This window comes from Trichomycterus rosablanca, chromosome 4 (assembly GCF_030014385.1).
Source record: "Trichomycterus rosablanca isolate fTriRos1 chromosome 4, fTriRos1.hap1, whole genome shotgun sequence".
NCBI classification, from domain to species: Eukaryota; Metazoa; Chordata; class Actinopteri; order Siluriformes; family Trichomycteridae; genus Trichomycterus; species Trichomycterus rosablanca.
In genome coordinates, this window is record NC_085991.1 from 19,434,779 (window position 1) to 19,578,957 (window position 144,179).

General features: G+C 39.6%; 1 protein-coding gene and 1 long non-coding RNA gene across 4 annotated transcripts; one reads left to right on the forward strand and one right to left on the reverse strand.

Annotated features, from left to right (window-relative positions):
• Nucleotides 1–6,123: 6,123 nt before the first annotated feature.
• On the forward strand, nucleotides 6,124–115,461 carry chd8 (chromodomain helicase DNA binding protein 8). Of its 3 annotated transcripts, none has more exons than XM_062993934.1 (40): nucleotides 6,124–6,201; nucleotides 6,814–6,890; nucleotides 9,983–10,873; nucleotides 21,469–21,744; nucleotides 28,917–29,033; nucleotides 30,508–30,977; nucleotides 32,208–32,322; nucleotides 43,295–43,495; nucleotides 43,794–43,862; nucleotides 43,950–44,005; nucleotides 44,378–44,495; nucleotides 44,618–44,701; nucleotides 44,796–44,933; nucleotides 45,028–45,149; nucleotides 45,299–45,542; nucleotides 46,325–46,501; nucleotides 48,796–48,939; nucleotides 49,030–49,128; nucleotides 49,502–49,661; nucleotides 51,657–51,867; nucleotides 57,903–58,098; nucleotides 60,450–60,620; nucleotides 71,986–72,276; nucleotides 77,015–77,235; nucleotides 78,839–79,041; nucleotides 81,264–81,420; nucleotides 82,950–83,039; nucleotides 83,118–83,221; nucleotides 83,370–83,493; nucleotides 83,767–83,842; nucleotides 95,611–95,885; nucleotides 95,972–96,204; nucleotides 96,337–96,984; nucleotides 105,385–105,500; nucleotides 108,433–108,645; nucleotides 108,752–108,847; nucleotides 108,977–109,066; nucleotides 113,604–113,714; nucleotides 114,006–114,110; nucleotides 114,646–115,461. In XM_062993934.1, the coding sequence occupies exons 3-40, from the start codon at nucleotides 10,010–10,012 to the stop codon at nucleotides 115,003–115,005; spliced, it is 7,545 nt and encodes a 2,514-aa protein (XP_062850004.1). In that variant the 5' UTR covers nucleotides 6,124–6,201; nucleotides 6,814–6,890; nucleotides 9,983–10,009; the 3' UTR covers nucleotides 115,006–115,461. The 3 variants fall into 3 exon arrangements, with proteins under 3 accessions (XP_062850004.1, XP_062850003.1, XP_062850005.1); XM_062993933.1 differs by having other exon boundaries at nucleotides 9,996–10,873; XM_062993935.1 differs by lacking the exon at nucleotides 6,814–6,890 and having other exon boundaries at nucleotides 9,996–10,873.
• Nucleotides 47,487–51,800, reverse strand: LOC134312200 (uncharacterized). Its single transcript, XR_010011513.1, has 3 exons — nucleotides 51,722–51,800; nucleotides 47,703–47,746; nucleotides 47,487–47,563 (listed from the first exon to the last, which is right to left on the reverse strand). It is a non-coding gene; the product is annotated as an uncharacterized LOC134312200 (long non-coding RNA).
• Nucleotides 115,462–144,179: the final 28,718 nt, after the last annotated feature.

Genomic DNA, 144,179 nt, shown 5'->3' on the forward strand with positions numbered 1-144,179 from the left:
AAAACATATTTATTTACTCAGGCTTTTGAATAGTTTTTTTCCAGACTAGGGGTGTGTGGCTCCAGTCCTGGAGATCTGGGGTCTGGGCGGTCTTGTGCTCGCATGTTTTGTCAGATTTGCTGGTGATGCGTGTTGGCTTCAGGCTGCGTCCAGCTTCTAGACAAAAGCGCAGAGCTTGGGGGTTCTTGGGGGGGTCCCTGCTGAGTCTGGTTCCTCTCAAGGTTTCTTCCTATAATTTTAAGGGAGTTTTTCCTTGCCACTGTCGCCTTCGGCTTGCTCAACAGGGGTTTTGGTCTGTTGGTCCTGGATTCTATAAAGCTGCTTTGAGACAATGTCTATTGTAAAAAGCGCTATATAAATAAAATTGACTTGACAACTTGATTTCCCATGACAATTGAAGAAGGGAATGGTTTATATTTCCTGGTCCTTGCTGTCTGTAAAGCACTGGCCCTACATCATCTTTTTCTCAGCTCATCTGGGATTTGGGGTTTTTCCCTCCGGCGGTAGTGTGTTTTTTTAAATGCCATCAGCTGGTTGTAAGAGTAATCAAGGTAACCCACCTACCCACCGTAGGTTGGTAGGTGCAGAAGTTACGTCCAATAGTTACGTTTAGTTGATCTGCTGTTTGTTGTTAATTAAAGATGGTCTGAGATGTGTCCTCAGTTGTTTCAGATTGACTGGTGGGGACGTGTCTACTTTTCGCATCACTTTGGATTAGCCTTGGCATTAGATGAGTCTGCATGTCCAGTAATCACGAATGAAGTCCTATGAAGATGGTGGAGACTAAGATCAACGTGGAATCAGCTCGAGGTCTGACTTTTGGTTTGTTTTTGTAGTCATTAATGTATTGTTTTGTGTTCACTTTGTCAGTAAATACATGCTAGAATTCTTAATCTGTGTCTGTGACCTCTTGTTACACTTCTGTCTACAGCATTTGTAACAGTAAACTATTCAATTAGGCCTGCACTTGCAAGTCACTGTAGCAGCAGTTTTAGGCGTTGCCAGATTTCCTACAATTTAATAATCTGGTAACATATTGTCTCTAAGTAAGAATCTTGTGTTCTTGGCTGTTGTGGAACATGCAGAATAAGGCCTGGCATTGTCTTGCTGAAATAACACGGTGACACGGTGGCTCAGTAGGTAGAACTGTCTCCTCACGGCAAGAAGGTCCTGGGTTCGATTCCCAGGTGGACCGCTCCAAGTCCTTTCTGTGTGGAGTTTGCATGTTCTTCCCGTGTCTGCGTGGCTCTCCTCCTAGAGCTCTGGTTTCCTCTCACAGTCTAAAGACATGCATGTGAATTGGAGATACAAAATTGTCCATGACTGTGTTTGACATTGAAAAACTTGAACTGATGAACCTTGTGTAATGAGTAACAATCTGTTCTGTCATGAATGTAACCAAAGTGTGTAAAACATGACATGAAAAATCCTAATAAAATAAATAACTATAAACTTCCCAGGAATATACGCCTCCACGTAAATTATACCTTCACACATATGAAAGTAACTTATGATGTGGGCACTGATGCACCCCCATACCATGACAGATGTTGGCTTTTCCATCTTCTGCTAATAACAGTCTGGATGGTCCATTTTAGTCTTTACCATGGATAACTCTTTCTCTGTTGTTACTGAAAACAAGCTGAAATATGAACTAATCTGACAGCAGTGCACGTGTACACTTCTTCAGTCCATCTAAGATGAGCCCGGGCACAGCGAACTCGGTGGCATTTCTGAATAGAATTGATGTATGGTTTCAGGTTGCATTACTTAAAAAAACTGCCACATTACACAAAGACAACATGCAAACTCAGACAGCTCCACATGGGAATCGAACCCAGGACATTCATGCTGTGAGGCAACAGTGCTATCTATGAGCCAACATGCTGCTGAAGAACAAAACTTAGCAGGTAATTAACCTTTTGTCATATTAGTCCAGTTCTATTGTCTCTACACTGGCTGCCCATTAAATTCCACATTAATGACAAAACACTTTTCCTAACCTATAAAGTGCAACATGGTCTGGCTCCACAGTATTTGAGTGAACTTATTGAGCACTACAACCCAGCATGTTTACTTCGTTCACAATGTGCAGGATTACTTATAGTTCCCAGAATTAAAAACACAGCTGGTGGAAGAGCATTTTCTTACATAGCCCCACAACTTAATAATCTCCCTGCCTCTGTTCGGGATTTAGTTACAGTCTTAATTTTCAAGTCCAGTTTGAAAACATATTCATTTACTCAGGCTTTTGATCAGTCTTTCCAAACCAGGGATGTGTGGCTCCGATCCTGGGGGTCTTGAGTCTGACAGTCTGGTGCTCTCATGTTTATTGAATTTGCTGGCCACTAAGTGTTGGCTTCTGGCTGTCCCTGATTTCTGACCCCTAGAAGCAGAACTGCCCACCCCGCTTATAGACAAAGATCCTGAGCTTGGGGGTTCTAGATCATGGAAACTTGTGGTAATCAGGGATGTTGAGTTGCTGTTGTTCTGCCTCTCTTGTCCAATCACCCAATTGTTGACGGTGGGGGTGGTGGGCGTTGACATCCTGTGAAAGCCCTCTGGCTGTGATATCTGCTAACTTTTTCTTTTAGTTATGCTGTAATAGTTAGCAGTGCCAGAGTCTCATGCAACTCCCTGCAAAACTGATATTTTACTCTTAATGATTTCACATTTTAATTACTTTTTTTTCCCTTAGATGGTTCTAAGACTGCTGTGCCACATCTGCCAGGTTGCCACTGTTGGGCGCTTGGGCAGGGCCATGTGTGTGGTCACAATTGTAAGTCACTTTGGTTAAACCGTCTGCTACAGTGTATCACAAAAGTGAGTACACCCCTCACATTTCTGCAAATATTTCATTATATCTTTTCATGGGACAAAACTATAGACATGAAACTTGGATATAACTTAAGAGTAGTCAGTGTACAGCTTGTATAGCAGTGTAGATTTACTGTCTTCTGAAAATAACTCAACACACAGCCATTAATGTCTAAATGGCTGGCAACATAAGTGAGTACACCCCACAGTGAACATGTCCAAATTGTGCCCAAAGTGTCAATATTTTGTGTGACCACCATTATTATCCAGCACTGCCTTAACTGCCATGTTTTCAAAGGGAGGGGATCATGCTCTGTTTCAGAATGTCACAGTACATGTTGGAATTCATGTTTCCCTCAATGAACTGCAGCTCCCCAGTGCCAGCAGCACTCATGCAGCCCAAGACCATGATGCTACCACCACCATGCTTGACTGTAGGCAAGATACAGTTGTCTTGGTACTTCTCACCAGGGCGCCGCCACACATGCTGGACACCATCTGAGCCAAACAAGTTTATCTTGGTCTCGTCAGACCACAGCGCATTCCAGTAATCCATGTTCTTGGACTGCTTGTCTTCAGCGAACTGTTTGCGGGCTTTCTTGTGCGTCAGCTTCCTTCTGGGATGACGACCATGCAGACCGAGTTGATGCAGTGTGCGGCGTATGGTCTGAGCACTGACAGGCTGACCTCCCACGTCTTCAACCTCTGCAGCAATGCTGGCAGCACTCATGTGTCTATTTTTTAAAGCCAACCTCTGGATATGACGCCGAACACGTGGACTCAACTTCTTTGGTCGACCCTGGCGAAGCCTGTTCCGAGTGGAACCTGTCCTGGAAAACCGCTGTATGACCTTGGCCACCATGCTGTAGCTCAGTTTCAGGGTGTTAGCAATCTTCTTATAGCCCAGGCCATCTTTGTGGAGAGCAACAATTCTATTTCTCACATCCTCAGAGAGTTCTTTGCCATGAGGTGCCATGTTGAATATCCAGTGGCCAGTATGAGAGAATTGTACCCAAAACACCAAATTTAACAGCCCTGCTCCCCATTTACACCTGGGACCTTGACACATGACACCAGGGAGGGACAACGACACATTTGGGCACAATTTGGACATGTTCACTGTGGGGTGTACTCACTTATGTTGCCAGCTATTTAGACATTAATGGCTGTGTGTTGAGTTATTTTCAGAAGACAGTAAATCTACACAGCTATACTAGCTGTACACTGACTACTCTAAGTTATATCCAAGTTTCATGTCTATAGTGTTGTCCCATGAAAAGATATAATAAAATATTTGCAGAAATGTGAGGGGTGTACTCACTTTTGTGATACACTGTAAATGCCGTAAATGTAACAGTGCAGCTCTGCTAGATATGAACTCACTATGAACTTCATCAAAGATTGGACTGAATAATGAGGAACTTTAATTGTTTGTTTATTCTTTTCGATAGTTGTAACTTTAAGTTTAAATTAATTTTGTGCATGTAAGGATGGGAGGATGGGCCTCTGCTAAATCTGGTTTCTCTCAAGGTTTCTTCCTGTTTTTCATTGCCACTGTCACCTTTGGCTTGCTCAACGGGGGTTTTTGGTCTGTTGGTACTGGATTCTGTAATGTTGCTTCAAGGTAATATCTATTGTGAAAAACCGCTATACAAATAAATTTGACTTGACTAACCTGTCAGTAAGATCAACAAATAGACAAGAACTAAGCTGAGTAGGGGCAGAGAATGCTTTAAAGTGCAGTTTAAAGAGAACTAAAGAGAAACTATCTACCTCTATGCCACATGAACTCTCTGCCTTGTGATGTCACATTTCATTATTTGTCACATGCACTCCCTGACTTGTGATGTCACATTTCATTCTTTGCCACATGCCTTCTCTACCGTTTTTACATGCACCTTCTGTCACAGGCAATACAATCTGACTGCAGACATACATGATCTGCCTCATGCATTCTCTGCCTCATGATGTCAAATGCACTATTTGCCAACATGCATGCTCTGCCTTGTTACTTTTCATTCTTTATCTAGCTGCAAGACAGTTTCAGGGCAGATCTGTTGCATAGTTGACAGCTGGCAGTAATAGAGTGAAAAGTCACTTGCAAGACACTTAAAACAGAAATTTTTAACTCTGTGAAACCTAATTACATTAAATTGGTAGTTTAACAAATCAACACTTTGCAGTATGCCAGTAAACATGGGCAAGTCTATGCCCATATAAAAAAGAAACCATTACTGCAGAATTTTTACCTAAAATAAATTTACTGATTATTTTTACAAAATAATTTAAATGAAGAAAATGATAAAAATCAGCAAATAAAATTGGAAGTGTACAAAACGAACACAGATCACTTTTCAGTGTATCATACTGTAGAATTAAAATAAAAGTAATTAAAATTAAATCTTACCAGATTAATATGAGATTTAGCCATGCGCTTGTCTGAGGCTAACCTGCCAAACATGTGGCTCCACTGCAGCATTGCGCTTGTCATGCAGGATTAGATCAGAGCCAACACATAAAATTAATGTGATGTAGTAACTACATGATATTTTAAGATACCAGTAAATAAGATAACAGTAGAGATGATATCAGGTAAATCTAATAGCAGATTTAAATCAGCATTTTCAAAAATGCTGTTAGGCTAATAATTGGGAATTAACCAGAGCCATAGTGAACCTTCATAGATGCAAGTGTATATGCCCAGCTACACTGCCCAGCTATTTGCCCAGCTACAAAGGTATGATCAGAACCACTACAGTAAACGATAGCACTAGCATCAACATGTTGCTTTTCGGTTTGCCCCACTGTGTTTGTTCTGTCTTGTTTTTCAGTATGATCACTTGGCAATGAAAACAATCACTAATGTTTTATTGAATCTGTATTATAAATACAGATTTATAAAGGTACCATACCGTGCAGTCAAAAGTAGCATTACATGTCAAAAACTTATTTGAAAGGTGTGACAAAAGCAGAGGTATGGGGATGTTTTTGGGGAAGTCATTCTTCGTGGTCGTTTTACATATTTACCAAAGGTAATTATAATTATAGATCTTACAACCTTTGTTTTTTTCTTAGTAACAGTGTCAGTATAAAAACCGATTATTACAGTGCATTCATTGTCCTGTCAACCTAACTACCGCCGCGGTCCAATCTCCGTTAAAATCATCCCGCCCAGTAATTTCGCACACTACAATGATGAGCATTTTTACACCAATGAGTTACGTCTATGTTGTCTGATGCTCAGACTGTGGACCAATCAACGTGAGGGATATTAGTAGAGTGAGCGCCTTAGTCGCTGGAAATACAGTTCCTGCTCTACGACAGTCGTTTCCTGTAATCGTACAGTGTTGTGAATCGGAGAAAGCCATGTGTGTCAATACAAAGGTAATTTAGCGCAGTGAAATGATAACAGATGAAGTATCTAAAGTAAATCAGCAAGTTTTAGTATGTATTATACAGATTTGGCCAATCGTAATAACTGCGGCCTTGTCAATGTCTGCACGTACTTAAGTGTTTTCAGTAGCACGTTGTGTTTGATTTAGTCCGGTCTGTTGATAAATCCGATAAATAAATAAAAAATTATGCAATGTTGTATTGTAAATTAGCGATAAACAAAATACATTTGCTCTGCACGTTCTTACGTGTCAATGCAGCGATTTATTTAATGTTGCTAGCTAATATTTTTGGATGCTTCTGTGTAGTTTAGGTTTAGCTTCAGGCTCCTATGTAGATGTTAAGTATGGTCTCTTGTTGGTGCCTTTGGATTAAGAACAGATATTCTATATAACTAAGTCTTTACTGCTTGTTTGGTTACGATACACTATTATTCACCCTAATTGCATTTTGCATAATACTTAAAATAACTACTATTTCCCCCCCAATCACAATGAGGCATGACAGCCAAGGTTGAGCCTGTCGTTTAAACTATAAACATTTTGTAAGCATTTAGAGTCTATACGTCTTAGTTGATTAATACATCTTACTTGTCACCTTTAGAGCATTAAAGAACACCCTTTTTGAAGGGCGTCATTGCACAAAGAGAAGAAAGCCGTTTCAAAGGGCGAGGAAGCAAGGTGAGATACAAAGGACTGTTCTCTTTTCATCACACAATTACCTATCTGACCGTTTTACTTCAACTGACATCAGTTGCTTAAGATAAGGCCTGGGCGATATGACTGAAATGGCGATATTTGATACGATATACAGAGTATGATGTGAAAATATCAGTATTCATTTGTAACATCAAAAAGAGCATGCTGTACTATAACTATACTGTATATCTAAGTTATATTTTACATAATTATAATAAACATTAGACAACTGCACAACTAGCATACAGGTCAGTTGCTTCCAATATAAAACAATTCTGTAGGCCCTACTTAAATAAAATAAATAAATTAATAAAGATAAAAAGTTTGCAAAATAAGATGGAAGAAAACAGAGAAACTGCAGTGAATGATGTTTGAGATGATTCGTTATGCTGCTACTTTTGCAACGTTTTTACCGCCTAATTTGCATGAAACTTTGCTTTGTTGTGCATCGTCCCTGCTAGAACTTTCTTAATTTATTTTTAATCAGATATTCGTGATGGACATGGTGAAAATTTACACACACATGTGCAAGAGAGCAAGTTGCACAGTCCTTTTTTGCTGTTTTAACCATACTCGTATGGTACCCTGGGTATCCCAGACATACTCGATATAACAAATATGGTCATTTTCAATATTGTGTAAAAATACTATCGGATATATAGATATTGGCGATAAACCTCCCAGCCCTACTTGATATTGTTGTAAAATTGATTACATTAGGTCACGATTCTTAATACAGAATAATGTTTAAGATGACTTACCCTTTATTGTTTACATTAATTATATTCTGGCCAGTAAAATAAACGTGTAAACCAGGGGTGCACAACATACGGCCCGCGGGCCAGATCTGGCCCGGCAAAACTCTCGATTCGGCCCGCCAAATGAAGTGCTGATGCATTTTTGAATAAATGATGCTGTCACTTTAAATTCACTGGGTAATTCCATGAACTTGTGACTGAAAAGTAAATTATGTAAATACAAGTTACTTCAGTGGTACCATGTGTTTGTCCAAACCAAGTACGAGTAAAAAAAGAGAAGTGGATCTCGAGCATATGAAATTTAACCCTGAATGGACATACAAGTATTTTCTCATGTCTGCTGTGCTTGCGACCACATTAATCAGTTGTTGTCAGAAAGAAGCTGCAGTATCTCCCACTGACCAACACATTTCTTGTAAGTACCTGATTTTATGTAACTGTATTTAGGGCTGGGCGATTTTCACGATTAATTCGGTTAATTCGCATGAACGTTTTCACCTGATGTTACAATGTGACAATCGCGATTGTTTACATACTTTATATTTTAATTAAGATACCAACATGTCACGAGGCAGAAACTGAGCAGACGCTCGCGGAATATAAATCAGGGAAAGTTTAATATTAAAAGGGCAAAAACAGTGTACAAAATCAGGTAGAGTCCAAAACCAGAGGATAAACAGAGGGCAGCAAAGACAACAAGGGTCATACACGGTAATGGTTAGATTTAGAAATAAGGAGCGCAAACACAATCGACAAAACTTCACAACGAGACTCAAACAGAAGAGTTTAATTAGGATGCGCATGGAACCGAACACAGCTGAACTGAATCAAAACTCCGGAGACGGTGAGCGCGATCAGGATTGGCTGACCGGGGACATGTGATAGTCACGTGACAGTGCGGGGGAGCATGGGAGTTGTAGTCCATATGGTCAGAAGCAGAACGTGCCCCCTCCATCCACCCCCCATTCACAAGAGGACAAAATCAAAGCTGAGTGATTACTCAATGTCCCCCAGTGTAAATACTGATACAGACTCACTTATATGGTGGAAACAGTAAACAGGCTTGTGTTCCTTTTAAAAAACCTGTAAAAAACTTTTCGTGGTTTTGCACTTTTCTTATGCTGCACATTATTTAAAGTGAGTTTTTTATATAAAGGATATAGCTAATTAAGATTTCTATTTTGTTTAAATTATTGTTAATTATTGTTATAAAGTTTGAGTTCCTTGAAAGGATAATTAGGTGGTGCTGTTACTATTTTTGCATTTCTGCAGTCTTATAAATTAAAATGTTTCAATTGCATTAAACAACAACAACAAAAAAAATGAATTTTTTTTCAATATCACCCAGCCCTAACTGTATTACAAATTAATGTGGACAGGTCTGTAAAAATGAAATGTGTGGCCTTCTGGTTTAGGTGTTATGTGAAATCGGCCCTTGGTAAAAAGAAGTTGTGCGTTTAAACAGTAAACATTTTTTTCTTTGTACGACTCAATTGATGACTTCTCTGCTTCTGTAAAGTGTGTAAAAACAGCAGTGAAAAGTGGCAGAGAGGGGGATTTTGATGATGGAATGTTGATGTAGGATTTAGATTAATCTGCATTATTTGTCTTTGTGTTTAGTGCTATTTACGCATTCTTTTTTTTAAACTCTGGACAGCGTGGCACAATGTGGTTCAGGTCTGGCAGTCATGGTCAAGTGAAAGTGGATGCTCTTTCTTTTAGTACACTCTTGTGAGGACACTTAAATGATCTGCCTTATCAAAAAGTGTCAGTGATATATCCAGTATCCCCTGCTTTATCCACACATGCTTAACATGTAATACCCATGCAAAACACCAAGAGTTAGTAACCCCCTGTGTATTGAAATACACTTGACATGCCAGGTGATTTATTCTGAATAAAATCTTTTACCCAGTTTGCCACTGACTTGCTGGGCAAAAGCAAACTTTCACAAAAACCTAATCTGTTTATCACTTACAGATTGGGTTTGCATTTCAGATAGCAATCCCACATTTAATAATCCTGGAATCCTTTTTTGTGACTGAAGTTTAACTTGCTAAAAAGAGGGAAAATGAAATAAAGTTTTACCTTTTTCTTATATCCACAAATGCATCCAACAATACATTTCATGCAAAACTGTAAATGAATATGCTGTGATTACTGTCAGTCAGTGTTGTCAATTTTGTGTGTTACTTTCAAGCTTAGACCTTAGTGGCACAGCTGTCAGAAAGTGGTTTTGCTGCTAGTTAGGGAATAAATACCTTTCTTATTCCTTCTTTTAATGTTAGAAGTTTTGTCTGAAGTTTATATTTACAGTTCTGTTTTTCAGCAAACTCTGACAAGATGGCAGATCCCATTATGGACCTATTTGATGACACGCCACTGTTTAACCTGGATCCTCTATCAGAAGAAACCTTTCCCCAGAGTTCTTCAGACCCAGTTGAGGAGGCTCTAAAGTTGGCCTTGGGACAGGTGGACCCTGCATTAAATGCAACCACAGACTCCAGTAACCCTGTGTTTGGTGACAGTTCCCCAGCTCCTATAAAATCCACAACACCTATAGACACCCCTGTCTCTGCTGTACCACTCCATATACAACAAATTCCCCAGACAGCATCTGTTGCTGCAGCTTCATTTTCTGCTCAGGCAATGCCACGGTCCTCTCTTCCCATGGCTGGTACTAGTAGGGGTTCAACTGCTGTTCTTTTAAGTTCCCCTTTGGCTCTACCTGTGTCAGGTGCCCAGGCTACACTGCAACAGCTTTCTGCAGTTACTCAAAAGACATCAAGGCAGACAGCTCCAAAAATCATGATTCTGAAGGGCCCTCATGGTCAGGCCCAGGTGCTACAAAGTATTGCAGGAACTGCAGGCTCTCCTGGGAAACTTACCATTGCAAGAGTTCTGACAGGGACTCCTGTGAAACCTGGAATGTCCATTGTCTCAGGCGGAGCAGTGTTAAATGCTGTCCACGGACAGGTAAAGATGGGCACAGGTGTCCAGATGGTGCAGACACCCAATGGACCCATGAAGCAGGTGCTGCTGACCTCGTTGCCTCAGACACGGTCACAGGTGCCAAAGCTGCACTTACAGACTCAAACACAGCCAGGACAGGTTTCAGTACAAGCACAAGTCCAGGAGCAGGTGGCATCTGGAAGTACAGTGGCTGCCCAACCACAAGGTGTAACTTTGTCAACAGTACATCAACAGGTAAATTGTTTATTTGTTACACGATCCATAAATCTAACTAACAATTATTCTCAAAAAACTGTGCATTTTGTTGTTCTACAATATGCTTGCAATTGAAAATATCAAGGTTAAAAATAACAAAAGAAAGCAAATGTAAAACTGAGTAACACTGGAATCCTAAAATGCAAAAGGTGCTTATTTCAATGCACATTTTGTTTTATCTTTAAATAACAAGCATGTCTAAATCTTCTTGCATTGTGGCTATACCAGTTAATGTTTCTCACAGTCAAGTCAAATTTATTTGTATAGCGCTTTTTAGACTGGACATTGTCTCAAAGCACCTGTATAGATTCTAGACATGAGATGAGACCACTGATTTGAGAGACACCATCAGCACAAAAGTACACCTCCAGTGTGCTGCTATTCTAATCTAAGCAACAAAACAAATATGCACTTATGTTACTACCCAATAATGTTCCTCTGGAAATATAAAATATCTATCTATCTATCTATCTATCTATCTATCTATCTATCTATCTATCTATCTATCTATCTATCTATCTATCTATCTATCTATATATCTATCTATCTATCTTGCATTAAAATGGCAGACTGGAGGTTTTGTCAGTATAAAATCAGATTGTGTGGATATTTTTCATGTCCCAGTATAAATTAAGAAACTCTGCTTATTATTTTATAATAACTATAGTTGTGGTAAATATTTCAGATAGAGATATTTACATGATGTATTACCTACTTGTTGGTGCCAATAAAGTGTTTAGTGAATCTGCTACATATTTAATACAGAAAGTGCAAGACAAAAATAAAAAGCAGATAAAAATGTTACAAAATAAAAAACAATGGCAGGAATGGATTAATAGCATCCTTGTTTGACCTGTGATTCATTAGAAATTACACTCACCTCCTCCCACCTTGCAAGTGCTCATATGACTTTACTTAGGTGGCTTTGATACTTAAAAATTGCCAGTTTATACCCTGCTGCTAAAAGCAAAAGGACAAAAAATGTCCCGTTGAAAATGCTAACATAAACTAATGCTTTCATTTAGGTTAAGATTTCATTTTGAACTACTAGCTTTCAACTTTTAATTTATATATTTTTCTAACAGTTGGCACTACTTTTTCCCTTTTAAAGCATGCAGCAAAATTTCGCGTGTGTGTGAAAAAAAAAAAAAATAATAAGTGTCTTGAAAAGTGTGTATCACTATTGATGTTGGATAACGGTGTGTGTGTGTCCAACTTCATAAATCTTTTCTCTTTGAAGACCACACTCTGCATTATAAACTAATTCAATAATAAAAACGATGAGTAGAGAGAACCAAAACAAAATAGGACTTTGTTTGGGCTCTCGCTCAGGTTGTTTATGTAGGTGTACTACAGCCATGGCTATAAGTATTAGCAGTAGTACAGGAGTGGTCATTTTGGAGATGGCAAGTCATTACAGCACCCAGGAGGCACTGGGATTGATCATGCATTCTGAGTGCGAGAATGGCTCCTCAACCTCCTCCGAGGGCTCTGAGTCTGATGGAGAGAAGGCCTCAGAGGTAGAAAATGACCAGCTGGAGTCCAACTATCTGAATATGACAGCAGAGAGGACATGGACGAAGCAGTGGTGGAATGGACTTCAAAAAATGGCAAAATATTTTGGTCTCCCTCAAACACTGAGGTGCTCCATTACATCCCAGAAGCCAGGTTTAATCCTGGGACCTACACACAATGCCGCTGCCTGGATCAGTGACTTGACGTCCAGCTTTTTACTGCTGCTGACGGATGAAATCCTGCAGCATATTGTGGCCATGACGCACCTTCATTGGAAACTCTTCTCTTTCTGTCTGCAGAAGTCGAACTGCCTCCTGCCCTTATATTTATGAATGAGAAAGGGGCCTGGAGCAGCACCCTGCATATCTGCACCTATCCCTGCAGCAGCTGATGAGCAGGGAAAACACCCTCTCTTTTTGATGTGTGGGGCATTTCTCCCACCTTGTGTGGTGTTTCGTGCTTAGGAGCAGCACATTCCTGCCCCGTCAAGGGATGTAAGAGACCAGTGTGTGGGTCTTCGTAAAAGCAAAGGTGGAGGAGAAGAGCACTCTTGCCTGAAGCAATTGAGGGGAAGCTCAGGCTTGTGTCGGTAATTTGTGCCAACCAGGGCCAGTTTCCTTCTGAGCACCTGCTGTACACTTGGAATATTCACATGCAAGGACTACATTCTGTCCGTTTGCAGCCTCGGCGCCACCTGAGCTGGACTTTCACACTCAGACATACTCTCTGTATGTCTGTCTGTCTCTCTCTCTCTTTTGCCCTCTCCCCCTTTTTGGTTTACTCATTTAAATGAAAAAAATATATATTTTTACAGCGTTTTTTGGGAAGAGGCCATTTTTTGTCCTTAGGACCTTGAGTGTGAGTTTTTCTTTTAATCTGACACTGCCAAAACAAAAAATGCACCAAAATCAATGTTGCTGCCAATCATTGACCCACCTCAGGGCCTAATAAGAATCAAATGCTCCTTGAAATGTATTTTATGGAAATTATTTTAGTTTTTTGTTTTTTTTTTCTATGAAAAACAGTGGTGCTATGTAAACAAACTGGCCTGTAAAGGGTTAAAAATTCCAAAAATATAAGTAATATTTGGTATGTATATTTCAGGCAGAAGTAGTTTTAAAAGTTTGACTCATTTAAGGTGGAAAAAAATAGTAATGTATGATATTTTTACAGCAGTTTTGGGGAAGCGGCCATTTTTTGTCCTTAGGACCACGAGTGTGAGTTTTTTTTCTTTAAATCTGACACTGCAAAAAAAAAAAAAAAAAAGCATCAAAATCAATGTTGCTGCCAATCATTGACCCACCTCAGGGCCTAATAACAATACTTATCAAATGCTCCTTGAAATGCATTTTATGGAAAAAAAATGTTTTGTAATTTTTTTATTTTATTTATTTATTTATGAAAAACAGTGGTGCTATGTAAACAAACTGGCATGTAAAGGGTTAAAAAATCCAAAAATAACATTAATATTTGGTATGTATGTTTCAGGCAGAAGTAGATTTAAAAGTTTGACTCATTTAAAGTGGAAAAAAATATTAATGTATGATATTTTTACAGCAGTTTTGGGGAAGTGGCCATTTTTTGTCCTTAGGACCACGAGTGTGAGTTTTTGTATGTAATGTATTTTATGGAAATTATTTTAGTTTTTTGTTTTTGTTTTTTTTCGATAAAACTAACTGGCCTGTAAAGGGTTAATTCCAAAAAAAAAAAAAAAAAAAAACATTAATATCTTATATTTATAAGGAGAAGGCAGCCACCACCTTTTTACAGACCCCAATTGCTCTGTCCACTCGCTTGTCTTGGTTAACGAGAGAGAGAGAGAGAGAGAGAGAGAGAGAGAGAGAGAGAGAGAGAGAATTCTCATTTATAGCACAATCACATTTAACAATGTTATGCTTGATTTGACAAAATAATGTTACTACAATGATTTTACGAACAGAAAAATACCCATACCATACACAAAATAGCATAAGCCTAACCCTTCATTTGCAAAAAACAGATAAGCTCCATTCTTATTACTTTTCACAAGATGTTTTATTTTGCAGCAGACTGAAAGCTGAAGTTTATCAGACCTTCGATACCCGAACCACTTCCACACCACTGAATTAGTCTTTCCTCTCTTGTCAACTATGTCTTCTGCTTCTTGTTCAACTGGGGACGCTTGTTCACTCACAGCTGCTGAGCTCATTTTGCCGCTAACATCCACCGTGTTGTAGCGGAGTGTAATCACAGCGGTAACAGGCTTCGTGCCTGTGGCGTACGTCATCACGCATTGTGGCGTACGTCATCACGCACTGACGTAATGAATATTGATCGAGTTTGTTTAAAAATCATATCACCGTTATTGAAACATTTTCTATCGCGATATACAGTGTATCACAAAAGTGAGTACACCCCTCACATTTCTGCAAATATTTTATTATATCTTTTCATGGGACAACACTATAGAAATAAAACTTGGATATAAGTTAGAGTAGTCAGTGTACAACTTGTATAGCAGTGTAGATTTACTGTCTTCTGAAAATAACTCAACACACAGCCATTAATGTCTAAATGGCTGGCAACATAAGTGAGTACACCCCACAGTGAACATGTCCAAATTGTGCCCAAAGTGTCAATATTTTGTCTGACCACCATTATTATCCAGCACGGCCTTAACCCTCCTGGGCATGGAATTCACCAGAGCTGCACAGGTTGCTACTGGAATCCTCTTCCACTCCTCCATGATGACATCACGGAGCTGGTGGATGTTAGACACCTTGAACTGCTCCACCTTCCACTTGAGGATGCGCCACAGGTGCTCAATTGGGTTTGGTCTATCACCTTTACCTTCAGCTTCCTCAGCAAGGCAGTTGTCATCTTGGAGGTTGTGTTTGGGGTCGTTATCCTGTTGGAAAACTGCCATGAGGCCCAGTTTTCGAAGGGAGGGGATCATGCTCTGTTTCAGAATGTCACAGTACATGTTGGAATTCATGTTTCCCTCAATGAACTGCAGCTCCCCAGTGCCAGCAACACTCATGCAGCCCAAGACCATGATGCTACCACCACCATGCTTGACTGTAGGCAAGATACAGTTGTCTTGGTACTTCTCACCAGGGCGCCGCCACACATGCTGAACACCATCTGAGCCAAACAAGTTTATCTTGGTCTCGTCAGACCACAGGGCATTCCAGTAATCCATGTTCTTGGACTGCTTGTCTTCAGCAAACTGTTTGCAGGCTTTCTTGTGCATCAGCTTCCTTCTGGGATGACGACCATGCAGACCGAGTTGATGCAGTGTGCGGCGTATGGTCTGAGCACTGACAGGCTGACCTCCCACGTCTTCAACCTCTGCAGCAATGCTGGCAGCACTTATGTGTCTATTTTTTAAAGCCAACCTCTGGATATGATGCCGAACACGTGGACTCAACTTCTTTGGTCGACCCTGGGGAAGCCTGTTCCGAGTGGAACCTGTCCTGGAAAACCGCTGTATGACCTTGGCCACCATGCTGTAGCTCAGTTTCAGGGTGTTAGCAATCTTCTTATAGCCCAGGCCATCTTTGTGGAGAGCAACAATTCTATTTCTCACATCCTCAGAGAGTTCTTTGCCATGAGGTGCCATGTTGAATATCCAGTGGCCAGTATGAGAGAATTGTACCCAAAACACCAAATTTAACAGCCCTGCTCCCCATTTACACCTGGGACCTTGACACATGACACCAGGGAGGGACAACGACACATTTGGGCACAATTTGGACATGTTCACTGTGGGGTGTACTCACTTATGTTGCCAGCTATTTAGACATTAATGGCTGTGTGTTGAGTTATTTTCAGAAGACAGTAAATCTACACTGCTATACAAGCTGTACACTGACTACTCTAAGTTATATCCAAGTTTCATGTCTATAGTGTTGTCCCATGAAAAGATATAATGAAATATTTGCAGAAATGTGAGGGGTATACTCACTTTTGTGATACACTGTATATCGATATCGAATTATTGTCCAGCACTAGGTGTGGCCATGGATGTTGTTTAAGCTATGCAACTCTTTGTATGCTACTTTTGCACTATTTAGGACCCCCAGAAAATGATTTGAGGATCCAATTGAGATAAAAAAAACAAGCTTTAAACAACTATTTACAACAAAGACTGGCCATAGGTGTTTTCCTTCATCTGTGCCACTCTTCAAAACAGTTTCTGTCAATCATGACAGAGAGAGCTACAGTATACAGGGCTCTAGAGTGCGACCAATTTGGTCGCACATGCGACCTAATTTCTCAATGGTGCGACTAAAAAAAATCTCAGGTCGCACCGGTGCGACCAGGCGTCCGAGGGGAAATAAAACCAGACACACATTAGGCCAATAACATGGTCTAAACCAATCAGAGATAGCGAAGGGCGGGACATTATTGTAGCGGTGATATGTGAGCGACATTCAGCTCAGCCAATCAGAATGCAGCACCCGGTTTATACATGTTCGGATGTTCTGCAGTTAGTTTAGTTTTGTATATGAGACTCGCCGGATGTCCCCAGAATGGAAGTTCGGGTTCTGGAGCTCGGCGGTGTAAAGTGTTGTAATGCTCACTTAAGTCCTGACTAAACAGTTAAAGTGACTCGACCCTGTCGTGTGCCTTTATTCCCACACCTCCACCACCGCACAGCAAAAGACCCGCAGCATCCCCACCGGACAGCGGCTAGGTGAGCCGACCCTCTACAGTAGCAAGGGGCTAATGCTAGCGGTAAAGTGCCGCGATAGTGAAAGTAAAAACACGACAATATTTTCGTTAAGTAAAATATAAAAATAACTAAAAGACCAAAATATATTACAATACATGTAGTCAAAATACGCAGTGAGTGCACCGCAAGCGATTTTGGGAATCTGTGTAAAAGATTCAGTAAAGCCGATAATATAATGCACTGCATTTAAGATTACACTCTAACACTCTAGAGCCCCATACACACACACACACACACACACACACACACACACAAACATATACATATCATTTTAAATATACACACACACATACATACACATTTACTCTATTATTATTTTTATAATTTTTATAAGTGTGCTATAATTAGTCTATAATACTATAATTAACTGTATTAACTGTATAATTACTACAGTATATTAACTGTAAAGAGCATGGGAAGACCATGGCCGGCAATAGTATATTTGTGACTGGTTCTAATACATTTCGAATTGAAAGGCTGAAAAAGCCCAATGCATCTATAAAACACATTACATGCCGCGATAAATGCACTGCCCGAGTGTCCCCCTCTCCCCACTGCCTTTCAGTGGCAGGCAGTAGCAAACAGATCATCAGACGAGGCCATGTTGACCAGATTGTTAGTTATTTACAAGTCAATATTGCCTGTGTGGACAGTGATTTTAAAAAAAAAAGTGAACCTGTAAAACTGCGGTGTTAAATGCGATGCGGTCGAAAATTTGGGTGCACCTAACTTTTGTGCTGGTGCACCTAAGAAAAAAAGTTAGGCGCACCAGTGCAACCAGTGCAAAAAGTTAGTCTAGAGCCCTGGTATATCACAGCACTTTCACTTCCAAGGAGTGAGGTTCCTTTTTTTGTCCACTTGAAGGCAGTGTTGACAGGTCCTGCGGCTTTGTTGACTGGCAATGGTAACAGAAACATGGTCAGTGCTGCTTTTAATAGAAAATCATTTATTGTTCACTCCACACAGTTGGGACACCAGCCCAGCTATGAAATTATTGTGAGTCATCTGCTGTACCTGTTGCCAGTGCAGGATGTAGGCATTTGTTGTTGCAATGTCCACAAAGTGGAGAAACATTGTAGGATGCCAGCAAACATTTCTGTGGTGGGAGGAGCTGGTCCACCACACCCATGATCCAATTATAATCAATGATTGGGGTGGGGAGTGTCTTTCACTGCCCAGTGTCCATTTTCATTCTTGACTTTTCTCTTCACTGCCTCACCAGTAATTGCTGGATGGATTGTGGAGCACATCGACACCTACCATGTGTCCATTCACTTCACAAAGACCAGGTGGCCCTCTCTGATCCATCTGACTGCCTCTTTAGGATTTTCTGGTGAGGGCATTTGCTCTCCCAGTCGGACATCCTATTCTGTTGTCCTTGTAGGTATCACAGGCTCCAAACTTTATGCTGGCCAGGTCAAGGAGTAGTCTGGGACTGTAAAAATGGTCTGTACAAATATGGCATTCAGTTCCAACATAGGATGGCTGAATTAGATCCATGACCACATCATAGGTCAGTCCATGCACACTGGGCGTGTGAGATTTGCCGATGTACATGTTATAATTGATGGTGCATGCCATTGCATGAATAAGCTATGACAAGCTTGATCCCCCATTTTGTTGGATTGTCCTTCTAATATTGGGTCATGCCCCTTTTTGCCTTGGTTGCCACCATTCTTCCTTCCTTGGCCAATCAACTGCCAATTCCTTCCTTGGGTGATAATGAGCCTTGTAGGCATTGTGAATGTCATCAAGAAGAAGCTTGGCTCTAAACAACTTGTCAAATTTGGTGTTCCTTTTTTGTCATTTTTGACATTCTCCTCTGGATCGTTGTAGTGGATGTTCCAAAGTAACGCTGTGAATTTATCTTCGAATTTGTCATGACAGTGGCTGGAAACGGCACAGACAAGATGTGGTTGTGTCTCCAGTAAACTTGAATACTTGACACCAACGCTGTATATATGAGGAGACCAATGAATCTGTAGAGTTCCTCAGTTTCAACCTCAGCCCACTTGTACTTATTGCCCATTTTCTTTGGGTAGTTGATGTTTTTGCAGATTGTCCTCATGGTATAAGCACAGACAAACAACTGGAAAAGGTCCACAGGTGAATGTGTGGTATGTGAGTTCAGCTGGCCCCCGGGTGTTCTGCCAGGCATGAACCTGCTGCTTTGTGGGGCAGTATCAGGGCCCTATCTTCCAGAGATGTGAGGATGTGCTGACTGGGCTTGTGGAGTTCTTGACCTGGTTTGATCCCTCCTCCCATGCTCTTTCCGTGTAGGCCTTCCTACATCGATCAGGCATAACATTAAAACCACCTCCTTGTTTCTACACTCACTGTCCATTTTTATCAGCTTCACTTACCATATAGAAGCACTTTGTAGTTCTACAATTACTGACTAGTCCATCTATTTCTCTACATACTTTTTTTTAGCCTGCTTTCACCCTGTTCTTCAATGGTCAGGACCCCCACAGGACCACCACTGAGCAGGCATTATTTGGGTGGTGGATCATTCTCAGCACTGCAGTGACACTGATGTGGTGATGATGTGTTAGTGTGTGTTGTGCTGATATGAGTGGATCAGACACAGCAGCGCTGTTGGAGTTTTTAAATACCATTGTCCACCCACTGTCCACTCTATTAGACACTCCTACCTAGCTGGTCCACCTTGTAGATGTAAAGTCAGAGATGATCGCTCATTTATTGCTGCTGTTGGAGTTGTTATTCTTCTAGACCTTTATCAGTGGTCACAGGACGCTAACCACAGGGCAATGTTAGCTGGATATTTTTGGTTCTCAGTTCAGCAGTGACACTGAGGTGTTTAACAACTCCAGCAGCGCTGCTGTGTCTTATCCACTCATATCAGCCCAACACACACTAACACACCACCACCATGTCAGTGTCACTGCAGTGCTGAGAATAATCCACCACCCAAATAATACCTACTCTGTAGTGGTCCTGTGGGGGTCCTGACCATTGAAGAACAGGGTGAAAGCAGGCTAAAAAAGTATGTAGAGAAATACATGGACTACAGTCAGTAATTGTAGGACTACAAAGTGCTTCTACATGGTAAGTGGAGCTGATGAAATGAACAGTGAGTGTAGAAGCAAGGAGGTGGTTTTATTGTTATGGCTGATCGATGTATATATGCATATAGTAATGAGTTTATATGCAAAACACAAAACAATAAAAGCAGGTTTGCCAGTTTACATAGACATACACTTTTATGTCCTGTCTAAAGCTAGCATAAAAAAAAATCCATTCATCCATTGACTTCAGTGCAAAATACAAAATAAACCTCTTTTGGCAACAACACTCTGACTCTATTCTGCAGATTTTTTTCTTTTTCTAAAAAAAGGAAGAAATCAACAGCTTGTTCTATGTTTATGGTTCGCTTCATCTTCTCATACAACCAATAAGTCCAAACTCCAAAAATCCAAAAACACGTAAATTTTCAATGTCTGTCTCTCTCCTACTTCTCTCATTTCCACCCCCACACAGTTTGCACTGACACACCCCTCTAGTGTATTCAGCTTGTAAAACAGATTCAGCAGATTAAAAAAAAAAATTCTGTCTTCATAAGACAGAAAATGACAAATATGGAGACAAATGCAACACCATTTCATAAGTTGTCATATTGGCCAGTCATATTTTGACTTATTTTCAAAAGTACTGTTAAGAAACAAAAAATAGAAACAAATGAAGACTATAGTTCAGCTATAGTGGAACTTGTCATTAAGTTAACGATGATAAAATCCACCCATTTATCATTTAAAGGGAAGATGTGATTGGTCATTTTTGCAGTCATTTAATATTGGTCTTTTATAGAATCCTAAGAAATTTAGAATTAAAGATGCACTTCACAAAAAGTTGGGACAGAAGCAAAGATGGGTAATGGCTCACCACTTTGACACAGGCGGCGACTGTGATTCCACTTTAGCTGTTGCAGATTCTGCTGAAACAGACCCAGGTGAAGAAGCTCGTACCACCAGTTCACCTGAAGTGAACCCACTACATCAACCAAAAGTCATTCATTGAATTTCCTGTGAGCAAGAACACAATACCTTTCATCATCCTTGCTGAAAGTCTAAGAATATTATAACCATTGTCAAGAGGGTCTCAGAAAAAAATTAAAGACTGGGGGGGGGGGGGGGTCTTAGAGAAAAAAAAGGTTGAGAACCACTGTGCTACCCTACTTAACTCTAGTGTGACAAATTTGCATTAACAGAGTCAATTTGAGTGGGGCAGTTACTTTTACAGCACTTTATTTTTCCATTTCTTTTTAATCAACTGCTTTTTCTTAGCCAGGGTCACTAATTTTTATTAAATTATTTCCTGCCAGGGTGATGCTAAGAGAATTACACTTGTACTGCAGCAGCCTTCTCAGGGTGGTGTGAACCAAGCCGGAGCAGTTTCAGCTGGAGGCACTTCAACTCCGGGGTCTGGACAGCAGGTTCAGCAGCCCAGGCTTGTTTTGGGCACTCTTCCTGGGAAGTTAGTCCTTCAGGGTGGGCAACTGGCAGCACTCACCCAGGCTAGAGCAGGTCAAACAGGGGCGCAGTCAAAAGTACTTACTATCCAGCTTCAAATGCAGCAGCCTAATCAACAGGGAGCCAAGGTAAGACCAAAAAGTGTTTTTAATAGTAATTTGAACTTTTTATATATAGCTAGTTGCAATGTATGCAAATGTTTCATAAACTGTAAATAAATAAGCATTAGGGCTGGGCGGTATGACCAAAAATTTGTATCACGGTATTTCTTTAAGATTCTGATGGTATGATTTTATTTTATTTTTATTTTTTATTTTTTGATTACTGGGACTTTTTACATTTCTGTGGCTTATTCAACTGTAATAAGTACATAGAATATAAAAAGTTTTAAATTTGTCCATGTATATAATGAAGTACTGAATGAGTACTATAAGCTTTGCTTGGCCCCACAAAATGACACGATATATGATGGAATCAGTATGTGTGAAACAGTTGATATATACTGTATATATACAGTGTATCACAAAAGTGAGTACACCCCTCACATTTCTGCAAATATTTTATTATATCTTTTCATGGGACAACACTATAGAAATAAAACTTGGATATAACTTAGAGTAGTCAGTGTACAACTTGTATAGCAGTGTAGATTTACTGTCTTCTGAAAATAACTCAACACACAGCCATTAATGTCTAAATGGCTGGCAACATAAGTGAGTACACCCCACAGTGAACATTGTTCACAAATTGTGCCCAAAGTGTCAATATTTTGTGAGACCACCATTATTATCCAGCACTGCCTTAACCCTCCTGGGCATGGAATTCACCAGAGCTGCACAGGTTGCTACTGGAATCCTCTTCCACTCCTCCATGATGACATTATGGAGCTGGTGGATGTTAGACACCTTGAACTCCTCCACCTTCCACTTGAGGATGCGCCACAGGTGCTCAATTGGGTTTAGTCCATCACCTTTACCTTCAGCTTCCTCAGCAAGGCAGTTGTCATCTTGGAGGTTGTGTTTGGGGTCGTTATCCTGTTGGAAAACTGCCATGAGGCCCAGTTTTCGAAGGGAGGGGATCATGCTCTGTTTCAGAATGTCACAGTACATGTTGGAATTCATGTTTCCCTCAATGAACTGCAGCTCCCCAGTGCCAGCAACACTCATGCAGCCCAAGACCATGATGCTACCACCACCATGCTTGACTGTAGGCAAGATACAGTTGTCTTGGTACTTCTCACCAGGGCGCCGCCACACATGCTGGACACCATCTGAGCCAAACAAGTTTATCTTGGTCTCGTCAGACCACAGGGCATTCCAGTAATCCATGTTCTTGGACTGCTTGTCTTCAGCAAACTGTTTGCTGGCTTTCTTGTGCGTCAGCTTCCTTCTGGGATGACGACCATGCAGACCGAGTTGATGCAGTGAGCGGTGTATGGTCTGAGCACTGACAGGCTGACCTCCCACGTCTTCAACCTCTGCAGCAATGCTGGCAGCACTCATGTGTCTATTTTTTAAAGCCAGCCTCTGGATATGACGCCGAACACGTAGACTCAACTTCTTTGGTCAACCCTGGCGAAGCCTGTTCCGAGTGGAACCTGTCCTGGAAAACCGCTGTATGACCTTGGCCACCATGCTGTAGCTCAGTTTCAGGGTGTTAGCAATCTTCTTATAGCCCAGGCCATCTTTGTGGAGAGCAACAATTCTATTTCTCACATCCTCAGAGAGTTCTTTGCCATGAGGTGCCATGTTGAATATCCAGTGGCCAGTATGAGAGAATTGTACCCAAAACACCAAATTTAACAGCCCTGCTCCCAATTTACACCTGGGACCTTGACACATGACACCAGGGAGGGACAACGACACATTTGGGCACAATTTGGACATGTTCACTGTGGGGTGTACTCACTTATGTTGCCAGCTATTTAGACATTAATGGCTGTGTGTTGAGTTATTTTCAGAAGACAGTAAATCTACACTGCTATACAAGCTGTACACCGACTACTCTAAGTTATATCCAAGTGTCATGTCTATAGTGTTGTCCCATGAAAAGATATAATGAAATATTTGCAGAAATGTGAGGGGTGTACTCACTTTTGTGATACACTGTATATGTATATATATATATATATATATATGTGTGTGTGTATATATATATATATATATATATATATATATATATATATATATATATATATATATATATATATACATACACATACAGGGGTTGGACAAAATAACTGAAACACCTGTCATTTTAGTGTGGGAGGTTTCATGGCTAAATTGGACCAGTCTGGTGGCCAATCTTCATTAATTGCACATTGCACCAGTAAGAGCAGAGTGTGAAGGTTCAATTAGCAGGGTAAGAGCACAGTTTTGCTCAAAATATTGCAATGCACACAACATTATGGGTGACATACCAGAGTTCAAAAGAGGACAAATTGTTGGTGCACGTCTTGCTGGCGCATCTGTGACCAAGACAGCAAGTCTTTGTGATGTATCAAGAGCCACGGTATCCAGGGTAATGTCAGCATACCACCAAGAAGGACAAACCACATCCAACAGGATTAACTGTGGACGCAAGAGGAAGCTGTCTGAAAGGGATGTTCGGGTGCTAACCCGGATTGTATCCAAAAAACATAAAACCACGGCTGCCCAAATCACGGCAGAATTAAATGTGCACCTCAACTCTCCTGTTTCCACCAGAACTGTCCGTCGTGAGCTCCACAGGGTCAATATACACGGCCGGGCTGCTATAGCCAAACCTTTGGTCACTCGTGCCAATGCCAAACGTCGGTTTCAATGGTGCAAGGAGCGCAAATCTTGGGCTGTGGACAATGTGAAACATGTATTGTTCTCTGATGAGTCCACCTTTACTGTTTTCCCCACATCCGGGAGAGTTACGGTGTGGAGAAGCCCCAAAGAAGCGTACCACCCAGACTGTTGCATGCCCAGAGTGAAGCATGGGGGTGGATCAGTGATGGTTTGGGCTGCCATATCATGGCATTCCCTTGGCCCAATACTTGTGCTAGATGGGCGCGTCACTGCCAAGGACTACCGAACCATTCTGGAGGACCATGTGCATCCAATGGCGGTGCCGTGTATCAGGATGACAATGCACCAATACACACAGCAAGACTGGTGAAAGATTGGTTTGATGAACATGAAAGTGAAGTTGAACATCTCCCATGGCCTGCACAGTCACCAGATCTAAATATTATCGAGCCACTTTGAGGTGTTTTGGAGAAGCGAGTCAGGAAACGTTTTCCTCCACCAGCATCACGTAGTGACCTGGCCACTATCCTGCAAGAAGAATGGCTTAAAATCCCTCTGACCAGGGGTTGGACAAAATAACTGAAACACCTGGTTTTAGACCACAATAATTTATTAGTATGGTGTAGGGCCTCCTTTTGCGGCCAATACAGCGTCAATTCGTCTTGGAAATGACATATACAAGTCCTGCACAGTGGTCAGAGGGATTTTAAGCCATTCTTCTTGCAGGATAGTGGCCAGGTCACTACGTGATGCTGGTGGAGGAAAACTTTTCCTGACTCGCTTCTCCAAAACACCCCAAAGTGGCTCAATAATTTTTAGATCTGGTGACTGTGCAGGCCATGGGAGATGTTCAACTTCACTTTCATGTTCATCAAACCAATCTTTCACCAGTCTTGCTGTGTGTATTGGTGCATTGTCATCCTGATACACGGCACCGCCATTGGATGCACATGGTCCTCCAGAATGGTTCGGTAGTCCTTGGCAGTGACGCGCCCATCTAGCACAAGTATTGGGCCAAGAGAATGCCATGATATGGCAGCCCAAACCATCACTGATCCACCCCCATGCTTCACTCTGGGCATGCAACAGTCTGGGTGGTACGCTTCTTTGGGGCTTCTCCACACCGTAACTCTCCCGGATGTGGGGAAAACAGTAAAGGTGGACTCATCAGAGAACAATACATGTTTCACATTGTCCACAGCCCAAGATTTGCGCTCCTTGCACCATTGAAACCGACGTTTGGCATTGGCACGAGTGACCAAAGGTTTGGCTATAGCAGCCCGGCCGTGTATATTGACCCCGTGGAGCTCCCGATGGACAGTTCTGGTGGAAACAGGAGAGTTGAGGTGCACATTTAATTCTGCCGTGATTTGGGCAGCCGTGGTTTTATGTTTTTTGGATACAATCCGGGTTAGCACCCGAACATCCCTTTCAGACAGCTTCCTCTTGCGTCCACAGTTAATCCTGTTGGATGTGGTTTGTCCTTGGTGGTATGCTGACATTACCCTGGATACCGTGGCTCTTGATACATCACAAAGACTTGCTGTCTTGGTCACAGATGCGCCAGCAAGACGTGCACCAACAATTTGTCCTCTTTTGAACTCTGGTATGGCACCCATAATGTTGTGTGCATTGCAATATTTTGAGCAAAACTGTGCTCTTACCCTGCTAATTGAACCTTCACACTCTGCTCTTACTGGTGCAATGTGCAATTAATGAAGATTGGCCACCAGACTGGTCCAATTTAGCCATGAAACCTCCCACACTAAAATGACAGGTGTTTCAGTTATTTTGTCCAACCCCTGTATATATATATATATATATATATATATATATATATATATATATATATATATATATATATATATAGCAACTGTTTCACACATACTTGTATTGTTGTATTGTTTATTTAAGTATTATACAATTACTCTTAGCTCCCCCTTTAACAAATAAAATGATGATTGCAAACTTCACTGGACAACTTGATCACAGGTTTGTTGTAGAAAAATGGACGACTTTAAATATCTCCGTTTGCAGTTTGCATCGGATTTGTTGGTATAAACCGCGCTCATTAACTCGTACTCGCAAACGAGGCTCCGATACTAAACATCCGATACCGTGTCTATTGCTGCTTTACGCCTAGTTCACACTACACGATTTTTGCCCTGATTTTCGCTCGGCGGCTGGTCGGAGCTAGATTTGCCGGTTCGTGAGCAACTCGGCGTTCGCTCGGCGATCAAAACTCTGCTCTCGGTCGCTAAGTGTGAGCGCACAAGTGCCAACCGCCGCACCCGCCCCCCCCCCCCCCCCCCAACCACACACACACACACACACACTTGCGGCATGCCCCCCTCCCCTTTGTCAACCAGTGCGTTGAGTGCGTGGTCAGTTAGACCAATGAAATATGTCTCCCGTGGGTGAAAAGTGAATTGCTTTAGTTTTAGAAGTACAAAAAAAATCTCATAATGCCACGCCCCCCGGTCAGGCACTGGCGCCCCCCAGACAAGTACTCCCCCAGGTTGAAAACCCCTGTTCTAACATGTCAGATATCTGATCCAATAGGTATTGGTATCGGTATCGGCAAGTACAAAAATACATGTACTTGTACTCGGTTGGGAAAAAATGGTATTGATGCATCCCTACTTATTACTCGACTGTCTAAAGAGGAATCGTGTTCTTGCATATGTGGATCATTTAGGGCTGGATGATATGGCTAAAATTTATATCACGATATAACTCCTAATTTCGGTCGATACGATATAATTCCGATATCGATATGAATAATACAAATGTCAGAAAAACTGCCAAGAACACCAACATTGGAAGGCTGTACCTGCAAACCTCTGAAAAATGTATTTGCAAAGTCTCTAAAATTATTAGAAATAATAATAATAATAATGGTACTAATAAATTAGCTTTCACCTTTTATTTGTATTCAGCATTTGTATACAAACAAATACACGACATCATTCTCAAATAAACGTAAGCTTTAACAATATATAATATAATATATTACCATATGTCTTAACCAGAGGTGGAAAGAGTACTAAAATATTGTACTCAAGTAAAAGTACTATTACTTTAATGAATTTTTACTTAAGTTCGCTACATGGCAAATGTAGTCTAAAAATCTACTCAAGTAAAAAGTAACTCATTTAAAATGTACTCAGAGTAAAGGTTACTTAGTACTTAGTTACTTAGTACTTTTTTAACAGCAGGGGGGTCTCTCCTGTGTAATGCAAACAGGACAAGTGGATATAAATCTCACAATAGCTGTTTTTAATTAAAATATAATAGAAAAAACATGTTGATACAACATTTAAAATATTTAGGGATGTGTAATGTGTCATTTTAGTCCCATAAAACTTTTTAAAACTGTATAACCGCTTCTGGGAGTCGTTATATATATACGGCTCTTTAAAAGGAACCGAGCCAAAAGATCTGACTCCCCATCGCAGAATTTAATGCAGCAGTTTCCCAGATGCGATTTTTTTTTTTTAGCATTTTATTTACTTAGTAATGGATGTTATTTAAAATGTAGCGAATTACAATTCCTAATAAAAAACATACTTAAGTAAAAGTAAAATTACAGGCTGTAAAATCTCCTTTAAAAAGTACAAGTACACAAATAAACTACTCAATTACAGTAACGCGAGTAAATGTAATTCGTTACTTTCTACCTCTGGTCTTAACTAACTTTAATCCACAACATGGACTGCTTTTTATTTGTATGTAAACATTTTCAAACAAAAGTGCTCAACCAGGATAAAAAATGTAAAAGTGCTGCAGAATTTGCTACAGCAGGTGTTGTGCTTAAAGAATACAGAAAAAAAGAGTATTTTTTTTCTCTCATCAACTATTTCGTCTGCTTCTTTTTAAACTGTGGATGCTCGTTCACTCTCTGTTGAACTCATTTTGCCGCTAATATCCACCGTGTTGTAGGTAGCGTAATCAGAGCGGTAACGCTGAGCACTGGCTTCGTGCCTGTGGCGCACGTCATCACGCACTTACGAAATGTATATCGATCGAATTTGTTTAAAAATCATATCACCGTTATTGAAACATTTTCTATCGCGATATACAGTATATCGATATTGAATTGTTGTCCAGCACTAGGATCATTACAGCATTCATAATGTCGCTCCACTGTTTGCTTTTTTGCAACAGCCATGGCTCGATAAACAGTACAGTATATAGTGTTTTACTCTGTTCGAAACTGCCGACATGGCTCATTTTTGGCTGGTTCTTCTGGTGCATCTTTGGTGAAAAAAATGAACAAAAACAGATAGAGAATGAAGAGAAGGAGACCATAGTGAGAAAACTTCTCATCTGTTAACACTGTTATGCTAACGCTACCGAGCTTTACTTAATCTGCACAGCGCTTCATAGCGCTTTTAGCGGCGAACAATATCATATGATTTGCTGCCTGTTGAAGCCTACCGTACGAGCAATCAAAAACAGTACCGAATGTACCATCATACCACCCAGCCCTAATAAGCACTAAATATTTACCTGTTTTTCTTTAGTTTCAGCTAGTCTCCAGTACTCCCAGTGCTGATACCAGTCCCCAGGTCATCCAGATTTCTCAAACCCAGGGAGGACAAAAACTGGCAGTACCTATTAAACTTCTCTTGCAGCCACAGGTATGACTTGTACTAACAAGGTATACATTTTAGAGGTTTTTTTTTTTTTTTTTTTATTCCTTATTGTTTTAGACCATTTACTGTACAAGATTTGTCATGTGATTTATTGAGGTTTATATTAACGTAAGGTAGATCATTGGTTTGTACTAATTGTTAGAGGAAAACAAGTATGTAACTAGTTTCTATCAGATATACTTACTGAGTATTTTCTTGCTGAGCACCTACACAGACATCTTTGGCTATGTCTGTAGGGGAGGGAAATGGTCACATTTAAATTTTTCAGACCTTCCAGATAATTTTAATATAAGAGAGCCAACTCGAGTAAACACAAGATGCTGCTTTTAAATTACCATTTCATTAAAGATAAGGATTTATTCCAAACCTATACTACCCATGTGAAAAAGTAATTGCTGCCCTTGACAGTAGCAACTGCTGTCAAACATTGTTTTAATTTGGCTGCATTGTGTTTTTAGAGCATGAACTTCTTGTTTAAGGTATTTTCATGGCTTCTGAATGGGAATTCAGGTCCTGTAGAAGCAAGACATCCACTGACCATCACACTACCACCAACCACCATGTTTGATTGATGGTATGATGTGGGAGGCATTGTAATCTTTGTGCCGGGTGCAACGTGACCTATGTCTTCCAAAATGTTTCACCTTTTACTTATCAGTCTACAGAATGTTATCCCAAAAGTCTTGGGATATCATGTAGATGATTTTTGGTAAATGTAATACGATTGTAAATGCGATTGTGACTAAAATTAAACCAAATGGAAATGATTTAGTAGTTAAGAGGGTAATTACTTTTTCACATAGGTAGCACCTTAAGACTAATATGTGCATTGTGGGTGTACAATTGCTTAGTGTAGCCCATCTGTTACATTGTAAACTTTCACTCTCCCTACCTTAGACATCCATAGGTCCACTGATGAGATGTTATTTCATTGCAGTGCCATTGTAAACACTGCAGTGGGTATAATTGTCACAGGTACAGCAGTGCTGTTTAAACTTCTAAGCACCTCAGTTTAAATGCTGGAAGGGTAAAGGTGCTCCAGCCAAAAATATTAAGCCAGAATCATCTGAAAGTATTCACTCACAACTTTAGACAAGGATTTGTGCATGAAAAAAAGAAAATATCTACAGTTTTTAACTGTGAAAATACAGTGATTACAGTAAAACAGTTAATTATATACAGTTTATCAGCACTGTCGCCTCACAGCAAGAAGGTCCTGAGTTCAATCCCCAGGTGGGGTGGTCCGGGTCCTTTCTTTGTGGAGTTTGCATGTTCTCCCCGTGTCTGTGTGGGTTTCCTCCGGGAGCTCCGGTTTTCTCCCACAGTACAAAGACATGCAAGTGAGGTGAATTGAAGATACAAAATTGTCCAGGACTGTGTTTGATATAACCAGTTCATCCTTTATAAATAATATTCAAATGCACTACAACATGACTTACTTTGTTTAAATTTTTTTAAGACGAGCTCAGCTTCCAGTCCTGGGAGTACCATTTCTGTATTGAAGGTCATCAATACCTCAGCTGGGTCTTCTGCCAACTCCACCACTACAGCTGCCTTGCTGGGTGTGCGTGTGGCCAAGGGTCATGAACCTTTGCGGAAAGTGGAGACCTTGTGCAAACAAGAAAAAGCCAATCGAATTGTGGCTGAGGCTATTGCTCGCGCTAAAGCCCGTGGTGAGAGGAACATTCCACGGGTTCTAAACCATGATGAATTGCCTGATGGTCAAATCGCTGACATAGAAAGTGGTGCAACTCCAGTTGGAGTCAAGAAAGCTGTGTCCGGAAGCAAAAAGAGGAGCCTTCCTATGGGTACAACAACCACTAAATCTGTGGTTGAGGAAAAAAAGGTGAAGGTGAAGTGTGTTGGAGCTGTGGTGGCTGGAGGAGCAGGAGGGGGTGGCACAAAGAGTAAAGGCAAAACAAAGTCCAAGTAAGTAAATTTATCAGTTTTTACATACATGACAGGTTGTTGTGGTGTGAAAACCAGACCAGGATAAATTTCAGATTTTTACTTTAAAGTAATGTATAATACAATTGAAAAACAAACTGAAATTGTTCTGGAAAAATACAAAACTAAAACGATGCGGTGTCCAAATCCTTTTGTAAACAGGATAATAGTACTCATTGACACCTGCCATCAGGTGACTCAAATTAATGGCATATGAAGTTCAGCTGTTCTAATATGATTTTTACTTATTTGCATCTTGGAGCAACAGGCATGAAATGCATCAGTCAAACGAATCGTAAAAATTTCTAGGGCATTACATATAGCATAATGGATAAAATTTGGCACAACAGTGACATTACCAAGAACTGGACATCCCCAGAACTGATAAAGACAAAAAAAAAAAAAAAAAAAAAAACAGGGCTGTAAAGCTGCCAAGAGGCCTACAACACTACTAAAGATGCTGCAGGAATTTCTTGGAAGTACTGGTTATGTACTACATGTGATATGTACTACCATAATACCATCTTCTGTATTCTTCATATGCCTAAGCTGTGGGGTGGGGTGGCAAAAGATGGAAGCTTTTTCCTAGAAAAACGTTCAAGCCCAGCTACATTTTGCAAAAACTTTCACTGAGTTTGCTGTGATGTGGGAAAATGTGTTATGGTCTGATGAAACCAAGGCCTGCACTCTTTGGCTGTATTTCTTAGTTATGTTTGGTGCAAAAACAACACTTCTTGTCACCAAAAAATAACATACCCACGGTGAAACATGGTGGTGGCAGCATTATGCTTTGGGGCCATTTTTTAAATCCACGGTATAAGGTTATGCTGTGCTGTGCTGTTCATTCTCTAGACCTAAAAACTGTTGAAAAGCTCTGGAATGTGATCAAGAGAAAAATGGATGGTCTCAAGCCACCAAACAAATCTGAGCTGCCTATGTTTTACTCTCCAGTTTACACATAGTATTTTGCTGTACAAAAAGAAGCAGCCAGTAAAGTGAATCAAATAAAATAAAGAAAATATAACAGGTTTCAAAAAGAAAAACAAGTGAGACAAGTGATATAGTATCTAATTTAGCACCCTCATGTAAATCTGTTATCTCAAACTATTTTAAAATAGGATGTTGGAGGCACACAAAGAAAGGAATTAAAGTATCGAAGTTATAGTACTCAAGTGGAATTTAAAATATCTTGTTTATTTTTGCTTTCTCTAGCACCATCACTCTAGTCTCTGGAAAAAAAAGAAAGAGAAATGCATCTTCAGACCATTCAGATGAAGAGCTAAACCCTTCTACCACACCTAACACACAAGATGAAGACCTGTCACAGGTAACACAGTTTTTTTTTCTTTCGTTATGTAGTATTTTGCATTGTGTGCAAAGAAACAGCTCTGAGATTGATTTTGTGGTTCGAGCCCTCGCCAGTTGCATTGCTTACTGGCAATATACTACATTTGCTTACACACACTTGCCAGAATATTTAAAGTATGAATACAAAACTAAAGCTTGCTTTTTTTTTTCTTTTTTTTACAACTTTAGCTGGTTAGCTGACTCAACATCAGCTCTATATACAGTGGGGCCAAAAAGTATTTAGTCAGCAACTGATTGTGCAAGTTCTCCTACTTAGAAAGATGAGAGAGGTCTGTAATTTTCATCATAGGTACACTTCAAATCACATTGTAGGATTTTTTAAGAATTTATTTGTAAATTATGGTGGAAAATAAGTATTTGGTCACCCACAAACAAGCAAGATTTCTGGCTCTCACAGACCTGTAACTTCTTCTTTAAGAAGCTCTTCTGTCCTCCACTCGTTACCTGTATTAATGGCACCTGTTTGACCTCGTTATCTGTATAAAAGACACCTGTCCACAGCCTCAAACAGTCAGACTCCAAACTCAACCATGGCCAAGACCAAAGAGCTGTCGAAGGACACCAGGAAGAAAATTGTAGACCTGCACCAGACTGGGAAGAGTGAATCTACAATAGGCAAGCAGGTTGGTGTGAATAAATCGACTGTGGGAGCAATTGTAAGAAAATGGAAGACATACAAGACCATTGATAATCTCCCTTGGGGTCAAGATCTCATCCCGTGGGGTCAAAATGATCATGAGAACGGTGAGCAAAAATCACAGAACTACACGGAGGGACCTGATGAATGACCTGCAGAGAGCTGGGACCAGAGTAACAAAGGCTACCATCAGTAACACACTACGCCGAGAGGGACTCAAATTCTGCAGTGCCAGGCGTGTCCCCCTGCTTAAGCCAGTACATGTCCAGGCCTGTCTGAAGTTTGCCAGAGAGCATATGGATGATCCAGAAGAGGATTGGGAGAATATCATGTGGTTAGATGAAACCAAAATGGAACTTTTTGGTAAAAACTCAACTCGTCGTGTTTGGAGGCTGAGTTGCATCCCAAGTACACCATACCTACTGTGAAGCATGGGGGTGGAAACATCATGCTTTGGGGCTGTTTTTCTGCAAAGGGGACAGGACGACTGATCCGTGTTAAGGGAAGAATGAACGGGGCCATGTATTGTGAGATTTTAAGCCAAAACCTCCTTCCATCAGTGAGAGCATTGAAGATGGAACGTGGCTGGGTCTTCCAGTATGACAATGATCCCAAACACACCGCTCGGGCAACGAAGGAGTGGCTCCGTAAAAAGCATTTCAAGGTCCTGGAGTGGCCTAGCCAGTCTCCAGACCTCAACCCCATAGAAAATTTGTGGAGGGAGTTGAAAGTCCGTGTTGCCCAGCGACAGCCCCAAAACATCACTGCTCTAGAGCAGGGGTTTTCAACCTTTTTAGGCATGCGCCCGCCTTCGTGTGCTGAGCACGACTTGCGCCCCCCCCTCCCCTTGGTGGCACAGCACTCGGTCGCGTGTACCAAGCGCTGCTTCCGCCACGCCCCCCTCCCCTGGATAAGGCACGGCTCGAGCACGGATGCCAAGCACGGCTTTCGCCATGCGCCCCTCCCCTTAGTGGACCACAGCTCAATTGCGGATGCCTGCCGCGTCCTCCGCCAGTCTCGTGTGCCACCGGTTCATAATAAAAAAAAAATCTCGTTTTTTCTCATTTTGTCTCTTATAGTTGAAGTGTACCTATGATGAAAATTACAGACCTCTCTCATCTTTCTAAGTAGGAGAACTTGCACAATCAGTGGCTGACTAAATACTTTTTTGCCCCACTGTAAACCTTAAGACAGCAATCACGATTTTTGCCCTGATTTTCGCTCGGCGACTGGTCGGCGCTAGATTTGCCGGCTCGGGAGCAACTCGGTGTTTGCTTGGCGATCAAAACTCGGCTCTCAATCGCTATGTGTGAACTACTCAACAACTCGATCTGACCAGCTCGCCGAGCACTCGGCAACCGGATCGAGATTTCTAGCATGTCAGATATCTGATATGAGTTGTGCGTCTGGCAGTGAGTGCTATGTCGAACAGCCAATGAGAACACAAGATACGGTGTGAGGGGAAATGCAGGAGAGGAGTGTAAACAGGTGGGACAGGGGCATAATATAGTTTATATCAGAATACACCGGCACACACACGTTTTACAGTATTTCTGACTTGATCGTTCTCTACAAAACATAACACCAACACTGCATTGCAAAAATATTTATTAACCTCCAGCTCACTATAGAACAATCCATGCTGTTCGTGTTGCCAAATCCACTCAAATTCATTAATTTTTCCTCCTTGATTTTACGCTGCACATCAGCGCACAAACACTTTGATCGCTCGCTACTTGTTGATGTGCATGTTTGGACGTGGTATCATTACAGGGTGTCCGCGGATCCTTAAAAAGTCTTAAGTTCGTTTATCTTAAAAAAAGGCCTTAATTTGTCTTAAAAAGTCTTAAATTCATTTGCCACTGGTCTTAAAAATGCCACAGAGTGTAAATATAATTTAGGTTTTATTTTCGCGGATTGTATCTCGTAATTTCCAGATTTCGTATGCAAATTGTTTAACTGTTTAAACGGCGGACTGAACTAAGCAGAACCAACGGCAGTCTTAATGGTTCCGAGGGGCGCTAATTTGAGGTAACCTTACGCTCATTACTTGCTAAACGCCACTGCTGCCATGGGGAAGTGTACATTTAATAACAGGGTTCGTACGGGTGCTTGAAATCCTTGAAAATGCTTGAATTTTCATGTCGTATTTTCCAAGTCAACTTTATTTATATAGTGCTTTTTACAATATACATTGTCTCAAAGCAACTTTACAAAATCCAGGACCAACAGATACAAAAACCCCTGTTGAGCAAGCCGAGGGCGACTGTGGCAAGGAAAAACTCCCTGAAAATTACAGGAAGAAACCTTGAGAGGAACCAGACTCAGCAGGGCCCATCCTTCTTGGGTGGCCTGGAGGATACTTTAAATAAATACACGATTTACACAAATCATACAAACACAGAATTAAATGATCTAAAAGTTATAACTGGTAATAAATAGATAAATAAACAATTAAATAATAATAGAGTTGTTATTCGCTCTAGTCTTCAATAAAGTCTGTAGTGATTTCTTGTCGTTGCAATTACTCCAGACCCGTCACATCTGACAGGAGCAGCATCGTTGTCCCGGCAGTCTCGACTTTAATCCTTAACCTCGGCGGGTAAACAGGTTTCCATCAGAATGCCCTCGGGGTAAAACAACAGAGAATGTAGTTAATAATGTACAATGCTAGTTGACAAACAGTTTTACAGAGAGTTTTAGACTCCGGCAGCCCTAATTATTACAGCATAACTAAAAGGGAGAGCAAGCAGGTAACAAGGTCATGAAGGCTTTCACAGGACATCAGCGCCCATCTCCCCACCGTCATCAAACCTGAGTGATCGGACAAGAGAGGCAGAACGACAGCAACCCAACATCCCTGATCACCACAAGTTTCTATGACCAAGAACCCCCAAGCTCTGCGCCTTTGTCTATACTAATCAAAAGCCTGAGAAAATAAATATGTTTTCAGTCTAGACTTAAACATTGAGACTGTGTCCGAATCCCGAATAGAGGCAGGAAGATTATTCCAGAGTTGTGGAGCTTTGTAAGAAAACGCTCTTCCACCAGCCGTGATCTTTTTAATTTTAGGAACTATAAGTAACCCTGCATCTTGTGAACGATGTGGACGCGCTGGGCTGTAGTGATTAATAAGTTCACTCAGATACTGTGGAGCCAGACCATGTAGCGCTTTATAAGTTAGTAAAAGTATTTTGTAATCAATGCGAAATTTAACTGGCAGCCAGTGTAGAGATGATAGAACAGGAGTAATATGGTCACATTTTTTAGTTCTAGCACTTGAGCTGCTGCATTTTGAACTAATTGGAGTTTGTTTAAGGATCTAACAGAGCATTCAGTTAGAAGAGCATTACAATAATCTAACCGAGAAGTTATAAACGCATGGATCAGTTTTTCGGCGTCATTAACAGATAGTATATTTCTTATTTTAGAAATGTTACGCAAATGATAGAAAGCAACTCTAGTAATATTATTAACGTGTGTATCAAATGAGAGATCTGAATCTAGTGTGACACCTAAGTTTTTTACATCTGGGCTGGGAGTAACAGAGAACGTGTTTAAGTTTAGCACCAGGTTAGACAACTTGTCTCTTGCAGCTTTAGAGCCAACAAGTAAAACCTCAGTTTTATCTGAATTAAGTAAAAGAAAATTACACGACATCCAGTTTTTTATGTCGTTTACACAATCTTCTATCTTACTGATTGTGTCAGTATCATTTGGTTTGGCTGATATATACAGCTGTGTGTCATCTGCATAGCAGTGAAAGTTTATGCCATGTTTATGAATAATTTCACCTAGTGGAAGCATATAGAGTGTAAATAATAGCGGTCCCAGTACCGACCCCTGTGGAACACCATACTTTACTTTTGTAGTTTCCGAGCATTTATTATTTACATAAACGAATTGAGAGCGGTCAGTCAAATAGGAATTAAACCAAGAGAGTGCGAGTCCTTTAACACCTACTGTATTTTCTAGCCTCTCCAGTAAAATGTTATGATCGACCGTATCAAACGCTGCGCTAAGATCTAATAGAACAAGAAAAGAGACACATCCATTATCAGAAGACATTAACAACTCGTTAACTACTCTAATTAATGCGGTTTCGGTACTATGGTTGGGTCTAAATCCTGATTGAAATTTTTCATGAATACAATTTTCATTCAAATAAGAACATAGCTGTTTGGAAACGACTTTTTCTAATATCTTTGAGACAAAAGGAAGGTTTGAAATTGGCCTATAATTAGCTAGTACATGTGGATCAAGATTAGGTTTTTTAATCAGGGGTTTAATAACAGCACTTTTAAACAATTTAGGTACGTACCCAAGGCTAAGGGATGCATTGATTAATGTAAGCAGGGGCTCTACACATGTAAAGTTATCACTAAACACGGAGAAGGAATAACTGAACATGTTACACTCGGAACATGGATATAATGCTCCTGCTGGGGCCATAATAACAGAGAAATGTACTTAGCTTTACAAGATGAGTTGGAGATGATGTTTATGTTGGATTCACCGGCGCTTCTGCTGGTAGTCACAGAAGAACGGCTTTAATTCCGGATGAAACAGGCGATGATAAGCTGGAATACAAAAACCACCAACCAAACCAACACAAACGCGCTTCGTTCGGACAAAAGCGGCTGTAATTCTAAAGGAGAACGGTGTTATGCGCTGGTGTACTAAACAAATAAACGCGCTTCCTACGAACAGAAACGGTTATAACTCCCCACAAAACAGAGGTGTTTTAAGAGCTGAAATACAGAACACAACCAAACACAAACGCGCTTCGTGCGGACCAAAAACGGTTTTAATTCTGGATAATTAAGATGTTTATGCGCTGAAGTACAAAAACAAACAAAACCGGCTTCGTTCGGATGCCGGTAGCAGAAGTTTCCTAGTTTCCAACACAGCACGAATTTACGTTAGTAAACACAAGCGCTTTTTTACGATAAACAAAATAAAACTAAATCAACAACACACGGAAGATTAACGTATAAATTATATGTTTAAAACATACGTATATAAAAAGTTATTTAGCTAAAGGCTACAAACAAATAACTAGGCTAGCGTCTCAGCGTGCGTCATTTTCCAGGTTTGAAAAGTGCTGGAATTTTGGGTAAAGTGCTTGAAAATGCTTGAAATCGTAACAGTATTCCTTTCACTACAAATAGGTATCTGACCGAATAGTTCGCTTATTAGAGAAATAAAAAAGTCGCAGAGCCTGAAATGAAAACTGCTCCGCCTGCACCTTGCTTGCGCCTGTGTGTAAGAGTGATGCAAATTCCGGCTCTTTTTGGTGAGCCATTTGGCTCAGCATATCGAGAAGAGTCGGCTCTTTCTGCTCCAAAACGGCTCTTCAATTTTACCACTTCTGCCTGTGGAGTGCCTGCCATGCCGCGGAGATCACCACCCTAACATTCTGCCTTGTTTTAAGTTACAAAAGGAAATAAAGAAAGTAACGGCCCTTGGATGGGAGTCGGCTCCCATTGTTCACGTAAAAAATAGTTGGCTCAAGGAGCTTGTTCGCAACAGACAGCTAGTGTGTGTGACTGCGATCTGCCAGTCTGTTTTCGTGTGTGACCCGTCCCCCGAAGAGACAGTGGTGATGGGTCGTTCGCGAACGATTCAATTATATTAAACGGCTCTTTAAAATGAACGAAATAAACCGAGTCGCGCCTCTAGGAGCCGCTATGTGTATTTTTTAGTTTTGCGCAGTTCTTATCGACTGGAATCCACCCATTCAGCTTCACATCAGTAGAGGGAATCAATCAGTCATAATGAGTCATAATAAAGAGCGAGCAAGAGACGCGCGCGCGCGCACACCGAGAGAGCCGTAACAGAGCTACAGATAGAACATGCAAAAAATAAGCAGTGCTCTTAGTATAATGACAAATAATTAAGAAATAAACTTGTTTAATTATGCTAACATGTAACAGGACAGATTATTCCCGAGCTGAGAAATCGAGTGAAGTCAGAGAACGTGTTTTTTAAATGCAAACTTATGTTTGCAATTTAAACATTTTACATTTTCTGCATTTAGCAGATGCCTTTATCCAAAGCGACTTACAGTACAGTTACAGTATACAGTTTGAGCAATTGAGGGTTAAGGCCCTTGCTCAAGGACCCAACAGTTGCAACCTGGCAGAGGTGAGGCTTGAACCGGCAACCCTCTGATTACTAGTCCAGTACCTTAACCACTAGGCTACAGCTGCCATTTAAATACCCTAAATGCTGCAATTTAATTATTTTTGTGTTTCTAATTGGGTTTTTTAAGCTTGAAATGTAAGCCCAGTTTGGTTATATTGGAATATTTAGTAGTGAGGAAATTTCATGACTGGAGTTGTTGCACAGGTGTCATCCTATCACGGTACCATGCTGGAATTCACTGAGCTCCTGAGAGCGACCCATTCTTTCACAAATGTTTGTAAAAGCAGTCTGCATGCCAAGGTGCTTGGAGTGAATACTTTTGGCAATGTAGTGTATGTATTTGAAATATTAGAGAAAATTGAGACCCCGTTTTCAGTGTACAGACGGTTCTGGTTTATACAAAATATAAGTATAAATGGTTTTGGTTTATACAAAACTTTTCATTTAAGTTTAAATAATAAAATATTGGTTAAACAGAAAATACAGCACTCGCATGCTTACAATAAAGCCTGTAAACATAATGTTGATGTGTGCTTTTTGCTGCTTTGTTACTGCGACAGTGGTTTTAATTTGTCTGAGTGGTATTAAAAAGTCTTAAAAAGTCTTAAATTTAATTTCCCAATACCTGCAGATACCCTGCATTAAACCCCTAGTCACTTCTCACATGTGTTTTTGTAAAAAAAAAAAAAAAAAACCTAGTTTGGGAGACCAGAGAAGCTCGCCTGTGATTCCAGTTGGTGATAGATCGTGTAGTGTAAAACCCCCTTATTCCCGATTAGTCGTGTAGTGTGAAATACACACCGACTGAAAGACTCCCGAGTGCAAAAGATTCAGTCGTGTAGTGTGAACTGTACAGCGACCTGACGACTTGGAAAGTCATGTAGTGTGAACTTGGCATAAGGTACTAAAGGGTACTGTTACTTTTTTAAATATGGCCAATCTGTGTATCATTTTTAAAACTGTATTTGTAGTTTACTCAGCTTGTCTAAACACCTTCTCTTGGGGGAAGATGCGCCAAACTGCCAGTACTGTGGATCACAATTGTCAATAAAACATATTCTGACAGAATGCCAAGCCATCGAAGATACTAGAAAAATATTTTAGAGACACAAATATGAAAGACCTCTTCGAAAGCAATAACCCACAAAATATCCTGAATGTGTTGAATTACCTAAAGATTAAAAGCCAAATACAGTACATTAACTTTTACTTAGCTTAAACTTGGTTTTGAACCCACCTTTAATGCCATGTTCATAGCCCAATTGAGCTGGAATGGCAATAAACACAAACAAACAAAAAAAACTCAGCTTGTCTTCATGAACTATGCGCTGGTGCCATCGAAAGTAGGAAGTAGTCATAATAATGTGACTCAGCTGTGTACATGTCACATTCTAAATAAAAAAATAATAAATTAGTAAAGCAATTTATGTATAGATTATTCTGGCCACAAACGTTTAGTTAATTTGCATTTTCTTTAGCTGTTTTTACCTCCCGGGACAATAAATAAGCCACATTATATGTAAACATGCTACTGTTTTGATTGGCCACTAGAGGGCATTTTACAATTGTAACTCAATTGGGGATGAACAGACAGCATTGTAAAAATAATCAGCGATCCTCCTAAGCCTACCTCACAGTTTTTAAAGTGTTTTAGGTCAGGAAACGGGTTGCCATTGCAAAAGATTGTCCTCTTTAAGCCAGGTTTGTGTGCTTCTGGATCATTGCCCTGCTGAAAGTTTGGCAGAGGTAGCCAGTGCTTCTTGTCTTAATTTATATACTGTACTAGGTATTACATTTGTGCACTATCAATGGTGTGTCTGTTTTATTATGCTAATTATGATTAAAGGATGGGTTTTTGCACACAGCTTTTGTTACTGATATGTAAAATATTTTGTGCTTGTTTTGCTCTCTCACATAACTGTTTTAATCCTTCAAATGTGCCTGCACACACTGCCAATTATACAGGGCCATTTTGGCTTTGATTCTGCAAATCAGTGACCACCTACTGGAGGACTTTTGTGTGGTAAACACATTCATTTTTAGGCATTTTGTATTTTTCACAACAAATAATTTTAGATTATCACACATTGTTATGATGGGGGGGGTGTAAGAAAAACTTTGTTCCTTTTTATTAAAATAAATTTTAGAAAAGTTATACCACAATGTACAAGTAATTGTCAAATGTAAAAAAAAAGTTTTGAATATTTTAATCCTTTTCAAGCTTAACACAGAAGCCAAACAAATTACCCTAAGTCATGTCCGTGCTAACTCCGGCTCACAGTCTGACACTTACAATGTCTGATACAACCAGCATCTCAAAAACAGATGAGTGGTACGACAATGAATTGGCTTATTTCAAGTCCTGCCCTAAACCCAATATTAATGTTTTGACAAGACCTACTAGCAATAAATGCCTGAAAACCAAGCAGTGTTTAATTTAAAGTAGTTCTGCATAGAGTAGTGGGCTCAATTTTTTCAACATATATGTAAAACATTATCGTTTCAGTCATTGCTGCTAATTGGCCTCACCTGTTAAATGTACAGGATGGATAGATCGAGGAGAAGAAAGAAAGGAGAACTAATACAAATGCAAAAATGCAAAACACTTTCTTAGCCTGTCTTGAGCAGAACAGAGACAGCATTCTGTCACTGAACACACTCCTCGTCTGGTGATTAATGTTTAGAGGGTGATGTGTGTTATTCATGAGGGATATAAGCTTATTAAGTGTCCATTACTCAGCCACCTGCATAAAATTGTTTAGTTTTGTGCCAACCTCAGAGCCAGCTTTCCTCACCAGCCTGTTCAGCCGTGTAGTGTCGCTCTTCTTCATGCTGCCTCCCCAACACATCACAGCATAGAAGAGGACGCCACATCCTGCCCCCCTCCCCACAACTGCAGTGTTTTCTGGAAGCTTGTGCATGTGACATGACATGAGAGTAGGCCCTGTGTAGCATATAGAGGATGGCATCTTCCACCCCCACCTTTTCCTCGTAAGCGAACTGTAGTGGTCAAGTGCGTAATAAATCTGTGGTCTGAGGTGATGGAGCAGCAGTCACTCAAATATGCTCTTTATAATTTTCAGTGTCAGTGTAACTGGTCTGTAGTTGTTTGGCATGCTGGGCCTTCTTGGGAACTGGGACATGGCAACTCTCCCCAGTCACAGGCTTAGTTTAAATATGTATTGGTGTGCCTCCTCGAGTTCAGCAGCTCATGCTTTGAGCATTTTTGGCCACACCCTCTCTGGGCCAGCGGCCTTGCTGTGTCGAAGCCAGTTCTCTTCTCACTTGATTTGCAGTTATGGTTAGGGGGTGAACAATATCAAAAGATGTTGTGGTTGATGATGTGGAATCAACGGTGATAGCTATGTAGTTGTCATTGACTGGTGGAGGGGGTTTGAGGTGATAACTACCGCAGGGCAATCAAACCTAATGAAGTGGTTAAACTGGTTTGCTCACACCAAACCCCCTTCTTCCTTTTGAAGCCTGTGATTTTTGTAATATTTGTGTTGAATACCTTTTTTGTTCCTTAATTGAAATATTATACAAACTTTTTTTTTTTTTTTTTTTTTTTTTTTTTTTTTTTTTTTGTGAATTTTGAAATATTAATTTACATGTGTGAATGTTTTTATATTTAATGTCATTAAGGGCCTGCATGGCAAAGGAGCCATTAAATAGGTGAGGATATGGTGCTCTGCAATGGCTTGGCACTCAGTTAAAGGTGTGTTTGTTCCTCGTGTACAGTGTTTCCAGATGACCGTGGACCTTCCACTGCAATGATTAAGTTATTAATTATCGACTTATAAAAGTCTAATTTTGATACTGCTGATTAACCTATTGTTGACACCACCAATGTATTTATTTAAGTTAAAAGATGATTTTATTAAAAGCTTCTTACAATTAATACAAAAATACCTACTTATTTAGAGGTTAAGGGCCCTGCTGGAGGGCAAAAATGGGAGATTGGCAGTGGTGGGACTTGAACCCTCAGCCACCACCAGTTATAATAATTAATCTTGCTTATTACTACTAGTACTATGCATTAATTTTAGTGATGCTTTATCCTAAACATGGTCAAAATAATATAAAAAAGAATTGATTTAATTGAGCTCTTTACATTTTATGTTGGTTATGTTTGCTCCCCCATCAGATGAGACGTTCTAATCGTCAAGTGAAAAGAAAAAAATACACAGAAGATTTAGACATTAAAATCACAGATGATGAAGATGAGCCAAGTGAAGATGTGAATATAACCACCATTGCAGCCATGTCTGGAGGACACAATCAGTCTACAGGGGTTCAGCTTCAAGAGATGGATGGGGATGGCCTCTCTAGCATGCAGTTTTTTGTGGTAAATTTTAGAGCTCAGATCGAAACAAACGCAATGTTCTTTGCTGTAAAATTATTGCTAGTGTTACCCAATCCTGTTTTATTTCCTTATTTCATTTTCTCATTTCAAAATCCCCGATGTTAAATACTGTTGTCAAATTGTGCTAAAATTGTTGCAATTAAAAGTCTTGTCTTGTTCTGCATGGAATACTACTCCAAAGTAATTTAAGGCATTTAGGTGCTTTGTGAAATAAATCAGAAATCAATTCTTAATAAATATTGACTATAAAGTTAAAGAATAAATCTGTTATTTAAATCAGGAAAACCCAAGTGAAGAGGATGCAGCCATTGTGGATAAAGTTTTGGCCATTCGCCTTGCCAAAAAAGAGGTTGGTTGGCACATATTGAGCATCTAATGAGAATAAAAGCCTTGCCTTTTAATAAACACCCAATAATCCAAATATTCTGTATTATAGATATGTCCAGGCCAGTATACCACTGTGGAGGAATATTTTGTGAAATACAAAAACTAGTAAGTACTGACCTTTTTCCTGGGTTCGATCCCCAGGTGGGGCGGTCCGGGTCCTTTCTGTGTGGAATTTGCATTTTCTCCCCGTGCCTGCGTGTGTTTACTCCGGGTGCTCCGGTTTCCTCCCACAGTCCAAAGACATGCAAGTGAGGTGAATTGGAGATACTAAATTGTCCAGGACTGTGTTCGATATAACCTTGTGTAACCTGATAAACCTTGTGTAATGAGTAACTGCCTGTTCCTGTCATGAATGTAACCAAAAGTGTAAAACATGACGTTAAAATCCTAATAAACAAACAAAACAAACTGACCTTTTTTGTTTTAGAAAATATTTAAGTGTACATTTGGCACTTACACTTTTGTTGGTATCTTTAGCTCATATTTGCACTGTGAGTGGGCCAGTCTGGAACAGCTTGAGAAAGACAAGAGGATCCACCAAAAGCTTAAAAGATTCAAGGCAAAGCAGGCTCAAATGAGACACATCTTCCAGGAGGTAGCTTTTATTTAACTTCTCTCCTTCACACACACACATTTTTATTTTTGAGAGGGTAAGGGCTGTCGTTTGCATTCAGTTTAAGAGCTTAATTTTTTTAATACTCTTCGTTAATGTGTAAGGATGAAGAGCCTTTCAATCCAGACTATGTGGAGGTGGACCGTATACTGGATGAATCCAAAAGTGTGGACAAAGAAAATGGAGAGGTTAAAGTCTTAAATCTTACTGAAAATTTATGTAGTAGTAGTAGTGGGGTTGGACATTGTGCAAATATAAATACTTTTATCTCACTTGTCACAGCCAGTTGTGTATTACCTAGTGAAATGGTGCTCTCTACCTTATGAGGATGCCACCTGGGAACTAAAGGAAGATGTAGATGAAGGAAAGCTGGAAGAGTTTAAGAAGATTCAGAGTCGCCAACCCAGACTTAAAAGAACTGTAAATTTTTATGCTATATTGTATATGTATCAACTGATACAGCTATTTTTGTGTAACAGTTATTGTGCAAGTGTTTTAATTGTATTTCTGTTAGACTCGGCCACCTGCAACTGCCTGGAAAAAGCTGGAGCAGTCCCATGAATACCGTAGTGGAAACACACTAAGAGAGTATCAGCTAGAGGGAGTCAACTGGCTTCTCTTCAACTGGTATAACAGGTACTTAGTTACAACATGAGTGTTTTTATAATTACTGAGTAAAACAAGGCTTTTAGATTCATGCTAACACTTTTTTTTTATTTAAAAAAAAAAAAAAAAATGTTTTTTTTTATAAGATTTTACTCATTGATCATATTTTTCCTTTATAGGCAGAACTGCATTTTGGCAGACGAGATGGGTCTGGGTAAGACAATCCAGTCAATAGCTCTACTGTCTGAAATGTTTGCTGCTGGGGTCCATGGACCCTTTCTGATAATTGCCCCCCTGTCTACGATCACCAACTGGGAACGAGAATTTTCCACGTGGACTGAAATGAACGCTATTGTCTATCATGGAAGTCTGGCCAGCAGGCAAATGATCCAGCAGTATGAGATGTACTGTAAAGATGATAAGGTTTGTGTGCATCGTAATATCCAGCTGTAATATCTAATTATTTCTAAAAGGTAAAATGGACCTGGTAGATCCACTCAACTCCCCATTCCTGATGTCAGTAAAGTTGTTTTTATTTTGAAGGGACTGGTATTTTTTTTATTTTATTTTTATTTTTTATTTTTTAAGGTAAGTTTCAGTTTACGTGTGTGAGTGTATCTAGCTTTACTGTAACGTGTTGGCGAACAGAACTGAGTGTGATTAATAGAGACGGTAGAGTTTTAACAAGAAATGGACATCTAAGTATTTATTTACTGAAGTCAGATGTAAAGCTGTTTACGGATCACAATTTAAATCTAGGGTTTAAATCGCCATTACGGTACTGAACACGCAGAGAAATAAAAGAAATTGAGCGAAGCACAGTGCTCCCATCTAAAGCTTCGCTAGCTAAACTGCAAAAGCAACAAGGTAACATTCAGGACTGGAGCAGTCAAGACCAGCTTTGTGATTTCCAAAAAGAATATCCAACAAGAACAAAGGACTGAAAAACAAATGAGGTAATTAGACTCCTCCAAACAAAATAGCAAGAGGACCTTGTGTATATCCTATAATTACTTCTGTTCAATAAATAATAATTATTCTGTTTAAATGACTGTTTTTAGTGACACTAAACACATTTTATTGTTTCCTGGTATTATATCATTTCTTCAGATTTATATTTGTTTTGAAAAATTGCCTGGATGTCTGTTATTAAATCCTTTCTTTTTATTATTTTTTTATTTATTTATTTTTTTAATACTTTTAAGGGGCACCTAATTCCAGGAGCATACAAATTTGATGCTTTGATCACAACATTTGAGATGGTTCTGTCTGACTGCCCAGAGCTACGTGAAATCTACTGGCGTTGTGTAGTCATTGATGAAGCTCATCGGCTAAAGAACCGAAACTGCAAGTTGCTTGACAGCCTAAAGATGCTAAATTTGGTGAGTGTGTGGTCACAGTTACATAATTAAGTATGCATTTTCACATTTTAGGTACAAATAATGTAGCTACCGGGCAGATTAAATTATTGATTGTGCTGCTGCTGTTTTAGACCAGGGATTCCCAAACCAGTGTCTGTTGGCAACTTGCAGTCCATGTTATGACATTATAATGTGGCCTACACTTATGTACCTTAGACTTATTATAACTATAGTCTTGCAGCTTACACAACAGCAATAACAAATATTTTTATGTATTTTCATTTTCTTTAAGCACTTTATTCTGGTTAGCACTGGCTATGTTTACATCCAGAACCTTTGAGCGCAAGGCAGGAATACCAATCCGTTGTGCTTCGATCACCACCCAACCTATGGCACAGCTGAGATTTGAACTCAGATCTAAGCAGTGGTGGGTTAGCGTAATAGGCTAATTTTCAACATTGTCGGTAAACTTAGTTTACACTAATGTTTACACTAATTGTTTGCCACAAATAACTATCTTGTTAGTAGTAGTAATATGTAGTGTAATAAAGAAATAACTTTGGTTTCATCTGTGCATAAAAATTTCCACCGGGAAAAAAAAGACCTGTTAAAGACAGCTTTCTTGTGCATTAGTAAGTATAGTGTAATCTGAAAAAGTAAAGTCCTATTACAGCTCTCATTGGTGTCTGACCTGAAGACATCGCCCTTCCTAGATGTAATTAGACTATCGCTTTTGTTACTCTCCTTGCTAGATGTCTCATTCTTTTAAACTGGAAGTCACTAGTTTCTCCCACACATCATGTTTGTATTAGATACACTTTTTACAAAAAAAAAATCGATGAATGCTTAGAGGTTCCACCAGTTCCTATAATAGGCTATAGGGAGGTTTTCTGACCCATGCTGAGAATTCTGTTTCCAACAACCCCAATGTAATTTCAACACTAATAATATGCCAAGACAATAGAAAGTACTGAGATTTCCTAATTAATTTTTATTTTAGTTTATTTATATTTATTTACAAGAAATCATGGGTTCCTCAGGTGGATGGTCAGTGGTGGCCAGCTGCCAGTTTGTTTTGTTGACCTTAAAAAGATACACGTAAAAATATAACAAATACGTAAATAAACAAATACAGACATAAATGTAATAAATAAACAAAAATAAATAAACTCACAATATGTGGCAATTGTAGTGTTACAGTGTTATCTTAAATTAGACTTACCTGAAGAGCACCAGACTTCAAACCTTTACATTCTGAAACAGGAGCTGTAATAAACAGTTTCATTGTTCAATTATTGTATTAAGTCATTTGTGTTAACTGAAAAAATATTGTTTAAACAAGTTGTTAGAAGAGCCCACAACATAATTAAGGACAGCACACACCCCCAAAACTACCTCTTCACTCTTCTGCCATCAGGCAAACACTACAGAAGTGTAAAGGCCAGAACATCTGACCAACTGCTTCTACCCACAGGCAGTCAGGCTTGTGAACAAACATGGACTTTTACATACAAATCTCACTTCATGAACCTTAAATCTCCTCATACTGCACAATTGCACCTTAAAATGACTGCTGATTCATTGCATAATTTGCACCTTATACAATAACTGCTGCTTTATGCACAAAATTGCATAGTTTTTCTGCACCTTACTGTGACTGCTGCTATGTTCCTTTTTTGCCTTAGTTTATTTCTATTTTTATTCTTTGTATATAAAAAAAAGTTTGGTTTTTTTATATTTTTAAATTTTTTTTCTACTAAGTTCTGTTCTGTAAGTTTAATTCTGTTGTATGTATATATACTTATAATTGACATGTGGAGGACAAGCAAAGTAAGAATTTCATTGTACAGTGTTTCTGTGCACATTACAATACAACTCTTGAATCTTGGATGGTTAAAGTAGGTTATTAAAATGGAACTTGATCTAAAGTAACTCCTGTTCAGAAATAGGGCATGCTCTGCAGTAAAGGCATGTTTAGAAATCGATTAGATGTGTTTTTAAAAAATAATGTGATTTGAAAAGGTGTTCATGCTACTACACTCTAAATAGTAAGTAGCTACTACTTGGTTATTTAATTACCAGTGTTCCAAAGTGAACTGACTTCAGCCAACTAAAGTGCACAAAGCTTATTAGCTAACAACTCAGTTGACCATGGGGCTTCTTACCATGTGTGGCTGGCTGTCACACTTTGGTGTTTTGGTTCTGTTTATGTATAAATAATACAATCTGCAGATCCTGTCAACCTTTGATATTTGTAAAATTCCATTTCTTTTAACATAGCTTTCTTAATTCTGAACCCATTTCATTTTCCACAGGAGCATAAAGTATTGCTTACAGGCACACCACTGCAAAACACAGTCGAGGAGTTGTTCAGTCTGTTACATTTCTTAGATCCTTCACAGTTTCCCTCAGAGACAGAGTTTCTTCGTGAATTTGGTGATCTCAAAACAGAGGAGCAGGTATACACATACATGCATTTGCTTAGAAATGAAAAATAATTAAGTCAGAATTTGAACAATAATTACTGCATTTTTTGATCTGCCCTTTAGGTGCAGAAACTGCAATCTATTCTGAAACCTATGATGCTACGTAGATTAAAGGAGGATGTTGAGAAGAACCTGGCACCAAAGCAGGAGACCATTATTGAGGTTTGCAAAAGAGTTTCTTGTGTTAGTCACTCATGAGCCCACAAAGACAATTTTTTACATTAATTATGGACTTTATTTTGTCAAATCTCCCTAAACATTTTTTGAAGAAGTAGGTAACACTTGGATTTCATTTGCTAGAAAAAAAAACCTTTTTGGATGCATAAACATGAGCAGTTTAGATTTAGTCTAGAGTAACCGTATGGATGGTGAAGTGGTCTGTATATTGATTAAGAAATGTTACGGCAAAATAATTTACGTGCTGTACTAAATAGACACGTTTCATTTTTATAGATATTGCCCATGTTGTAATTCTAGTAATCCAATTAAAAGCATTAAAATGTTTGCAAAAATGCTAAGGAATTTTTTTGTTTAGGTGGAGTTGACTGATGTGCAGAAGAAGTACTACCGTGCTATTTTGGAACGCAACTTCAGCTTTTTGAGCATGGGAGCCAATCAAAACAGCAATGTGCCCAATCTCCTGAACACCATGATGGAGCTTCGCAAATGCTGCAACCACCCTTATCTGATCACAGGTTTTTAACAAAAAGCTTATTACTGACCCTTTTAAATTAACTTTTAACAAATTAAACTAAGAAGAATTGTGGTATTATCATGTATCCAAAAACGTTGGCAAATACCAGGGTTTCGAAACTGTATAAAACACTGGCAGAGGTCTTTTCAGATAACCTCGAACAAACTGACCTGTTACAAGAAAATAAGTGCCAAGCCTGCTATTTTCTTATAACTGGACAGTCCTGCAGTTTTCTTGCTTGTATTCCAGTGTTTAAAATCACAGGTTTTTAACCTGGAACCTGGAAAAGATGTCATAAAGGCAAAATGTGTTGCTCTAAAGTGTCAATATATTTTTCTGCATTTATGTTGCCATCACAAAACTGTAAATTACCTTTGCCAAGGGCACTAATACAACCCGTATCATGACATACCCTGGCTTTTGGACTTGTTGCTGATAACAGTTTGGCTGGTCCTTTTTGTCTTTGGTCTGGAGCACATGACGTCCATATCTTTTAAAAAAAGAGATTTGGAATACTGATTTAATTGAACACAATACACGTTTCCACTTCCTGATGGTCCATCCCTAATGTCAAAGAACTTGACGCCACTTCTGTACATAAGGCTTATTTTTTTGCACAGTAAAATTTTACATGCCATTTGTGAATGTAACTCCTTATTGTAGTGCTTGACAAGTGCTAAAGTAATCCCTTGTCCATGTGGTTATGTCAGCTATTTATAAATGGTGCTTTTTGATGAAGTGCCTTTTGAGGGATTGCACCCCTGCCCTTTCCACCTAAACTTCTACCATATTCCTTGAATTGTTTAATGATATTATGCAATGTAGAAGGAGAAATATGCAAATACCTTCCACTCTTTCTTTACGCAACATTGTTTTTAAACATTTCAAGATTTTTTTTAAATGTTGCAAAGATTTCAGCTCTTTCCAAAGTTTTTTTTATTTGGATTGAGATCAGAAACCTAGTTTTCTTACGCTTGTGAGCACATTTCGCTCTAAAATGCTTTGATAATCCTCTGATTGCATTGTTTCTACAATCAAAGGCCTCTAGTCAAGGCCTCCAGTTGCCGAGGCAGCAAAGCAACCCCACAACATTATGGATCCTCCAGCATGTTTCACTGTAGGTAGGGTACACTTTTCTTTATATGCTTAATTTCATCATCTATGAACATAACATTAGTATCCATTGCCAGAGAGCTCTAGTTTGGTTTCATCTGTCCATGGAACATTTGTGGTTTATCTGTGTAAGTTTTGGTGAAGTTTAGTATTGTTCCTCTTGGCCTTTACTCAGAGAGCCCTTTTTTGTTCACTGTGTGGCATACAGTACGTGTTAAATCCATTACTCCAGATGACTGCTGCTCAGCCTGAAGTTCTACATGGCTTCTTTGCCACATTTTTGAACCACTTTCATTAATTTTCCTTTTGTCTTAAAGTTCTTGACTGTTCCATAAGTAGCAAACGTCTGGCTTCAACAGTTCAAAATGTTATCAAGAGTACCTTTTAAACTGCTTGTGCTTGATGATAATAGCATTTCTGGTCTACTCAGACAGCTCCCTTGTCTTTGACATTGTGAACAAAGAAGATGAAATAAAACATGTCTTTTTAGGCATTAAAGCCACTGGTAAGTAAAAACAGAAAGGCTAATTTAGCCAAAACATTTAGATGATGCCCAAGACTTTTGAGATATTTTGTGGACTGAAAAGTCAAAAGTGAAATTTTATTTATTATTTATTTATTTTTTTAAAGAAATTGGTTGTTACATTGGGCATAAAGCTAACATCGCATTTCATAAGAACATCATACCAACAGTCAAACATGGTGGTGGTAGTGTAATGGTCTGGGCTTGCTTTGCATTTGCAGGACATTTATGTGTGTGTTAATATACATAAATACATATATATGCTGAGTTTCTGTTTGTGTGTGTATATGTGTGTATGGGCATTTTAAAGTTCTAATGTAAATATGCTTCTTTGAATTTGGTATTTGTGAATTTGTTCAGGTGCTGAAGAGAAGATATTGGCTGAACTAAGGGAGATGTATGATTCCTCTGCACCAGACTTTCACCTTCAGGCCTTGGTGCGCTCCGCAGGAAAATTGGTTCTACTTGATAAGTTGCTTCCTCGCCTGAAGGCTGGTGGACACAAAGTGCTTATCTTCTCTCAGATGGTGCGCTGTCTCGACATTCTAGAAGATTACCTTATACACAAAAGGTAGAGGGAAAATTTAAACATGCTTTTATGTATTTTCACTTGAAACAAGTATACTAATTGATATATTTAAGATGTGTAAAGCAAGTGTTTCTCTGTAACTGGGCATTACCCTAAGCCAGCTTTACACTGTCAATATCTGATATTTTTTTCAGCTAAATTACAATGCATTACAATGTAATGCAATGGTTACATTCTAACCAGTAGCCAGTTTTTAAGGCAACCAGTAGGATGATGGCATAGAATAAAGTTTGTTTAAGCAAGTGATAATTATGTGACTTATAGATCAGGGTAAGGCTTTAATTAACTGCTTTATCTTGGTCATGGTTGCTGTCGGTACATAAAACACTGAGCGCAAGGCAAGAATACTCTGTATTCTTGTTTCCAAGTCACAAAATATTCCAAGTCATTTTTTAAATCTTTAAACTAAAGTCTAATTCAAATCAAGAGTCAATATAACATACACATAGCATATATGATGAATGTAAAAGTAGACAGTTTTTAAGAACAATTAACAATCTACAGGGTGGGCCATTTATATGGATACACCTAAATAAAATGGGAATGGTTGGTGATATTAACTTCCTGTTTGTGGCACATTAGTATATGGGAGGGGGAAAACTTTTCAAGATGGGTGGTGACCTTGGTGGCCATTTTGAAGTCGGCCATTTTGGATCCATTTTTAGTTTTTTTCCAATGGGAAGAGGGTCATGTGACACATCAAACTTATTGAGAATTTCACAAGAAAAACAATGGTGTGCTTGGTTTTAACGTAAATTTATTCTTTCATGAGTTATTTACAAGTTTCTGACCACTTATAAAATGTGTTCAAAGTGCTGCCAATTGTGTTGGATTGTCAATGCAACCCTCTTCTCCCACTCTTCACACACTGATAGCAACACCGCAGAAGAAATGCTAGCACAGGCTTCCAGTATCCGTAGTTTCAGGTGCTGCACATCTCGTATCTTCACAGCATAGACAATTGCCTTCAGATGACCCCAAAGATAAAAGTCTAAGGGGGTCAGATCGGGAGACCTTGGGGGCCATTCAACTGGCCCACGACGACCAATCCACTTTCCAGGAAACTGTTCATCTAGGAATGCTCGGACCTGACACCTATAATGTGGTGGTGCACCATCTTGCTGGAAAAACTCAGGGAACGTGCCAGCTTCAGTGCATAAAGAGGGAAACACATCATCATGTAGCAATTTCAAATATCCAGTGGCCTTGAGGTTTCCATTGATGAAGAATGGCCCCACTATCTTTGTACCCCATATACCACACCATACCATAAATTTTTGTGTTCCAACAGTCTTGGAGGGATCTATCTAGTGTCAGACCAATAGCGGTGGTTTTGTTTGTTAACTTCACCATTCACATAAAAGTTTGCCTCATCACTGAACAAAATGTTCTGTGTAAACTGAGGGTCCTGTTCCAATTTTTGTTTTGCCCATTCTGCAAATTCAGTGCGCCGATCTGGGTCATCCTCGTTGAGATGCTGCAGCAGCTGGAGTTTGTAAGGGTGCCATTTGTGAGTAGCTAATATCCGCCGAAGGGATGTTCGACTGATGCCACTCTCCAGTGACATGCGGCGAGTGCTACGCTGTGGGCTCTTGCTGAATGAAGCTAGGACAGCCACTGATGTTTCTTCATTAGTGACAGTTTTCATGCGTCCACATTTTGGCAAATCCAACACTGAACCAGTTTCACGAAACTTGGCAAGCAGTTTGCTAACTGTAGCATGGGAGATGGGTGGTCTCGTAGGGTGTCTTGCATTGAAATCTGCTGCAATGACCCGGGTACTGCGTTCACCAGACATCAACACAATTTCTATCCGCTCCTCACGTGTTAACCTCTGCGACATGTCAATGGCTGTAAACAAAGAGAAGCTTGTAAATAACTCATGAAAGAATAAAGTTACGTTAAAACCAAGCACACCATTGTTTTTCTTGTGAAATTCTCAATAAGTTTGATGTCACATGACCCTCTTCCCATTGAAAAAACTAACGTTGGATCCAAAATGGCCAACTTCAAAATGGCCACCATGGTCACCACCCATCTTGAAAAGTTTTCCCCCTCCCATATACTAATGTGCCACAAACAGGAAGTTAATATCACCAACCATTCCCATTTTATTTAGGTGTATCCATATAAATGGCCCACCCTGTATATTTATCTACACTTAGTTAAGAAATTATAATGCAACCAGTGGTTTACATCTGTAGTCCATGACCGAGACTACTGGGGATGCGATGCTGATGTAACGTTTCACTGTTATGAAAATGATATTCAGCTTAAGACCATGATTATGAATGAGAGCTGGCTTAGGGGTAAAGTATATAATATAAAAATGTGTCCAAGGACACAGCCTTAAGGCACTCCCAAATCAACTGGGTCAATTGATCACTTGTATATACCTATACATATAAAGTTGCCTGTTCATAAGATATGACTTAAACCAATCAAGAGCTAGACCTGATACACCAAATTCTGGAAATACAGTGCCTTGCAAAAGTATTCAGCCCCCTTGAACTTTTCAACCTTTTGCCACATTTCAGACTTTAAACATAAAGATATGAAATTGTAATTTTTTGTGAAGAATCAACAAGTGGGACACAATCGTGAAGTGGAACGAAATTTATTGGATATTTTAAACTTTTTTTAGAAATAAAAAACTGAAAAGTGGGGCGTGCAATATTATTCAGCCCCCTTGCGTTAATACTTTGTAGCGCCACCTTTTGCTGCGATTACAGCTGCAAGTCGCTTGGGGTATGTCTCTATTAGTTTTGCACATCGAGATACTGAAATTTTTGCCCATTCTTCCTTGCAAAACAGCTCGAGCTCAGTGAGGTTGGATGGAGAGCGTTTGTGAACAGCAGTTTTCAGCTCTTTCCACAGATTCTCGATGGGATTCAGGTCTGGACTTTGACTTGGCCATTTTAACACCTGGATAAGTTTATTTGTGAACCATTCCATTGTAGATTTTGCTTTATGTTTTGGATCATTGTCTTGTTGGAAGATAAATCACCGTCCCAGTCTCAGGTCTTTTGCAGACTGCAACAGGTTTTCTTCCAGAATGGTCCTGTATTTGGCTCCATCCATCTTCCCATCAATTTTAACCATCTTCCCTGTCCCTGCTGAAGAAAAGCAGGCCCAAACCATGATGCTGCCACCACCATGTTTGACAGTGGGGATGGTGTGTTCAGGGTGATGAGCTGTGTTGCTTTTATGCCAAACATAACGTTTTGCGTTGTGGCCAAAAAGTTCGATTTTGGTTTCATCTGACCAGAGCACCTTCTTCCACATGCTTGGTGTGTCTCCCAGGTGACTTTTTATAGATATCTTTGAGAAATGGCTTTCTTCTTGCCACTCTTCCATAAAGGCCAGATTTGTGCAGTGTACGACTGATTGTTGTCCTATGGACAGATTCTCCCACCTCAGCTGTAGATCTCTGCAGTTCATTCAGAGTGATCATGGGCCTCTTGGCTGCATCTCTGATCAGTCTTCTCCTTGTTTGAGCTGAAAGTTTAGAGGGACGGCCGGGTCTTGGTAGATTTGCAGTGGTCTGATACTCCCTTCATTTCAATATGATCGCTTGCACAGTGCTCCTTGAGATGTTTAAAGCTTGGGAAATCTTTTTGTATCCAAATTCGGCTTTAAACTTCTCCACAACAGTATCTCGGACCTGCCTGGTGTGTTCCTTGGTCTTCATGATGCTCTCTGTGCTTTAAACAGAACTCTGAGACTATCACAGAGCAGGTGCATTTATACGGAGACTTGATTACACACAGGTGGATTCTATTTATCACCATCAGTCATTTAGGTCAACATTGGATCATTCAGAGATCCTCACTGAACTTCTGGAGTGAGTTTGCTGCACTGAAAGTAAAGGGGCTGAATAATATTGCACGCCCCACTTTTCAGGTTTTTATTTCTAAAAAAAGTTTAAAATATCCAATAAATTTCGTTCCACTTTACAATTGTGTCGCACTTGTTATTGATTCTTCACAAAAAATTACAATTTCATATCTTTATGTTTAAAGCCTGAAATGTGGCAAAAGGTTGAAAAGTTCAAGGGGGCTGAATACTTTTGCAAGGCACTGTAAGTATGTCATGATTCACTGTTTTAAAAACTGCAATCAGTACCAGAAGGATATAGTCTGTTAGAAAACCAGCACCAGTATAAAGTTGGAGATCACCAACAACTCTTAAGAAAAGACTTAGTACTGTGCAGATTACAGAAGCCAGACTGAAAAGGTTCATATAGATTTTCTGTCTATCACAACTTTTTTCCATCATGTTTGCATTTACTGCATTTAGCTGGCACTTTTATCCAAAGCAATATACAATCGGCACTGAACACATTGCAAGCAATTGAGGGCTAAGGGCCTTACTCAAAGGCCTAGCAGTGGCAGCTAGGTGGTGGAGGGGCTTGCACCAGCAATCTTCTGGTTACATTTGCATTACATTAATAAAATAAAGTACCGTATATGTTGCAAAAATTACTTGTTTACTGTTCAAAGTGGGAATACACATGGTAATATGAATGTAATTGTATTTGAATAGACCTAAAGAATAATAAAATTTTACAGTGGCCAAAACTTTTCAAAACCTCAAATATCTGAATGGTCTACCCCAGAGCCGTAGATAGAGAGAGTTGCGACACTCCTTGATCTCGCCGCCACGCGGTCACGTGGTTCATGTAACCCTCCGATAGTTCCAAACAAACCCAGCACTGTCATGTTCTCATATGGGACAGGCAGCAGTAAATGAAATATTAAACAGTAAATAATAAACATTTGTACAATTTCTGGGTATTTTCACCTGCCTTTACATTTACTGCATCTGCTTTAATGTCAATTTGGTATATGAAGTGGAAGATTGATGTTTATAATGACTTAATAGGTCGTTCTTGTTAACACACAGTACATTATATTAGCATACATTACATAATGCGATATCATTAAGTAGTTTAAACAGTTTTTTATGTTTTGTTTTTTACATAAACTAATCTCCCTTCACTTTCCTGAGGATTCATAATAATAATCATTTTGGTTAAACACTAAGCCATGTGGCTGGATTCATAAGGTTTACCTGCACTAAATGAACAGGTTCATAAACACACTACCGCACCTTTAACATTATAGTGCATGTACATGACATAGCATTCATTCATCTATTTCATGAGTAAGTAATAATTTATTTCTACATGTAATACATGAATTAATTCATAATTAATATGCACTAGTTCATTTTGTCTAATGTAAGTGGTGGACAAGGTACACAAACCATGTAGCTGAGTTGAAGTAGAGATATCCAAGGTAAAATATTACTCCAGTAAAAGTAGTAGTAAAAGTAAAAATACCTCCACTAAAGTACTAAACTAAATTTACCTTCAAATGTACTTAAGTATGAAAGTAAAAGTATAATGATTTATTATGGCTCTGATGTTTTATTATCATTTCTGTAACAAGACTCTTGATTAATCAACTTTTAATTAATCAATTTTAGGTGAAAAGACTCGTGTCAATAATTTAGCTTAGCTGACTAAGCTAAATTCAGTTATATCTATTAATTAAGATAAACATGTAACATTTAGTGCTGAGCAAATGCTAAACAATAACAGTATTAAGTATATTAATGACATTAAATTCATTATTTTTTTTAAAACAAAGCAACAAACAGCTAAAAATGCTGGATAAGTAGTGGAAATGAATGAGGCTCTATGGGTTGTTTGGAACTATACAGAGCTCCACAACCCGGAAGCTGCACAGAAAATATGTCCCGCCCCCTTTCCAACGGTTCCCTATGGGAGTGTCGCCACTCTGTTCTCTCTACCGCTCTGGTCTACCCTACAAGCTACAGCAGTCTTAAAACCCATAACAGACTAACTTGATTTGACATCACTTTCAAAGTAAAAGCTGCTTAGTTGTACCACTTTTGACAGTAAAAGTACCACTAAATGTTTTTTTTCTGCTGCAAGTATTACAAAATGTTAAAGAAGTAACTTTTTAAAGCTGTTTACTTGGTTTTGCCAGATACCTCTATGAGCGGATTGATGGTCGCGTAAGGGGAAACCTTCGACAAGCAGCAATTGATCGCTTCAGTAAATCAGACTCTGACCGGTTTGTCTTCTTGTTGTGCACACGAGCGGGAGGATTGGGTATTAATCTGACAGCAGCTGATACTTGTGTCATATTTGACTCTGACTGGAACCCACAAAATGACCTTCAGGTGAGATTCACACGCCTCGTAAAATGTTTAATTGTATTAGGCATCAATACATATGTTTTCTTCATATTTGTTTTCTTCATATTTCCATTTTTTTTTTTAGTATATTAATAAACTGTGGGTACATGCAAATATGGTGTTTGTCATAAGTTTGCAAGAGCTACAAGTGTGACACCAGCATCAGGCTCTTAAGCATTGCGCTAAAACTGTCCACTTTTCACTAGGACAAAATCATTACAATTGTTTTCCTAAATAACTTCAGTTGCCAGGAACAGGAAGTAAATATGGCTGCTTGTGTGTACCCAGCAAGCCATAATCTTTGAAACTATAATACTTATTACTATATCTATATCTATTGTAACTGTAATTTCTTTGAAATTATATTAAGTTGCTGTGTCTAACCAGTCTATTATTTTTACACTGCCTTTATGGCCAAGATATACTGCAATCTGTTATACTTGTAACACTTGTGATGTGTCTATGGAGTTTGCATGTTCTCCCTTATTCTGTTTTCTTGATCAGTTGTTTCCTCCTACAGTCCAAAGACGTAAGTTAGATGAGTTGGAGATACAAAATTGCTCATAACCTTGTTTAACATTGAAGTTAAATTGATTAATCGTGTAAAGGAACTACCTGTTCTATCATTAATGTAACCAAAGTGTAAAACTTGATGTTAAAATCTTAATAAATTAATAAACTGCCCTTGTGAAAAATTATTTGCCCCCCTTAAATCTAGTAACTGGTTGTGCCTCCCTTGGCAGTAACATCTGCAGTCAAACATTTGTGATGAGTCTTACATCACTGTGGGGGAATTTTGGCCTACTCTTTTTTTTTTTTTGCAGAATTGTTTTAAGTTCATGGTATTTAAGCCTGAACTGCCTTTAAGATCTTGTCATATCATCTTAATGGGAGTTAAGTCAGAATAATAGCTAAGAGTAAATGGCATATCAAGTTTACTTTTTTATGAAAGGCAAGGGTAAGGCTGGACATTTTTCCTTCAGTCACTGAAGGCATTTAAAAGTAGGCGTTTAAAAGTAGGGATGTCCCGATCCGATCTCACAGATCGGGATCGGGGCCGATCAAGGCATTTTTAACTGATCGGAAATCGGCTTTACTAATGCCGATCATAACCCGATCTTTTGTTTTACGTCAGCATGTCCACTGTGTGGAAATACTTTAAATTGGAAAGTGAAACGAGTCCAACTGCGGTGTAATGTCTGCAATGCGAGCGTTTCACGAGGTGGTAGGAGCAGAGCTGCGTTCATTACTGTAGAATTTTACTGTTTATATGGTGTGTGAGTCGAGGATCACTCCGGTTTACAAAACAATAACTTTTAATTCGAGTATGAAAACTTCAGGACCATAACATACAGCTTTTACAAGTTTACGTGTTACAAGACTGAACGACATCTCAGTATCAAGCTCTCTGATTGGCTTAGTTATGTAACCGAGCGTCGTAGTGATGCACTTGCTTAATAAAGAAATAAAATACACGGTATATTCACTAATTGTCGGGAGCAAAACACTTTATTAACTTCTTCTGTTCCGAATAGCGGACAGCCAGAGCACGCTATCCCATGCACTATGGAAGCCCCAAAGGGTCAAAACACACTCACTTTTCGTAGACCCGTCCATCAAACCATTGTCACAATACAAGCACTTTAAGAACTGGCTTTCCATCATAACAAAAGAGTGACTTTCCATTTTATTTTGGTATTCAGGTTTTACTGTAATGCTGTTAAGTAACTTATTTGTTTTTTTATATTCAAGTTAAGCTGCTACACCACTTGTGAGTGGAGATTTTTGTTCATTTTTAGCGTATCACTGCATTAAACAGAATTATGTTCTTTGAATATAAAGTTCAAAGTGAAACTGTAATTATCTCACTTCATTTTTACTACAATGCTGCACTAGGTTTGTTTACTTTTATTTTGTAAAAGAACATTAAGCAATAGCTTGGATGCAGGCAATTTTTTTCCTACAGCACTGCAGAGCTATTCAGTTGTTAAACATGTACATTGGATTAATTTGAATAACTGTAATGTACTTGAAGTGTGCACTGTGTAAACAGTGTTATCTAGTTCTTATCTAGACAATATCTAGAAAATACAAGTATCGGTTTGAGAATCGGTATCGGATCGGGATCAAAATTAAAGATCGGGATCAGGATCGGGAACAAAAAACGTGATCGGGACATCCCTATTTAAAAGTAATTCTGTTTACTTGGGTTGTCTTTGTCTAATATTAAAAGTTGTATGATCTGAAACATAAGTGTGACACATTTAAAAGTACATGAAACTGGGAAAGAAACAAATACTTTTTTACAACTGTTTTTTTTGTTGTTTGTTTTTCAGGCCCAAGCTCGTTGTCATCGTATCGGCCAGTCTAAGGCAGTCAAGGTCTACCGTCTTATTACTAGAAACTCCTATGAACGAGAGATGTTGGACAAAGCTAGCCTGAAACTAGGCCTGGATAGGGCTGTGCTACAAAGCATGAGTTGCAATAAGGACAGCAATGTCAATGGGGTAAGATTGGCTGAGTTAAAAGGGACATGTAAAAGTCTTTTTAGTCTTTTTAGTAAATTTATATTGTGTGTATATGTAAATCAAACATTTTTATATATAAACTCATCCCAAACCATCTCAATTGGGTTTAGGTCAGGTGATTGTGGAGGCCAGGTCATCTGACGCAGCACTCCATCACTCTCTTTCTTGGTCAAATAGCCCTTACATAGCCTGGAGGTGTGTGAGACAGTCCTACCTAGTTGGTCCATTTTGTACATGTAAAGTCAGAGACGATCACACGTCTATTGCTGCTGTTTGAGTTGGTCATCTTCTAGACTTTCATCAGTGGTCACAGGATGCTGCCCATGGGGCGCTGTTGGCTGGATATATTTTTGGTTGGTGGACTATTCTCAGTCCAGCGGTGACAGTGAGGTGTTTAAAAACTCCATCAGCATTGCTGTGTCTTATCCACTCATACAACACAACACACACTAACACACAACCACCATGTCATTGTCACTGCAGTGCTGAGAATGATCCAGCACCCAAATAATACCTACTCTGTAGTGGTCCTGTGGGGGTCCTGACCATTGAAGAACAGGGTGAAAGCAGGCTAACAAAGCATGCAGAGAAACAGATGGACTACAGTCAGTAATTGTAGGACTACAAAGTGCATCTATATGAAAAATGGAGCTGATAAAATGGACATTGAGTGTAGAAACAAGGTGGTGGTTTTAATGTTATGGCTGATTGGTGTGTATGTATGTGTATGCATACAGTGTGTATATATATATATATATATATGTATATATATATATATGTATAGTAGACCCTTGACTTACGAATTTAATTGGTTCCAAAGGGCTGTTCTTAAGTCAAAATGTTCGTTAGTTAAACCTATTTTTCTCATAACAAATCATGTAAATAGAATTAATCCGTGCCAGACCTCATAAGCCACCCCCTTACCTAACCTTTCTAATGTCTTAAATGGTCTCTGTTGTTATAAAACAAGTATATTTTCCTTAAATCTTAAATTATAGAATAGACATTCCTGTAATAAACAACAATTCACAGTAGTACTGTACATAAAAAACACATTCAGTACAGTGTGTGCTGTACCATACACCATAATACATTTCCTTTTTTTTATAAAATGTATCTACCAGAAACAACAACTCTCATATTTCTCTATTATTTTCTTCTTTATTTCAGTAGTGTTGTATTTTGTAGTTGTAATTGCACGAAAGAAAGAATACTTTACGAGTTCCTTCTTCTCTCTCACTCACTGTCCCCGCTGTCTGATACACAGTGACAGCTACTGGCAGGAGTAATTATACAACAACAAATGTAATAGATTTGTTTATTTTCTCACCACTGCGCTCTCTCTGCAGCTCTGCAGTGAGTAGCTTCTCATTTGTTAAACAACCATGTCGAAAGACACATCCTGTGGTCGTGGAAAAGATGTTAATCTGTTTCAGAAGGGTCAAATTATTGGCATGCATCAAGCAGAGAAAACATCTAAGGAGATGGTTGAAACTACTAAAATCGGGTTAAGAACTGTCCAACGCATTATTAAAAAGTGGAGGGACAGTGGGGAAACATCATCTTCGAGGAAGGAATGTGGTCGGGAATGATCGTGATCGGCGATCACTTAAACGTTTGGTGAAATCAAATTGTTGAAAAACTACAGTAGAACTCAGGGATATGTTTAATAGTGAAAGTAAGAGCATTTCCACACACACAATGCGAAGGGAACTCAAGGGATTGGGACTAAACAGCTGTGTAGCCTTAAGAAAACCACTTGTCTGTAAGGCTAACCAGCAAAAACGGCTTCAATTTGCTAGGGAGCATAAAGATTGGACTCTGGAGCAATGGAAGAAGGTCATGTTGTCTAATGAGTCCAGATTTACCCTCTTCCAGGGTGAAGTGATGCACCCATCATGCCTAGTCCGTACCGTACAAGCCTGTGGGGGCAGTGCTATGATCTGGGGTTGCTGCAGTTGGTCATGTCTAGGTTCAGCAACGTTATGTGCCCAAAGAATGAGGTCAGCTGACTACCTAAATATACTGGACGACCAGGTTATTCCATCAATGGATTTTTTCTTCCCTGATGGCACTGGCATATTCCAAGATGACAATGCCAGGATTCATCGGGCTCAAATTGTGAAAGAGTGGTTCAGGGAGCATGAGACATCATTTTCACACTTGGATTGGCCACCACAGAGTCCAGACCTGAACCCCATTGAGAATCTTTGGGATGTGCTGGAGAAGACTTTGTGCAGTGGTCCAAATCTCCCATCATCAATACAAGATCTTGGGAAAAAATTAATGCAATTCTGGACAGAAATAAATGTTGTAACATTGCGGAAGCTTGTGGAAATGATTCCACAGCAAATGCGTGCCGTAATCAAAGCTAAAGGCGGTCCAACAAAATATTAGTGTGACCTTTTTTTTGGCCAGGCAGTGTATTATATTATATTATATACATGTGGTATGTGTCAAAGTACATCCACATGGATGGCAGGACCCAAGAATTCCCAGCAGAACATTGCCCAAAGATGCACACTGCCTCCGCCGGCTTGCCTTCTTCCCATAGTGCAACCTGGTGCCATGTGTTCCCCAGCTACAGTAGCTCGTCTGTTGGATCGGCCTTCACTCCCCACACACCGGTTTACCACTATTCCTTCCTTGAACCACTTTTGATAGATACTGACCACTGCAGACTGGAAACACCCCAGAAGAGCTGCAGTTTTGGAGATGCTCTGACCCAGTCGTCTAGCCATCACAATTTGGCTCTTTGTCAAACTCGCTCAAATCCTTACGCTTACCCATTTTTCCTGCTCCTAACACATCAACTCTGAGAATAAAATGTTCACTTGCTGCCTAATATATCCCACCCAGGTGCTGTGATGACGAGATAATCAGTGTTATTCACTTTACTTTATTTATATATATATATATATATATATATATACAGTGTATCACAAAAGTGAATACACCCCTCACATTTCTGCAAATATTTTATTATATCTTTTCATGGGACAACACTATAGAAATAAAACTTGGATATAACTTAGAGTAGTCAGTGTACAACTTGTATAGCAGTGTAGATTTACTGTCTTCTGAAAATAACTCAACACACAGCCATTAATGTCTAAATGGCTGGCAACATAAGTGAGTACACCCCACAGTGAACATGTCCAAATTGTGCCCAAAGTGTCAATATTTTGTGTGACCACCATTATTTTCCAGCACTGCCTTAACCCTCCTGGGCATGGAATTCACCAGAGCTGCACAGGTTGCTACTGGAATCCTCTTCCACTCCTCCATGATGACATCACGGAGCTGGTGGATGTTAGGCACCTTGAACTCCTCCACCTTCCACTTGAGGATGCGCCACAGGTGCTCAATTGGGTTTAGTCCATCACCTTTACCTTCAGCTTCCTCAGCAAGGCAGTTGTCATCTTGGAGGTTGTGTTTGGGGTCGTTATCCTGTTGGAAAACTGCCATGAGGCCCAGTTTTCGAAGGGAGGGGATCATGCTCTGTTTCAGAATGTCACAGTACATGTTGGAATTCATGTTTCCCTCAATGAACCGCAGCTCCCCAGTGCCAGCAACACTCATGCAGCCCAAGACCATGATGCTACCACCACCATGCTTGACTGTAGGCAAGATACAGTTGTCTTGGTACTTCTCACCAGGGCGCCGCCACACATGCTGGACACCATCTGAGCCAAACTAGTTTATCTTGGTCTCGTCAGACCACAGGGCATTCCAGTAATCCATGTTCTTGGACTGCTTGTCTTCAGCAAACTGTTTGCGGGCTTTCTTGTGCATCAGCTTCCTTCTGGGATGACGACCATGCAGACCGAGTTGATGCAGTGTGCGGCGTATGGTCTGAGCACTGACAGGCTGACCTCCCACGTCTTCAACCTCTGCAGCAATGCTGGCAGCACTCATGTGTCTATTTTTTAAAGCCAACCTCTGGTTATGACGCTGAACACGTGGACTCAACTTCCTTGGTCGACCCTGGCGAAGCCTGTTCCGAGTGGAACCTGTCCTGGAAAACCGCTATATGACCTTGGCCACCATGCTGTAGCTCAGTTTCAGGGTGTTAGCAATCTTCTTATAGCCCAGGCCATCTTTGTGGAGAGCAACAATTCTATTTCTCACATCCTCAGAGAGTTTTTTGCCATGAGGTGCCATGTTGAATATCCAGTGGCCAGTATGAGAGAATTGTACCCAAAACACCAAATCTAACAGCCCTGCTCCCCATTTACACCTGGGACCTTGACACATGACACCAGGGAGGGACAACGACACATTTGGGCACAATTTGGACATGTTCACTGTGGGGTGTACTCACTTATGTTGCCAGCTTTTTAGACATTAATGGCTGTGTGTTGAGTTATTTTCAGAAGACAGTAAATCTACACTGCTATACAAGCTGTACACTGACTACTCTAAGTTATATCCAAGTTTCATGTCTATAGTGTTGTCCCATGAAAAGATATAATGAAATATTTGCAGAAATGTGAGGGGTGTACTCACTTTTGTGATACACTGTATATATACGTATATATATATATACGTGTGTATATATATATATACAGTGTATCACAAAAGTGAGTACACCCCTCACATTTCTGCAAATTTGGTGTTTTGGGAACAATTCTCTCATACTGGCCACTGGATATTCAACATGGCACCTCATGGCAAAGAACTCTCTGAGGATGTGAGAAATAGAATTGTTGCTCTCCACAAAGATGGCCTGGGCTATAAGAAGATTGCTAACACCCTGAAACTGAGCTACAGCATGGTGGCCAAGGTCATACAGCGGTTTTCCAGGACAGGTTCCACTCGGAACAGGCTTCGCCAGGGTCGACCAAAGAAGTTGAGTCCACGTGTTCGGCGTCATATCCAGAGGTTGGCTTTAAAAAATAGACACATGAGTGCTGCCAGCATTGCTGCAGAGGTTGAAGACGTGGGAGGTCAGCCTGTCAGTGCTCAGACCATACGCCGCACACTGCATCAACTCGGTCTGCATGGTCGTCATCCCAGAAGGAAGCTGACGCACAAGAAAGCCAGCAAACAGTTTGCTGAAGACAAGCAGTCCAAGAACATGGATTACTGGAATGCCCTGTGGTCTGACGAGACCAAGATAAACTTGTTTGGCTCAGATGGTGTCCAGCATGTGTGGCGGCGCCCTGGTGAGAAGTACCAAGACAACTGTATCTTGCCTACAGTCAAGCATGGTGGTGGTAGCATCATGGTCTTGGGCTGCATGAGTGTTGCTGGCACTGGGGAGCTGCGGTTCATTGAGGGAAACATGAATTCCAACATGTACTGTGACATTCTGAAACAGAGCATGATCCCCTCCCTTCGAAAACTGGGCCTCATGGCAGTTTTCCAACAGGATAACGACCCCAAACACAACCTCCAAGATGACAACTGCCTTGCTGAGGAAGCTGAAGGTAAAGGTGATGGACTAAACCCAATTGAGCACCTGTGGCGCATCCTCAAGTGGAAGGTGGAGGAGTTCAAGGTGTCTAACATCCACCAGCTCCGTGATGTCATCATGGAGGAGTGGAAGAGGATTCTAGTAGCAACCTGTGCAGCTCTGGTGAATTCCATGCCCAGGAGGGTTAAGGCAGTGCTGGATAATAATGGTGGTCACACAAAATATTGACACTTTGGGCACAATTTGGACATGTTCACTGTGGGGTGTACTCACTTATGTTGCCAGCCATTTAGACATTAATGGCTGTGTGTTGAGTTATTTTCAAAAGACAGTAAATCTACACTGCTATACAAGTTGTACACTGACTACTCTAAGTTATATCCAAGTTTTAGTTCTATAGTGTTGTCCCACGAAAAGATATAATAAAATATTTGCAGATATGTGAGGGGTGTACTCACTTTTGTGATACACTGTATATATATATATATATATATATATATATATATATATATATATATATATATATACAGGGGTTGGACAAAATAACTGAAACACCTGTCATTTTAGTGTGGGAGGTTTCATGGCTAAATTGGACCAGTCTGGTGGCCAATCTTCATTAATTGCACATTGCACCAGTAAGAGCAGAGTGTGAAGGTTCAATTAGCAGGGTAAGAGCACAGTTTTGCTCAAAATATTGCAATGCACACAACATTATGGGTGACATACCAGAGTTCAAAAGCGGACAAATTGTTGGTGCACGTCTTGCTGGCGCATCTGTGACCAAGACAGCAAGTCTTTGTGATGTATCAAGAGCCACGGTATCCAGGGTAATGTCAGCATACCACCAAGAAGGACAAACCACATCCAACAGGATTAACTGTGGACGCAAGAGGAAGCTGTCTGAAAGGGATGTTCGGGTGCTAACCCCGGATTGTATCCAAAAAACATAAAACCACGGCTGCCCAAATCACGGCAGAATTAAATGTGCACCTCAACTCTCCTGTTTCCACCAGAACTGTCCGTCGGGAGCTCCACAGGGTCAATATACACGGCCGGGCTGCTATAGCCAAACCTTTGGTCACTCGTGCCAATGCCAAACGTCGGTTTCAATGGTGCAAGGAGCGCAAACCTTGGGCTGTGGACAATGTGAAACGTGTATTGTTCTCTGATGAGTCCACCTTTACTGTTTTCCCCACATCCGGGAGAGTTACGGTGTGGAGAAGCCCCAAAGAAGCGTACCACCCAGACTGTTGCATGCCCAGAGTGAAGCATGGGGGTGGATCAGTGATGGTTTGGGCTGCCATATCATGGCATTCCCTTGGCCCAATACTTGTGCTAGATGGGCGCGTCACTGCCAAGGACTACCGAACCATTCTGGAGGACCATGTGCATCCAATGGCGGTGCCGTGTATCAGGATGACAATGCACCAATACACACAGCAAGACTGGTGAAAGATTGGTTTGATGAACATGAAAGTGAAGTTGAACATCTCCCATGGCCTGCACAGTCACCAGATCTAAATATTATTGAGCCACTTTGGGGTGTTTTGGAGAAGCGAGTCAGGAAACGTTTTCCTCCACCAGCATCACGTAGTGACCTGGCCACTATCCTGTAAGAAGAATGGCTTAAAATCCCTCTGACCACTGTGCAGGACTTGTATATGTCATTTCCAAGACGAATTGACGCTGTATTGGCCACAAAAGGAGGCCCTACACCATACTAATAAATTATTGTGGTCTAAAACCAGGTGTTTCAGTTATTTTGTCCAACCCCTGTATATACATATATATATATATATATATATATATAAAATGGGAATGGTTGGTGATATTAACTTCCTGTTTGTGGCACATTAGTATATGGGAGGGGGAAAACTTTTCAAGATGGGTGGTGACCATGGTGGCCATTTTGAAGTCGGCCATTTTGGATCCAACGTTAGTTTTTAATGGGAAGAGGGTCATGTGACACATCAAACTTATTGAGAATTTCACAAGAAAAACAATGGTGTGCTTGGTTTTAACGTAACTTTATTCTTTCATGAGTTATTTACAAGCTTCTCTTTGTTTACAGCCATTGACATGTCGCAGAGGTTAACACGTGAGGAGCGGATAGAAATTGTGTTGATGTCTGGTGAACGCAGTACCCGGGTCATTGCAGCAGATTTCAATGCAAGACACCCTACGAGACCACCCATCTCCCATGCTACAGTTAGCAAACTGCTTGCCAAGTTTCGTGAAACTGGTTCAGTGTTGGATTTGCCAAAATGTGGACGCATGAAAACTGTCACTAATGAAGAAACATCAGTGGCTGTCCTAGCTTCATTCAGCAAGAGCCCACAGCGTAGCACTCGCCGCATGTCACTGGAGAGTGGCATCAGTCGAACATCCCTTCGGTGGATATTAGCTACTCACAAATGGCACCCTTACAAACTCCAGCTGCTGCAGCATCTCAACGAGGATGACCCAGATCGGCGCACTGAATTTGCAGAATGGGCAAAACAAAAATTGGAACAGGACCCTCAGTTTACACAGAACATTTTGTTCAGTGATGAGGCAAACTTTTATGTGAATGGTAAAGTTAACAAACAAAACCACCGCTATTGGTCACTGGACACTAACCCACATTGGATAGATCCCTCCAAGACTGTTGGAACACAAAAATTGATGGTATGGTGTGGTATATGGGGTACAAAGATAGTGGGGCCATTCTTCATCAATGGAAACCTCAAGGCCACTGGATATTTGAAATTGCTACATGATGATGTGTTTCCCTCTTTATGCACTGAAGCTGGCACGTTCCCTGAGTTTTTCCAGCAAGATGGTGCACCACCACATTATGGGTGTCAGGTCCGAGCATTCCTAGATGAACAGTTTCCTGGAAAGTGGATTGGTCATCGTGGGCCAGTTGAATTGCCCCCAAGGTCTCCCGATCTGACCCCCTTAGACTTTTATCTTTGGGGTCATCTGAAGGCAATTGTCTATGCTGTGAAGATACGAGATGTGCAGCACCTGAAACTACGGATACTGGAAGCCTGTGCTAGCATTTCTTCTGCGGTGTTGCTATCAGTGTGTGAAGAGGGTTGCATTGACAATCCAACACAATGGGCAGCACTTTGAACACATTTTATAAGTGGTCAGAAACTTGTAAATAACTCATGAAAGAATAAATTTACGTTAAAACCAAGCACACCATTGTTTTTCTTGTGAAATTCTCAATAAGTTTGATGTGTCACATGACCCTCTTCCCATTGGAAAAAAACTAAAAATGGATCCAAAATGGCCGACTTCAAAATGGCCGCCATGGTCACCACCCATCTTGAAAAGTTTTCCCCCTCCCATATACTAATGTGCCACAAACAGGAAGTTAATATCACCAACCATTCCCATTTTATTTAGGTGTATCCATATAAATGGCCCACCCTGTATATGTGTGTGTGTATATATATATATATATATATACACTGTGTGTGTGTGTGTATATATATATATATATATATATATATATATATATATATATATATATATACAGTGTATATATATATATACACACACATATACAGGGTGGGCCATTTATATGGATACACCTAAATAAAATGGGAATGGTTGGTGATATTAACTTCCTGTTTGTGGCAGGACTCTTTACTTTACTTATATATATATATATATATATATATATATATATATATATATATATATATATATATATATATATATACAGTGTATCACAAAAGTGAGTACACCCCTCACATTTCTGCAAATATTTTATTATATCTTTTCATAGGACAACACTATAGAAATAAAACTTGGATATAACTTAGAGTAGTCAGTGTACAACTTGTATAGCAGTGTAGATTTACTGTCTTCTGAAAATAACTCAACACACAGCCATTAATGTCTAAATAGCTGGCAACATAAGTGAGTACACCCCACAGTGAACATGTCCAAATTGTGCCCAAAGTGTCAATATTTTGTGTGACCACCATTATTATCCAGCACTGCCTTAACCCTCCTGGGCATGGAATTCACCAGAGCTGCACAGGTTGCTACTAGAATCCTCTTCCACTCCTCCATGATGACATCACGGAGCTGGTGGATGTTAGACACCTTGAACTCCTCCACCTTCCACTTGAGGATGCGCCACAGGTGCTCAATTGGGTTTAGTCCATCACCTTTACCTTCAGCTTCCTCAGCAAGGCAGTTGTCATCTTGGAGGTTGTGTTTGGGGTCGTTATCCTGTTGGAAAACTGCCATGAGGCCCAGTTTTCGAAGGGAGGGGATCATGCTCTGTTTCAGAATGTCACAGTACATGTTGGAATTCATGTTTCCCTCAATGAACTGCAGCTCCCCAGTGCCAGCAACACTCATACAGCCCAAGACCATGATGCTACCACCACCATGCTTGACTGTAGGCAAGATACAGTTGTCTTGGTACTTCTCACCAGGGCGCCGCCACACATGCTGGACACCATCTGAGCCAAACAAGTTTATCTTGGTCTCGTCAGACCACAGGGCATTCCAGTAATCCATGTTCTTGGACTGCTTGTCTTCAGCAAACTGTTTGCGGGCTTTCTTGTGCGTCAGCTTCCTTCTGGGATGACGACCATGCAGACAGAGTTGATGCAGTGTGCGGCGTATGGTCTGAGCACTGACAGGCTGACCTCCCACGTCTTCAACCTCTGCAGCAATGCTGGCAGCACTCATGTGTCTATTTTTTAAAGCCAACCTCTGGATATGACGCCGAACACGTGGACTCAACTTCTTTGGTCGACCCTGGCGAAGCCTGTTCCGAGTGGAACCTGTCCTGGAAAACTGCTGTATGACCTTGGCCACCATGCTGTAGCTCAGTTTCAGGGTGTTAGCAATCTTCTTATAGCCCAGGCCATCTTTGTGGAGAGCAACAATTCTATTTCTCACATCCTCAGAGAGTTCTTTGCCATGAGGTGCCATGTTGAATATCCAGTGGCCAGTATGAGAGAATTGTACCCAAAACACCAAATTTAACAGCCCTGCTCCCCATTTACACCTGGGACCTTGACACATGACACCAGGGAGGGACAATGACACATTTGGGCACAATTTGGACATGTTCACTGTGGGGTGTACTCACTTTTGTTGCCAGCTATTTAGACATTAATGGCTGTGTGTTGAGTTATTTTCAGAAGACAGTAAATCTACACTGCTATACAAGTTGTACACTGACTACTCTAAGTTATATCCAAGTTTCATGTCTATAGTGTTGTCCCATGAAAAGATATAATGAAATATTTGCAGAAATGTGAGGGGTGTACTCACTTTTGTGATACACTGTATATATATATATATATATATATATATATATATATATATATATATATATATATATATATATATATATATATATATATATATATAAAGTAAAGTAAATAACACTGATGGCAGGACCCAGAGCAAGCTAAGCTAAGAATTAAATATAAGGTTGCAACATGATGCTTTATTACATCTAATTACAAAGTTGGAACAATTTTTCAGACCTTTCTAAATATTGTAGTTTAAATGTGATCGAGTTGCTTTTAAACCAGAATATTTTTTCGTTGTTCATTGATGATATTTAGCAAATGCGTTTATAAAAAAGAGTAATAAAAATGATATAAGAAAAATATTTAACCGATATGAATTAGTTGCATTGTCCACTGGCTATTTCTTTATATTTAAGTCAAACTGTTTGGAAACATTCCACAATAAGCAGGTGAATTAAGCAGGTAACAGGTGCTGGTATTTTGATTAACCTTGCTAGCTTAAAGGTACTTCTAAGTTAGAGTGTAAAGTTTGTATTGTGTTTGAGCTTGATTTCAATTAAACATTTATTACGTAGTTATTTAACAGTACACTTTCAGAAAAAGCGAGTTGGACAACATTTGCCATGTTTTGCATTTGTGTGTTCTCCAGGTTCAACAGTTCACCAAAAAGGAAATTGAAGATTTGCTCAGAAAAGGAGCCTATGCTGCTATTATGGATGAGAACGACGAGGGTAGCCGTTTCTGTGAAGAGGACATTGACCAGATCCTTCAGAGGAGAGCTACAACTATCACTATTGAGAGTGAGGGCAAAGGATCTACCTTTTCTAAAGCCAGCTTTGTTGCCTCTGAAAATAGGACTGACATTGCTCTGGATGACCCAGAATTTTGGCAAAAGTGGGCTCAAAAAGCAGACATAGACTTGGACACAATGAACAGAAAGGTAGGTGTTTCATATTTATTTATATATACATATATATATATATATATATATATATATATATATATATATATATATATATATATATATATATATATATATATATATATATATATATATATATATATATATATATATATATATATATATATTAGTCCTAGCACAGTGGTCAGTTCCCTATCTTTATAACTAACTTCATAGAAAATGGACGTTTTAAGAGTGAGTTAACAACACGTACTCGGACTACCACACGCCAGAGTTGGGAGTTCCACAAGGGAACATGCTCTTTGTCATCTTTTACAACCTCAAAATAAATTGTGTAACCACAGTGACCCCACCAGGCACCTTCTTCAGCCTTTATGTGGACAATCTCTGCATTTGATATAGAGGATTCAGAACTTAGCATGAACAAAATCCACCTTTAGATGGCTTACTCTAAAATTGCTTTAGATTTTTCAAAAGCAAAACAAGCACTTCTTCCATAAAATAACTCTTCACCCCGAACCAGAACTTTCATTAGACAGATCCCCCATTAAAATGACAGAGACATCTTAACTTCTGGGTCTAACGTTAGACAATGAAATGTCATTAATTCCAAACATCAAAGCACTGATGTGTGGAATCAGTGTCTTCAGTTAGGTAATTAAAAATACTAGCTAGCACCAGGAGGGGTGCAGAATTCCTCCCCCTCATCCGCATCCACAGAATGATTATTTAAATTGGTCAAAGCTGGACTACTGCTGTATCGTCTTTGGGGCAACCAGGAAGTCTTATCTAAGTTGTGTAGACACCATACACCACCAGGACATCAGACTGGCTCTAGGGGCCTTCTAAACTTCCCTTGTACGGAGTTTATATGTGGGAAGCCCAAGAACCCTCATTGATATACAGATGTTTTAAACTTGCACTCCAAAATTCCGTCAAGCTTGGAAGCAACTCGCAGAACCCAGTGTATGGCAGATCCTTTAACCTTATGAACTCTTCTCTGTATAATGCCAAACCAAAAAGCATACAACTTTTGGGATACATATCAAGCATCACCTTAGTGCACTAAACCTAGACCTAAGCACATTCTCCCAACCTCGTGATAATACCCCTGACTTGGAAACTAGTAAAGCCCAAAATGATCTTTTACATTGCCAAATACCAAAAGTCAGAGAGAATTTTCCATCCAACCTCAGTGCTATTCACAGTTAGCCGATAGGCCGCGAACCAAGTAGCAGCAGCGATAGTAACCAGCCGACATACGAGCAAAACAACCCTACCTCTGTTAAGCTCAGTCTACACAGCAGAGGCCCAAGCCCTGCTAATGCCACTGAGTTACATTGACAATGAAAGCCTTTCCATGGCATTGATATGTACTGATTTCAGGTGTTGCTTACATGCAGTGGAAACTTTGTCACCCCACTATCTGACCATAAACAAGAGTTTTGAGAAAAAAATACAATAACTTACCAGTATAAATTACGACAAAAGGCTTTGCTGGATTCCGGGACACTGCGGCATTGCTGGCAATTAAAAGGCAGACTGATTAGCAAGAAGCACAGCAGGAGAACAAACAGACTGTCAACTTCCCCCATCGGATGCCAAACCACTTGTATCTTTCTACATTTAAAAAAAATTGTGGCAAATTGATTGGAACTCACAAAGCAAAAATAAACGTCATGAATTATGTCCTGACATACCAGAAAAACATATTGTTCAGGTGATCTGTACCAGATGACATACTGGACGTTTAACACGCTCATATCTTGTAAGCAGGGATGCTCCTCCACTCTCTGATACCTGCTGAATACCTGTTTTTATCACACATATAATAAATGAATGTCCTGAATACTAGGAGGAACGACAATCCATAGCAATACCTACGACTATGAGAAAAATCTTTAATCAAGCCAAAATGAAAATAGCCCTCAAGTTCCTAAAAAAAAAAAAAGGTCTAAAAAGCGCATCTAAAGAACACCATATAAGAACAACACTTGACAAGGACTATAGACTGAAAGATGAGAATTACCCACCCTTCCTACCATGAATATGAACCAGTGTTAATTTTGACAGCAAATTTTGATTTAGTTTTAGTCATAGTCTTTCGACTAAAATGTAATTTAGTTTGTCATAATTTAGTCATCTGAATTGTTTTACTTTTAGTCTAGTTTTAGTCGACTAATTATCATAAGAATTAGGGATGCACCGATCCAACTTTTTCAGTTCCGATACCGATCCGATACATATATTCTGCATATCGACCGATACCCGATACCGATACCATTGTTGAATTAATAAACTGTATACTTTATTTTGTGGGAAAGACTTAAGGCATCAGGATCGACTTAAACATTACTAAGTTTGCAAAACAAAATATAATCAACACAGATATAAATGTACTGAACTGCTATTTATTTGTCAATAAAATAATAAACAATATCCTCACTACTGAGGCATCTTAATATTTCAGTGTTATTTTCACTCAACGAGTGAGCATCCGACGTTGCCATGGTGACTAAATCAATCCCAGCATTCATTGTAGGTCGGGTGCGCTTCCCACAATAAACATGGCTGAGGGGCGGAGAAACGAATGGAGTTATTATCAAACGTAAATAAAATATTACTGATTTTTAACTTGTATAAACTTGTACCGAGTGTTTTTATTTGCAAGTTCGAGCTTGTCAGGAAATGTAACGGTTATCGGTACATGAAGGGAAATGTTATATTGACGTTAGCGTTAGCGCTGTGCTACCTCAGTTCATTGGTTTTAATGGCAAGATGCTAAATGCTAAACCCGATGGAATCGCTATGTAACGCGTTCGAATAACCTGACTTATGAGTTGATGACTTATTAGAATCCTCTGTACTGAGGCAGCCGCTTATGTAGACAGTAAGACAGCAAGGCAGCTCCTTAGGTTTTCTAACACACCCAGAATGTAGCTGCTGACAGTGAGAAAACAGTAGTAGCTTAAATAACTTTTTCAAACAAACTTATCTGTAAATATTTAGTGCAAACAGTAATACAAAATAAAATATAGCAGCTAAACCTGAGTAATAAACATGTTGCCATCGAACTTGTTGGCATAGCAAGCGTGAAATACCTCCATGCAGCTGACTCTTTGGCTCGCTACATGTTGCTGCTTTTGTTTGTGTTATACGCCATACGTCAGCAGCGCGTCCTGTATGTGCTTAGCATGCGTCGCAAACGAACTAAAGTGAAAATATCGGACCCATGGATCGGCGTGATTACCCGATATCCGATCCATCTCATTTTGGTAATATCGGGACCGATATCCGATCTTAATATCGGATCGGTGCATCCCTAATAAGAATCTACAGTCAATTCAGTCGACTAAAATACATATTTGTTTGTTTGTTTGTTTATTAGGATTTTAATGTCATGTTTTTACACATTGGTTACATTCATGACAGGAACGGTAGTTACTCATTACACAAGTTTATTCGATTCTCAAGGTAATATCGAACACAGTCATGGACAAATCTAGTATCTTCAATTCACCTCACTTGCACGTCTTTGGACTGTGGGAGGAAACCGGAGCTCCCGGAGGAAACTCACGCTGACACGGGGAGAACATGCAAACTCCACACAGAAAGGACCCGGACCGCCCCACCTGGGGTTCGAACCCAGGACATTCTTGCTGTGAGGTGACAGTGCTACTCACTTAGCCACCGTGCCGCCCTAAAATACATATAAAGGGTGTAAAATGTAAATGCTTTTTCATCAGTTCCCTTAAATTATTTAAGTCATTATATACACTTACACAAAATGAAACATTTTTAACCAGTTAAGGAATATTATTAATGTTTGAATGTGCAATACACACAAAACCAGATTTAACTTATTTCAAACATCTTTATTTACCTGACCCTGCTTATTGAGCATAACAATAACAAAATATTAATGACCAGTAGGCCTGCTCTGCCTGAAACATATATGCATTGTTCATAACAAATTGCATATTACATTCTTTATAAAACTGGGTACCGTAAAAGCAGCTGTGACATTATGTTGCCATTATACTGCCAGCAGTGCCAGATGTTTCAGATTTGTTGTGTTTTTACCCGAGATCGTCGCCCCACATGGTTTACACATCGTCTCGTTTTTCACGACGTCAAATGAGAAATGTGTCCATATATCGGCTCTCCTCTTTCTCCCTGTTGACATTGTGGAGTTAACCTAGTTCCATGAGTAAAGAAAGTTCACAGGCTAGTCTGCTCTTCCCGGATTTAGATCAAACATGTGCGAGTGTGCTCTTACTGCGGTACTGCAAAAGATTAGTACTGATTGGATGGCTAATCGGCTTGTCCCGCCCCTCCTCATACGCTAAAGTAGTTATGATTGGATCTCTTCCTAACTTGTCCCTACCTTCCACAAAACTAAATCAGTTCTGATTGGATGTCGTCCCTGCCAAACATTTTTGTCTTGTTTTTATTCGTTGACGAAAGTGTCAATTCATTTCGTCATAGTTTTTATCCTTTTATGTAGTTTTTATTTAGTTATCGTCTCGTTTTCGTCATGAAAAAAAGGTTCGTTGACAAAAACTATGACGAAAATCATTCGTCAATGAAATTAACACTGATATGAACCAACTTTTTTTCAAGCAAACCCACATTTTGTTTTTAATTTTATCGCGATCCAGGCAACACTATTATTATTTTCAAACTCCACTGTAAAATGCAACCACTGCTTCTTATGCTATTTGTATTTTATTAATTCAACCTGCTTTCTTTACAGAATACCCTTGTGATTGATACTCCAAGAGTGAGGAAACAGACACGACAGTACTCTTCACTGCATGGGGAGAGTGGTGAACTTTCAGAACTAGACAGCGATGAGGAGTTTTCAACAAATAATTCAAGGCAGGCTCGAGCCTCTCGCCGCTCTGAGCGGCATTCTGGAGTAGGTTATGGCCGAACTGATTGTTTCAGAGTGGAGAAACATCTGCTGATTTATGGGTACTTAACTTTTTTTTTATTATTATTTATTTAAAAAAAAGAATTTTTTTTTTGCTTACCTAAAGGTGATTAAAGGGTTATAAATGTCACTGAGCAATTTACTGCGATTCCTTGTAATGCTGATGTTTGTTTTTGGCAAACATATGGCTATATAATTTTATACACCTATTAGCAGGGCCCAACTACATTTAGGAGAATATGTGCTTAATTTCACGGACCTCGTTTTTTAAAAATCACAGATTTCACTGATTTTTAAAGAAAAGTGCCACATTTTACGGCAGTCATTAAATAACACACATAAATTAAATGATACAATCAGTGGAAGCTACAATACACTACACAGCCTACTTTAATAGCTCCCTCTTAAACACACCCCCTGCGTCAACAGAATTGGATAGGAGTTTTCTAAACTCAAGTTACCCGAGTAGTGTTTTTAGCTGCTTTAGACTTCGACATCTTGGACATTTTGTCCAACTTATTGCTAATGTTACCGAGCATCTTTAGAGTTTGCTGAGGTTATAAAGAAAGAAATAAACTGTATATAGACAAACTATCGGGAGCATAATACTTAAGTGGTTTGTACTTTTGAGGCACAGCACGAGATGATAGCACACTTTCATTTGACTATGGAATCCCCAAAGGGACAAACTGCTCATTTCACCATCTGTGGCGTGATTTTCACAGCCCCGAATTAGGAAGGGCCTTACTTGTTAGCAATGTGTGTGGTTGGCATGTGAACTTAGTCATTCAGAAAACTGTCCACATACATAACAATCCTTAGACTTTACACAGAATGATGCAAAAAATAAAATGGATTTACTGAGCAGCAGTTCTAAAGGATAAAATTTCCTGTTGAGAGAGTTCAAAGGCAGGCTGACAGAAAGATTATGGTTACCTAGCTTGCCTGCCTGTCTTGCTAAAATAACCATGGACCTCCCAGAAAAAACATGTTGCCTTGTTGGCAGCATATGTCTCTCTATAAAATCTTAAAAAGGCCTTGGTGTCTCTGGTACTTTTTCACATAAGCAAGTCACCTATGCGTTGGGCAGTGATACATGCCCATACCATGATAGATGTTGGTTTTTGCACATTTTTCTCAGAAAACGATGGCTGAACCGTGGACTTTGAATAACAGCACACATTTTCACTGTTTTTATTCCATCCCAAAGAACTTGCCTGCTCTTCTGCTACAACTGTTTTTCAAAGTACCACATTTTATGTTACAATCAGCAATTATTGTGTATAAAACATGAAAAAATGTGGATGAGAAAATGTAAATTTTTTCCCATGTAGAGAACAATAACTTTTTTTCACTCATTAAGTCACCAAAACATGAAATTGGTGTATGTCTAAACTTTGGCATAGGACTTGAATATTTTCTGCCTAAAATTGATGTATGGCTTTCTTTTGCGTATTAGAATTCAATAAATTCAATTCAAAAAAACTGACAACTGTTTTTCAAAGTACCACATTTTATGTTAAAATCAGCAATCATTGTGTATAAAACATGAAGATATGCAAATGATACAAACAGCAATGATGATAGTTCAACCTTTACATTATTTTACTAGTTTTATTTATTGCCTCTTATTTTCATCTACAGTTGGGGCCGCTGGCGGGACATCCTCTCTCATGCTCGGTGTAAACGTCGTCTTGGCGAAAAGGACGTTGAGACAATCTGTAGGGTCATCCTGGTGTTTTGTCTACTACATTATCGTGGAGATGAGAATATTAAAAGCTTTATATGGGAGCTTATCACGCCTCCTGAATTTGTTCAAGAACCACACACACTCCTTAATCACTCTGGTATGTTTCTGTAGTATTATTTATATTTATATATATATATACTGTGTATATATATACTGTATATATGTGCACTTTTTTCATCCACAGTGGCTGCTTTCTAGTCACAAAGTAAAGTCTACACTGTACACTAAACAATTATAGCACTGACTCCTTATTCTCTCAACTTTTTTCTTTTCTCCTTTTTTACTTTACTTAAGCATTTCTTATGATGGTATATAGTTCAGTGTAGTTCAGTATAGTTCAGTGTCTACATGCAAAGTGTAATGTATGAAAAGGTAATTATGCTAATAATTACCTTCTAAATTTAATAACTGATTATGCCACCTTTAGACAGACCATGTGTGCTCCAGACTGCCCAAACCCCCAGCCACGCATCCCTGTTAAATAAAACAGAATTAGGAGATAGAAATATTGAATATGTAAGTTAAAATATGGGAACTAAAATAAATGAAAAATTGAAACTAAAATAAAACTAAATTAAAATTACCAATTCATGAATCTAATAAGCAATTGAAATAAGAATTATATGCACAATTATAAATAAACAAATAAATAAAATTAAATAAAATTAATCGAGTAAAACAGTTACTGGCAAAGGTGGTTAGAAATGTAAAGTTTAAAATAATTGACAGACACTAAAGCTCAGCGTGTGATGCACTGTGACTAAAAGCAGATTTTTCTAGTTTAGTAAAAACTCTTGATACATGCCAGTTGATTCAACCACTGGAGTGAGTCTGATATTTACCATTATTTTTAGTCACCATTAAAGTAATATACGCTGACATGTGGTCGGAGTGTTTTATAATAAAATAAATCAGTGTGCTACTAGTGAAGGCCAGCAAAACCTTTCAAAAAAACGAATATAATGTGGTTGCATAAGTGTACACACCCTCTAATAATGGGTTTGTGGCTATGCTCAGAATTAACCAATCACAATCAATCTCATGTTAAATAGTCAGTACTCACCTGCCATCAATGAAAGTGACTAACCCCATATAAAGTTTAGCTATTCTGGTGGGATTTTCTTGACTTTTACTTAATCTGACAGCAAAAGCCATGGTCTGCAAAGATCTTACAAAGTATCAAGGGGACCTAACTGTTGATTAGTATCATTCAGGTGCAGGGGATAAAAAGTTTTTAAGCCATTGAATATACCACAGAACACAGTAAAAGTGGTCAACATCAAGTGGTGCCAAAACAACACTTCATCACCAAAAGAACACCATATCCACAGTGAATCATGAACTTTTTTTAAATATCAGTCGATTTTTGGCACCAAACCTTCAAGGATCTGCTAAAATGCTGCTAATTATGAGAAATTTTGCCTGTCTGGGTAATAATGAGGAATTGTAGCTTTCAGCACAAAAACAAGCCAAAGAATACCTCTGCATCAATGAAAGAGTGACTTCACTAGAAGATCAAAGTTTTGGAGTGGCTCAGCCAGAGCCCAAAGTCAAGATGTGCCATGCTAATAAATCTCAAAAAGACTGAATGCTGGCATAAAATCCAAATGTATCTCAACAAAGTATTAGTTTAAGGCTGCAGTGAAACTTTTCTGTCAGAAAGCAAACTCAGACACAAGATTCTTTTTAGCTGGATTTTTAATGAAAGCACAATTGTGGATTCTTACATACAGCATAGAAGCATACCGCAGTAAGAACCAATAAGTAATTTTACATAGGTCTTATATATCTCTATCACCGGACACACAGAGAATCAGGAGGATGCCATGAAACATACATATGTGTCACTCAAAAATAAGAAAATACATCTGGTGCCATAGAGTCTGCAGTGCTCTAAATAATTCTGGTCTTGTGATATAATAGCCTGTTTTTCTTAGATTTACTTTGTTTTTACATCCTTGTTATGTTTGTTTGCACGTTCTGATTGTTCTGTTCTTTTCGCGACCTAGGCCGTAGCACTCTTAAAAAAACATTTTACACTTAATGATTACTAAATATGTGAAAATACATTATATGATTATAAAAAGTCCCTTATTCATTAATTTCTATCAAAAGGCTGTGTATACTTCTGCAACCACATTACTGCAAGTTTTTTTTTTTTTTTTTTTTTTTTTTTTTTTTTTTTTTTTTTTTTTTTTTTTTAATTCTCTGTGTTTGTCTGAGTTAATAGTCTATTATTACACATATCTGCTTAGGGGGGGAAATCTAAAAACGAATTGTATGAATAGTCCATTAATGAATACTAATTTTTTTAAACAGGTCTGTCCATTCCAGTGCCTCGAGGTAGAAAAGGAAAAAGGGTAAAGGCTCAGAGTTCTTTTGATGTGCAAAAGGCTGAGTGGATCCACAAGTACAATCCAGATACACTTCTGCTGGATGACGGTTATCGCAAGCACCTCAAACACCAATGTAACAAGTAATTATGCATTTTTAAAGGTTTACTGTCTGTGTTTTTCCATTATTTAATTTCTAAGAATGATTTATTTTTATTATGTTTTGGTTTAGTTATGTAAATATGTTGTGCTCTTATTTAAGGCTTTAAATAGTAAACATTGTTCAAGTTCCCAAAGAAAAAAATATTGAACAACAGTTGAAATGAACAAACTGCAAAGCCATAGCAACACCTTAAACCTCCCTGTCAGTGACAAACTACAGAGCCATAGCAAACACCTTGAATATCCCATCACTGAATCCCCTGTAATCACCCCATCCAAAACTCCCCATACACACTAATTATTCTAATTATTGAAAAAACATTTTTGTCATCAAAGGAAACATGAGTGTAATGAGACATTAAAGAAAGATTAAAGATCAGACAAACCAACGAGTCTAGTCTAGACCTTTTACTAAATCTTTCATCAAGACAGCAACCCCAAAACATAAAAAGCTGCCTCAAGTTATTGCTGCTTTTTCAGCTTCCTTATTTATTGTGCTTGTGTGGCTTTCCAACCTTTGACTTGACTCTGATACCCTGATAACTTTGGAGATGGTTTACCATCAAAAAAATAAATTTACCCACTCCTAAATATATATTTTGCTTTTGATGTTAAAGCTATTGTAAACATTGGATTTACAACAAATTGCTAATGCATTGGTTGTCTAATTTTTTTCCTTATAAGCTTTTTTATTTACAATACAAGGCATACATAAGCTTTACAATATTTAGAAAATTAACTAGAAAGAATGATGTGCTCAAAAACACATTCCTAATGTAATCTAGATTCGAACCCATGATTCCAAAAAGTTTGTGACATGTTAATAATAAAGCAATTTTTATGTTTTGTGTTTGTAAGATTTTTGTTGTTCCAAATGTAATGCCTTTCCATAATTCGCCTTTCCAACAATAGAGGTTTGGGGAAAGAAAATTTTAGTTTTGAAAGCAAAATTGTTCGCCATTTCTGCAGCTTTACGTGTTGGGGAATGCTGCTCTTTATAGTGTGGCACCCTTTTTTTTTTATTAAAAGACAAGTCTGGACTGCACCTGCACTCTGCTTTGTACCTGGTCGATGAGGCTGCTGTGATATTTATGGCTGCATAAAACAATCAGCCCAAATGTGGCATGCCAAAATGGGTATCATTCATATCCACAGTGACTTAATTTTCAGCTTTAAAGTTGTTCCTTATGTGAGCTAGTGCATATACTTTTCTTAAATGGGATTATTAAAGGCATGTTTCTTTTATCATTTATGAATTAATTCTTAATTAATAATGACGATAAAATATGTAAGCTTCCTAAATTTAACTTAAAACCTAGGAATTCTGTGGATAAAATTAAGAACCTTGATTGACTGTATAAAAGCAGAGATTGTTGCCCTGCGAAAAAAGAAAATGCCAATTTTACTGCAAAAAATGAATGTGCAAATTTGTCCACATTCTTAAAGCCAGAAAAAATTAATTCCCAATAATAAATTTTTTGCTCGCTCGCTCTCTCTAACTTTCTGTCAGGGTGTTGCTGAGAGTACGCATGTTGTACTACCTGAAACAGGAAGTCATTGGAGAACATGTTGATTCTATACTTGGAGGTGTTGATTTCAGGTCTGCTATAAAATTCTTTGCATCTTTTTTTATTTACAAAGGTTTTTTTACAAGCATTTGACACAAATTATTATGCAGGGATATTGATATTTGGTTGCCTGAGATGGAACAACAAGATGTTCCATCAGGCTGGTGGGATGCAGAGGCTGACCGTTGTTTGCTTATTGGGGTATTTAAACATGGTGAGCATAGAACTTTTGTTTTCATGTTCCTCAAATTTTACCTATGCAGGTTTTAGTAATAGGTTGGTTTGATGTTAAAATGCTAATAATATACATTGTGGTTTTTAAAATGCTGAGATGACATTTCTTCCCCCTTGTTTTTTGGTAGGATATGAAATGTACACTACCATGCGGGCTGATCCCTTTTTGTGTTTTTTGGAACGATGTGGTTGTCCTGATGACAAGGACATAAAGGCTGAACAGCATTCAGTAGATCCTGATCTGAGAGAGGGGTAAGCAGCAAACTCATTTTTTCCGGATCTTAATTATTTAATAAATATTTAAAGTAGCCAAATCAGAATTACAGTTGAGGAACTCTGAAAAATCCAGAAATTTTTCCTGCTTACAACACATCTAATTTAGCTTATGAGTTAATTTCCAAGCCCTCCATTGAGGTGTGATTGGGAAAACATTAAAACTAGGCGGGCCTCAGTAAACCTTTAGGACTAAAGTAAAAAAACTTGTCTTACTATGTTGTGACAATTTTGTGGTATTTTCTTTCATAGAGGCAACTATGACAAGTATTCAGAGGACCCAGAGTTTAAACCTGTATTGAGAGACAGCAAAGAAGTTTATGAGGAGGTGAGGTCCATAGTTGTATTTAAATGTCATTAACTAATAATGCATTTACATTTCAGCTATTAAAATTTTCCCATTTTAATAAGAGCAGAATTTTAAATGATTTGTTCTTGTTGTGTGACACACTTCTTGGTTAAAAAAAACATACAAGTTATAAAGCTTGGTATGGGTTTTAAAAAAAAATCTATAGGATATAGAACGTCAGCTTATTTTTCTGTGACTGAATTGTTGGAACACTTTTGAATTAACTTTTTTGTTGGCAAAATAAGTGAAAAAGTTTATAGAATATTTAAGTGTAAATAGGTGAATTGGTTACAGGTGAGTTCATTATGAATGGGTATAGAAGTAATGATGATTTTCTCACAAAGTTTGGTACAAAATGCATGAGAAACGCACTGAGATGGATATAGCCACATGGAATCAGGGGTACCTCAGAAACAGTTGTCACTTCATCAAGAAATGCAACCTGAAACTCTTTTTTGCAAATAGAAACTAAAACTAAATTCTAAGTAGAAATGCAAGTGGTATTAGGACCAAATGATGGTGTTAATGTGCTGTCATCAGATGATATGGGGGTGCATCAGTACCCACAGCATGGGTGACTTGCATATGTGTTAAGGTAGCACTGATGCAAAGGCGTATATTAGGATTTTAGAGAGGCTTATGAAGGCAATGTTTTTTTTCCCAGGAAATATTTCAGAACAATTTTCAAAACATTTCAGGAAGATTACAGTGGGGGAAATAAGTATTTGATCCCCTGCTGATTTTGTAAGTTTACCCCCTTACAAAGACTTGAACAGTCTATAATTTTTATGGAAGGTTTATTTTAACAGAGAGAGACAGAATATCAACAAAAAATCCAGAAAAAAAAACATTAAATAAAAGTTATAAATTAATTTGTATTTAATTAAGGGAAATAAGTATTTGATCCCCTACCAACCAGCAAGAATTCTGACCCCCACAGACCGGTTATGTGCCCATGAGGCACACAAATTAGTCCTGTCCCTGTATAAAAGACTCCTGTCACAGAATCAGTTTCTTCCGTTCAAATCTCTCAACCACCATGGGCAAGACCAAAGAGCTATCAAAGGACGTCAAGGACAAGATTGTAGACCTGCACAAGGCTGGAATGGGCTACAAGACCATCAGCAAGAAGCTTGGTGAGAAAGAGACCACTGTTGGTGCAATAATTCGAAAATGGAAGAAATACAAGATCACAGTCAATCACCCTCACTCTGGAGCTCCATGCAAGATCTCACCTGGTGGGGTAAGAATGATTCTGAGAAAGGTGAGGTCAGTCCAGAATTACACGGGAGGAGCTTGTCAATGATCTCAAGGGAGCTGGGAGCAGAGAAATGCTGGATATGACCCCAAGAACACCATCCCCACTGGGCATTTCTCTGCCTCCAAACACGGCGAGTGGAGTTGATGCCAAAGAGCTCAATTTTGGTCTCATCTGACCATATCACATTCTCCCAAGCTTTCTCTGAATCATTCAGGTGTTCATTGGCAAACTTCAGACGGGCCTGTACATGAACCTTCTTGAGCAGAGGGACTTTGCGGGCACTGCAGGATCTCAATCCATTACGGCGAAGTGTGTTACTAATGGTTTTCTTGGTGACTGTGCTCCCAGCTCTTTTGAGATCATTGACAAGCTCCTCCCGTGTAATTCTGGACTGACCTCACCTTTCTCAGAATCATTCTTACCCCACCAGGTGAGATCTTGCATGGAGCTCCAGAGTGAGGGTGATTGACTGTGTTCTTGTATTTCTTCCATTTTTGAATTATCGCATCAACAGTGGTCTCTTTCTCACCAAGCTTCTTGCTGATGGTCTTGTAGCCCATTCCAGCCTTGTGCAGTCTACAATCTTGTCCCTGTCGTCCTTTGATGGCTCTTTGGTCTTGCCCATGGTGGTCGAGAGATTTGAACGGAAGAAACTGATTCTGTGACAGGAGTCTTTTATACAGGGACAGGACTAATTTGTGTGCCTCATGGGCACATAACCCATGGGGGTCAGAATTCTTGCTGGTTGGTAGGGGATCAAATACGTATTTCCCCTTAATTAAATACAAATTAATTTATAACTTTTATTTAATGTTTTTTTTCTGGATTTTTTGTTGATATTCTGTCTCTCTCTGTTAAAATAAACCTTCCATAAAAATTATAGACTGTTCAAGTCTTTGTAAGGGGGTAAACTTACAAAATCAGCAGGGGATCAAATACTTATTTCCCCCACTGTATGTCTGGCCTCATTCTACATGTGCTTGACTGACTTGCCTGCAGTCTATCTAGATCTATCTCCTGTTAATAATGTATGACACATTATGAGAAGGAAAACTGACAACAATGTTGGCACCTCTGGATATTAAGTACATCATGTAAAAAAACTGCTTGGTTGTGTGTGTGTGTGTGTGTGTGTATGTACAACACTGTGCACCAGTTCTAGGCTACCACTAGCTTTGTTGTTTTAGCGAAGTTTTAATGATCGTCCTTATTTATTTTTCGGTCTCATTATAAAGACACAAAAAGGAAATGCAGGAAATATGTACACACACCTTTTAAAATCAGAACAAAGTGGCATTTATAGACAAAAGTTAGAACAGTTTTGGGAAGATTGTCCTAAAGTTTTCTAAAGTAATTTTCAGATACATTTTTTCCAGGCTTCTTTTTTAATCATCTTTCAGTTTGTTCTGTCCAGGGGATCGATACAGCTTCTATAACATTCAGGTCTAGGCTCTGTGGGGGCTAGTCCATGACTTTCCGTGTTTTATCAGCTGTTTTTCTCTCCAACTATGATTTCACTGCATTTAGCAGTGTGCTTGGTATTGCTATCATGCTGAAAATAAAACCATTCCCTATTAGGTTCCTTTAGAAGGAACGGTATAATGAATTAAACACAATTTCGCCAACACAACTGGCAACAGTGCAGCCCTAAAACAGGACCACCATGGTTTACTGAAAACCGCATGCATTGTTTCAACTTTCTCCAACTCTTTTTCTCACATTTTGTTGACTATTAGACCCAAAATTTCAAACTTTGTTCTTTTAAAAAATCTACATGAAATCGCCCATAATGACAAAGTGAAAACATGTTTTCAGACATTTTTGTAAATTTATTAAAAATGTAAACATTTAAACATAATAGGTACATAAGTATTCACACCCATGGCTTAATATTTTGTTGAAGCCCCTTTGGCAGCAATCACAGCCTCAAGTCTTCTTGGGTATGTCTGTACAAGATTGGCACACCTGTTTTTGGGCATTTTCTCCCATCCTTCTCTGCAGATCCTCTCAAGCTCAGTCAGGTTGGATGGGCAGCGTCTGTAGGTCTTTCCAGAGATGTTCAATTGGATTCAAGTCCGAGCTCTGGCTGGGCCACTCAAGGACATTCACAGACTGCTCCTGAAGCCACTTTTTTTTTATCTTGGCTGTGTGCTTTGGGTCATTGTCGTGTTGGAAGATGAATCGTCACCCTAGTCTGAGTTCCAGAGCACTCTGGAGCAGGTTTTCTTGAAGAATCTCTCTATATTTGGCTGCTGTCATCTTACCCTCTATGCGGACTAGTTGCCCAGTTCCTGCCGCAGAAAAACATCCCCACAGCATGATGCTGCCACCACCATGCTTGACAGTAGGGATGGTGTTAGACAGGCGATGAGCAGTGCCTGTTTTTCTCTAGACATGACGCTTGTAGTTCAGGCCAGAAAGTTCTATTTTGATTCCTCTGGTCTGAGAATCCTTAAGGTGTTTTTGGCAAACTCCAAACGGGCTGCCATGTGCCATGGTTGACCTACTTGATGGTTGTCCTATATTCACAAGGGAACACTGGAGCTCTGCCTTAGTGACCATTGGGTTCTTGGTCACCTCTCTGACCAAGGCCCTTCTTCCCCGATTACTCAGTTTGGTCGGGCGGCCAGATCTAGGGAGGGTTCTGGTGGTCCAAACTTCTTCTATTTCCGAATAATGGTAACCACAGTGCTTTTCAGGACCTTCAATACTGCCAAATTTTTTTTGTATCCTTCCCCAGATTTGTGCCTTGACACAATCTGGTCTCGGAGGTCTAAAGACAATTCCTTTGACTTCATTGCTTGGTTTCTGCTCTGATATGCACTGTCAACTGTGAGACCTTTTATAGACAAGTGTGTGCCATTCCAAATTATGTTCAATCGACTGAATTTACCACAGGTGGTCTCCAATCAAGTTGTAGAAGCATCTCAAGGATGATCAGTGTAAACTGGATGCACCTGAGCTCAATTTTGAGTGTCATAGCAAAGGGTGTGAATACTTATGTACCTATTATGTTTAAATGTTTACATTTTTAAAAGATTACAAAAATGTCTGAAAACATGTTTTCATTTTGTCATTATGGGCTATTTCGTGTAGATTTTTTAAAAGAAAGCTATACTCAAATCGGATTTCGAATATGTCTGTAACGTAACAAAATGTGGAAAAAGTGAAGGGGTGTGAATACTTTCTGATGGCACTGTATTAGCAAGCTTCCAGTAAATTAAACTGTTGACACATTCACCATATCGGTATTAAAATTAGCTACAATTTTGGCCATAAACCATATCCTTCATGTCCTCGGGTATTAGTAAGTCTAGTATTAGTAAGTCGTAGCCACCAAACAAGCTTCAATTTGTGGCTTGTCCCTCCTATGACCACTGTAGGTGGGTACTCACCACTGCTGCATGTGAGCACCCTTTTCTTGACTTTACCCAGCTGTCTGGCCATAGCAATTTGGCCCTTTTTTTATTTACTCAGATCTTTATGCCAAATTTGCTGCATTCCCCATGTGTATTGTGAGTAACAACTATTAGTCTAACATTTAATATATCCCTGACTGTTACATTTACAGATGTTATGAGCTAGCCACTGCCATGAGTATTGTTGAGGGGCTCATCATTAGGGATAAGCTGACCACCTGGTACACCTCATCCCAATATACAGACTCAAGGTTTATTGGGCAGTTGTTACCACCAAAAGTATTAGAATGTAAGCAAAGAAGATTGTGAAGGTTTTGTGGGATGCACATGGCATGGGGATTATGGCATCCCCACAAAACCAGCATGTTTTTCATAAATTACAAACCATGGATCACAAAACACATAAAAAGATCTTTAAAATAGAGGGTATGCGATGGTCTGGGAGATGGAGGAGCAAAAAAACAACTTTAAATGAATGGACAAGCACAAGTAAAACTGGAGTGCAAGCTAACATAAAACAGTAAGAAGGTGTACCTCTTCCCTCGCTACTTCCATTTTCAGTGACTCTCAGGACATCAGCCCTTCTGGACCACACATATTTTAGATTTTTGCTAACTAGATAAGGGAAGGGCTGAAAAACTTCACACAGGCAAAGCTGTTGGGCCTGGTGAAATCAGTCCCAAGGTACTAAAAACCTGTGCCAACCATTATTAAATATGCACAGCTTTAAACTAATACTTTGTTAAAGCACCTTTTGATTTTCTGAAAGCATTCAGTCTATTTGTCTGTCAGCATGGCGGATCTCGGCAATCTTTGCCAGTTTTTCCTTGCAAAAGTGCTTCAGATATGTTGTATTGTGAGGGTTTTGTCTTGTTCCTAAAATATACAGTGTATCACAAAAGTGAGTACACCCCTCACATTTCTGCAAATATTTTATTATATCTTTTCATGGGACAACACTATAGAAATAAAACTTGGATATAACTTAGAGTAGTCAGTGTACAGCTTGTATAGCAGTGTAGATTTACTGTCTTCTGAAAATAACTCAACACACAGCCATTAATGTCTAAATGGCTGGCAACATAAGTGAGTACACCCCACAGTGAACATGTCCAAATTGTGCCCAAAGTGTCAATATTTTGTGTGACCACCATTATTATCCAGCACTGCCTTAACCCTCCTGGGCATGGAATTCACCAGAGCTGCACAGGTTGCTACTGGAATCCTCTTCCACTCCTCCATGATGACATCATGGAGCTGGTGGATGTTAGACACCTTGAACTCCTCCACCTTCCACTTGAGGATGCGCCACAGGTGCTCAATTGGGTTTAGTCCATCACCTTTACCTTCAGCTTCCTCAGCAAGACAGTTGTCATCTTGGAGGTTGTGTTTGGGGTCGTTATCCTGTTGGAAAACTGCCATGAGGCCCAGTTTTCGAAGGGAGGGGATCATGCTCTGTTTCAGAATGTCACAGTACATGTTGGAATTCATGTTTCCCTCAATGAACTGCAGCTCCCCAGTGCCAGCAACACTCATGCAGCCCAAGACCATGATGCTACCACCACCATGCTTGACTGTAGGCAAGATACAGTTGTCTTGGTACTTCTCACCAGGGCGCCGCCACACATGCTGGACACCATCTGAGCCAAACAAGTTTATCTTGGTCTCGTCAGACCACAGGGCATTCCAGTAATCCATGTTCTTGGACTGCTTGTCTTCAGCAAACTGTTTGCTGGCTTTCTTGTGCGTCAGCTTCCTTCTGGGATGACGACCATGCAGACCGAGTTGATGCAGTGTGCGGCGTATGGTCTGAGCACTGACAGGCTGACCTCCCACGTCTTCAACCTCTGCAGCAATGCTGGCAACACTCATGTGTCTATTTTTTAAAGCCAACCTCTGGATATGACGCCGAACACGTGGACTCAACTTCTTTGGTCGACCCTGGCGAAGCCTGTTCCGAGTGGAACCTGTCCTGGAAAACCGCTGTATGACCTTGGCCACCATGCTGTAGCGCAGTTTCAGGGTGTTAGCAATCTTCTTATAGCCCAGGCCATCTTTGTGGAGAGCAACAATTCTATTTCTCACATCCTCAGAGAGTTCTTTGCCATGAGGTGCCATGTTGAATATCCAGTGGCCAGTATGAGAGAATTGTAACCAAAACACCAAATTTAACAGCCCTGCTCCCCATTTACACCTGGAACCTTGACACATGACACCAGGGAGGGACAACGACACATTTGGGCACAATTTGGACATGTTCACTGTGGGGTGTACTCACTTATGTTGCCAGCTATTTAGACATTAATGGCTGTGTGTTGAGTTATTTTCAGAAGACAGTAAATCTACACTGCTATACAAGCTGTACACTGACTACTCTAAGTTATATCCAAGTTTCATGTCTATAGTGTTGTCCCATGAAAAGATATAATGAAATATTTGCAGAAATGTGAGGGGTGTACTCACTTTTGTGATACACTGTAACAGTTCAAAGCAGAACTGTAAATGAACAGAAACATTTCAGTTTTTCATGAAATACAATTATCTTGAAACAATCTGATACTGCAATCTTTTGGAAGTACAGCTTTGGTGTGATCTTGGAGCATATGCCACAGACAAGTCACTGATATCTAGCAGATGTCATAAGTTTTGTTCCCTGAACATCTGCCGATTTGATACAGTAAATAAATCATTTTTAGACAGTTTCCTGGTGCCACTTGTTGTGGGAATTCAAAATGACCCTTAAAGATTGACACAGACAACCGGGATAATGATAAATAATCAATTTATTACTCAGCTGAGGGCCAATCTCAGTGCAAACGCACACATGCCTTTACAGGAGAGAAAGGGCGATCTGCCCTATCTGTCTGCCCTATCACCGTATTTATACCCCGCTTACTGACCCTTCAGGCTAACTCTGCTCAGCAACCCAGCTCAAGGTCAACTTCCCAAACCAAACTTGTTTATCATCCTACAAGAATAGACAGTTTGTTGGAAACACGGCGTACATCCACAAGAATGCACCACTATCAAAACCCCACGTGCACCCCCGCACACACAGTCCTGACACCCATGCATTCCCACGGAAGCAAGAAGCCCATGCCAAGGTCAACATATCTCTGGACCTAAGAAACCTTCCAAAAGTCTCTTCTACCTCTGCTAATTGAACTAAGAAAGCAGAAACTTATGAGTTTAATGAAAATAACTAACAAAATATAAAATTTCCATTCACACACTTTAAACTGATTGTCTGAAGCATTGTGCTCATATAACCACGTCAGCAAATCAAAGGATTCAGCCCCAACTCTCGGGCTAAGTTCTATTCAACATATTAAAATGGCCGATGTGTAAAGCGCTTTATCAGCGCTTTTTATTAACTTTGGTGTGATCTTGGAGCATAGTCACAGACAAACCACTTACATGTCTAGCATACAGTGGGGCCAAAAAGTATTTAGTCAGCCACTGATTGTGCAAGTTCTCCTACTTAGAAAGATGAAAGGTCTGTAATTTTCATCATAGGTACACTTCAACTATGAGAGACAAAATGAGAAAAAAAAATCCAGGAAATCACATTGTAGGATTTTTAAAGAATTTATTTGTAAATTATGGTGGAAAATAAGTATTTGGTCAATAACAAAAGTTCAACTCAATACTTTGTAACATAACCTTTGTTGGCAATGACAGAGGTCAAACGTTTCCTGTAAGTCTTCACCAGGTTTGCACACACTGTAGCTGGTATTTTGGCCCATTTCTCCATGCAGATCTCCTCTAGAGCAGTGATGTTTTGGGGCTGTCGCTGGGCAACACGGACTTCCAACTCCCTCCACAAATTTTCTATGGGGTTGAGGTCTGGAGACTGGCTAGGCCACTCCAGGACCTTGAAATGCTTTTTACGGAGCCACTCCTTCGTTGCCTGAGTGGTGTGTTTGGGATCATTGTCATGCTGGAAGACCCAGCCACGTTCCATCTTCAATTCTCTCACTAATGGAAGGAGGTTTTTGCTTAAAATCTCACGATACATGGCCCCGTTCATTCTTCCCTTAACACGGATCAGTCGTCCTGTCCCCTTTGCAGAAAAACAGCCCCAAAGCATGATGTTTCCATGATGTTTTCATGATCATTTTGACCCCACGGGATGAGATCTTGCGTGGGGCCCCAGATCGAGGGAGAATATCAATGGTCTTGTATGTCTTCCATCTTCTTACAATTGCTCCCACAGTTGATTTATTCACACCAACCTGCTTGCCTATTGAAGATTCACTCTTCCCAGCCTGGTGCAGGTCTACAATTTTCTTCCTGGTGTCCTTCGACAGCTCTTTGGTCTTGACCATGGTTGAGTTTGGAGTCTGTTTGGAGTCTGTTTGGAGTCTGTTTGGAGACTGTTTGAGACTGTGGACAGGTGTCTTTTATACAGATAACGAGGTCAAACAGGTGCCATTAATACAGGTAACGAGTGGAGGACAGAAGAGCTTCTTAAAGAAGAAGTTACAGGTCTGTGAGAGCCAGAAATCTTGCTTGTTTGTGGGTGACCAAATACTTATTTTCCACCATAGTTTACAAATAAATTCTTTAAAAATCCTACAATATGATTTCCTGGATTTTTTTTTTCTCAATTTGTCTCTTATAGTTGAAGTGTACTTATGATGAAAATTACAGACCTCTTTCATCTTTCTAAGTAGGAGAACTTGCACAATCAGTAGCTGACTAAATACTTTTTGGCCCCACTGTATGTGCATCAATTGCAACCAGGTCTAGGAGGTTATAAAACACTAAACTACAGGCTATCAGTGTGTGCCTTCCTTTACAGAGAGCCGCTTGGACATACAGTGTTGCTGAAACTGTTTAGGCAGTTTCTTTGCCTGGTAAATTGAGTGTGACCTTTCCAGCCCACAGCACCCTGGTGGAAAAGACTTTTCCTGTGTACATGGGGGCATCTCTCATCTGTTTTTGTTCATTGTGCCAACCATTGTAATTTTGTTCACCACTGCCAATAAGGGGAAGAAATTTTAATTTTTTTCCTTTTCCCAGGAAAGGCTCCACTAAATGTATCACAATATTGTCCAATAACCCTCGACCAGTTGGCTTGCTGTTATTTTTCCATAACTAGGGAATTGGGTTTAACATGCCATCATCAACTTTAGTCAATTGCCATCAAAGGTGCTATTGTATTAAATGGGTTATCATTTGCAAAAGATTCCTGCAATGTAATGTCAGCAGAGATGTAAAAACATTTTCATCAGATTTCAGTGTGTTTTGGTTCTTGGGTTCCATCGTTTGTTTTGAATTTCAATTCATTCCAAATAGATTTTTCGTTGGTATTCATCTGTATGATGTTTGAAATGTTTTATTTGGTGCCAGATTTATTTTCTTCTCAAACTTTTCTGATATATATTTTTTTAAAATACATAATGCAAGTTTGCCTGCAGTACAACAGGGAAACAGTGGATTATTCTGTATAAGTCTACTGTACGTGGCTACAGAGTTGTACTAGTCCTTGTTACTAATCCTTGTTAGAGAAAAGAGAATTGCAGCCTTTAAAAGCAGTAAATACGAACCTGAGGCTGGAGGCAATACACAGATGAGGCATAACATTATGACCACCTTCCTAATATTGTGTTGGTCCCCCTTTTGCTGCCAAAAGAGCCCTGACCCGTCAAGGCATGGACTCCACTAGACCCCTGAAGGTGTGCTGTGGTATCTGGCACCAAGATGTTAGCAGCAGATCCTTTAACCCCTTTAAGTTGTGAGGTGGGGCCTTCATGGATCAGACTTGTTTGTCCAGCACATCTCACAGATGCTCGATTTAATTGAGATCTGAGGAATTTGGAGACCAAGTCAACACCTCAAACTCGTTGTTGTGCTCCTCGAACCATTCCAGAAGCATTTTTGCTTTGTGGCTGGGTGTATTATCCTGCTGAAAGAGGCCACAGCCATCAGGGAATACTGTTTCCATGAAAGGGTGTACAGGGTCTGCAGCAATGCTTAGGTAGGTGGTACGTGTCAAAGTAACATCCACATGAATGGCAGGACCCAAGGTTTCCCAGCAGAACATTTCCCAAAGCATCACGCTGCCTCTGCCGGCTTGCCTTTTTCCCATAGTGCATCCTGGTGCCATGTGTTCCCCAGCTAAGTGACACACACGCACCTTGCCATCCACGTGATGTAAAAGAAAACGTGATTCATCAGACCAGGCCACCTTCTTCCATTGCTCCGTGGTCCAGTTCCAATGTTCATGTGCCCATTGTTGCCGCTTTAGGCGGTGGACAGTGGTCAGCATGGACACCCTGACTGGTCTGTGGCTATGCAGCCTCATACGCAACAAACTGTGATGCACTGTGTATTCTGACACCTTTCTATCAGAACCAGCATTAACTTCTTAGTAGCTCGTCTGTTGGATCGGACCACACAGGCCAGCCTTCGCTCCCCACGTGCAGCAATGAGCCTTGGCCGCCCATGACCCTGTCGCCGGTTTACCACTGTTTCTTCCTTGGACCACTTTTAATAGATACTGACCACTGCAGACCAAGAATACCCCACAAGAGCTGCCGTTTTATATCCCACCCACTAACAGGTGCCATGATGAAGAGATAATCAGTGTTATTCACTTCACCTGTCAGTGGTCGTAATGTTATGCCTGGTTGGCGTATCACACAAATAGAAGCAAAATAGATTTAAACTACCTTGTGCTTTTTTGTTTTTTAAAAGATCAAGTATGCTAAGTGATGGACATTTTTAGAAAAAAATTATGAAAGGAGGGTCCTGAAATTTGAGTGAGTGCAAAATTATTTTAATTCATTAATTTATGTATTTATTTATTTGGTTGCTACAGTCAGATGACGGTGCTTATTGTTAGGTATAAGTAGGTGAAATAGGCATGGCACTTTTAGTATTATGTCACTGCAGTGAAATGGCTGACGTGCAGTGCTTCTAGTGTTAAAAGGCATGCCAATCTTCTTTAGCTAAGATTTCTTTGGATTTCAAATGGCTTTTACTGTATTACTTTTATTTATTTATTTTTTTAACCATTTACATTTGTGCTGCAATAACCATGTCCCCCTGTTTCCTTACAGAGTTCTGACCCTCAGAATTTGGATGAGCTCTTTATACAGGACAACTCCACTCCTATGCCAGAAGTAGTACAACCCTCAGGATCTGTAGGGACCTGGTACTGGCCAACAAGCTCATCACTCACAGCTCGTCTTAGGCGGCTAATCACAGCATACCAGCGCAGCTACAGACGAGAGCAGCTGAAGATGGAAGCGGCAGAAAAAGGTGACAGGCGACGCCGTCGCTGTGAGCAGGCCACTAAACTCAAAGAGCTTGCACGACAAGAGCGACAACAGAGGTCTGTCATACTTGATGAATTAATATAAATGTAACATGCTTATGTCCAGCCATCCCTATCTGAAATGCCAATGCTATGGGTTTTAGGTGGACTCGGCGAGAAGAGTGTGACTTTTATCGAGTTGTGTCCACTTTTGGTGTAGAGCAAATAAAGACTGAGGTTGGAGCCCAAAAGTGTGTGGAGGGCAAACTGGACTGGACACACTTTCGAAAGTTTGCAAGACTTGATAAAAAAACAGATGAGAGTCTTAATCAATACTTCCACTGCTTTGTGGCCATGTGTCGAAGGGTCTGTCGCTTGCAGCCAGCCCATGGAGAGGGTACTGACATCACTGACATTTTTTTTTAATTAATTGTAATTAAGTGAAATTGCAGTCATACTTTTAAGAACATAACAGTTACAGTTAAATTGTAATGATTTCTCTTGTTTCTTTATTTTCTGCTTCTTCCAGAATCCCCAGACTTGTCCAAGTCTTTAGCTCCCATCACAGAGGAGCGAGCCTCACGTACACTTTACCGACTCGGCTTGTTGTCTCGATTGCGTGAACTTGTTCTTTCCCACCCTTCCTTGGAAGAGCGGCTTCTTCTTGCACCACCCAGTTCTGACCTGCCCAGCTGGTGGTGCACCCCACAACATGATCATGAACTGCTCTTAGGTGCTGCTCGTTGGGGCGTAAGCCGCACAGAGCACTCCATCTTTTTAGACCAACAATTCTCCTTCCTCAAAGCTTTTCGTGACTATCTCCAAAGCCAGCAAACTACTCTTGTTGAAGAGATTTATGGCCATGGTCTAACACAAGATCAAACAAAAGTCAAAGATTTAAGGCAAAGTAGTAAAGAGATTCAGCTTTTTGACTCAATTTCAGAGTCAGACACTTCAGCCTTTTCATATTTTGAAGGCAAAAATAGAAGGCCGGTAGGCTGGGACTGTAAGAAAAGCAAAGACAGAAGATCCAGGGGAAATGAAAAAGAACAAGAAGAAACAGGTGGAGGAGGGCCATCAGATTCAGACTCAGATTCTGACTCTGATTCCTCTATCTCCTCTCACTTTTCTCACAGCTCAGATGCCAGTGGGGACAGTGATGCTGAGGATGAGCAGGGTAAGACATATTTATATATGTATCTACACACACACACACACACATGCATTTTTTCCCAACGTCATACCAACTTTTTAATGCCATCAGCAAAAAATGTTTTGGTTGAGCTACTTTCACATCATCACCACATGAAAATCTTCTTCACATTAAAGCTTCTTTGAGCGGTCAAAAAAGGTGGAAATCATATGGAGCTAAATCCAGACTATAAACTCTCTCTCTCAGACACGACCAATTACTGCTCCTCCCGCCCTCAACATTTCCAACGAAAATATAAAAGGGCGTTTGTGTGTGTGTGTGAGAAGAGAGATATTGTTTGTGTGTGTATCAGCCATAACATTAAAACCACCTCCTTGTTTCTACACACTGTCCATTTTATCAGCTCCACTTACCATATAAAAGCACTTTGTAGTTTTACAATTACTGACTGTAGTCTATCTGTTTCTCTGCATGCTTTGTTAGCCCCCTTTTGTGCTGTTCTTTAGTGGTCAGGACACTTACAGGACCGCCACAGAGTAGGTATTATTTGGGTGGTGGATTATTCTCAGCACTGCATGGGGGTGGTGTGTTAGTGTGTGTTGGGCTGGTATGAGTGGATAAGACACAGCAGTGCTGATGGAGTTTTTAAACACCTCACTGTCCCTGCTGGACTGAGAATATTCCACCAACCAAAAACATTGAGCCAACAGCGACCTGTGAGCAGCGTCCTGTGACCACTGATGAAAGTCTAGAAGATGACCAACTCAAACAGCAGCAATAGATGAGCGATCGTCTCTGACTCTACATCTACAAGGTGGATTATCTAGGTAGGAGTGTCTAATAGAGTGGACAGTGAGTGAACACAGTATTTAAAAACTCCATCAGCGCTGCTGTTTCTGATCCACTCATACCAGCACAACACACACTAACACACCACTAGGGGTGGGTTTATAAAATCGATTTTTCGATTCGAATCGATCTTTATTTGAACGATCCGATATCGATTCATATAAACGCGAGATCGATCTTTTAAATACGCCCCTTTTTACGGTGTACACGGAAATCTGTTACCCCTTTAATTTCGCGTGACCAGCCACTGTTTTTTTGCGCAACGAGATCTGACCTGCACATCAGTTCAGCACGGCAGAAACTCAAGTTATGTCTAGTTCACACTAGCTCGGCGACGGGTCAGCGCTATAGGTTCGGGAGGAACTCTGTGTTCGCTCTGCGATCAAAACTCAGCTCTCAATCAATGTGAGAAACAGCGAGGGGAAACACAGGGGAGAGGTTGTAAACAGGTGGTACAGGGGTGTAATATAGTTTCTATCAGAATACATCAGCACACGAGTTTTACAGTATTTCTGACCTGATTGTTCTCTACAAAACAAAATATTTATTAACCTCCAACTCACTACAGAACGATCCATGCTGCTCGTGTTGCCAAATCCACTCAGATTCCTTTATTTTTCTCCGTTTTCTACATCAGCGCACAAACTTTGATCTTTCGCTACTTGTTCATGTGCATGTTTGGACGTGGTATCACTAAACCTTTCATCACTTCTCACGTGTGTTTTCGTGACAAAACGTAGTTTTGGAGACCAGAGAAGCTCGCCTGTGATTCCAGTTGGTTATAGATGGTGTAGTGTAAAACCCCCCTATCACCTGTGAGTCGTGCAGTGTGAACTAGGGCTGCAACTATAGATTATTTTTGTAATCGAGTATTCTATCGATTATTCCAGCGATTAATCGAGTAATCGGATAAGAAATACTTTTGCTTTAACAAAGAGCAAAAACAAATACATATTAGATTAAATAAGACATGTTTCTTAAACCAAACTGTACATTTGTATTCCTTGCATACAGGACAGTTTAACATTTTTTAAATGCAAAAATAAATAAATCAAAAATAAATCAATTTACTTTTAAAATGTAAACAGGCAACCTGAAACATCAGGTCATCAAGTCATAAATAATAATAAACAAAAATACATGAACATAAGCCTGTAATTTATGCAACTTTCAAAACTCAGTTTCAGCTACAGCTCACGCAGAACATAAAGCTTTAATATTTTGTTGGGAGGTTTTGTGGTGTTTGTAGGGGGATAAAAATCTGTCAGGATTGTGTCTCTAGATGAGGTAGATCTGGTGTGTGTATGTGTGTGTTTGCCTAAATCTTCATAAAAGCCTGTGGTGGTTGAAACAAAGTAAAGTCAGTAAACATGAGTAAAGTAAACACGACGCTCTGATGGTGTGGATGTTATACTGAGTTTTAGTTTTATCAGCTTAAAATGATCTCAAACTTTCTGTGGTTTTCTCTGTCCAGTCTCCTCCTGTTCGCTATTTTCTCTCTATATTTTGCAGTCCGCGCTATCAAATCTCGGCTGCGTCCTAAACTGATACGTTCAGTTCGCAGGAGCTGCGAACGTGTCCAAATACGTAGTGTTCATTAAACTCTCCGCAAAAAGAACCCGGATTAAGTTCTGTTTATGTTTAAGATATTTGGGACGCAGCCCTCAGATTCTTCACGTCACCTGCACACAGCGTTAAACACGCTGCGCAAAAGTGAAAGTCGTCCGTGTAAAACACCGTGAGCTGTATATGGTTGTGCGGATTAAACGATTCCTCGATGCAAAAAATTTTAATAGATGATTTTTAGTAATCGATTTACTCGAGGAATCGTTTCAGCCCTAGTGTGAACATTACAGCGACCCGGCAAATCAGAAAGTCGTGTAGTGGAAACTTGGCATAAGCTGTTCAACAGCCAGGTGTATGTTTACATTACATTTACAATATTGTAGTGTGTCAGACATATAAAATAATAATAAAAAATGAATGTTACTGTTTTCTGTTATGGATTAATTATTTATGTAAACAAAATACACAAACATTTTTAATAATGAGTGTTCTTTGTACAATTATCACATTCGTTCTCTGAACATCTGTACATATTTAAACAAAACCTGTTAATGTAACTCAAATATGCCAAACTGTGTTGAATTGGAATCGAATCGAATCGGGACCTTGTGAATCGAATCGAATCGATTCAGGAAATTTGTGGCGATACCCAGCCCTACACACCACCACCATGTCATTGTCACTGGAGTGCTGAGAATCATCCACCACCTAAATAATACCTACTCTGTAGTGGTCCTGTGGGGGTCCTGTTCATTGAAGAACAGGGTGAAAGCAGGCTAAAAAAGTATGTAGGGAAACAGATGGACTACAGTCAGTAATTGTAGAAGTGCTGCTATATGGTAAGTGGAGCTGATAAAATGGACAGTGAGTGAAGAAACAAGGAGGTAGTTTTAATGTTATAGCTGATCTGTGTGTGTGTGTATATATATATATATATATATATATATATATATATATATATATATATATATATATATATATATGTGTGTGTGTGTGTATGTATATGTGTGTATATATATATATATATATATATATATATATATATATATATATATATATATATATATATATATATATACAGTGTATCACAAAAGTGAGTACACCCCTCACATTTCTGCAGATATTTAAGTATATCTTTTCATGGGACAACACTGACAAAATGACACTTTGACACAATGAAAAGTAGTCTGTGTGCAGCTTATATAACAGTGTAAATTTATTCCTCCCTCAAAATAACTCAATATACAGCCATTAATGTCTAAACCACCGGCAACAAAAGTGAGTACACCCCTTAGTGAAAGTTCCTGAAGTGTCAATATTTTGTGTGGCCACCATTATTTCCCAGAACTGCCTTAACTCTCCTGGGCATGGAGTGTACCAGAGCTTCACAGGTTGCCACTGGAATGCTTTTCCACTCCTCCATGACGACATCACGGAGCTGGCGGATATTCAAGACTTTGCGCTCCTCCACCTTCCGCTTGAGGATGCCCCAAAGATGTTCTATTGGGTTTAGGTCTGGAGACATGCTTGGCCAGTCCATCACCTTTACCCTCAGCCTCTTCAATAAAGCAGTGGTCGTCTTAGAGGTGTGTTTGGGGTCATTATCATGCTGGAACACTGCCCTGCGACCCAGTTTCCGGAGGGAGGGGATCATGCTCTGCTTCAGTATTTCACAGTACATATTGGAGTTCATGTGTCCCTCAATGAAATGTAACTCCCCAACACCTGCTGCACTCATGCAGCCCCAGACCATGGCATTCCCACCACCATGCTTGACTGTAGGCATGACACACTTATCTTTTTACTCCTCACCTGATTGCTGCCACACATGCTTGAGACCATCTGAACCAAACAAATTAATCTTGGTCTCATCAGACCATAGGACATGGTTCCAGTAATCCATGTCCTTTGTTGACATGTCTTCAGCAAACTGTTTGCGGGCTTTCTTGTGTAGAGACTTCAGAAGAGGCTTCCTTCTGGGGTGACAGCCATGCAGACCGATTTGATGTAGTGTGCGGCGTATGGTCTGAGCACTGACAGGCTGACCCCCCACCTTTTCAATCTCTGCAGCAATGCTGACAGCACTCCTGCGCCTATCTTTCAAAGACAGCAGTTGGCTGTGACGCTGAGCACGTGCACTCAGCTTCTTTGGACGACCAACGCAAGGTCTGTTCTGAGTGGACCCTGCTCTTTTAAAACGCTGGATGATCTTGGCCACTGTGCTGCAGCTCAGTTTCAGGGTGTTGGCAATCTTCTTGTAGCCTTGGCCATCTTCATGTAGCGCAACAATTCGTCTTTTAAGATCCTCAGAGAGTTCTTTGCCATGAGGTGCCATGTTGGAACTTTCAGTGACCAGTATGAGAGAGTGTGAGAGCTGTACTACTAATTTGAACACACCTGCTCCCTATGCACACCTGAGACCTAGTAACACTAACAAATCACATGACATTTTGGAGGGAAAATGACAAGCAGTGCTCAATTTGGACATTTAGGGGTGTAGTCTCTTAGGGGTGTACTCACTTTTGTTGCCGGTGGTTTAGACATTAATGGCTGTATATTTAGTTATTTTGAGGGAAGAATAAATGTACACTGTTATATAAGCTGCACACAGACTACTTTTCATTGTGTCAAAGTGTCATTTTGTCAGTGTTGTCCCATGAAAAGATATACTTAAATATCTGCAGAAATGTGAGGGGTGTACTCACTTTTGTGATACACTGTATATATATATATATATATATATATATATATATATATACACACACACATACATATATATATATATATGCACAGTGGTCAGAGGGATTTTAAGCCATTCTTCTTGCAGGATAGTGGCCAGGTCACTACGTGATGCTGGTGGAGGAAAACGTTTCCTGACTCGCTTCTCCAAAACACCCCAAAGTGGCTCAATAATATTTAGATCTGGTGACTGTGCAGGCCATGGGAGATGTTCAACTTCACTTTCATGTTCATCAAACCAATCTTTCACCAGTCTTGCTGTGTGTATTGGTGCATTGTCATCCTGATACACGGCACCGCCTTCAGGATACAATGTTTGAACCATTGGATGCACATGGTCCTCCAGAATGGTTCGGTAGTCCTTGGCAGTGACGCGCCCATCTAGCACAAGTATTGGGCCAAGGGAATGCCATGATATGGCAGCCGGATGTGGGGAAAACAGTAAAGGTGGACTCATCAGAGAACAATACATGTTTCACATTGTTCACAGCCCAAGATTTGCGCTCCTTGCACCATTGAAACCGACGTTTGGCATTGGCACGAGTGACCAAAGGTTTGGCTATAGCAGCCCGGCCGTGTATATTGACCCTGTGGAGCTCCCGACGGACAGTTCTGGTGGAAACAGGAGAGTTGAGGTGCACATTTAATTCTGCCGTGATTTGGGCAGCCGTGGTTTTATGTTTTTTGGATACAATCTGGGTTAGCACCCGAACATCCCTTTCAGACAGCTTCCTCTTGCGTCCACAGTTAATCCTGTTGGATGTGGTTTGTCCTTCTTGGTGGTATGCTGACATTACCCTGGATACCGTGGCTCTTGATACATCACAAAGACTTGCTGTCTTGGTCACAGATGCGCCAGCAAGACGTGCACCAACAATTTGTCCTCTTTTGAACTTTGGTATGTCACCCATAATGTTGTGTGCATTGCAATATTTTGAGCAAAACTGTGCTCTTACCCTGCTAATTGAACCTTCACACTCTGCTCTTACTGGTGCAATGTGCAATTAATGAAGATTGGCCACCAGACTGGTCCAATTTAGCCATGAAACCTCCCACACTAAAATGACAGGTGTTTCAGTTTCATTGTCCAACCCCTGTACATACATACATACATACATACATACATACTCACACATATATATATATATATATATATATATATATATATACATACATACATAAATTGGCATAACATTATGACCACCTCCTTAATACTGTTGGTCCCTCTTTTGCTGGCAAAACAACCCTGACCAGTCAAGGCAAAGACTCCACTAGACCTCTGAAGGTGTGCTGTGGTATCTGGCACCAAGATGTTAGCAGCAGATTTTTTTAACTCCAAGTTGCAAGGCAGGACCTCCATGGATCAGACTTGTTTGTCCAACACATCCCACAGATGCTCGATTGGATTGAGATCTGGAGAATTTGGAGGCCATGTCAACACCTCAAACTCATTGTGCTCCTCAAACCATTCCTGAAGCATTTTTGCTTTGTGGCTGGGCGCATTATCCTGCTGAACAGCCATCTTTTTTTTGTTGTTGTTGCAGGGTCCATCTTGTTTTACGCTTACATTCGGGCGTAATAAATGTTAAATAAATTCATACTGAAAATAAGCCAAGAGTGTCATTTTCCTGTCACCTGTTCGCATCTGTTGCTGCTGAGTGTCAGGCTTTGTGTTTTACGATGTCTAATTACTGTTGCCATTGTTTCCATGTTTATTAATGATCAAATTGAGTTCACACTCAATAAAATACTTGTAATTTAGACTATATTCAAACAGCCTTGGCGTACTAAAACACTTAATGACAGTTAATATGGCATTGCAGCCTGCAACTATTCTCTTGCTGGCTTGCTGGAATGATTTAAATGTATTTTTTCGTTAAATAAAAATGTATTGAAACGAATAATAACTTAAAATGTAGTATATATTGTTATGTTAATAGTGGCTTTTTTAATGCACGACAACCAGGCTAGATTTCCTCTGCTCTCTAAAGTCGCGTGCAAGTACATTGATATGGTGTGCTTGTTGCACAAATACACGAGAGAGTTTTAGTGCCGTCAGGAACATCACTACCCCACTCAGATCCTCTCTGGAACCACATCAGGTGAACATGTTGGTTTTCTAGCGCGCATCAAGGACATGATAACACAGGTTTAAGGTCTTATAGACTTTATTTCTTTATTCTAAAAGAAAGGTTTTGTTTTATTATTTATTTATTTTTTTTTACATATTTTGATCAGATGTGCATTTAAAATATTTAGCCTAAACAGTTTGCTTTTTTTTGTTTCACAGTGTATATCTAGCCTAGGCTAGAAGCTAAATTTAAACCTTTTTTAATAGAGAAAAGCCATGCATTCTTATTGCGCATCCTTGCGCTTCTTTGTTCTGTATTTAACAATAAACACGCATTTGATTTGTCTTAAATCTGTCTCATCTTTGTCATTAAAAAGCAATAATATACCGAATTATAGCCTAACAATAAAGCTTGTTTATATAGCTCTAAAATCCAGATAAATTATGTAATTTTCAAAAACAAAAAAAAATGGCGGTAATACCACATACCATGCTGAGCCATGCTAAATACCGAAAGAGGAAATTCTTTCACCGCGACAGCCCTAAAAGTAACATCCACATGGATGGCAGGACCCAAGGTTTCCCAGCAGAACATTGCTTAAGCATCACATTGTATCGCACATGCACTTCTGCGTAATATAAACAGAAACCTTTTTCCATTGCTCCATGGTCAAGTTCCAATGCTCACGTGTCTATTGTTGCCGCTTTCGGCAGTCAACAGGGGTCAGCACGGGCACCCTGACTGGTCTGCGGATATGCAGCCCCATACGCAACAAACTGTGATGCACTGTGTATTCTGATACCTTTCTATCAGAACCAGCATTAACTTCTTCAGCAATGTGAGCTACAGTACAGTAGCTGCCTAATATATCCCACCCACTAACAAGTGCTGTGATGAAGAGATAAGCAGTGTTATTCACGTCACCTGTCCAGTTTCCTCCCACAGTCCAAAGAAGTGCAAGTGAGGTGAATTGGAGACACTAAATTGTCCATGACTGTGTTTGATATAACCTTGTGAACTGAAGAAACTTGTGTAATGAGTAACTACCGTTCCTGTCATGAATGTAACCAAAGTGTAAAACATGACGTTAAAATCCTAATACACTAATTCACTTCACCTGTCAGTGGTCATTGTTATGCATGCGTGGTCGGTCGGTCGGTGTGTGTATACTTTTCATGTATATGTATATATTTTGCAGATGACTTAAAGATGTGCAATGTGTATGAAGAGAACAGCACCCACTCACTTACACCTTCCCAAGATGGCACACCCCCAGACATTATAAGTGACCCACTAAGAGTCAACTGGCCTAAGGTATTTCCAGAGTTTGTGTTTTTATATATATATTAAATTAGGGCTGTCACGCAATCAAAAATTTTAATCGAGATTAATCGTGATTAAAGAACAAAATTTATCGCGATTAATCTCAATTAATTCACATACAGAACCAGAAAACAAAAGGGAAAAAAAAAGAAATTCATATTAAACAATACTTGACATTTTGCTAAGTGACATTTTGCTGGCTAACTCAGAAATCATGCTTTTCAAAATATTTTGATCTAATATTAGGCATCAATAAAGCATCAAAACACAGATATGATTATTTCATAGATCTATTAAGAAAACCTTTTAATACTGTAATGTGCAGAAACAAGACTGGGAAATACTGTTCTAAATTACCATTTAAACACCTATAAATACCTGAAACAGTCAAGTTACCAGACATAAGTTATTGACTAGCTATAAAAAAATAGTGTTAATTAATACAGTCCATGTAAACGCTTAGTCCATATAAATATCAGATACAAATGTGTTTTTAAAAAACTACAAACATCACAAATATGAATCATGTATATAACCATGTGGATTGAATAACCTGAATAAACTGTAGAGACCGGAGGGGGAGGAGGCGGAGATAAGCGGTTTTGATGGACAGGTCTAGCAGCCAATGGAAATACTCGTTACAGAGATCGTGTGATTTCATTCATCTTTTCATCAACACGTAAAAAAATTTAAAACTGCTACAAGTAGTTTTTCATTGGACAGCGACGATAATTGATTACTTTTTCTGTTTGAACAATTTAAGACAAAAGATGCGGGCCGTATAAAACCCGATCGCGGACCTGCCTGCTTTATACAGTATATTATGATCCATATAACAGCAGTGTTTGTAAAGTTCCGTGTACAGTTCATGCGCTTTACATCCTAATTCATTTGAAATACAGTTAATTACCGCAGAGACACATATGTATGTGGCACAAACAGCCAAATAAAAATAGTTAGATTAAAAATTTTAATCTCACATTTTTTAATCGCGATTAAAATTTTAACGCGTTAATTAACACGATTAACGACAACCCTATATTAAATACTTAAATACTTTTGTAAAATGTAATAAAACAAGAATCTGTAAATTGTTCATTCTGAACCTAATAAAGTTGACTTAATGTAACTGTTCAACATACGAAAACAATGTTTTCAACTGACCAACTTACTGTATTTTGTTAATATATACTAATACAGAACAATTCTGCCTTGAGGGCTTAAAGATGCTATACTTTCAACTAGGGGTGGGTTTATAAAATCGATTTTTCGATTCGAATCGATCTTTATTTAAACGATCCGATATCGATTCATATAAACGCGAGATCTATCTTTTAAATACGCCCCTTTTTACGGAAATCTGTTACCCCCTTTAATTTCGCGTGACCAGCCAGTGTTTTTTCATGCAACGAGATCTGACCTGCACATCAGTTTAGCATGGCAGAAGCTCAAGTTATGACCACTACACAACTTTTTGCACTGATTTTCGCTCGGCGACAGGATTTCGCTGGATTCGGGAGGAACTCGGTGTTTGCTCTGCGATCAAAACTCGGCTCTCAATCAATGTGTGAAACAGCGAGGGGAAACACAGGGGAGAGGTTGTAAACAGGTGGCGCGCAATATAGTTTATATCAGAATACATCAGCACACGCGAGTTTTACAGTATTTCTGACCTGATCGTTCTCTACAAAACAAAATATTTATTAACCTCCAACTCACTATAGAACAAGCCATGCTGCTCGTGTTGCCAAATCCACTCTGATTCATTAATTTCATCAGCGCACAAACTTTGATCGCTCGCTACTTGTTGATGTGCATGTTTGGACGTGGTATCATTAAACCTTTCATCACTTCTCACGTGTGTTTTCATGACAAAACGTAGTTTTGGAGACCAGAGAAGCTCGCCTGTGATCGCCTGTGATAGATGGTGTAGTGTAAAACCCCCCATCGCCGATCAGTCGTGTAGTGTGAACATTACAGCGACCAGGTGTTAATCAGAGTGTCGTGTAGTGTAAACTTGGCATGAGCTGTTCAACAGCCAGGTGTATGTTTACATTACATTTACAATGTTGTAGCGTGTCAGACATATAAAATAATAATAAAAAATGAATGTTACTGTTTTCTGTTTTGGATTAATTATTTATGTAAACAAAATACACAAATATTTTTAATAATGAGTGTTCTTTGTACAATTATCACATTCGTTCTCTGAACATCTGTACATATTTAAACAAAACCTGTTAATGTAACTCAAATATGCCTAAATGTGTTGAATCGAAATTGAATCAAAGATCGAATCGAATCGGGACCTTGTGAATCGGAATCGAATCGATCCAGGAAATTAGTGGCGATACCCAGCCCTACTTTCAACTGTGGTTTCCGACCTTGCCCCTCATGGGCAGAGATTTGCAGGATTTCCTGGATCTTTTTACAATAGTGTGTACAGTAAATGGTAAAAGATCCAGATGTACTGAGTGTGCAAAACTTCATGAAAGAAATGCCAACCCATTTTTGCTTGCTAAGACTAAAACTTTTATGGTTCTTTCTTGTATACCCTTGATACACTTACTTGTTATGAATTGTGTATCAGAATGGTGAAATTTAAATATGCTTACTTTTATTTTGCTTGTCCCAACTTTTTGAGTGTATTTCAGGCATCGGATTCGAACTTTGTTAGTATTATAAAATACAGTTTAGTTTATCAATAAATTTCTTTCTACTTTTGTCAGTCAAATAAAGGTTAAAAAACATAGTTTTTTTTTTTTTACTGCATTTTACATGTCAGCCAGAAATGTGCATTTAATGTGTGTTAATAAAATGTCTGAATATCATTACATTTTGTTCATTTATCAATTAAGAGAATTATAACCATGTTGGTTGTTAAGTGCTAATTACTTTTGACTTTTTTTTTTATCTTTCTTAGGATCGTGTGTTAATAAACCGAATTGACAAACTCTGTTCTCTGGTTCTGACTGGACACTGGCCTTCTGGACGTCGGTACACTTTAGAATCTCAGTATTCCCTGACTTGTGATAAACAGGGGCCTGGTGAAAATCTGGGCTACGCTCGTGTATCTCGCAAAGGCAATGACATTCTACCTGGACAGGATACAGAATTTACTGTCAAGCTCTTGAAAGTGAGAATGAATAAGATCCTCTATTAAAAATGACATTTAAATATGGACTTACTGGACAACTTTAATTTCTTTTGTATTTTTTAAATGCTTTATTGCTCATTTTTAGGAGGAAGGACTGAAGTTAACATTTTCTAAACAATCTTTAATTCCTAATGGGTCAGCAGGAGAGGCAAGTGGACGTCAAGGGCACAAAGGAAAGGAGGTACAGGATAGGGGGACTTGCTGGGATCATAAATATCTAAAAATTTTAATTATCTAGCATAAAAGAGGTTTTCCATGTAATGGTTGAGCATGTCCCCCCTTCCCCCCACTCTTTACCCATCCCTGTTAGTCAACAGTTACAGATGCTCCTCGTAAAAGGGACCTGCCCAGCTGGCTTAAGGAAAATCCAGACTATGAGGTGGAGGGTGATATGCTAGAAGTAAGTGTTTCTAATTCAGTTTGCTTAGCAGACAGCTTCTAATTTGTTTGATTTTGTAAAAGACTTTTTAGTAACCACATATTCAATCACTGTGAAGTCATTTATTTTATTAGGATTTTAACATCATGTTTTACACACTTTGGTTACATTCATGTTAGGACAGTTAGTTACTGGTTACACAGGATTCATCAGTTCAAGTTTAATGTCAAACACAGACAATTTTGTATTTTCAATTCACCCCATTTGCATGTTTTCTGACTATGGGGGGGGGGAACTGGAGCTCCTGGAGGAAACCCACGCAGACACTGGGAGAACATGCTAATTCCACACAGAAAAGAGCCGGCTGCTCCACCTGTGAATTGAACCCAGTACTTTCTTGCTGTGAGGCGACAGTGCTACCCACCAAGCGACACTAGTGGTTTAACGTTTTTTGCTATATAAATGTCTGTTTTGTAGAACAGTATTGAAAAAGAATTATTTACAGTATTAAGGTGTGCAAGGGTTAATATTTGCTGTTGTATCCTAAAACTCATAAAACTGTGAAAATGAAACATTTATATCTTAGATATATCTCCGCCAGATGTTTACACCTAGATTTGACATGTTTACCGAAGTAAACTTGGTCTTTATGGCAAATCTTCTTAAGCTTCATCAGATGAATGGCAATCTTATGTGAACTGCAATCTTCAGGTTTAAGGATGCTTAGAGACTTGCTTTAAAGCAATGTTTTAGCTGTTGAAATTGTCACTTTAGTCTGAGTGTGTGTGGGCACAAGAGAGAGTTTTCTTTTAAACATTTGTGTGCATTTCTGTATTCATCCATTCCTCAGTTTATACCAGTATCTTCCTCTGAGAAGCACCCCATAGCATGATGCTGCCACCACCAATGTTTCACTATAGGGACGTTATTAGAAGAGTACAAATTTCTTCAATTTTTTTATGGGCTGTCAGTTATATGGGCTGTCAAATGTCTTTCTCGACACTCCATACACAAGGCCTCTTTTGACAAAGTGGCAACAAAGATGGTTGTCTGTCCAACAAGTTCTCCCATCTATGAAACAATGTAAAATGTCTAAATAAATAAATCTCCCGTTTATGCACAGGAGTTTTGAAACTCTTAATTATTAGTAATTATTTACTGTTGACTACTATCTTACTTTTCTGATCAAGGGTCATTTTGTCCGAATACCAAATTTGGCTGAACAGCCACCTTTAGAAAGGTTCAAGGTTGTGCTAAGCTGCTTCCACTTCAACATGATTAAAAGTCACTACTATAACAGCTTAAAGATAGTGATCAGGTCACTGGAATTTATGCGTTTTTCCCCAATTTTTCTTTCAATCTCTCCTTAGGAGGGCTGTGACGATCACATGCCCCCTTTGAAGAGTGTTCAGTAGCCAACCACTTCTTGTAGTATTGTGCATCGAGAATCATGCACTGATCTCTCTTCTCCCCTGTCTCATTGTGCATGCGGCAGTGGTCATAATTGCAATAGTTATGAGGCCAATCATTGTTCGTATAGATACCCGGCCTGCCAGTAGCAGTGTTTTACCACTGCACCACTTGAGCGCCCCCTTAAGTCACCTTTTGCTTTAATTATAGCCATCATACTGTCAGGATTTGTTTAATTTGATAGAATTAATGAAAATATACAAGAAGTCTCAATAAATAGAGATAAAAAATTTTATTGATAAATACAAGCAGATTGATAAAGACAATTTTGAATAAAAAGGGACTATGATTCACCCCCTAGCCTCACTGCTTGGTGATTCATCTTTCATTTGCCTTGATAACCCCTAATAAGCATTTTTGGTAAGTGCTAACAAGCGACACCTCTTTTGTGGAATCTTTGCCCATTCCTTTATGCAGAACACTTCTAGCTCATTGAGGTTTGACGTCCTGTGTGCTGCAACTGCTTTTTTTAAATCATGTAAAAGATTTTCTGTTATTTAAGTCTGGCGACTCTAGAATATTCCAAAACAGATTTATCTAGACCTTGGTTGACTTGGAAGTGTGCTTGTGATTATTATCTTGCCAGAAAGTCCAATTATTACCAAGGTTCAGTTTCACCACACTCCTTCTCAAAATGCCAGAGAATACTCCCTGTGGTTTTTATGGTGGTTTAAGGTCTTGGAAATTTTATACCCACTGCAATCTTGATGCAATAAAATGATCTCCCCTCTCATTTCCAATAGAGCTTTCAGTAGTGCTAGACACTCTATACGCGATATTGCTTTTTGTGAGACCTGGCAAGTGATAAACTATCAGTGACTTCATAAACATGTTGGAGGGGGTGCTTGATAGTCTATGTCTCTCCTTGGCCAAAGAGGGGCTTAGAGTTGGGGAAGATGAAGTTGAGGAAATAAAGAGAGGAAAAGAGAACAATGCTCAAAATTAAATTTTAAAAATTAAACTGCAATGTGAAGTGCCATCGAAGGCATTGGCGATTACTGGTGTTCAGCTTAGGCGTCCTTGAATCGTTAGGCTTGCCAGTTTCCTTGAATCTTTTACGTATATTAAGCACTGTAGAGGGATTAACATAAAAAATCCCCTTCACTCTTTTTCTGTGGAACATTGTTTTTACGCATTTGTTGCCAATTTAGAGATCGTCTTGCTCAGCACTTAATAGATACGACTTTTGTACCAAATCATAATTACATTCACCCGTTGACATCATCTGTTTGAAATCACATAATTTTTTTTACCTCATTACTTGCCCCTGTCTCAACTTTTTGGAGTATGTTTGCAGGTCTGAAGTGCAGAGGTTGTTGTATATCAACAAATTAAATTAAGTTGATCAGACAAAACATGAAAAATCTTGTGTTTATACTGGCTGCAAGAAAATAAAAACCAAAGTAAATGTAAGAAACATTGCTTTTTTGCATTGTCCATACTGTCCCAACTTTTTCTGTTTTGAGGTTGCAATTAGTTAACATTGTAGAACGCTAGTTTTGCTTAATCACATTTAAAATATTTTTAAAATACTATAATCACATATAAAATACTTTTTGTTATGTATTTGATCACTTGAATTGAGGGAAATTAACTTAAGCACACAGCAAATATTAAGTTATTCATTAAGTACAGACATTGATGTAAAGTACATTAAAACTGCACTAACATCAGATCCATGTGGGGCTTTATGCAAATGTTCAAAACAAGTTTATGTAATATAGTGTGCATTAAAACAATTGTTTTGATTAAATACGTTTATGGGGGTTTTGATTTTATCAGTTTTTCTTCTGACTCCCACATGAAGGGATTCTTGGCTTCAACAGGAATCACTGGTTTAGGTGCATTAGATTAAAGCTGGTCTTACTTTTACAAGGGGTAAATATTTAATATATTTTTTCATTTTAGTTTTTTATGCAGTCTTGTACTTTGAAAGTTTTTTTAATAGTGAAAAGTAAAAAAAAAGATTTTAAAATTATTTAGGGCACTGAATACTTTTTGTATTAAAAAGTTTTATGTTTTAACATAATGTAGTAGATTGTGATCTTACATAACATTTTAAGCTGGCAGAAAAAAAGTGGTTTTTTTGAGGAAACCCACAGAAATGTTTACCTAAACTGGATTGTAACAGCATGTTTCACTTTCTTTGACTGACATTGTGTACAGTTTTGTGGACCCTCCCACCCTTTGACAGATATGTCATGATTATTTAAGATCTATAAATGTGACAGACAACAAGTAGGACTAAAACCAGTTGCTTCACTAGTTACTCAGTAAATCAAATGTAATTAAAAAATGTTTAATTGGACACAGCCAGGCCAGATTACGGTCAGCCCTGTTTAATCTAAACATCAATCATAAAATAACCTTTTGCATTTACATCTTATCACAGAAGTCACAAGAGAACACAGTGGAACACTACAGACATTTATCACCTCAAATACCCTTTTGACAATGTTACATCTGGCATATAGCTAAATGCAGCATTTCACAAAAAGAACCTCTTACCAACAATTAAACATGGTGGTGGTGTAGTACTGTGGTTTCCTGTTTTTTGGGTGGCTTTTTTGTATTGTACATGATAAATAAATAGCCAAATTTTTCTTATTAGACTTTGAATTTTTTGTTTATTTAAATCATGAGAATCAAATACTAATGTGATAAATTGAAGGCCAAAAGAAACTTAGATGGATTAAATGGCTTTTTTTTATTTTGGCATAGTATTGCACAGAAATATGAAAAAAATGGTTGCTTTACATTTTCAATTGTTTTCTTTATTTAACTTTTTATTTAAATTTTAACAAGGTTTAAACTTGCATACACTGGTACACAAAACAACTAAATAAATACATTTTAAAAAAGAAAAGAAATTGCTGGTACACATGATGCGACTGAAGAGCTCTCTAGGTTTACCATTTGAAATCTTTCATCTGTCTTATTTATTTTCAGCAGATGAAAGTTACCGCCATTAATGTCTTATTGTGTGCAGGTTACTGTATTCTCAGGTAAAATGTTTTAGGATCATGTGTATTGTGTTTATTACCCAGAACAACAACATAATTTTAATTAACCTCATATTTTATCACAGCTACTGGTGAACAGGACCAAAAGGAAAAGGAGAAAAAAGAAGACAGGAAGGGAAGGAGGACTAACAGGCAGTCAGAAGGTTAAGGTCATAGACATGCGAACTGGCAAAAAGGTTAGGAGAAAAATAAATCTTTTTGCTATTCTTTTATACTTGGTATTACTATGTATATATAACAATTTTGAATAAATAATTAAGCTTTGTTGATTAATACAGATACAGGAAGCCTATATAACAATTTTAAATAAATAAATAAGCTTTGTTGATTAATACAGATACAGGAAGCCTATATAACCATTTTAAATAAATAATTAAGCTTTGTTGATTAATACAGATACAGGAAGCCTTTAGTTACACAAAATCTAGCCAATATACAAAAAATGTTTATGTGAATCTTTTGTTCAGTGTGATGGAGAACGTGCACCTGCACTGCAAGATCTGAAAAATTATCTTACAGAAAATCCTCACCATGCTGTTGCTCCCGAATGGGCAGATACTGTTCGTAACTCGGTTTGTACCTTTTTTTGTATTTTCATGTAGTTATGGTTAAAGAAATGGCTACAATCAATTTTGAACATGTGACAGTCAATAAAACATAGTTGTAGAGAATTAGGGACCATGGTGCAGTTCATCACCCTGGCCTTTAGGGCCACATGCGAACAGCAAACCATGCCAGCAGGTTCCTTATATTCTTTGAGGCATCTACATTCCAAGTAATTTCTGCATTTTTACAAAGAGATCAGATCTCATCACTAAAACTGGTGTAGACTCATTGTCATTTGTATTTACAGATCTTATTTAAAGATGTTCTAGCTGACAAGTAACTTGGTTTGTAATTAACATAAAGTTGTTAGTTCCTTATGGTTAGTTGTTTGACACATCACTTTTTCTGATTAACAAGAACTGAACAAACAAGAACAAAAACAAAAAAAGTTGCCATATTTTTGTTCTTGACATATTTCAGAAGTCATTTTCTTTTTTCAGATATAGTAGATATCTACTGTTATTATTTATTTAATTACTAAGTGATTTTTTTTTGTCTTAGGGCCTTCTGCCAGAACATTTCTTTCACAGACTTTTGACTCTGCATTCCTCGGACCGCAAAACCAGCCATCATACAACTTTAACCCAATCTGACCCTCTTCTGGGAGGAGATGAGCGTGAGATGTTGATTTCAGATGGGCCTTTCATAATGGACCATGAAGATCTAAATAGCGATGACCTTACTTGTCGCCACTTCCTGACATCTGCATATGACACAAAGAGAGAGGATGGCTCCAGTGACGTGGACAAAGGAGATGGTTTGTCACAGATTGTGTATGATGGCTCTAGTAGAGAGGCTTTTTTAGATGATATCATTATGGCACCTAAAAATTCAGATTCTTCTTCAAACTTACAATATTGACCATGTCCAACAATGTTTCCATGTAGTCTTCTGAGATCATGAGGTTTATTTGTTGTTGCTGCTTTTGATATTTTTATTATTGTTTATGAAGTTGTACTAGGTAGTGTTGACTATATAATTTAATGTTTTTCAAACATCAGTCCCAACAATTTACTATGTTGCCTATGTCAAACTGTCTTTCAGCATTCCCTTAATGTTGTATTTTTACGAATCTGGGGTGTCTGTAATGTTATGCTGAATGGGTTATATTTATATTCTGAACTGAGCCATTGTAGTATTTCAATATTTTTAACTGGATCCAGGTCACTAAGGTCTTTGCCTTTCAGTAAATTCTGAGACTGGTGTATTGTACAATGTAAAGATGGCAATATAATACAGAAATTTAGTTCATTCATGTTTGATGAATTGACTTTGTCTCTCTTATGTAAACATGAATAACAATCTACAAGAAAATCAGTGGTCTTGGGTTTTATTTTGTTAATAATATTTTCTTATTCTTAGATTAAACGTTTACAGCCCACAATGTGTATGTGTACATTGCATTCACGATACACTTTAAAATGTCCTGAATGTGCTTAATTTTAGAAAAATAGAAAAAATGGCTAGCAGCTGTAGCCAATATATTACGTCGGCAGTGTAAAAGCCCTTCAAAATGCCATAAACAATACCAAGATTACAGCTGGCTCACCCATGGCATAGCATTTCCAAAGTATAACCTGCTGGATTGTCGTATTTAGCTACAACATGAAAGTGCCCTGTTGCTCAAACAGGTCAGTCTGCTGCAAAAATATGAAAGAAAATATACTGGGGCATTGTAACACAAAGAAAAAATGAAAGAAACTGAAAGCTTGATGGGATAGTCAAATCAGCATTAATATTTACATTTACATTATTTATTAGATTCTTTTATCCAGAGCTCTGTATAGAAGTTCCTCCTCAGTAGACATTTCCTTACTTCAGTACAACCCAGAATCAAAAAAGTTCAGACAGTATGAAAAATGCTAAAAAAAAAAAAAAAAAAAAATTTGAAAACATTTTGCTTACTTGACTTTTATTGCAGATAGTATTAACCCAAGATATTTTTTGTTTTGTCTGCTTAACTTATTTTCATTCATCAATATACACCCATTCCTGCATTTCAGGCCTGCAATACATTTAAAAAAAAGTTGGGACAGGAACAGTATCAACAAAAGGCTGAGTTTTTGAGGAGCAAAGATGGGCAGAGAATTGCCAGTTTGTCAACAAATGTGTACAAAAAAATTTGGACTGTTTCTCAAAGAAAGATTGGAAGGGATTTATATATTTATCCCTTTACAGTGAATAATATATTTAAACTATTCAAAGAATCTGGAGGAAATAGCAAGGACACATACCAAAGCTAAACACGATACCTTAGACAGCACTGCATCAAGAACCGTCATTCATCAATGGCTGATTTACCTAAATTTGCAAGGGGTTAAGGGATTTGGTCCCATCAAGGTGTTCACCTGTATGGGGGATCAGTGATCGAGATCATTCAGCTTAAGCTTGCACTTTTGCCAGTTACACACTGAAATTCCTCCAGTTCCTTTAATCGCTTAATGATACTGTAACTCCCTCTGATATAATGATGACAGCACAACTGTTCTTAATACACTGATTAGTGTTTATTCCTAAACGTGAGAACTCATTGGCTGCATTAATAACACAGGGAGGGTATGGCTTCCTTTAGAGTTCTTCTTGACACAATAAACACTTTTAAACACTTAACAAACAACTTCACTAATACTGAGAAAGCCGAACTTTCTGCTGCGCTTCCAGTCCGTGCATATAATGCGTACCCCCTGGAAACCCTTGCCAATATATAGTTCCGCCTCAACTCTTAATGTCCTTAGGAGTAGGAACCAAAACAAAAAGTGTGCTACACTAAAATATACACTGCCCAGGTAGGCAGTTACACTCCCACCAAATCTATGATTTTACACTAGATTACTTAAAATGAAATATCTTAAACAGAAAATACAACAAATATTAGCTTCAGGTCCTGGGCTCCCCAGGCATGGTCACCAGACTGCACCTTGAAGAAAACAGAAATAGAAGAAAGAAGGTAGATAGAGAGGGAGAGAGTGAAGTTTCAGTCTGCTTCCAGCAGCGTCACTGTCTTATGAATGGGCCTCTCAAGATGGACAGGTTTGGAAACGCGCTTTCCCTTCTCATCTAGGCTGGAGTCACTGATAAGCAACTTCAGTCTTCTAACTCTTCCATCCTTTCCTGGGTAAACTTCAATGACCTTTGCTAACTTCCACTGGTTACGTGGTGTGGTATCATCTTGCAAGAGAACAACATCATTAACCCTTGCATCTCTGCGAACTTTTGTCCACTTCTGTCTGTTTTGGAGATTCAGAAGGTACTCCTTCTTCCACCGACTCCAGAAGAGGTTGGCCAAGAGTTGGACACGACGCCATCTCTTGCGGAGGTAAAGATCTTCCTTAACGAACCTTCCAGGAGGTGGAGCGAGAATAGTTGACTTCATTGTCAAGATGTGATTTGGTGTAAGGGGCTCTGGGCTGGATGAATCATTAAGACAATCAATGGTCAGGGGTCTGCTATTGACAACTGCCATGACTTCATAAAGAAAAGTTCGTAGCGAGGAGCAGTCAAGTTGTCCAGCTGACTGTTCTAGGATGGATGTCAAGACACTTCTGATGGTGCGAATTTGCCTTTCCCAGACTCCACCCATATGACTTGAGGCTGGGATGTTCATGATGAACTCACATCCAAGTTCCTTGAGCTTTTCCTGATCCATCTTTTTCAGTGCTTCGGCAAACTCACGTCTAGCTCCGACGAAGTTTGTCCCTTGATCACACCTTATCTGGCGTACTGTTCCACGAATAGCGATGAATGAACGCAGAGCATTAATGAAGGCATCCGTGGTCAGGTCGCCGAGCATCTCGATGTGCACTGCTCTGGAACACATACAGGTAAATAACAGCCCATAACGTTTTAGTTCCTTTCTTCCCTCTTTAATGTAGAACGGTCCAAAACAATCCATCCCACAATAGGTAAATGGAGGGGTGGTTTCCATTCTGTCTTCTGGGAGGTCTGCCATCCTTTGATGTTCGGGGCTTCTTCTGAACTTCCTGCACTTTGTGCACTTATAGACATAGGATGATACTGCCTTGCTACATCCTAGTATCCATATGCCATTGGACCGAAGTGCATTCACGGTCAATCCTCGTCCCTGATGGAACACTCTCTCATGATAATGCTTGATGAGTAATGCTGACACATGACTGTCCTTTGAAAGGACCATCGGATGCTTCACATGTGGATGTAGAGCAGCATGAGTTAAGCGCCCTCCCACTCTGAGGATACCTTGATCATCAAGAAATGGACTTAACCTGTATAGATTATTGACCTTGTTTTTGACTTGTGCCTCTTTGTTTCTCAGGATGCACTGTATCTCCTTTGAAAAAGTTGCTTCTTGATCCATCTTAATTATGGTCAGCTCTGCTTCTCTCCTTTCCTCTAGACTAGTGGCTTCACAGGACCTTGGCTGGAGACCCTTGAATTGTTTCACATGCCGCTTGAGTCTGGCAATAGCTTTTACCATTCTAGACCAATTGGAGAATTTGTGCAGGCGATCTAACAACGACCTTGTCTCTTTCGCATGGATGTTGTGGACTTTCTTGAGTTCAGGATCACTGCTTGTGATTTCTCCCATCTTAACTTCTCCACTTGGTAGCTCCTTTTGCCACAGAAACCTTGGGCCAGTGAACCAGTCAGAGGATACAAGCTGCGCTACTGTGAGGCCTCTTGAGGTGTGATCTGCTGGATTATCTTCAGAAGCCACAAACTTCCATTGTGTGGATTCTGTGCTTTGCTTGATGCGTTCCACACGATTTGCTACAAATACGTGAAATCTTCTAGCTTCATTATTGATGTACCCAAGGACAACCATGGAATCAGTCCAGAAGAGTTCTTGTAAACACTCTAATTCCAGCTCCCTTTTGAGCACGTCACTGATGCGGACAGCTACTACTGCTGCTGACAGCTCAAGCCTTGGTATGGTTGTGACCTTTGTGGGTGCAACTCTTGCCTTCCCCATAACCAAGGAACAGTGAACTTCACCTGATTCACTGACTGCTCTGAGGTATGAACATACACCATAGCCTGAGACACTGGCATCGGAAAAATGGTGTAGTTCATAGTACTGTACTTTGAAGCTTGATGGAACGTAGCATCTTGGGATCTTAACATCAATCAGGTTTTGTAGGTCATGGAGCCAATATACCCACTGAAGTTGCAAGTCGTCAGGTAAAGCCTCATCCCAGCTGACCTTGTCCCGACACATCTGCTGCAGGATCTGCTTTCCCATTAGAATGAAAGGTGCCACGAATCCGAGAGGATCGTAGACTGAAGCAACTGTGGACAAGACTCCTCTTCGGGTAAGTGGATTCTCCTTGATGACCACTCTGAACCGGAACTCATCAGACGTCACGCACCACTGCACACCAAGGGCTCTTTCCATCTGCAGTTCACTTAGTGCCATGTCCTTATCTGTTGCAGCCTCAGCACATTCTTCTTTAGGAATGGTGTCGAGGACTTCTTTGCTATGAGAGACGAACTTGTGTAGTCGGAGTTGGCCTGTACTGCAAAGCTCCCTTGCTTCTTTCACCAGATGGATCGCTTGATCTGTGGATGCTACACTCGTCAAACCATCATCAATGTAAAAGTTCTGCTGTATGAATTTTAAGGTGTCATCACTGAAGCGTCCTTTTCCTTCAGCTGCTATGTGCTTGAGTCCATAGTTGGCACAACCAGGTGATGAAGCTGCACCAAACAGATGGACCTTCATTCGATATGTGGAGGGTTGGACTGCAAGATCTCCGTTCTCCCACCAAAGGAATCGAAGGTAATCTTGGTCTTCTGTCCTCACATGAAACTGGTGAAACATGCGTTCGATATCACTCATGATTGCAACCTGGCCTCTCCGGAAGCGAAGCAGAACTCCCACCAAGGTGTTTGTCAGCTCTGGACCGGTCAGGAGATGGTCATTCAAAGACGTCCCTTGGAACTTGGCTGAGCAATCAAAGACCACGCGTATTTTCCCAGGCTTTTGTGGATGATACACCCCTTGATGCGGGATATACCACACTGGACCTTTGTGGATGTCTTCTTCTGGGACCTTTTCTGCATCTCCACGGATTATGGTCTCATCCATGAAGGCCTTGTAGTCTTTATAATACTGCTCATTCTTTCTCAATTTTCTTTCCAGGCACTTGAGACGGTGAATGGCACACATCTTGTTATCAGGTAAGTTGGGTCTGTCATTCTTAAATGGGAGTGGCATTTCATAATGTCCATCACTCTTATGTACAATGCCCTGCTTCAATTTTGATAAGAATCGAAAATCTTCTTGAGAGATGTGGCTAGCTTCGGCTGCTCTTTCAGCGAAGTCAGATTCCAACACCTTGATGATGTCTGTAGGTAAAATGACTTCTTTGATCTGTGTTCTACAGACGTAATGCACTTCACTTGTGAGATCTAAAGAGGACTGAAGACTTGGCATCACTTGCTTCACTATGACTTGATGGCTTACTCCAATTGCATCTCCATAGTTGAGACATGAATTACCGTAACCGACCACACTCCATCCCAAGTCTGTTTTCTGTCCGAAGGGCTGATTTTCTTCACCAGACACTACTTGTCTTGGTACGAGGGCTTGAGGACAATTGTAGCCGATTAGTAGGCCAACGTCACAGCTTTGCTGAGGAGCAATCTCATCTGCAATGCTTTCAAGATGAGACCATACTCTCGCTGTCTCTGGTGTAGGAATATGGTTTCTATTTGCAGGTATAAACTCTCTGGAGTAGGTAACTGGAAGTGGAATTATTTTATCAGAATAGAACCCTCTTACTTGTAAACCAGACAGTTTCTGACAGGACACGACTGTGTTTCTTGAAGCAAGTGTAGAGAGCCTTAACTGAACTGGTTCGCTCCTTGTATTAAGTGCATTTGCAGTGTCTTCAAGAATGAAAGTTGTGTCACTCTGAGTATCAAGAAGTGCATATACAAGAACTTCACAATTTGGCTCCGTCATGGTGGAGACCCATACTGGAATTATTGTGGATGTGTGAGTATCTCTACTACTCTGGGTGACTCTATGAGATGTTGCGTCACGTGATTTACTTGGTGCTTGATCTTGTAGCTGATTTGACTTCTCTTCCTTTAACTTGTCATGATCTCTAGCTCCACCAGTCCTTGCTTGCATCCTCTCTTCATTAAAGCGATCATCATGGAGGCATGTTGGATGTCTTTTCTCACATGTCTTGCAGATGTTCCTGTCTCCACAGTTTTTGGAGCGATGGCCCAACTTCAGACAGCCGAAACACAACTTCTTTTCTTGAACGAACTTGACTCGTTCTGTGATTGTCTTCCTTATGAACTTACTACAATCTGATAGACTGTGCCCTACCTTCTCACAGAAGACACAGCTTGTGGCGTTGGCTTTCTCATCTGAGGTTGTTGCTAAGACCCTTGTTCCAGGACTTCTGCTCTTAAAAACCTTGTTCTTTTCTCCTTCACTTGGTTTCAGTGCATAGAGAGATGTGACTGGATTGCAAGCAATTTTGGCTTCACGTGTGAGGAACTTGACAAACTGACTAAAACTTGGAAACGTTTGACTTTCCTCCTCCACTTCCATGACCTTTCGGTTCCATCTTGAAGTCAACCAGTCTGGAAGTTTAACAAGTATTTTCTGGTTCTCATTGCAGTCATTAAGCACTTCAAGACTTTTTATATGAGACATTGCGGACTCACAGCTGCGAAGGAAGTCGACAAATTCTTGAAGTTTTAGACTACCCTTAGCACTTATCTTAGGCCATGCATCTATTTTATCTCTGAAGGCTTTGGCGATAAGATACGAACTACCATATCGCTCTTTTAGGATGCTCCATGCTGCAAGGTAGGCTGACTTAGTGCCTAATAGGAAGTAACTCTCTATGGCCTTCTTCGCGGATCCACCTACATACTTGCGTAGATAGTATATTTTCTCTTCAGGTGGTATGTTCTTCCTGTCAATGAGGGTCTGAAAGGAAACCTTCCAGTCATTGAATCTGAGTGGATCACCGTTGAACATGGTTGGTTCAGGTACCGGTATACGGCTGGCATTAATGGATTCCGTGAATGCCCTGATGAGAGCTGCTGTGTTGTCTTCAGCTGGATGTATCACAGCTTGTGGTGGAGAATGGTACTGCGTCGGGCTCAGTACCTGCTTGACTTCTCGTTTAACCCTCACAGGAACAGGTTGATGGAGCAGCTCATTTATCTCATCATCTGAGCATTGACTCGGTTTAGATGACTGACCTGAGCATTCACTCTGTTCGTATACTTGCTGTCTTGCTTTGGCAGCCTTCAGCTTCTTAACTGTCTCCAGACGTTCTAGTTCTCTGCGCTTAGCTTCTAGCACCCTTTGTCTTTCTGCATTTTCAGACTCCTGTTTAGCCTTTAGATGGACAGCTTCAGCTTCCAACCTCTGCAATTCTTCAATATGACGTTCTTGCTCTAGCATTACTTGTAGGGTGACTTCATTGGCAGCAACTTCAGCAGCTGCGCTTCTTCTGCTGGCAGAAGTTAGACGGGAATGAGTGGAAGCCTTAGTGCTGTGAGAGTTGACCCTCGACTTGGTTGACCTTATCTCATCACCACCTCGTTCTTCATCACCACGACCATGTATTATTTCTAGAATGTCCATTGCTTGCTTAACAACCTTCTGTGTCACTGTTTCACAGATGTCAACTCTACGACGTGTATCTTGGTCAGGAACACTCCTTCGTCGCCACTCTTCATAAACAGCATTCAAACTATTTAAAGCATCATTCACTTTAGTGACTTGTTCATTCAGCAAGTTGGTTGAACATTGTCCACTTAGCATTTGGTTAGCTTTCTTTATGACCTCCTTCCACTTATTATAGCTCATACTGAAACGACATGCAATTCTTTTTACTTGCTCATCGTGCAGTTGTTGACCCTTCTCCGTCATCTTGCGGACTCTTTGGTCTCTTTTTGGCTCTTGTAAAGGAACGAAGTCATTACCTCTTGCGTCTTCCATCAATGGTGACTGCATGTATGCGTGAGGCTGCAGCACATCTCTGTCACTAGGCTGTGGATTCATGTCTGTACAGCTTGGCTGTGCATGCATATCTACAGACTTTCTTTCACTCGCGGACATCCTTTCTTATTACTTTAATCCTTGCTCTCTGGTGCTGTCCTCCGGAGCATTGAGTTCTCACTGTAACTCCCTCTGATATAATGATGACAGCACAACTGTTCTTAATACACTGATTAGTGTTTATTCCTAAACGTGAGAACTCATTGGCTGCATTAATAACACAGGGAGGGTATGGCTTCCTTTAGAGTTCTTCTTGACACAATAAACACTTTTAAACACTTAACAAACAACTTCACTAATACTGAGAAAGCCGAACTTTCTGCTGCGCTTCCAGTCCGTGCATATAATGCGTACCCCCTGGAAACCCTTGCCAATATATAGTTCCGCCTCAACTCTTAATGTCCTTAGGAGTAGGAACCAAAACAAAAAGTGTGCTACACTAAAATATACACTGCCCAGGTAGGCAGTTACAGATACTTTGCACTGTAGAGGGAGAAATATTCAAATCCCTTCCAATCATTTTTTGAGGAACATTTTTTTTAAACATTTTATGATTTTCTCGTGCATTTGTTGACAAACTGGAGATCCTCTTTCAATCTTTGCTCCATACTTAAATAGTGCTTTTGTGCCAAATCATGATGTCAATCTTCTGTTAACATCACCTGTTAGAAATCCTGTTATTAATATTTTTTATCTCATTACTAGCACTAAATTGCTCACTGTCCCAACTTTTTTGGAATGTGTTGAACGCCTGAAATGCAAGAATGGATGTCTTAACTCATTAAATGATAATGACCTTACAGAACATAAAATATCTTGGGTTCATGCTGCCTGCAATGAAATAAAAGTAAATATACACTTTGTTATTTGAATTTTCCATACTGTCTTAATTTTTTTTCCATACTGTCTTGATTTCAGGTTGTAGTAGACCAACTTTTAATTACATTATTCTATTTAAAATGCCAAAGATTACAAAATTTGACAGACATAAAATAATAATTTTGCATCATCAAACTCTCAAAAGGAAATCTGCAAACAAACTGTGTACTCAGAAAGTGGTATTTAAGCTGTTATACAGCCAGACAAATGTATATGAACCTGCCTTTCAAAAATAAATGGAAGTGAATGGGACCTACTGCAATCACACTAACACTGGTTAGTGTTAAACAATGGTGTGATTGCCTAATGCAATCGCACTACTAACGAGAGAGGTGCATTTTCTGAACAAAAATGTTAGAGTAATATGCAGAAATTCGAGTGTACTCAGCAGTGGTATAGTATGTGAACACTTTAGCTTAGGCAGGTGATTGTGTGTATGCGAGCATGCAGTTGGTGGTGTATGAATACTTTTGATCATGTAGTTAGTGGCGTACGAATACTTTTGGTCATGCAGTTGGTGGTGTTTGAATAGTTTTGGTCATGCAATTTGTGGCATCCGAATACTTTTGGTCATGCAGTTGGTGGCATCCAAAACTTTTGGTCATGTAGTTGGTGGTGTCAGAATACTTTTGGTCATGCAGTTGGTGGTGTTTGAATACTATTGGTCATGAAGTTAGTGACATCCGAATAATTTTGATAATGCAGTTGGTGGCGCTTGAATACTTTTGGTCATGTAGTTAGTGGGGGGTGTAAATACTTTTGCTCAGATAGGTGTCTGTGGTCAAGCTATCGTTTGAGCAGTAGGTCAGTAAATCAACCTGCCTTTCAAAAAATTTATGGAAGTTAATGGGCCAAAAAAGTAGTATAAAAACGGGTGTGGCAGGTGAACGGGAACACATATCCAAAAGCTGTATACAAGCCGCAGTGTCATCAATAGGACAGACGATTTTAGAGTTGGAACGGTGTCGGAGTCTAAAAAATTGTCGACAAAGAAAGCCAGACAATCACACTAATAACACTAACAGAAAACACTATTAACTAGAGAGGTGCATTTCTGAAGAAAATGCAAAAGTGATATGCGGAAATGCAAGTGTGCTCAGCCATGGTATAGGATGTGGGGTATGAATACTTAAGCTTAGGCAGGTAAGTGTCTGTGTGCAAGCATGTAGTTGATGGTGTCTGAATACTTTTGGTCATGTAGTTGGTGGTGTCTGAATACTCCAGACTCTTCTGGATTATTCCTGGTGATAGATTGTGAAGTGTGTGACCCTCTATCCCTGATCAATTGTGTAGTGTGAAAACCACTCCCAATCACAAGAGATCAAGTTGTGTAGTGTGAACTGTGCAGCGATCTGAACACTTTAAAAGTCATGAAGTGTGAACTTAGCATTAGATGGTCCAAAAGGCAGTGAAGATGTGTGCAGTGGTTAGATGATTCTTCCTGAGCACTACAACCCAGCATGTTAACTTTGTTCACGAGGTGTTAGGCTACTCACAGTTCCTAGAATTAAAAAAAAATCACAGCAGGTGGAGGAGCATTCTCTTATACAGGCTGTACCAAGACATTAATAATTACGTCAACACTGCAGGTCAGCCAGTTGCACTTTAATGATAGTGCTTGTGTGGGTGTCCTAAATTAAGAATCCATCTTAACAAAAACGTGTGTATGCGCTGTTGAATACATAGTATGTGCAGGTTGAATACAACCTTCATTGTTCAAGATGTGAGCTTGAACTTCAGGTGGCTACCTATTTAGTAAAATTGAAACTGGTGAAAATATTGTTTTGAAAGAGTTTGCAGCCTGGGTTTGAGAGGCTTCGATTCCACTATGCACATTGACCTCCCATCTACTTACAGAAAAGACTGTAAACCTTCAAAGCATGATATCATTTTGACATACTCATTTTACAGTCCCAAGGCAGGTCATATTTGGTAGAGATACAGTAGTGTTAAAAAAAAATTGCAGTCCAACATCATTAACCTGATAAATCACTGATTTTGGTAGATGTGATACCTAGCAAATAATTTACTTGTAAGTGTAGTAAAGGAAAGGGAAAAAAAACAGACCCAACAATTAGGACATGAATGCCGCTTATTCTAAGTAACTGAATCATTGTTTGAAAGGGGCGTGTTTAAATTAATAGAAGCGAGGAGTTCACTTGGTAAAGTCATTAATTCTGTGGAAGAACAGGTGTCAATTTTGGCCCTTATTTAAGGTAGGAGGGGGGAAAATGTTGCACATGTTGGTCATAGTGCTTTTTCTTCTAAAATACTAGGTAAAATGGGTCGTTCCAGACATTGTTCTGATGAAGAATGTACTTTGATTAAAATGTTGATTGGAGAGGGAAAAACATAGAGAAGTGCAGCAAATTATTGGCTTGCTCAGCTAAAATAGGTCCTGAATAGGTTAAAATTTTTCAAGGAACACATTGACTGGCCCAAAGAGAAACAGTGCAACATTTTGTGGACTGATGAAAGCAAAATTGTTCTTTTTGGGTCTAGTGGCCGCAGACAGTATGTCAGACAACCCCCGAGCACTAAATTCAAGCCACAGTACACTGTGAAGACAGTAAAGCATGGTGGTTCAAAAATCATTATATGGGGATGTTTCTCATACCATGGTGTTGGGCCTATTTATCGCATACGAGGGATCATGGATCAGTTTGAATATATCAAAATACTTGAGATCATGTTGCCCTATGCTGAAGAAGAAATGCCCTTGAAATGGGTGTTTCAACACGACAATGACCCAAAACACACCAGTAAGTAAACAACATCTTGGTTACAGACAAACGTGATTAAGGTATTAAAAGTGGCTAGTCCCTGACCGTGTGGCGTGTGGGTTTCCTCCAGGTGCTCCGGTTTCCTCCCACAGTCCAAAGACATGCAAGTGAGGTGAATTGGAGATACTAAACTGTCCATGACTGTGTTCGATATAACCTTGTGAACTGATGAACCTTGTGTAATGAGTAACTGATAGTTCCTGTCATGAATGTAACCCAGGTGTAAAACATGACATTAAAATCCTCATAAACAAACAAACAAACAAACATCAAAAATGCAGAAGAACTGTGGAATGTAGTCCAATCATCATGGACTGGAACACCTGTTCAGAGGGTGCCAGAAGTTAGTAATCTCCATGCAACACAAGCAGTTCTCAGAAACAATGGTTATGCTACTAAATATTAGTTCAGTAATTCAGTAAGTAAAGTATTTTTGAGTATGTAAAGATACTGGTACTATTTTTTGAACAGCCTAATATTCCTTGTTCTTTACTTTCTGCAAAGGATTAACATAAACTGGATACATTTTGTTAATGTTTTGATTTGGAATTTAATGTGTAGTATTATGGAAATAAAAGTTATTGTAATGATTTTGTGCTTTATTCGTTTTATTTAACTCACTGCTATTTTTTAACACTACTGTAACGAGCTGTATGCTCTCCTTACAGATTTAGTGTGGAGTATTGTAGGCTGCTCAGCTCCTCAAGGTGATACACAAGCAGGTCACTAAAGAAAGGCAAAAGAAAAAATTAGCAAGGACATTATGAAATGTCCCTGCTTTTTAAAGAATGAATATAGTCGCCTGAAACACACTCCAAAACACTGGAACAGAGGCATGTACTATTTAATCCACAAAGTTGAATCAGTTCATCTGGACACAAGTTTGTTGTAGAGATACGTTTCGTCACTCAATCTGAATGACTTCTTCAGTCTGAGCTGGTGTTGAATACCCCAACCTTATATGCAGTTGATTTGCATAACGACCGATCACCGCCCATTGCATAACAATGGAACTGGTGATCAGGTCTATATGAAATTCACAATGACAATTAATTACAATGGCCATGTGTGTCTTTCACACATGATTGGGGTACGCTCCAATGACTGCGTTGTATGATGGTGAGAGATGTACTCTCAGGCCCCCTCCCCGGTTCAGAGATGGTCGTTCCCTCTTCACGTAAATGGCCTCTTTGACTCCACGTTCAAACCAGTGTTCAAATCAAATCAAATCAAGGTTTATTTGTCACATACATGGTCATACACAGTACAACTGGCAGTGAAGTGCTTTAGTGACTGCTCCGCCACAGTAATTACAAAACTACAAAATAGTTAAAATATATATTATACAACAAAATATAAAAAGTTTTTAAAAGTAAGAGTTTAGGACATTAGAAAAATTAACAATATAATTAAAAAGAGCAATTTAAAGTAAAGTGAACATCAGAAGAATTACAATATAATTTCAAAGGGCAGTTTAAAGTGAACAAGTGTGTAAAGTGACAAGTAGTGCAGAAACTGTGCAACATGATGCTACATAATGCTATACAGATGTGATAAATAATAAATACACAATACTAATCCATACATATACATACATATACACATAAAACAGTATACACGCATATACTTATATACACATACAGTGTATCACAAAAGTGAGTACACCCCTCACATTTCTGCAAATATTTTATAATATCTTTTCATGGGACAACACTATAGAAATAAAACTTGGATATAACTTAGAGTAGTCAGTGTACAACTTGTATAGCAGTGTAGATTTACTGTCTTCTGAAAATAACTCAACACACAGCCATTAATGTCTAAATGGCTGGCAACATAAGTGAGTACACCCCACAGTGAACATGTCCAAATTGTGCCCAAAGTGTCAATATTTTGTGTGACCACCATTATTATCCAGCACTGCCTTAACCCTCCTGGGCATGGAATTCACCAGAGCTGCACAGGTTGCTACTGGAATCCTCTTCCACTCCTCCATGATGACATCACGGAGCTGGTGGATGTTAGACACCTTGAACTCCTCCACCTTCCACTTGAGGATGCGCCACAGGTGCTCAATTGGGTTTAGTCCATCACCTTTACCTTCAGCTTCCTCAGCAAGGCAGTTGTCATCTTGGAGGTTGTGTTTGGGGTCGTTATCCTGTTGGAAAACTGCCATGAGGCCCAGTTTTCGAAGTGAGGGGATCATGCTCTGTTTCAGAATGTCACAGTACATGTTGGAATTCATGTTTCCCTCAATGAACTGCAGCTCTCCAGTGCCAGCAACACTCATGCAGCCCAAGACCATGATGCTACCACCACCATGCTTGACTGTAGGCAAGATACAGTTGTCTTGGTACTCCTCACCAGGGCGCCGCCACACATGCTGGACACCATCTGAGCCAAACAAGTTCATCTTGGTCTCGTCAGACCACAGGGCATTCCAGTAATCCATGTTCTTGGACTGCTTGTCTTCAGCAAACTGTTTGCGGGCTTTCTTGTGCGTCAGCTTCCTTCTGGGATGACGACCATGCAGACTGAGTTGATGCAGTGTGCGGTGTATGGTCTGAGCACTGACAGGCTGACCTCCCACGTCTTCAACCTCTGCAGCAATGCTGGCAGCACTCACGTGTCTATTTTTTAAAGCCAACCTCTGGATATGACGCCGAACACGTGGACTCAACTTCTTTGGTCGACCCTGGCGAAGCCTGTTCCGAGTGGAACCTGTCCTGGAAAACCGCTGTATGACCTTGGCCACCATGCTGTAGCTCAGTTTCAGGGTGTTAGCAATCTTCTTATAGCCCAGGCCATCTTTGTGGAGAGCAACAATTCTATTTCTCACATCCTCAGAGAGTTCTTTGCCATGAGGTGCCATGTTGAATATCCAGTGGCCAGTATGAGAGAATTGTACCCAAAACACCAAATTTAACAGCCCTGCTCCCCATTTACACCTGGGACCTTGACACATGACACCAGGGAGGGACAACGACACATTTGGGCACAATTTGGACATGTTCACTGTGGGGTGTACTCACTTATGTTGCCAGCTATTTAGACATTAATGGCTGTGTGTTGAGTTATTTTGAGAAGACAGTAAATCTACACTGCTATACAAGCTGTACACTGACTACTCTAAGTTATATCCAAATTTCATGTCTATAGTGTTGTCCCATGAAAAGATATAATGAAATATTTGCAAAAATGTGAGGGGTGTACTCACTTTTGTGATACACTGTACATATGTCCACATATATACACATACATACACATATAAATTAGATTGTGCACATTGTGTAAATGGTCCTAAATGCTGTTTTCGTTGAGGACACGAATAGCTTGTGGGAAAAAGCTTCTTCTCATCCTCTCCGTTTTGGCTTTTAGAGCACGAAAACGCCTCCCAGACTGTAACAAAGAAAACAGTCCAATACTGGGATGACTGGGGTCCTTTACTATCCTCCTGGCCCTTGTCCAGCACCGTTTCCTGTATATGGACTGCAGGTCAGGAAGCTCAGTCCGGATTATGCGCTCAGCTGAACGCACCACCCTTTGTAGAGCCTGCCTATCCTGCTTGGTGCGGTTTCCGAACCAGGTTGTGATGTTTCCCGTTATGATGGATTCAATGGTGCAGGTGTAGAAGTTACGAAGCACCTTGGATGGTAGTTTGAAGTCCCTTAAGCGTCTGAGGTGATAGAGACGCTGACGGGCCTTCTTTGCCAGCGCAGTGGTGTGGCAGGACCATGACAGGTCCTCAGAGATGTGAACTCCAAGGTACTTGAAACTGTCTACTCTTTCCACTGCGGTGCCACTGATCATAACGGGATGATAGTTCCTCACCTGCTTTATGCTGCAGTCCACTATCAGCTCCTTTGTCTTGCTGACGTTGAGGAGGAGATTGTTGTCCTGGCACCAGTCCTCCAGGTGTTTAATCTCCTCTAGGTAGGCCCTCTCATCGTTGTTAGAGATCAGGCCCACCACAACAGTGTCGTCAGCAAACTTGACAATGGTGGTAGAGCTGGAAGTGGCCACACAGTCATGTGTGTACAGCGAGTACAGCAGGGGGCTCAGGACACAGCCCTGGGGGGCGCCAGTGCTAAGGGTGAGTGTGGGTGAGATGTGTTTACCTACCCGCACAGCTTGTGTTCTGTCCGTCAAAAAGTTAGAGATCCAGTGACACAAGGATGGATGAAGTCCCAGGTTCTCCAACTTGATGGTTAGTGTAGAGGGGATAATCGTGTTAAATGCTGAGCTGTAGTCAACAAACAGCATTTTAACATAATTACCCCTCCCAGCGTCCAGGTGTGTTAATGTGGTGTGAAGGAGGTAGGTGATGGCATCATCTGTGGAACGGTTGTGGCGGTATGCAAACTGTAAAGGGTCCATAGAGTCCGGAAGTGATGAAGTGATGAAGTCTCTGATGATCCTCTCGAAGCACTTCATCACAACCGAAGTCAGGGCCACTGGGCGAAAGTCATTGAGGCAGGCTGGCTGGTTCTTCTTCGGGACTGGAACGATGACGGACTGTTTGAAGCACGCTGGTACGATGCACTGGGTCAGGGACAGGTTGAAGATCACCGTGAACACCGGTGCTAGCTGGTCCGCGCAGGCTTTGATGACTCGGCCGGCGATCCCGTCCGGTCCTGCTGCTCTCCTGGTGTTCACTCTCCTGAAAGCTCTCCGTACATCACTCTCCCTGATGATGAGGGGTCTCTGCGTCCCGACGAGCTCCGTCTGCATGCTGGTCACACCGGTAGCGCTGATAGCATCATTAGCGCTGTTAGCGTTGCCGGCTGCAGCCTCGAAGCGAGCGTAGAAAGTGTTCAGCTCGGTTGCCAGAGACGCGTCCGCACTCACCAGTCTGGAGGGTGGGCTTCTGTAGTCCGTGATGGTCCGTAGTCCCTGCCACAGGGTTCTAGAGTCACTCTGCTGGAACTGTGTCTCTATCTTCTCCCCGTAGCGCCGCTTCGCCTCCTTCACCGCTCGGCGTACTCCGTAAGACGCAGCTTTATATTCCTCCATGTTACCGCAGATGAGCCCCGCGTTGTAGGCAGCGGTGCGAGAGTTCAGAGTGTCGCGGACGGTTTTATCCACCCACGGCTTCTGGTTGGGAAAAGTTTTCACTACGGTTTTCTCCACCGTATCGTCCACCAGTTTCCCAACAAATCCCACAACCGCTTCCGTAAACACGCTGACGTCATCAGCGGAGCTCTCTCGGAACATATCCCAGTCTGCGTCATCCAGAGCGTCCTGCAAGGCAGCCACCGATTGGTCCGTCCAGCGCGTGACCTCCCTCTGAACCGGAACCTCCTGTTTCAGCCTTTGTTTATATTTAGGCATGAGAAAGATGGCGGCGTGGTCTGATTTTCCAAACGGTGGGTGAGATTGTGCCTTATAACTGTCGAGCTGTATGCTCTCCTTACAGATTTAGTGTGGAGTATTGTAGGCTGCTCAGCTCCTCAAGGTGATACACAAGCAGGTCACTAAAGAAAGGCAAAAGAAAAAATTAGCAAGGACATTATGAAATGTCCCTGCTTTTTAAAGAATGAATATAGTCGCCTGAAACACACTCCAAAACACTGGAACAGAGGCATGTACTATTTAATCCACAAAGTTGAATCAGTTCATCTGGACACAAGTTTGTTGTAGAGATACGTTTCGTCACTCAATCTGAATGACTTCTTCAGTCTGAGCTGGTGTTGAATACCCCAACCTTATATGCAGTTGATTTGCATAACGACCGATCACCGCCCATTGCATAACAATGGAACTGGTGATCAGGTCTATATGAAATTCACAATGACCATTAATTACAATGGCCATGTGTGTCTTTCACACATGATTGGGGTAACGCTCCAATGACTGCGTTGTATGATGGTGAGAGATGTACTCTCAGGCCCCCTCCCCGGTTCAGAGATGGTCGTTCCCTCTTCATGTAAATGGCCTCTTTGACTCCACGTTCAAACCAGTGTTCCTTGTCAAGGATCTGCACATCTTCATCATTAAATGAGTGGCCGCTGGCTTGCAGGTGAGTGTAAACCGCAGAGTCCTGGCCAGAAGAGGTCGATCTTCTATGTTGGGCCATCCGTTTCGCCAGTGGCTGTTTAGTTTCCCCAATGTACAGTTCCCGGCAATCCTCCCGGCACCTAACAGCATACACTACGTTACTCTGTTTGTGTCGAGGAAACCCGGTCCTTAGGGTGAACTAATTTCTGGCGTAGCGTGTTCTGGGGTTTGAAAGCAACTGAAACACGGTGTTTGGAGAATATCTGTCTTAATTGTTCCGATACTCCCACCACATACGGAATCACCACTGGTTTGCGCTTAGCCCGCGGTTGTTCTTCTCCTCCCTTCGATCCACTGGAGCTGTGTTTGAGCATTTTTCCCGCTTTTACGAATGCCCAGTTGGGATAACCACATTCACCCAGGGCCTTCTTGACATGAGATTTCTCTCTATCCTTGGCCGTAGTGTCTGTGGGGATGCTGTTCGCCCGGTGGTGCAGCGTCCTGATGACTCCTAGTTTGTGCTCCAAAGGATGATGGGAGTCAAACCTATTTTGACTCCTGTACTATTTAATGGTTTGGGAATTTGTCATTTGTCAAAAGTTTGATGAGTGGAGCCTTCTATCTGTGTACTCTATTATATTTATAACATTCAAGCAGATCACAAGCTCAACAGCAACAACTAGTTCAACCACAGTCAACCTCAACACATCGTTTTTGATGATACATATATCATCCTATACCTTGGACTACTTTTGCAATTGGTTTTTACACCTGGATAGCCACAAAGTCCAAAGTAATGGCTAAACCAACCCCGTCTGACAAAAATAAGGCTTGGACCTGCAAGTTTGAATCTTAGCTCTGCTGTCAGCCAGCAGGCACATTTAGACAACTAATTAAACAGGTTTTATAAAAGACCTAAAGCTAATATGAGAATCTTAAAAAGGACGGTAAGAAGAAAGGGCAACAGAGATAAAAATTTAATTAATAGATAAGTCTAAAGTCGTAAAAGAAAATACAGTACATTGTGGGCACAGTTGATAATGTACAAGCTAACCTTAACTGAAAACAATGTGTTAGTATTACAAAAACTAACATGGAAAAGGTAAGACAAAAACTTGAAAAATATTAAAATATTATCTATGGTAAAATATAAAATGTAAAAATAACAGTTTATAAAATTGTGTTCTACCAACACAAAAGTAAGAGTTTAACAAACAAAAAAATGAATCAACATTATGAGAGTGTAAAGACAATGGCAGACACAGTGGGTATATGAGGAAAAAAACAATAAAGACAAATTACTAAATGTATCCAGAAACAAAGTAACACTGGTTAAATTACTGGCAGTGGGTGGCCTGAATGCACTAGGGTACTTGGGAAAGTCATTAATCATGTCTGAACCAGACAGAAGCAAGCTGTAAAATAAAATAATTTTACTCAAAAAACCCACAAAGAACTCTATGACCATGGGGTACACGCTGGTGCGAAACACAGAAAAGATTAAAGGACAATACAAGAACAAGAGAAAGAAACTGACACAACTGCAACTGAGTGAGCTGACAAATAGAAGATTACAATCACCAACTATCCAGGCCCCAGACAATCGTCTTTGACAGATGACGTAAAACCGAAGTGGATTGTGGGTTAATCTCCATTTTGGAAGTATTCAGCAGTCAAGTCTGTATTGAACCTGGAGCATTTTATTTTCATTCACTTTTTTCTTGATGAAATGGTACTATCCTTCTTAAATTAAATTAAACAGCTACAGTTTAAAATGCAACATTCACAATAATTCAGCTGTAAAATTAATACAAAAAGGTAATTACTTTATGTAATGGTTATGTATAGCTTTTACACTGTTGCTTCCATCTACAGTTTAAGAGTACACTGTGTGCTAATGCTTCATCTTGTTAGCCTTGAGTTATGAATAGAGCTGCTTTTGACCCATTCATACATATACAGTATAATAAAGCATGTATAATCACATTTTTCATACATGTTCTTGACTGTTTCCTTGTTATCAACATTTTGACTATCAGATGAAGTATGTAAACCAGTTGTTTCACTTGTTGTTTTCATTTGCAGCACATTGGCCATCAATCTGAAGAACCATTTTATAATGCAAAGAACTCTTTAAACATGCAAATGAGCCACTGTATTGACTAAAAAAAAAAATCAATGTTTTTAGGAGTGTGTGCAAATCAGTGATGGACAATGATCAAGTACAGAAATGTAAAAATGTAGATACAGTGGTGTTCAAAAAAATGGCAGTTCAACATCATTAACCTGATAAATCACTGTTTTTAGTAGCAAAACATTTACTTGAAAGTGTAGTAGAGTAATGAAAACAAAACAAACCCAACAATTAGGACGTGCATGCCGCTCATTCTGAGTAATCGAAGCATTGATTGAAAGGGGCTTGTTGAAAATAATAGCAGTGAGGATTTCAATTGGTGAAGTCATTCATTGTGCAGAAGAACAGGTGTCAATTTTGGCCCTTATTTAATTTAGGAGGGTGGCAAATGTTGCACAGGTTGATCATAGTGCATTTCCTTCTGAAATACTGGGTAAAATGGGTTGTTCCACACATTGTTCTGATGAACAGCATACTTTGATTAAAAAGTTGATTGTAGAGGGAAAAACATACAGAGAAGTGCAGCAAATTATTGGCTGCTCAGCTAAAATGATCTCAAATGCCTTGAAGTGACAACCAAAACCTGAAAGACGCAGAAGGAAGTGTGGAACTACTGTTCGATTGGATTGAAGAATAGCCAGAATGGCAAAGGCTCAGCCAATGATCACCACCAGAAAGATCAAGGAACATCTGAAGTTACCAGTAAGTACAGAAGATGATTAAGTGAAGCCAATTTACCAGGAAGAACTCCTTGCAAAGTCCAGTTGTTAAGAAAAAGACATGTCCAGAATGGATTAAAATTTGCCAAGGAACACATTGACTGGTCCAGCAAGAAATGGCTCAACATTTTGTGGACTGGTGAAAGCAAAATTGTTCTTTTTGGGTCTAGTGGCCATAGACAGTATGTCAGACGACCCCCGGGCACTGAATTCAAGCCAAAGTACATTGTGAAGACAGTAATGCATGGTGGTACAAAATGATGATATGGGGATGTTTTTCATACCATGGTGTTACGCCTATTTATCGCATACGAGGGATCATGGATCAGTTTGAATATATCAGAATACTACAGTATGCATGGACACTTTAGAGATGGTTTTAGTGCAATTATTTACAAACATGCCTCTTTAAAGACCTTTACGAAGTACTTTCTTTAGAGCTCCTCTCACTCTATTACAAATAACAAATCCCTTGCAGCTCTTAGTTCAGTTTCTATGTCTTGTTTTCATGCTGTTCCTTTCATGTTTTCATGTTTCTTTTCGCCCTTTCTCAGAAGGCGAGGTCTTGAAGGAACTGATTTTGCTCAATCACAGTTTTGCCAGCTGGTTCTGATGGATTAGCCCCTTTTTTATCAGACTTGCTGCTCATCGAAGCATCAGTAACTGAAGTTTTTAATTTGTCTATCCTTGCTGCTAAATTACCAGCTGACTGGTGTGGTGGAATTTTATGTATATAATATTTTGTGTATGTATATTATATAATATTTTGTGTATGTGTATGAGTGGGGGCATCCAGATACTAGTTGAATTGCACAATGGTTTACACCTGGACTTTACGACTGGAGATTATAACAGGATTCACCCATTGGGGGTTTGGAATTCCAGCTAGGCTCATTTTCTAAGGTCTTACATCTGTTCCACACTGGGGGGTCTCGTGATTCCTGTGAACAATGCATGGGGATTAGCCAATGAGACTACACCACGAACTGTATGCATTTCATGTTGAAAGGTGTTCCTGAAGTATAAAAGACACAAGTGTTGACAGTTCGTGGAAGGTCTGGTCAGATATAGTCTGAAGCCTTCTCGCTGGCGTTACGTTCTTAAGAATAAAGGGTACGGGACACCATATCAAAGGGTTTCCGAGTCACGTTAACTCAAATGTCTTAGAATAATTGATTCTCAGTTTTGTTAATGTTAAGAGATTTTTCAGGTACCAAATTCGTTACGAATTCGAAGATTCCAATACAATGTCTTAAAATATTTTTCAGATACCGAATTCGCTACGAATTTGAAGATTCCAAAACAATGTCTTAAAATATTTTTCAGATACCAAATTTGCTACGAATTTGAAGATTCTAAGACAAGGTTTTAAAATATATATATTCTCAGGTAACGAATTCACTACGAATTTGAAGATTTTAAGACAAGGTTTTAGAATATATATATATATATATATATATATATATATATATATATATATATATATATATATATATATATATATATATATATATATATATATATTCAGGTACCGAATTCACTACGAGTTTGAAGATTTTAAGACAAGGTTTTAGAATATATATATATATATATATATATATTCAGGTACCGAATTCACTACGAGTTTGAAGATTTTAAGACAAGGTTTTGGAATATTCTTTCTCAGGGCTGTGCAAACTAGAGAATTTGAAGATTCTAATGATTACTCTTATTATTATTAATATTAAATAATTAATATTATTAATTACTATTACTATTAATCAATATATAAAAGAGAAGGGGATTGGTGACTGAATTAAACAATTTATTGAATGTGTGTGTTTGTGTGTGTTGTATGTGGCAACATATGTTTGTTGAAGTAAGATGTAGGAGGAGTTAGGTACTAGTTGTGTTGTCTTTGTTGTTTGTGTTGTAATTGTGTGTCCTTGTACTAATATTTTACATACAATTTTAAATAATCTATCCAGGTGAACTTAAGCAGTACAATGGGTAAAAGTAAGGTGAAAGTTTGTGGAAAAACAATTACAGTTACTTGTTAAAATTGAGGTTATATGTACACACATTAGTTTTATATTTATGGTGAAAATTACTGTATGTCAATGCTGTTTCACAGTTTGCAAATGTGTGTAGAGAAAAGTGGGTTTTAAGAAAAAAAATGGTTTTAGGGAAAGAGTGTCTCTTTCGGCAGCTTATGGGCTTGCTATAACACAGCGCATTAGTGTTATTAGGCTTGTTCGAGATGAACTGCGCCTCGCCTTAGTGGTCAGTGAGAGCTGCCGGTTGCAGTTGGGGGAGGAGGTTAAAAGAAAGCCGTCAAGTCGGACAGTCGCCACCTGCAACCCACGTGAGCTACAGCGGATCTTGCGGCGTTTGCGTTCTTCGTGGCTGATGAAGTGAATGCAGTAGAAATCGCTCTGCTTTTGCGTGAAATCGAACTAAACATTCTTGATCATTGAGCAGGTTAAACCCAGCGTTTGTTTTACAAATCCATAGTGGTGAATATAGATGACCATAAAGTGTCAAACTAAGTTTCTGTAAATAAATATAGTTTTACTCATCATTCATTTATCTTGTAGATTGGTGAAAAAGAAAAGTTCTAACAAACATGTTATCAAACACATATTTATGTTATTGAATAGATTTAAATATTTGTCTACAACAATTTAAATGAATAGACCTAAACTAAGTAGCCTATTTTTCAAGACTGTCTATTGAAACATTTCACATGAAAATGTGTGAATACATAATTCCAAATATACGGTTTGTTCAAGGTAGAATCAGTGAATATGATAAACAATGTACGTAAAAGTGTTCTAGAAATAATTAGATGGAAATTATAAAGTGCACTCAATCAGACCTTAATCATTATGGTTGTGTATATGGTAAATAGACTGCAATTATATTGTGTCAAAGTGGCTTAAAGTCCAAACTGTCTAATTATATTGTCTACGTAAGGACTTAATCACATTTACCCTTCTTTAGGCTTGTTCCAAAAATACAACATTTTGTAGAGGATGTTGTCCCCCTCTATAGTCTCTCAGAATTTAGAGGTCATTTCAGACTCTCCAAAGGACAAGTGGAGGTACAATATGATAACCTTCTTTTCTCTCACTTACTATGTAGGATCTTATAAACACCATTGGCCCTGTCTATATGAATCCACAGCAGACAAAATTGCCACTGACAAAGAGTGTCCTAGCCTGTCTATGGACACTGTCGAACCAGGAGTCATATAGGGGTATTTCAGACAGATTCAATATCACAAAATCCACTCTTGCCAAACATCTCCATGAGTTTTGTACTCTGGTAAATACGCACATGGCACACCACATTTTCTGGCCTTTAGGACAAACCCTGCACAATTCTTTGTTAGGCTTTCAAGCAGCTGGATTTCCAAACACTATCTGTGCAGTAGATGGATGCCACATTCATATTCAGAAGCCACACTGTGACAACCCCCTGGCATATTTTAACAGGAAACAGTTCTATTCTATCATTCTCACTGGATTTTGTGAGTCACCGGCAGTTCACCCACATCAGCGTGGGTCATCCTGGTAGCTGTCATGATGCCAGAGCCTTTCGCCTCACAGAGGTTGCTTGTCTTTTAGAAGAAGATCCCCTGTCCCTGGTCCCACAAGGGATGTATATAATTGGGGATTCAGCCTACCCTCTATTGCCCCAACTGATGAGGCCTTACAGAGACAATGGGCACTTGACACTAGGCAGAAGCGCTTTAATAGAAAACTAAACACTGGCCGTGTGGTCATTGAGCATGCCTTCGGCAAAGTTTAGGAGACTCCGATGCCTGCACATGAGGAATGTCCAGTCCATCAGCTCAGCAGTGTTGCATTCTACACAGTGTTTGCTTGGAGCCAGGAGACCATGGCGATGATGTGCAGGATGAAGAGGATGATGAACAGCATTCACTACAACCTCACAACCAAGATGTAATTTATTATAGAGACATAATAAAAAAAAATGTTTTTGTGTCATCTTTAACTTCATGCCTTTTGGAGATAATTGTATCTTCAACTTGCTTAACTGTTCACAGTAACAGTAATTTTGACCGGGGTGCCCAAATGTATGCGTGCCACTGTATTTTCTAGATGCATTGTTAAACAGTATACTTCAGTATGCTCACCAATGTGCCCAGTATGAGTCACTAATGAATAATGTGGTTAATCTGTACATTGTACAATTGTGTAGAAGTTTGTGCTTCTTCGAGCACTGACAAATCAGTTATTTAGGCATTATGATGAATAATGGCTGTGGTTTATTGAAGATGAATCTCTTAACACAATCATCTTCTGAACAACACATTGTTTTGTTCTTCCAGAACAGCTTACCTTCTGGCCTTGGTTCTTGTAAAGAAACATGACACCATGCACATCCATTTATTTATGTAGCATATTTTAAAATGTTTACAAAGTTTACAGAGAAGAATGAAAAATATATCGAAGTGTAATAGTGATAGTGGTATTAAAACAGTTAAGATATAAAATATTAAAGCAATTTAGATTGCTTTATATTAATAAAATTAGAAGACAAGAACCATCAGAAGTTCTAGAAAAACATCAAGATAAAAAGATATGTTACATTAAAGAATGTCAGGTAGCTTACTTGAGTGTTTTCACGATATGGAATGAAAATTATGACATATGTTGCAATTTGTACGAAAATAAACTGTCATGCTACTAGAAAGCATGATAGTATTTCGCACATATCAGGTCTTTAAGACAAATAAACTGAGATTTACATTTTAGAATGAAACGAAACAACCGCCAGAGGATTCAGCGGCGCTTCTAGCCAATGAGGATTAAGCTCTCAACTAACCGGCATGCACCGTACCGAGCCAGGCGGCGATCGGTCTGCGCAGCGCCGGGTTAAGTCGAACAAGCCTATTGTCACACTCGTGCGTTTCTTCTGTTGTTGTTGCTTTCGATACAGGAACAACGACCAATGGATCGCTGATCCGCCAGCAGGCAGGACTGGAGGACAACCAATCGATCGCTTGGGTTAGGCTGCGGCATCGCCAATCAACGCAACGGATCTGGAAAACAGAGGCGGGACTTATGCTTGAAGAGCGGAGCTTCAACACCTGTTCAGCGGCTTTTGTGCTCAGACTGGCTTTGGCTATTGAGAACTGTGTATTGCTGTGATTAGTGCGTGCGTGTGTTGTAGTTGGTGCTTGTTGTGTATTTAGTGTTGCTGTCGGTGTTCGTTTGTGTTAGCCTGTTCTGTCCTTTATATGTGTTCGTGTTGTATATACATTTTTACATTTACATTTTCAGCATTTAGCAGACGCTTTTATCCAAAGCGACTTACACAGTGAGCGGAACACAATCAGCAATTGAGGGTTAAGGGCCTTGCTCAGGGACCCAACAGTGGCAACTTGGTGGTGGCGGGGCTTGAACCGGCAACCTTCTGTTTACTAGTCCAGTACCTTAATCACTGCTATCACTCAGCTATCACTGTATATAGTATTGTAAATAGTCATCACTTCTCCCAATATATTTGTAAATATTTGCACAACCACTATATAAAACCGTAAACTCGCATTTGTTGTTGTCTGTTTATTTTCTGGGTTTCCCGTTTAGTTGCTATTTGTAAAACCATTTTTTTCTTAATTTCAGTTACCCTTAAGTGTTACGGCTTTTTCCCCATAGACTGGTTCGTAACAATTATATGGGGGCTCGTCCTAAAGAAATTCAAATATTTCTCCTGTCATTTCTTTTTTGTCCTGCATAGCTCGCTGCATTTGTTTCCAGACATTTTAAACTTCTACATCACCCTAGAAGTTTATTTTTGAGGGTGGGGGAGAGAAGAGTAAAGAAGTAGATTTTTGCTTGTTTGTTTTTTGTTTGTTTGTTTGTTTGTTTGTTTGAATAATGGCTGCAGCGGCATTTAATCTTGCAGAATTTATTAGTGGTCCCAATATAGCGCAGTTGGACAGTTTTCGGAATGATGACTTGTGTGAAATTGCAAAGCATTTTGGGGTTAGTGTTTCCAAACAAATGATTAAAAGGGAAATAAAACAATTGGTGATAGACAGGCTAATTGATTTGGATGTGTTGCAACCAAGCGTTGTGGTAGATACCACGGTTCACTCTGAGGATATGGAGTTGCAATCTGCCTCTGTTGAAAGGGAAGCAGCTACACCTAAAGAGAGAAGGGCCTTGCCTTTGTATACACCTCCAGTGTCTCCGAGGGCATCTGGTGAGGCCAGGTTCAAGGTGCGTATGGCACGTCTGAGGTTGGAGGCTGAGGAAAGGGAAAAAGCACGCTGTGCTGAGATGGACCTACGGCTTGCAATAAGAAAGCTCGAACTGGAAACCGAAAAAGAGATCCATTTTCGGGAGCTAGAACTTGGTGTGGCGAAGGCTGCACCAAGCTCAGCTGGCGAAGTGGCGACTGATCGGGTCCAGGGTGCAGTCGGAGCTGTTTTTCCCGAAATGCCAGCTGTGGAACCTCTAGAACCAGCACCGGTGCTAACCAGAAGCGCTGATGTGAGTAAAAACATTGGCCTGGTCCCTCCTTCCCAATCTTTGAGAGGATTGCAATAACATTAAACTGGCCAAAAAGTTTGTGGGCTCTTTTGCTTCAATGCAAATTAGTTGGGAAAGCTCAAGAAGTTTGTTCTGCTTTGTCACTACAACAAAGTATGGACTATGAGTTTGTGAAAGCGGCAGTTTTAAGAGCTTACGAGTTGGTGCCCGAAGCCTACCGACAAAAATTTAGAAGCACGGAGAAGCGCGTTAGTCAAACGTTCGTAGAATTTGCCTATGAAAAGTCAAGTCAGTTTGATAAGTGGTGTTTGGCTAGTAACATAACCACGTTTGATGATCTTAGGGAGCTAATTATTTTGGAAGAATTTAAAAAGTGCCTGCCAGATCAGCTGGTGACTTATTTAAATGAACAAAAAGTTATGAAACTGTCCCAAGCTGCGACGCTGGCTGATGAGTTTGCCTTAACTCATAAAACAGTTTTCGAGGGTCCGTCGGTCAACACTGGTTCACAAATTCCTAAATATCGGCCTAGGGTTAAGTCTGTCCCGAAATCGGAAAAGACTGAGGATAGAATTAGTTTTTATTGCCGTAAACCAGGTCACTTTATTGCAGAGTGCAGTGTGTTAACCCTTTGATGCACAAGCTAAGCAAACCCCTTCTAATGCACAACATGGGTCAAAAATGACCCATATTCATCCATTCAAGAATATTTTCATATGCACATTTGTCAGTTATTCATGTATTTGCTGTCTTAGCTAATAAAAGCTATCTATACTAGAATATGTAAACAGCTAGCAAGCAAATAGTATTGGACATATTCAAGATTCAAGAGCCTAATCTTTGGTTGTCTTTCAAAAGATCAGTAAATATGTTTTTGACTACAAACACTTACAAATGTCAGTAGTTTCTGTCAAATTCCATAGTAAATACATAAGGGTCATTTTTGACCCATGTTGTGCATTAGGAGGGTAGTGATATAAAAATGATTTTTATTAAAAAAGCAAAAAATATTAAACTGAAATAAGGATTTGTGATGATCAAAAGCAAGTTAATTGAAAAATTCATGGACGCTTGAATGACGAAATTAATTTATTGCACAGATATAGAAAATAAAAACTCAATTGGGTCACTTTTTTTCTCACCGCCTTTTATAGCGGTTTATCCGTATCTTCCATGTCTGACTCAGTGGCGCGTTGATAAAGCACAGCGCTACAGCTAGCAGTCGGAAGTTCGAATCCGGCACAAGCCGAAACGCATAACGAGTATTCTAAACACAAATCATATCTTTATTGTACTATTTAACACGCATCAAACCATAAACTTATATTGATTACTCAACTTTACTCTGTATTTTGTTGAAATAACCACACACATTAAAAGACATTCTGCGCTTGGGTCCACCACCCTACCCACTCCCCGTAACAGAACGGTGCGACCACCATGGACCCAGCAGAGTTAACGCCCCTTAAGGAAGCCCTACAACTTCCATAGGCCGTCATGAACAACTGATTCATAGTTAAATTTTTTATATCAAGAATTAAATTCTTGATATCAAAAATACAATTCTTGATATCAGAAAATATAATTCTTAATATCAAGAATTCAATTCTTGATATCAAGAATTTAATTTTAACTAGTAAGAATTCAATTCTTGATATCAAGAATTTAATTTTTGATATCAGAAAAATTCTTACTAGTAAGAATTACATTCTTACTAGTTAAAATTAAATTTTTGATATCACGAATTGAATTCTTGATATCAAAAATACAATTCTTGATATCAGAAAATATAATTCTTAATATCACGAATTCAATTCTTGATATCAAGAATTTAATTTTAACTAGTAAGAGCACTCAGGTGGCGCAGTGGTAAAACATTTTAGCACACTAGGGCTGACACAGCTCTGCAACTGGCAGACTAAAGCATTAGATTCTAGAGGGGATTCCTCGTAACTGATGCAATTACAACCTCTGTTGTCTAAATGAGGGCACCTGCATGCAGAC

Coding starts and splice junctions, on each gene's coding strand:
- chd8 (XM_062993934.1), top strand. CDS start 10,010: ATGGCAGATCCCATTATGGACCTATTTGATGACACGCCACTGTTTAAC. Junction 96,985..105,384: donor TGATGCTGAGGATGAGCAGG/GTAAGACATATT, acceptor TATATTTTGCAG/ATGACTTAAAGATGTGCAAT. Junction 109,067..113,603: donor TGGAGGGTGATATGCTAGAA/GTAAGTGTTTCT, acceptor ATTTTATCACAG/CTACTGGTGAACAGGACCAA.